Source organism: Macaca nemestrina, chromosome 19, assembly GCF_043159975.1.
Source record: "Macaca nemestrina isolate mMacNem1 chromosome 19, mMacNem.hap1, whole genome shotgun sequence".
NCBI classification, from domain to species: Eukaryota; Metazoa; Chordata; class Mammalia; order Primates; family Cercopithecidae; genus Macaca; species Macaca nemestrina.
Window position 1 is genome coordinate 22,957,112 of NC_092143.1, and position 144,179 is coordinate 23,101,290.

Genomic DNA, 144,179 nt, shown 5'->3' on the forward strand with positions numbered 1-144,179 from the left:
AGGCTTGCATGGTGAAGAGGGGCAAGTCAAAACGTGTGGCATGTTGGCCTGGATTTTGTGGCCTCTTTGTTGTAAAATGATTCTAGGGACAATCGATCAGATTTCTCTGAGTAATCATTATAGCTTACCATTTGTCACATGCAGCCACTGTTTCTCTTGACCTGAATCCCTCCTGATTCCTCCCTTCCCCAGTTCTTTTTCTGATTAAGGAATCAGAGTTGAATAATCTAAATTTAGTTTGTGTAGCTCAGAGGTGCCAATCATGGCAAATAATGAATGAAGAGATTTCCCACCCTTTTCCCTGAAGCACTGAGCTGAAACCAACAAATTCATTTTATTTAGGATCACAGGCTGCACTCAAAGTGGTGTCTGTGACAGGTGAGTGCTTTATTCACTAATGAAGTCACCAGGCCTCAGACAAACCCTCTCCCTCCTGGTTGGGGTGCTCCTTATCTCTGTTAGCCCAGACACTGTGCCTTTTTAGCCTTCTGTTTGCTAATGGAATTGGTGTGTAATTTTGTTAAAAATACGTTGTTAGAAAAAAATTCATATTATGTATGTCATATGGTTCTGCAAATTTCTTTAGCCTTTCAAGGGCTTTTCTGGTAAGCCTGTATTTAGAGTTCACAATTTCTGGGTTAAGGACTGTTTTCTACCAGTTTTGAAAAGGACCAACATAAAGCACATTTTATCTGCTTTCACTGTATAAGAACATAAAAATTTACTTATTGGAGAGCTGTTATATTCAATGTTTGTGAGAAATAAGCCATAGATTAGGAATAACAATTGTTATGGTACTCTCTGTTGGGGAAAAAGAAGGAAGTTCTGTTTTCAGTTATAACCTATGAGTTCTTCATATGTGCCACCAGGAGGTTTTATACATGAGGAATCTTGAATGAGTTTTTAAAAGTCATAAAGGCACCTGTAATCCCAGCTACTCAGGGGGGCTGAGGCAGGAGAATCACTTGAACCCAGTAGGCAGAGGTTGCAGTGAGCCGAGATCACGCCATTGCACTCCAGCCTGAGCAACAGGGTGAGACTCCCTCTCAAAAAATAATAATAATAATAATAATTAATGAAAAAATAAAAAATGGAAGTCAGTAAAAATGAAAGTACAAGATGTGAATAAAAGAAATGAAATGATGCTGATTCATTAAAATATTTAATAAAGTATGTTCTGCTAGTTCCTTAATCATTTCTGGACAGAAACAAATTTAACCTGCGCCAGCCATTGATTTTGTACTGGTGAGACTTGGCATCTTTATGCCTTGTCACTAATCATCAGCGTTTGCCTGGGAGGGACCAGAAGCCCCCTTATCTGCACCCAGCAGGAGGGGCCCAGCACCCTGGATGGAGGGGATGACTTCTCCAGGGCCTCCCAGAGGGGACAAGAAGAGCCTTCATAGCTCAGACGTCTAACACCCCTGGCCATTTTATTCTCTGGCCTTGTCTACACTTCTGGCACACAGTATTGCAATATGAGAAGCCTTTTAATTTAGTTTCTTTAGAAGAAATGGGTTCAGGCCGTGCACGGTGACTCACGCCTGTAATCCCAGCACTTTGGGAGGCCGAGGTGGGTGGATCACCTGAGGTCAGCAGTTCAAGACCAGCCTGACCAACATGGCAAAACTCTGTTACTACTAGAAATACAAAACAAACAACAACAACAACAAAAATGGGTTCAGATTGTAGGTAGAGAAGTATGTTATCCATGAAGATTACCTCTTTAAAGGGCAACTTAAGAAGACTGTAATTTTTGTTATGAGGGTAGAGAATTAGCCACACATATAAGGAAGGTGAGTTGATACCTGGATCAGGTTTTACTGTGCTTTTCTCAGGACATCCGCTTGGATATGAAGATCATGTAGGTAATATGAAAGGCTATCCATTTAATTTGACAGTTTGCATTGGCCTAATAACCATCAGGAGGACCAACTTTAATAAGAAATAAACTAATTCCATCAGTAGCACATATTTAAGCTACAGAAAACTGGGTTTCAGCTGAATCTAGACTCCATCTTCCCTGAATGTTCCATATGGCTTGCCACCTTCGCTCAAATGTGTATAAGGCCTTTGCTCGAATGTGTGTGAACTCTGACCCACCTGCTTCAAATTGCATTAGTCCCTTCCCCCACGCTACCCCATCTCTTTTACCTTGCTTCATTCTTCATTTGTCCTGAGAAGGAAAAAGAAGAGGGGAGGCCGTGGAAGGGCTCCATCATTCAAAATGTTACATATTGTGATTATTTTCTGTGTCTCCCCTAACCCCATGTAAACCCCCGTCTGCTCTATTCACTACTGTTTTCCCAATGCACATAGTAGGTGCTCAACATTTGTTCAATGAATACCGATGCCTGAGACCTTTCTGTACCAAAGGCTGGTTTCCTACTCCACAATGCATTGAACATATATGGGCAGGGTGGGCTGGCGGAGGTGTAGGAATGAAATGTGCACCTGTTCCTGTGGTCTCAGTGTGCGACCTTGGGGGCGGGGCAGGTGGTTAAACTGGGAAGGTGCGCGGATATGATACAGACAAACCTCATCATACCGTCCCTCCAAGAAATGCACTTGCCAGGCTGGCCTTCAGTTTTCCTAATGCTCTTCTGTGAGTCTCACCTGTCAAATTCTGCTACACAGAGAGGGTGCAGATAAACTGAATAATCCCTTTTTCTGTTTTGAAAATAAAGCAAAACAACTGTGCTGTGACTAGGCAGGCAAACTGGAGAACTGAGGCAAAAGCATCCTTATATCTAAATAATAGTAAAGGAAACGTCAAAAAAAGTTATTTGCTGAGTCATGGCTGAGGATCCTCAGTTGTCTAGCTTGGCAGATGCAACCAGGGCACCCGTCCAGCGCAAATACGAGTCCAGCAGGTTTTGCAGTGACCTGCGATGGTGGTGGGGAGTGGGCTTCTAGCTCAGCCGCCAGGCCCATTTTCACGCAGGGAGCAGCGCCCAGCTGGGGCGGGCTCTCCGCGAGAGGCGTGTCCCCGCCTGGCCTCGCCCCCGAGGCCCCGCCCCGGCCCGGCAGCGAATGAACGGGCGCGCCGGGAGGGCGCGAGGTCAGGGGGCCGGGGACGCGCGTGGGGAGCGCTGCCCCACTCGGCCGCTGCTGGGCGGACACCTGGGCGCTCCAACGCGGGAGGAGCCCCGACTCGGGCCGAGGCTGCCCGGGCAATGCCTTCACTCGGCGCAAACATGGCTGCGGCCCTGCGCGCCGCGGGCGTCCTGCTCCGCGATCCGCGTAAGTGGGTCTGTCGCGGCGGCCGCCAGGGCCAGGGTCCCTGAGACGGCGTGGGCAGAGCGGGCAGCTGGAGCCGGGGCCCTCGCGTCCCGGGGATTTCGGGATCGGCCGTGGGGGCACTGCGAGCAAACGGGCGAGGGGCTTCGCGGAGAAGGGAGGGGTGAGGGCAGCACTCAGGGCTCGGGGGGCCGCGGGGAGGGCGCCTGGATCCAGGAGGCGCAGGTTCAAGTCCCATCGGTCGGCTGGGTGGCTTGCAGCCGTGGCTGGAATTTCCTAGAGCCTTGGTTATTGTCACCTGTAATAACCAGACTGTTGAGAAGGTTACACCAGGGAAGGTATGTTATGGGCCTGCCGTAGAGGACAGTAAGGAAGGCATCGTCATCATCACCACCATGGACATCTGCCCTGCATTTCCTTCCCTGCTGAGGAAAGCCCATGGCCCTTGGTCCCTCTATGCCCACTTCTCCTTGGCAGCAGGACCCACCGTGGGGCAGCCTGGGCTGCTGTTTTCTAGAGATATTTGGAGAACATGTGAGACCCAGGAACAGCTTCCCATGTTTCTGATGCAAACCGTGAATAGGTTGTGACCGCAGGATGAGCTGATGGGACTGTGGGTCTCACCCACCTGGCTGGGACAGCATTTCCAACTGTGACAGCTTGAACAAGGCACCTAACTTCGCCAGAGCTTTGGTAAATGTACATTGAAATCCTAATTTTTTTAAGGCTTGCCTTGAACATGAGCACCTTGCCTGGCACACAGTAGGTACACAGGCATCTTCAAAATGTCTAGCCATTCATGTAGAAGGCTGCCACAAATAAGATGCTTATTTAATGCATCTGAACGGTGACTGGACACAGACCGGACATATTTTTCTAGGAAGTTCATCAGTCTGACACCGACTTGGAGTGGAGAGAATCCCCTCTGAACCTCCATATCTCATTAGAGGTGGCTTTGTTAGGAAAATAATAAGGACCCAGTGTACAATGAGGCTAGCTCACTAAAGGCACTGGGGGACAAAGGACATTGTTTTTAAAGAAGAGGCAGCACAGTGCCAGTCGTGGGGCCGAAAGAAGTATTGAACTAATCTTTTCTTTCATTGACCTTTCCTGTGGCAAATGAAGTCTGACAGGCCTTAGATTTGAGGTCATGGAACAATACGTGAACTTTAAATTATTTGTAGTCTAGATTAAAAGTGGAAGGATTCAGAAACTCTAGCAGAAATACTTTTGGAGTCTATTTGTGTTACAGACTTTGATTTGAAGGTGTAGTTATAATCATCATTTTGGTTGATAGGGAAAAATCAACTTCTGTGTGAGAAAACATTGAGGAGTATTTCTGAAAATGAGTTCTGAAAGTAAAAGTGGAAAAGCAAAGTTTTATACTTTATGTATCTAGCATATTACAGAATTAATAAGCTTCCTGGGGTGGGCCATATATTATCTGTCTGTCTGTTTAGCTATCTATATGAATTATTTTTTTTCTTGGTGCCTTTTTCTTTCCAAACTTTAAACGTGTTTTGTTTTGTTTTGTTTTGTTTTTTAAGAGATGGAGTGTTGCTCTGTCGCCCAGGCTGGTATACAGTGGTGCCATCATAGTTCACTGCAGCCTTGAAATCCTGGGATCAAGTGATCCTCCCGCCTCAGCCTCCCTGGTAGCTGGGATTACAGGCATGATCTGGTGTGCCTGGCCTTCCAAACTTTTTTTTTTTTTTTTGCTGAGCATATATTGTCTTATGTAATTAGAAAAAAAAATTCTAGGATAATAAAAGAGTTTTAGGGTTTACATAAAAGACATTAGAACATTTTGGCTCCATATCAGCAACTAACCAATATTTTGAAGCACCCACTGTGTTTATTGATAGTTACAATATAGAACCTTATTTCTTTTGTTAATTTTAAAAATGGTGCATATTTTATAAGTACTTTTGAAGTAATCTTCATCTCCTGTGTGATAGAAAAGGGCCATCATAGATTTCAGTACTTGTGTACCTCGCCTTTTACTCTCTTCTGCCTCACCTGCAAGGATCCAAAATGTTAATTTGGTTTTGAAGAACCAGTTGATACTTATTAACTTACGAACTTCTTAAGTCATGGGTATACTTTTGAATGATCACCTATTGGATTTGTCCAGGAATTATGAAGTTTGTTTTTTGAGAGAAGTTTTTTTTTTTTTTTTTTTGAGACCGGGTCTCACCGTTGCCTAGGCTGCTGGTCTTGAACTCCTGAGCTCAAGTGAGCCTCCTGCCTCAACCTTCCAAGTAGCTGTGACTACAGGTGTTCACCACTGCAGGAGTTATGAAGTTTTTTTGTTTTGTTTTGTTTTGTTTGTTTTCGGTTTTTTTTTTTTTTTTTTTTTGAGATGGAGTCTGGCTCTGTTGACAGGCTGGAGTACAGTGGTGTGATCTCGGCTCACTGCAGCCTCTGCCTCCCAGGTTCAAGGGATTCTCCTGCCTCAGTCTCCCAAGTAGTTGGGACTACAGGCATGTGCCACCACACCCGGCTAATTTTTTTGTATTTTTAGTAGAGATGGATTTCACTGTGTTAGCCAGGATGGTCTCAATCTCCTGACCTGTGATCTGCCCGCCTCGGCCTCCCAGAGTGCTGGGATTACAGGCGTGAGCCACCGCGCCCGGCGGAGTTTTGTTTTCTTTTGTCATCTTCTGTTTTGCTGCTTATCTCTTGGTTTGATCATTTTTATTGTTTGTAGGCTTTCTTTTTCTTTTTTTTTTTTTTAATAAAAAATAATAGAGATAGAGTCTCTTCACGTGGCCCAGGCTAGTCTCAAACTCCTGGGCCCAAGCAGTCCTCCCGCCTCAGCCTCCCAAACTGCTGGGATTACAGGTGTGAGCCCCCATGCCCGGCCTGTTTGTAGGCCTTCTAAAGGTAGACCAGTTATCCATGTAAGGAGGAGGGGCAGAATTACTTGGTCTTAGTTCATAAATGGGCAAGTCTGTACTATTGGATATTCTTCACCCCTTTGCTTAACCACATGCAGTGTAGCAAGGCATTGCTGTTGGGGCTGGACATATTTTTCCCCTCTTATCTTCACAGCAGCCCTGCAGAAGTAGCCTTATCACTATTTTGCAGATGAGAAAAGTGACACTCGCAGCATCTCAGTGAGTTGCCCAGGCCCAGCCATACAGCCTCTTGGTCCCGTGTGGGATTTCTGCTCAGATCTCTCTGGTTTCCGAACACGTACTCTCTACGCCACTCAATGCTGCCTGTGCCATCAGATTCTCTTCAACTGTGAGCTGAGTCTTTTCCAGAGTCTCAGTTGGCCCTTTGAATGTTTGCTTTAAACTCCTTTAGCCTGGACAAATGCTAATTGTTTGGTAGGAGACACTCTTCATTTCTCTAGAATCTTCAGATCATTAGGGGAGAGGAGTATTTTAGATGAGTCCTTGAAGGGTGAGTGTATTAACTCACCTGAGTGGAAAGGGTCCCTTGGTAGCAATATCATTCTCCTCTCTGAGAATCTGGTGAACCATGGAGAACATAATTTTGTAAGTAGGACATGGTAATAGTTAAGCTGCTTGAAAAGCTACTAGCTCCCAGATTTTACTAGGAAATCCTCATCTACTAGTTGGAAAATCTAATCCCTCCCCACCGCTTCCTTCTTTTTTTTTTTTTTTTGAGACGGAGTCCTGCTCTGTCGCCCAGGCTGGAGTGCAGTGGTGCGATCTCGGCTCACTGCAAGCTCTGCCTCCTGGGTTCACGCCATTCTCCTGCCTCAGCCTCTTGAGTAGCTGGGACCACAGGCACCCACCACCATGCCAAGCTAATTTTTTTTTTTTTTTTTGTATTTTTAGTAGAGACGGGGTTTCACAGTGTTAGCCAGGATGGTCTCGATCTCCTGACCTCATGATCCACCCACCTCGGCCTCCCAAAATGCTGGGATTACAGGTGTGAGCCACTGTGCCCGGCCTTTCTTTCTTTTTTTTTTTTTAACTCCTTAAATTTTTTGTAGAAACAAGGGTCTTTCTATGTTGTACAAGCTGCCCCAAAATGGCTGGGTTCAAGCGATCCTCCCACCTCAGCCTCCCAAAGTGCTGGGATTACAGGTGTGAGCCACCACACCTGGAACTCCTTCCTTTTTTTAGGTTTGAAGGAGGAAATGTCATTTTATTACAGATGGAGTGCCCCTTATCCTGAATGCTTGGGACCACAGGTGTTTTGGATTTCAGATTTTTTTAGGTTTTGGAATATACTTACCGATTGAGCAGTCCAAATCTGAAAATCTAAAATTCAAAATGCTCCAATGAGCATTTTCTTTGAGTGTCATGTCAGCGCTCAAAAAGTTTCAGGTTTTGGAGCAATTTGGATTTTGGATTTTCACATTTGGGATGCTAAACTTATACCAGCAGTCAAATTGTGGAATGCCAAGGTTTTATTCTCATATCCCATGGAATCGGATACAGTCTCACTCATATAAGGAATTAGGGACATTGCAGCATGATTAGGAACCTGGTTAAATCCCATGATGAAGTTCAGAATTAAACTTATGTAAAAAAGGAGATGTGAGTTGGTTTGAGCCTTGGAATTGAATTTCTTTTTTTTTTTTTTTTAAACACCAACTCAAACCAGATGGAATTGAACTTCTTTATGGAATCTTTGCACTTCCACTTTGAGTTAGTAAAGATTATTTAGCATAAGCTCACATAATTGGCTCTGCTGGGAATGTGCACAATCTGGATGGTTGGAAATCTAATGGCCTGGAGATATCATTCTCTTCTATTTCACAGACATGCTAGGTGATAACATCAGAGCAGGTATAGTTCCCATCCTCTAGAAACTGTCAATTGAAACTAACGCCAGCACTAATCACATGGTGGATGCTGCAGAGCGCTTCACTCCTCTGCTCTCCTCCTCACAAGAATCCCTGTAGCAAGGTGTCATTTTACAGATCGGGAAACTCAGGCTCAGGAAGACCTGGCCCCAGGTCACATTGCTAGTAAGTGGCAGAGCTGAATTCAGAGTCAGAGCTGCTTGACCCACAGCCTAAATTCCTCCTCAGGGCACCTTTGCCTGTTAGGAGGAGGAGGGCAGAAGGAGACTGATGGCAAGCTGGTTTCTAACCGACCGGTTTGAGAATGGGGAAGAGGTCATGTGCATAGCACCAGGCGCCATAGTAACCGCCCTCTCACATGGCCATCTTCAGTACATCCTCTATGGCTTCAGTTTCATTTCACTGGATGTTTAAGGACTAGTACTCTTCATATGACAGCTGAGTATGGCACACGGACTCCTCAATTCAGGTGGGTTCTTCAGGCCCACTGCCACCTCCTGTGGGGCCCTAGGACAAGGGTATACTTGAAGGCACATATATGGTATGTGGGATGTCGCAAGCTACCAAACTGGGAAATATGTTCTGTCCTCCTATGTTGACAAATAGACCTTGATCACGACCTGGAAGGGTGAGCTCTTGAACTCTGAGCTCCTGCAGAAATGCAGAGGCCTTTGGAGAGTTGCCTCTGATTCATACACTTTCCTGCTTCTCTTCCTGCCGCCAGCTCTTTCTGGCCTTGTGAGGAGTCTCGCCCACAGCCTGGATGGATTCTCTGGTCTGCATGCCTAGTTCCACTCTTGCTCCTGCAAACGGCTATCCCTTGGCCACCATTCAGGTCAAGACTTGCTACACTGATGGCACAACCTCCCTCAGGAGGATGGATCCAGAAAAGATGCCTGCACCCACCCTGGGAGTGGGTGTGGAGCTTGGGGGACAGGGAATCCTGGGGCACTGGGAGCCTGGTCTGGTACATGGGATGTGGACTCCTGGCGGGGCATGTCTCCTTGGTGGTAGAGACTGCATACCCCGCGGGGTGGGGTGCAGTGGGAGGAGGGCTAAAACAGGCCCTGGGAAACAGAGGCCCCTTGTCAAGGTTCAAGGGCAGTACTGGGTTCTCAGCACCAGTGCTTTCTGAAGAAGGCTTGGAGGCAGAAGGGAGAACTGCAGCTATGTGAAAACTGGCCCAGTTGCCACTCCTGAAATTGGTGGCTTTTCACCTTTTCTGCAGCCCCTTCTCTTTCCACAGGAGCAGCACGCTACTGTCAGTCATGTTGGTCTCGTACAGGGCTTCTTGTGAGGGATTGTATCAACATCTGCAGCTGAGGTGGGGAGAGGAGGTGTGTGTAGTTTCTAAAATGCTTCCCTGCAGGCTCTCATCGGCCATCCTAGGGGAGCGATCCTCCACCCCATCCCCTTGGACAGGCCTTAAGTGCCTTTACCTGCCTGCAGAGAAATGCTAGGAAAATCATTTCTGCCATCGCATCTCTTTAAATTTTAAATCCAGGAATTATGCTCTGAGGACTTCTTCAGAAGAAATTACTTTCCAGCTAGATTTCATGCGAGCATTTTAATTTTGTCACAGTGGCATCCAGCAGCTGGAGGGTCTGTCAGCCATGGAGGTGGAAGTCAGGTGCAGCTGCAGCAGCCGCCGCCACAGAAACAGCCCAGCATGCCCAGCATGCAAAACCTCAAGTTCAACCGCAGAAGAGGTATGAGTCTAACATCAGGTACAAATAAGGATTTCTCTTTATTGATGCAGACACCAGTAGACCCAAGCTGCCTAGGAGGAAAGGTGCTGGGAAAAGCCAGTGTGGAAGGAGCGGTGTGCTATTTTCTTGGCTTCCTTTCAACAGCTGTTAAACCACAGATTTTACACCCTCCTTCCCCACTGGATCTTTCCTCGCAACAGGGCTATTGTTAAAAGACACAGTTGAGTACAGTCTGCAAATTGTGTTAGGAATTTGGTTCTGGAATATGTCATATAACAGAAATTATATATGCTGGAAATGTATTTATGAACCTAACATAATTATGCCTATGAAATGTATGTTCTGTACAGGATAACGAATAACTGATCTACCAAGAATTTCTATAGGAAACTAGAGTATTGTTTTTCATCCCTTAACACAGTGAACATAATTATAAAGGAAGTAATATGATTTATCATCAATTAAAGAAGTGAAGTACATGTTTCATACCTCACCTCTTCTGTTGCTGGTGGCTGGCAGCAGGCATGGCATTGTTGCAAGGGTCCTCTTTAGTAACAGAAGTCACAACTGCTCCCAAGTCTTCCTCTGTACAGAGGCAACAGAAGACTCTATAAAGGGAAGTTACCGAGATGAGTACATAGAAACAGCACCCTTTAATATCAGGCAGAGCGAGATAAAGTAGCTAGGACCTATTTAACTCCATGACCTTTCTCCTAGATCACACATTGTGTGATGAAAATTATACAGGTATGAGTGTGTGTGTATAATATATATAACATATATATATTATATATATATAATTTTTTATTTTTTTGAGAGAGTCTCACTCTGTCACCTAGGCTGGAGTGCGGTGGCACAATCTTGGCTCACTGCAACCTCCACCTCCCGGGTTCAAGCAATTCTCATGTCTCAGCCTCCCAAGTAGCTGGGATTACAGGCACACACCACCATGCCTGGCTAATTTTTGTATTTTTTGTAGAGATGGGAATTCACTATGTTGGCCAGGCTGGTCTCGAACTTCTGACTTCAAGTGATCCGCCTGCCTCGGCCTTCCAAAGTGCTGGGATTATAGGCATGAGCCACCACACCCAGTCATATATATACATATATATATATATATATATTTTTTAGAGGGAGTCTTGCTCTTTCACCCAGGCTGGAGTGCAGTGTCTTGATCTTTTCTCACTGCAACCTACACCTCCCAGGTTCAAGCGATTCTCCTGCCTCAGCCTCCCAAGTAACTGGGATTACAGGTGTATGCCACCACACCCTGTTAATTTTGTATTTTTAGCAGAGATGGGGTTTTACCATGTTGGCCATGCGGCTGTCGAACTCCTAACTTCAAGTGATCCACCTGCCTTGGCCTCCCGAAGTGCTGGGATTACAGGCATGAGCCACCGTTTTTATTTTGAGAAGTGTTGCACTGTCACCCAGGCTGTACTACAGTGGTGTGATCATGGCTCACTGCATCCTTGAACTCCTGGGCTTAAGCGATCCTCCTGTCTCAGCCTCCTGAGTGGCTAGGACTACAGGTGCACACCACCACACCCAGCTAATTAAAAATTTTTTTTTCTTGTAAAGATGGGGTCTTACTTTGCTGCCTAGGTTGGTTTTGAACTCTTGGCTTCCAGCAGTTCTCCTGCTGTGGCCTTCCAAAGTGCTGGTATTACAGGCATGAGCCACGAGCCACCATGCCTGGCCAAAACCAAAATTTTCTTATTGTGTGTTTATTATTTTCTGCTGTATGATCATAAGTATGATGATTTAGTGCTGTGTAACCTGAGGTTACTTGGGGATGGGCATTGGATACCTTCTTCATCTGGCAGCCTGCCAAGAAGGACCCATTCCATTTCTCCTTACCTTTCCCAGCCCCTCTCCCCACTTAAGCCATAAGTACTGAGGGTTGGGATTTGATAGAAACTGAAGAACCGATTCAATGTGGAATCCTGGAAGAAAAATTATTTCATTTGTGTGTTATTCTAGTGGCAACTCATTAATATAAGTAGCCTTAATATTATTAAAATTAAATGAAAATCTTTAAGTTCTACTAAGTAACTTTAGATCATATTTATATAAAATACATGGGATCATTTTAGAGAATACAGATAGGGAAAAAAATACTTTAAACATTATGAAAGGTCTTACCACCCAATATTTTGTTTCTCTCTTCTTAAAAAAAAAAAATAGAGACAAGGTCTTACTGTATTTCTCAGGCTTGTCTTGAACTGCTGGGGTCAAGCAGTCCTCCTGCCTCAACCTTCCAGAGTGCTGAGATTACAGGTGTGAACGACCAGCCAGGCCAATTTTGTCTGTATGACTATTAAGATTCACTCTATGTATTTAGCAAGATGTGACCGTACTATACATCATATATTTATAATGCCCTCTTTTTATTTATCATCATATAAATATTTGTCTATATTATTTTGGTAACTGAAGAGTATTTTATTAAGTCATAAACTACCCTGTCCAACATTATGGGACGTGTAGGTGATTTATAGTTTTTTAATACTAGAAATGGTGAAGCAATGAGTGTGTTTGTGGATTATTCTGATGGCAGACATTATGAAGGCATTGTGCTGCTTAATGCTTGGGCTGGACTAGATTGCAGTACTAGCGTAGACACTACACTAGGCTGGGGTTGACAGATTCGTTCTGTAAAGGGTTAGGCAGTAAATTTTTCAGGCTTTGTAAGCCAAACTCTCTCTTTTGCTGCTATTCAACTCTGCTGTTGTAATGTGAGAGCAGCCACAGATATTACATAAACAATGAGGGGAGCTGTGTTCCAGTAAAACTTTCTTTACAAAAGCAGGCAGTAGGGGTGTATGTGTGTACACAGATTTAGTGCCTGGGCTGTAGTTCGCCAAATTCTGTTCTAGAGGCATCGTAGACCCACAGGCCAATCATGTCTTAGAGGTTCAATGAAGAGCTGGGATCTTATTACTTTTTCTTGAGGCTGACCATATAGAGTAGAATAGAATCATTGTTTATGAATTGACAAGCTTAAGTTTCTGTTACGTACATTTAATATTTCAAGGAAAAACCTTGTATTTTGAGAGTCCGGGATATAAAAATGGCAAAATGTTGAAACCTTTCCAAGTGAGACATTTTAAATATATTTTGCTGTATACACTTTTATGTGTAAACAAACGGAACATGAACGTTCAGACCTTGGTCTCAGGTGTGTTCTGTCTGGAAGGAGAGGCGATGGAGGCCCTTGACTAAAGCTTTCACTTCACATTCTAGAATAGAGGGGTGTCAGACTAGGACTCACTAATGCGCTATTCATCATGCACAACACAGTTTTGAATTAAGTGCATGTGTATTTAGGTATTTTCAAGTCGTGTGCATCTCTTTAATGTGTAAGATCAACATGGGTTTGCAAAACCGTGAGCAGGGCAGAGTAGCATCCCCTTTAAAGCCACTCTTGTTCTGAGCTCAGGTGTTATAGATGAAAAACAGCTCTAAATCCCGTTTGCACACTGATACTGTCTGTGGCTTGGGTAAATCTTTTAGCCTGAGGTTTTTTAACCAGTAATCTGTTAACTGGCAGCGATCCATGGGAAATGCACTTAATTTATTGTGAGTCACAGATTTTGAGGGCGAAAGACAGGATCCCAGGAGAAGACTGGTGGTCTAAGTAGAAAGATTAAAGGAATATCACAAAATAATGCATCTGGAATTTTCAAATATCAAGGAAAGAAAACTCAACACACCCCTGTTAATGCAGTCGTAGGACTCGAGCATGGAAGAGTTATATAACAACCACATCTTCACTGCAGTTGCTTGGTTTTTTAAAAGGGGATGAAGCCCTCTTCCTCTAAGACAGTGATTCTCAGTAGGGGGAAGGGGGCATTTTTGCCTCCTGGGACAACTTTGGCAATGTCTGGAGACATTTTTGGTTGTCACACTGGGGTGGGGTGTGTGCTGTTGTCATCTATAGGTAGAGGCCAGGTATGCTGTTAAGCCTCATTGCACAGTACAGTGATCTACAACGAAGGACTCTCCAGCCCCACACGTCAGTAGTGCTGAGGCTGAGAAACCCTGGTCGAAGACAATGATGTGAAAAGGGACCTTAGTTAATCTTTATAATGGGGTCTAAATGAGAAAATCCCTGACCTCATTGTAATGCCATATTTCTCCTTCCCCAGGAATTGATTCGTATTCTGAAAAATTAGGTTGAGAAATCAAGATTTTTACCTCATTCACTTCCAATAGGTTTGATCAAGAAAAGTTTCCACGCGTTTACATTTGACATACGCTGCTGCCTTACATTATTGCCAAATGTTGTTAATAATTGTTTAAAAATTACCCATTAAGATGTCATCATAAGCCCAGGACAATGGCTCACACCTGTAATCTCAGCACTTTGGGAGCCTGAGCCAGGAGTTGGAGACCAGTCTGGGCAACATGGCAAGACTCCGTCTCTCTAAAAAAATTTAAAAAGTAATCAGGCATGGAGGCAGGTGCCTGTGGTCCCAGCTCCTCAGAAGGCTGAAGCGGGAGGATCGCTTGAGCTCGGGAGGTCGAGGATGCAGTGAGCCTTGTTTGTGCAACTGCACCCCAGCCTGGGTGACAGAGTGAGACCCTGTCTCAAAAAAAAAAAAAAAAAAAAAGAAAGAACAAAAGGTGTCATCATAGTATCATTAGTTGTCAAGCACATAAAGAATGTTTTTCTATACAGGCTCTGTCTCAGCAGCGTCGGCTTAGTCGCTGCTGTAGTCAGACGTGGTCTGGTACAGGAGATTCAGGAAGTGGACCCCTCAGCACTCGTAATAACGGTGTTTAGATAAACTTCAGGCTGGTTATTTTTCAGCTGCTATATTGAAAGTGAATAGAGGGTACAACCATATAATGAAATATTATTTAGCAATAAAGAGGAGTGAAGTGTACTGATTCATGCTATGACATGAATAGGCAAATCTATAGACCCAGAAATGTCCTGAATAGGCAAATCTATAGACCCAGAAAGTAGATTAGTGGTTGCCAGGGGTGAGAAGGGAGGGAATGGGGAGTGGCTTTAATGGATTCAAAGATTCTTTGTGGGGTAAAGATGTCCTGGAGTTAGATAGTTGTGGTGGTTTCCTGCCCTTCCTTATGATTAGAAACCTCTGAATTGTTCAGATTATGGTGAATTTTATGGTATGTGAGTTATATCTCTATTTTTAAAAATGAAAAAAGATGAATGAATGGAAGAAATGCTCCTTGTTCTTTAGTTCCCCAGTTATTGCCATCCCATGGCTACCTGTTCATGGGGACACACAAGGTCTTCTGATGGCTCCTGCCAGCGTGCCAGAGGCACCTGGCCCTGCTCCGGCTTCGCCTTGCTCTCTGGAGGGGCTTAGGAGTGGAGAGCTCCTGGCCTGGCTCGCTTTGGGCTGTGTTGACTCCGGAGCTTGATCTGGATTTTAGGTTTACATTTTTGCCTAGTACTTTGTTTTTTTAAGTTTCCAGAAACTGCTTGACCTAAAACTTGTTATGGAGCTCTGCTTTCTTTTTGCTTCTTCCTGCTCATTCAGTGGTTGATTCTCTACCCTGGGACTAATTTGAATGTTAGCACCGGTTCTTGCAGGAATTATCTAGCAGTGAATTTCCATGCAGGATGGAGAGGAGAAGTTTATCATAACAGGAGCCACAGGTGAAGGAATAGAGGGAGGTCCTAGAGAAGGAAGCAGAGGAACAAGCAATAACTTCAGTCAGTCCTGGTACGGTGGCCCATGCCTGTAATCCCAGCACTTTGGGAGGCTGAGGCCGGTTCCTGAGGTCAGGATTTTGAGACCAGCCTGGCCAACATGGCAAAATGCCATCTCTAGTAAAAATACAAAAATTAGCCCGGGTGCCTGTAATCCCAGTTACTTAGGAGGCTGAGGCAGGAGAATTGTTTAAATCTGGGAGGCGGAGGTTGTAGTGAGCTGAGATCGTACCACTGCACTCCAGCCTGGGTGACAGAGTGAGACTCCATTTCAAAAATACAATAAAATGTAAAACATAATTTCAGTCAGTACTCATTTAATTTAATCATTGACTAAAGAGACAAGAGTAGATGCAAGAGTGGGGATGGGCTGGTATTAGACTGTGGAGGTTTAAAATTAGGGGGTAACCCTGCTTTGTATAGAGTAGAACTTACCATGTGCCTGCACGTGCTAAGTGACTGAAGCTGTTACCACTGAATTCTCAAAACAGCATTTTGAGTAGCTGGTGGGTGCTGTGTTTTCCAGATGAGGAAACCTGAAGATGGGAGAGGTCGGGTAACCTCTGTATTCGCATGGCATTCACATGTACAAATGCTTTAGCCTCAGGACAATTTTAGACTTCTACCTTGACTCCCAGTCCCTAAAGATTCAATCTCTGTTCAGGCTGAGACTTTAAAAGGGAAACATTTCCAGCTGAGTGAAGACTGATATCATGGATTAAGCCAAAAGACAAAGGTCCGCGTCTGAGCTGGGACCATGAGGAACTGGAGGCCACAGATGTCCCTGAATAGGTATCCGTGTGACGGCAGTGAAAAGAGCCGTAGTATTTACCTTTGTACGCAACAGGTTAGATAAGGGTTGCTGGCTGAACCAAGATTCCACCCTGGAAGAAAATCAGAAGTGTGACAAATCAACCATTGTATTTTATTTTATGTAGGAAGCCCAAAACTGGAATATTAATGCTAAACATGGGAGGCCCCGAAACCCTCGGAGATGTTCACGACTTCCTTCTGAGACTCTTCTTGGACCGAGACCTCATGACGCTTCCTATTCAGAAGTGAGATCCATATAAACACCTCGACTTGATTATAACCTTGGCACTGCATTGACATGCGTCTCTCAATTCTGTAGTTTCAAACCAGTAAATTGTTTTAATGCGTATCTGGTAATGGTTAAAGCAGCAGCATTGTTTTCTATTGGATATCAGAAGGATATGATACCAGAAAATTTCAGGGGGAGAGAGCAAATAAGTTAGTGAGGATTCTCCTTGAGCCCTTTGCTCCCCAGAGCCCTGGAAATTGCAGTTTACTTGACATAGCCTAAGCACCTTTAAAGATTTTTAAAAATGTATTTGTCCTTGGCACTTAACGGCTGATTAACAGTCAGGGAAGCAATGATTATTATTCATTTGTACTATAAATATGGATTGTTGCTGCCCTTCTTTTCCGTTCATCCTTCTTTCCCTTCTTCCTTCTCTCCTTTTTCTTTCAAAATAGATTTTTGTAATGAAAAATTAATACATGCATGTGATAACTACAAATAGTATAAAAGTAATTACAGTAAAAGGCAAATGTCCCTTTCCCCTTGCACCCCCAGTTACCCACCTGGAGGTCAACTCTGTTACATCCAGAAATAGTCTGTGCATATCCAAGTATAGACATACATACGCACACACACACACACCCTCCCCCACTTTGTTACACAAATGTGAAGGTACTTATGTACTATATTTGAAACTTTCCTTTTTTTTTTTAAACTTAACACTGTATCTTGTTTCATAACATTATATCGATATATAGGTCTGGCTCATTTTTTGATTACTCTTTAGAATTGCATGATATGGCTGTAACTTCATTTGTTTAATCCGTGCTTCATGTTGGACAATTAGGTTGTTTACAGTATTGCAGTGAATATAGTGAATAGTCTTGTGTATACATCTTTGCTCCTATATGCAAGTGTATCTATAAGATTAATGGACTTTATTTTTTAAATTAAGAGAAATGTATACTGCCTTTGTCTTATATCCTAGTTCTCATTAGGTGTGGGATCAAAATGTGTTACTCTAGTAGCTAGCACACATCCAGGGTTCTCCGCGTGGGTGTTGTGCGTCCTGAATCTTCAGGGTGTGCTACTGGAACAACTTGTGGAGCACAACTGGGTATTCCTCAGAGCGGGTCTAGCTTTAGCTCCATAATCTACAACAAGACAGCTGGCTATTGTCAGTGACCTCAAGCTTCTATTTTAAAGGCTTAATCTTGTTAGGCTCTCTAAAATTTTGCTTATTTTTTTTTTTTTTATTGAGTAGAAAACATTTCTCAGGTTGCTAAGGTGGAATAAAATCCACTTACCTGTGTGTTAAATGATTTAGTAAGCTGGCACCATTCATCGCCAAACGTCGAACCCCCAAGATTCAAGAGCAGTACCGCAGGATTGGAGGCGGGTCCCCCATCAAGATATGGACTTCCAAGCAGGGAGAGGGCATGGTGAAGCTGCTGGATGAATTGTCCCCCAACACAGGTATGGTGTTTCTTCATTAACATGTAACTAGATTAGTTCTTTCAAAGTAGTTATGAAATTCAAAACAGTAGTAGAAGCTAAATGCTTCATATGTACTGGCAACTCGATTTGTGGTGTTTCTATGTAATACATGGTCATTTAATTTAGGTCTCCAGGCATCCCTTGACCTTTAGCCTTTGCTATGACTTCTTACATTACAAGTGAAAAAAAACCTAAGGATTTGGGACATGAGTTTCAAAAGGAAGTTCGAGATGTTTGTTAAGTTGAAGTAGAGTATAAGGCATAAGCAACATACCATAAATAAAAGATGCATATATCATTATGCTGGAAAGAAATCTTTGAGAAATAAATTGAGTCTGCTGCTATTGCCTTTTCTTTCTGGTTGGACAGCTAATTAGAATATTTAGAGCAGTATTAGCTAGCTATCGTGGAAGCCACAAGACACTAAGCAACTTGCAGTGATGCTGTCAGCTCTCAGGATACCACCATAATAAGGTATTGAAGGTCCTCGATGGATGTGGCACCAAAAAGAGGATTGTGCACATCTGAGAACCTCTATCCAGAATAATAGTGTGCAGAGTGAACCACTAAATGCATGGATGAAGTAAAAATGCCGTATTAAACACATTGAAGACACAATTGATTGCAGGACAGCCTGCTTTTGTATAATACTAAGACACAAAAGCACTACCAGTTAATTTTAAGACACCATCTATTGTAAACTGGACTGATATGAGAAATGTTAAAACCAAAAACACGTACATCTTAGGACACATGAATTACATTCATTGCAAATATATCTTCGAGCTTTGGGATCAGGATAGGTGTGTGACACTGGGAACCCTCAAGGAGAACAGCTCCACTAGGCAGGACCAAAAGGAGCATTTCACTCTTTCCTGACATCACTGAGCAAGCGTCCACTCCAGCGGCTCTCAGAATCCACTGGTTCCCATGGCACAAAATAACAAAGGGTCCTGGCCCCTTCTCAGATCACCTCACATGGAAAATCGTTCATCTGTGCTTCTGCATATTTGGCTTGCTTCCTGCTTTCAGCTGTGGCTCAAGGGCATTTCTTATGCAGTTCCTCCGTGCATGCCGCAGTGCACCTTTAAAATGTCAGCCCTCCATTCACACCTACTTGATAGAGAACAAACTCCAGTCATTAACAGTTTATCCCGATCAAAGATTTCTTGTGGGCCTGGCGTGGTGGCTCATGCCTGTAATCCCAGCACTTTGGGAGGCCAAGGCGGGTGGATCACTTGAGCCCAGGAGTTCAAGACCAGCCTGAGCAACATGGTGAAACTCTGTCTACACACACACACACACACAACAACAAAAATAACAACAACAAATTAGTCAGGCACGCCTGGAGGCCCAGCTATTTGTGAGGCTAAGGTGGAAGGATCGCTTGAGCCAGGGAGGTTGAAGCTACAGTGAGCCACGATCACGCCATTGCACTCCAGCCTGGGCAACAGAGTAAGACCCTGTCTCAAAAAAAAAAAAAAGGTCTATTATGAACCAGATTTGCAATTGCTATGGTGTCTTCAGTGGGAAGAGGAGGCAGAAAGGTTCTCATTTTTCCTGTTTTTATGTTACTGTAGTACCCATCATTATAAAGAGCGCTAGTAAGCATGGGGGTGGGGTACACCCCAGCTGTTTGGGAGGCTGAGGCAGAAGGATTGCGTGAGCCCAGGAGTTGAAGTCCTGGTAGAGTTGTCAGACTTGAAAAAGGAATAGACAGAAGGGCATCCTTCCCGCCACCTCCTGTCTCTGTGGCGAGGCTGTTGGGGGTACCTCTCCATCTCCTTCTCATTTCTCCTCCCTTCTGATCCTTTCTTTCCTATACAGTTGTAAAGTTTACTTTTGAACTATGTCTATTCATTTATTTCTATTAAGAAAAATTCTCTTTAGGCCAGAAAATGTGATAATTGCAAACAGATAAACACGTTTCATGCTGTCATTTTTTAGGGAAGTGGTTGTTGCTTGGTAGCCAGTGTGGACATTTTGAGACTTGCGCTGGTTTCATAGAATTGACCAGTTAACTAAGACAGTGAGTTATATCAGGAAGTGGTTTCATGTAGTTGCATTGCAGAAATGTAGAAAATAGATACGGGAATAGATGAGAAGTGTAATCATGTGATGGAAAGTCTAAATCTCAAATATGCTATACAAATTGTAGTTTAACTGTTTGGCTTGTAACTGCTTTTAGTGACTCATGAAATAATTCTGTTCTTTACCGGATGCAGTGTGGCTGGAGTATAGGTTCTTTTCTCTGATGGTGCTGGCTTCCCTGCTCTGGTTCAGGTAGTTTACTTACTTCACTAAGCCTCAGCTAGAAAATGGGGTTGGTAATAGAACCCAACTCCTAGATCCTTGTGAAAATTAAATGAGATAATCCTGAAAGACATTAACATGACAAAAATTCAATATACGTGAGCTTTTTAATTCATGATTAGCACAGGGTTCAGATCTGATACAAATTAAGAAGCATTTGCTACGTATTTCAAACTTTTCTTTCAAAAAATCATGTACAAATCGGACATTTGAACTATTGTATATGCTAGATTAATGAAGTTTTGCTGTTTAAAAATCTAGTTTCTCTATCTTTTAGTAGTTCTTGCTGAAGACTGTTTACATTAGACGGCTGCTGTGAGGGTACCTAGGCTAGGCCAGTGAGTGATGTGTTTTGGGCTCACTCTGGCCAGATGTGCCCATGAGATGTGGCGCTGGTTAACATCAGAGATGCTCCTTCCCGTCCCTGTGTCCTTCCAGGGACAGCCAGCCTCTGTGTGAAACCCATCCTGGTGGACAAGGGGCCTCCGTGAACACTGTTTGTTAGTTCTTCAGGATATGCGCAGTTGGAGAGTACATTGCCGCTTTTTCTACAATATGTGTTTACAGGTTGTCTTTAGAAAGCATTTAGAAAACATTATCAGTTCTTTCTAGGGTATTTTCCTCTGTCTCACTTTAAAACGTGGCCACCTGCTGTGTCTTTATCTGCAAGGGCAGCCCCTCTACCTCTTAGTGTGCATGATTTGAGGCACTCCCAGACTCCAGGCATTTAGACTGTAATCTTCAGATACTGGACAGGTGAAAAGAAAATGTGAGAAGCTAGTTGACCTGCAGCACTGGGGATGTCATTCTGATCATTGTATTGTTTCAAAGTAGATTCGAAAACAGTTTCCACTTGCTTGCTAAACCTCAGCTCAGATCACCAAGAGTTGCTTCAAGGGTTTTGATGGTATTGTAATAGTTGGCAGTTTTTAGCACAAAGCACATAATCTTTGAACAATTAAGTCATTTGGAGTTTGCTTATGGGATCATGTCCTCTGATATATATATATATATATATATATATATTTTTTTTTTTTTTTTTTTTTTTTTTTGAGACGAAGTCTCGCTCTGCCGCCCAGGCTGGAGTGCAGTGGCCGGATCTCAGCTCACTGCAAGCTCCGCCTCCCGGGTTCACGCCATTCTCCTGCCTCAGCCTCCCGAGTAGTTGGGACTACAGGCGCCCACCACCGCGCCCGGCTAGTTTTTTGTATTTTTTAGTAGAGACGGGGTTTCACCGTGTTAGCCAGGATGGTCTCGATCTCCTGACCTCGTGATCCGCCCGTCTCGGCCTCCCAAAGTGCTGGGATTACAGGCTTGAGCCACCGCGCCCGGCCACCCTCCTCTGATATATTTTAATTGCTAGTGATCATTTTATGCAAGGCAGCATGAAATTCGTGGCCTGAAAATGGACAGAGCACTAAAAATGATTCAGTTTTACTTCCTTCCTCTCTTTTGCAGTCCCCAACCAGAGACTACTGAGTCCAACCAGTCTTTCTGTGCGCACATGTGCTTCTCTCGCCTAACGGCATTCTGCTTCTCCCTTGGGAATGTGTTCCATTGGCTCATAGTTCTCTGGGTCAAGTTAGGAGGAATGTCATCCTTGTATATATCTATGTTTAAATGAGATAAACTCCCGTCTTTTCCTTCACTTTAACCTAAATGTTTCTTGTGGCAATTTATGTCACATTCATAGTTGCAGCCCCTGCTAATGCTTTGGACAGTAACATTATCATGGTCTTATTATTACCTGACATTCATGTAGTGATTCTCACTGTCATCCCTGAGTGTAAGTTATATGTAATCCTATGAAAAGACAAGGAAACAAGACTAAGTAAGTTTAGGAAACTTGTAGTTTTATGACTTTATACATGCTTAAGCAATTATGTGGTGTGGATGTTTTTGAACCATAGGAAAGGAAGATGCGGGAAGATAAAGAAGATAGAGGAGAGTATTAGTGAAAGGACAGGGAAGGGACAGGGAAAGAACACGAGGATATGCATCAGGCATGGGCCATTTAGGTACCAAGAACGATGACTTTCAATCCCATGTGGCACCTCCAAATTAAGCACTGTTTTATATGTGTAATGAGGAGAATCATTTTAATCATTTATTATCAATGAATTTTTTTACATATCCAAGAACTCTTTCTTTTTTTATGTATAAACGAGTTGGCCTGGGGTTTCAGGGAACTGGGTAATAGGAGTCGGGTGAGGGGGCTTCTGGGAGGAGTGAGAAGCATGGGTCGGGAGACCCAGGCTCTAATTCCAGCTCGACCACCTGCAAGGTATGACTTTGGGTAGTTCAGTTAACCTTCAGAGTCTCTGTTTCCTTATCTGAAAAATCAGGTTTAAATGATTGAAAAAAATATGGCCGGGCGCGGTGGGTCACGCCTGTAATCTCAACACTTTGGGAGGCCAAGGCGGGCGGATCACAAGGTCAGGAAATCGAGACCATCCTACCTAACATGGTGAAACCCCATCTCTACTAAAAATACAAAAAAATTAGCCAGGCATGGTGGTGGGCGCCTGTAGTCCCAGCTACTCAAGAGGCTGAGGCAGGAGAATGGCGTGAACCTGGGAGGCAGAGCTTGCAGTGAGCCAAGATTGAGCCACTGCACTCCAGCTTGGGTGGCAGAGCGAGACTCCGTCTCAAAAAAAAAAAAAAAAAAAAAAAAAAAATAATGCCCAGTGTCTACCATAGTATCTGGTATGCAAGAGGAAGTTATATTTTAGAATCAGTGTTGTTTTTTCCTCCTTTCTCTTGAGACTTTCTTACGCCAGCCAAGAACAGAGAATTAGGAAAAGAAGTTTGAGTTTTAAAACCCACTGTGCAGTAAAGATGTGTGGGTGGGGTGCTGATCCCAGAAAATTGTGATTAAAAGTCCACATACCAGCTGAAGAGTGGATACGATCCAAGGAATATGCTAAACTTGCCTCCACCGTCAGTGCCATAGGAAATTACATGAACTGTTCTTTGTTCTGGGCATTGCATTATGTTCGGTGACTCTGAGGAATCTATATAAAGATTAACACTTTCTCCTTTCCACGTGTGCTTCCTAATAGCCCCTCACAAATACTATATTGGATTTCGGTACGTCCATCCTTTAACAGAAGAAGCAATTGAGGAGATGGAGAGAGATGGCCTAGAAAGGGCTATTGCTTTCACACAGTATCCACAGTACAGCTGCTCCACCACAGGTAAGGGCATCTCTCTGCCAGTAGAAAGGTAGATACGGTGCTGGCAAAAATAACCAAGGAGTGTAAGTACTACTGGAGGGAAGGATGAATCATTTGCAATTTGAATGGCAAATTCAACCTGTCTTCTTGAAACACGAGAGTTCAGGTCAGTCCATTTGAAATCTCATGGTCCATCTGTCCCTTGAATTATTGGCCACTTGGCTGGGAATTACAAATGGGGGGTGGTAGGCAGTAGCTGTAAGTGTTCAGTGCTTTAATGCCATTGCGTCATGGATCCGTAATGAACCTTAAGGCTCTTTTTAGGTTTGTGTGATAAACCTTTTTATGGCTACCCAGATTTTCTTACTGATGTAGCAAATATTGTAACTGCATTTTAAAAGCAAAGATGCCCATACAACATGGGAAATACTGGTATTTTATTGCTGCTGTTGTGCTTCAGTTATGAGTTGGTTGCTGGTAAAACTAAAGCCCAGTTTGGGGTTCCCTTTGCAAAATTTTCTGTGTTCTTGATTTTGGAAAATGTTACTGCTTCTTGTTTTCTGTATATTTAACTGGAGCTGGGGAATGATCGGTGTTTGGCAATCTCTGTATCATTCATTGTAGGCAAAGCTGCTGCTGTCACCCACAGATACATTTGTTTGCATTCCCTTGCAAGGACTGAGGTCAGCACAGTCTTAGTCCCAAATAGCTTTTGGATATTAATGTTTATAATTTCTATAACCATAAGGAGAATCAAAAGGCTATTGAAAAAAGTCAAAGCTTGTTATGTGCCTCAAATATTTGTTCAGAGAACCCATTAAAATGCCTGAGTTCTCAGATACCCTCAAGAGTTGGAATTATCATTTCTTTTCTTTCTTTTTTTTCTGAGACAGAGTCTCGCTCTGTCATTGCAACCTCCATCTCCAGGGTTCAAGCGATTCTCCTGCCTCAGTCTCCCGAGTAGCTGGGATTACAGGCATGCACCATCACACTCAGCTGATTTGTGTATTTTTGGTAGAGATGGGTTTCACCATGTTGGCCAGGCTGTTCTCAAACTCCTGGCCGCAAGTGATGCACCCGCCTCAGCCTCTAAAGCGCTGGGATTACAGGCGTGAGCCACCGCACTCGGCCTGAATTATTATTTTTCTTTTTGAAATGCACCACTACAACTTCAAAATGTCTGGTCATATGTTACTGGAGAAGGAGTCAGATTTTATGAATTTTTAAGCTCTACTTTTGCCTTGTTTTAAGAAATACACCTCAATATGTAAATGGCTGCTCTCACAATTAGATAAATTAAGAAGTTTGTTATTTACATGACAGGAGATTGACTATGATTTGTATGTCAGGGCTGGCTCTAACAAGTGACAGTGTATGCAAACCTTCAGCATGTGCTTAGTTTTCCTTGAGTGTATCTCATAGAAGGACAGGTACATCCATCTATGCAAGTTGTGGAAGGCTTAGGGAAGTACATGAATTCTTCGAGGCCACTCAGGTGCTGTTTATCTGTTGGATCTTTTAGACATGCACTATTGTGGCAGAGCCAGCGTATGTCTTCATCACAAACGAATTTCTCAGTCACATTTTTCTCCTTCTTAATGACTTCTTTGGATTGTTTGTTGAATATTTCCACACAACCTGAAAGAGCTAATGCCAGATGCTCCCTTACACGTATGTCCAGATGCCCTCTTGCACATATGAAAATGATATCCACCTGTGAAGTGTGGTCTGTAATGTGAATATGGTGGTGACAACTTTTTGATTTCTGGAGAGCTTGTTTTTGAACCTTGAATGGAGTCCATTTGAATTCTTCTGTACTCTACTCACCAAAATTGAACCTGTTTCTCGTTTTGGAAATTGAGTCTTAGTCTGAGAGTATATTTGATTTAAAATATGCTCTCTCCTAACATTTTAAATTGGAACGCTAACTAATAGTTCTTATAGTTAGAGAGCCCAGTGGGTTGGTGATGGAAAGCATAGAAATGTTTTGGGACTTGCCCTTTGTTAAGATTGAGGAAGAGGCTGTGTGTTAGACTTGGTTTCATAGGATTCGGGTGTGACCCCAATGCTAACTCCCCTAGACAGGAAAAGGTTGCATTGGGTTGACACCATCTACCTTCGTTTTGGCTTTGAATTTTCATGATTTCCATCTCTCTCTTATAGAATATAAGTTTATTAGATTACTTGTAACGATTTGGTGTCCATTTACTTTATTCTAGGGAATGAGAGCTCACAGGAACCTCAATAATTTTCTCTCCTTATCATGAGGCCATTAATAACAATAGTTATGCTGGGTGCGGTGGCTTACCCCTGTAATCCCAGCACTTTGGGAGACCCAGGCAGGCCAATTACCTGAGGTTGGGAGTTCGAGACCAGCCTGACCAACATGGAGAAACCCTGTCTCTACTAAAAATACAAAATTAGCCGGGCATGGTGGAACATACCTGTAATCCCAGCTACTCAGGAGGCTGAGGCAGGAGAGTCACTTGAATCTGAGAGGTAGAGGTTGCAGTGAGTCGAGATCGTGCCATTGCACTCCAGCCTGGGCAACAAGAGCAAAACTCCGCCTCACAAACAAACAAACAATAGTTACAAAGCTTTTATCGTAACATGGAAAATATTTATCTCTTAATATTAAGTAAAGATGCTCAAAATACTCAGCATGCAGAATTGCATATGTATTAAAAATTACAACTTTGTAAAACAAAACATCTATAAAGAAAAAAACCATATTAGAGTAAAACAATGACTGTAATTAGCATGCTGGGATAATGGTCAGTTTCTTTTTTCCTTTCTTCCCCATCCCATACGTTTCCTATAATGGGATTGATAACCTTTGTAACTGAAAAAAAAAATAACATACTTTTTTTTTTTTTTTTTTTTTTTTGTGACGGAGTTTCGCTCTTGTTGCCCAGGCTGGAGTGCAATGGCGTGATCTTGGCTCACCGCAACCTCCGCCTCCTGGGTTCAAGCGATTCTCCTACCTCAGCCTCCCGAGTAGCTGGGATTACAAGTGTACTATCAGACTTGGCTAATTTTGTATTTTTTAGTAGAGACAGGCTCTCTCCATGTTAGTCAGGCAGGTGTCAAACTCCCGACCTCAGGTGATCCACCAGCCTCGGCCTCCCAAAGTACTGGGATTACAGGCGTGAGCCACTGCGCCCGGCCAACATACTTTCAATTGTAAGACTTGGTCCCTGCAAATATGACTGCTTATATTTCATAACTCTACAGTCATCTTGTTTTTCACTAGAACTGACATCAATAATCTTTGAAAGTCCATTGAAATTGATTGCTTTTTAGTGATCTTCATTTGCAGGGTAGTTAAATCTATATGCATTTTAGAGTATTGAAATGATTGTAATTAGACTGATTCAGTATAGAAGCAGTTACCTGCTTTGAACTTATATATACTACCTTTACGAGTCTGTTTTTTATTTTCACCATAATCAAAATGCATCTACTAAGTGGCCTCTGTCTATTTCAGGCAGCAGCTTAAATGCCATTTACAGGTACTATAATCAAGTGGGACGGAAGCCCACGATGAAGTGGAGCACTATTGACAGGTGGCCCACACATCACCTCCTCATCCAGGTAAGCCAGTAATTGCCAGCTGCCTGTCACCCCAGCATCTAGTGTGTATCAGCTTCTTGTCCCTTCTGGGTTTGTGGATGTCCTTCTGAGCCTTACTGTTCCTTTGCTTAAATTGTGTGTTAGGGATTAAATAAAAGTATTATATTCTTGATTTATTATGAAAAGAGAAAATACATTTAAAGATTAAAATGATTAGAGTCTTCTTTCTTCAGATTAATGCTATTAGTCCCAAACCATAACAGAACAATATTTTGAGTTTTGTGTTTCCTATGACCCGAAGAGCATTAAAGATTGTGCATGGTGTTTCAGTTAACTCGCATTTGTAGGCTGAATGACTGACCAACGAATTAAATTTTCTATTTTCTAAATCCTTTAAAATGTCAAAAGATTTTTAAAATGTAAAAGTAATATATCTACATTTTCTGAGACATGAAAATAAATTGAATGTTCCAATAAAGTTTTACATATTAAATTTCATATTTCTTCTGTACAATTTATATATATAATATTTTTATTAACAGATGCTTGATTTTAGGAGAATAAATTAAAATTACAGTTCTAAAGTTAATAGCTTTGAACTGATGTTACTATATTCTTTTCTGCCTGTCAAAAATGAGAGGGCAATTGGTAAAATATTGCCCTAAATTAGGCAAATATAATTTTGTTCTGCTAGTAGAAGTTTCTGCTTTTGAGTTATTTTAGGTAGGGGAAATATTAAGTCATTTAGATTTTATCCATTTTATTTTTCACTCCCTGAACCTTTTCTGACTCTTGGCAAAAAACCCTACTAACAGCTTTAGAAGCCTGGTATCACTTAAATCTGTGACCACTAGATGGTGCTAGACATCATTGAAATCAGGCCAGCTCTCCCCAGAGCAGTGTTCCTTAGGCATATAAAGAGTTAACACTTGGGTTGAAATCCAATTTTAAGTAAAAAGTGAAGGAGCTTACCCTTAGGGGTGGGTGTAGTTGTGGTCTCTGTGTGCACCATTGACGGCTGTGTTGCTGGGTCCAGCCAGTACTGCCTGAAGCACCAGCAGCCTGGGTTTTGCTCTGGGAGGCCTGCGATTGGAAAGGAGGGGGGTTTCAGGTCAGCATTGACATGTGGTAGCAGGGAATGGAGGGATCTGCACAGCATCTGCCTGCCCTGATCAAGTGAGTAATTAGATTTGCATTAAAATTCAGCCCTTTGAAAAGGGGGGAAGCAGAACGCTGGAAAGGTCTCTTAACTGAGGAAGTCTCTGTTCATAAAATGAAAGGGAATTTTAGAGGCATTTATCCGCCCTCCTAGATGGTGTGATTGAAGGCTCTGAGAGGCTCGGTGCCTCTTTCATTCTGCAGAGAGGTTGCGCCTGGAAAATACCGCAGATGGGTTTTAGGTGATTTAAATAGCACTTCTCCTTACCCATGGCGCCTCAGTTTTGAAGACGGCTTAGAGGCTGTTGCAGGCCGTATGATTTGTGTTTTTACTTGCAGCTTTGCAAGCCAAGAAAAGAAAAGCACTAAGCTTTGGATATGATATGACATTTTTGGAAACCAGAAAACAAAACCCTAAACTAAAACAAAAAATATAGTTTAAAACTACAAATTCTGTTTCGAATCCACATTTCTACTTGGCATAGGTAGTGATTGCTCCAAATAGCCATTTTATTACTGTTTTCTCTAATATTGGTATTTATCTAGCTGTTGGATTAATTGGGGCAAATTTATGTTCTAGACTCCTGTATAAACCTTGCAGTGGGCCTCCTTATCTAGGCTGAGGCCCAAAAATAATCCTTTCTGAGCATCCTTAGTTTCCAAACACTGCAAAGACCAGAAAATATTGGTTTTGTTTGTATCTAATCCTATCACATTTACTGAGAATTTGCATTATAAATTCTGAAAAGGGAACTGAACTTTAGGTACCATTTTATGCCTTAGGATATTTATTTGCCAAATTTCAAGAGTTCTGGAAAGATTAATAATATCTCAATATTTATTAGGGAATAGTTTGCTTATCCCATAGTTTTCACTGACCACTGATATATCAAAATACCAACAAGTGCAGATTTACATGTTTCTGATCAATTGTCCTTTATAGTTTTTAAAAAGTTACAAAGGACAATTGGGAAATAATTTGAGATATGCAGAAAAGTTACAAGATTAAGAACAGTATAAGGAACTCTCATCTACTCTTTTACCTATGTTACTGTGTTATTAGTATTTCGAGACAGGGTTTCACTCTGTTGCCCAGGCTGGAGTTGAGTGGAAGGATCATAGCTCACTGCAGCCTTAACCTCCGGGGCTCAAGTGATCCTCCTGCCTCAGCCTCCTGAGTAGCTGACCACAGGCATGTGCCATTATGCCCTGCTAATTTTTAAAAATGTTGTGGAGATTAGGTCTTTCCATGTTGCCCAGGCTGGTCTTGAACTTCTGGGCTCCAGCAATCCTCTCGCCTTGGCTTCCTAAAGTGCTGGGATTACTGGCGTGAGCCACTGCGTCTGGCCTATTGATGTGTTATTAACATGTATCTCCTACTTGCTTTATCATTCACATGCCCTGTGTGTGTATGTATGTGTGTGTCTCTGTGTTTGTATATACATGATTTTTTTCTGACCCTTTTGAGAGTAAGTTATGCATATATCATCATCCTCTAAACCCAAACACTTAAATGTGTGTTTTCTAAAATCAGGAATATTCTCTTACATAACCACAGCACAACATTCAACTTCAGTAAATTTAACATCAATATTTAAACTTTTACTTAATCTACATTCATATTCTGATTTTGTCAGTTGACCCATTTGTGTGTTTTGTAGCATTTTTTATAAGCTAAATGACAGAATGATTAAAGTATAAGATGAAAGAAACCCCCTCAGTTCTGGTATTTCAGCACCTATCGACGTGAATCAAAGTGCCGGCTAAACGAAGGGAGCTCCCTGGTCTGGTAGACAGAGGTTTGGAGGGAGAGGCAGGAACCGTGTTCTTGCCCAAGTTCCACAGATGTGACTGAATGAGCCCCTAAGTTTACCACATCTTTCCTCACTCTGTGAATTTAATGGGTGGGTATCACCTATCATCTGTTGTTGTGAAGGTTTTTATAAAACTTAACTTGATGGGGATACGAGGCTCAGAAGAAAATGTTATAAAAATAGAACAGTATTTTCTTATTTCCCTCCTATTCCTGACTAATGTATTTAATGTGGTATGTCTGAAAGCCAAACTAAGGAGGCTTTAGAAAGACCCTGTAAGCTGTTTTCCTGCTAACAGAGCAAATGAGAAGTCTTAAAACAACTTCTCCTTCCCATCTGTGTTTCCTTTCCATCTGGAAGCGTGCCCTGTCCTTCCCGAGGGGAAGCAGATCCACAGCCCGCATTTGCAGTGAGCCATTAGCGAGCTTTAGAAGTTTCCCAGCAAATTCCCTAGGCCCCCTGAAACCGTTATGATCCATTTTGATGATAAACCAATGCTGAGAGGCTGGACTGTTTGCAATTTTTTTAAAAAGAGAGTTCTGATTTTTTGAGGGTTGCTCTGAGATTTTTGGTGTAGGCTTCATTTTAAAAATATTTTCTTTTTCCTTCCATTTCTTTCTCCCCTTCCTCTTTATCCTCCTTTCTTATTACTCCCTCAGTGCTTTGCAGATCATATTCTAAAGGAACTGGACCATTTTCCACTTGAGAAGAGAAGCGAGGTGGTCATTCTGTTTTCTGCCCACTCATTGCCGATGTCTGTAAGTACGAACATTTTCTTGGATGACCTAGTGACAGAGGATTGGGTGATTTCATTTGCTAAATGTGTGAAATGGGTCCAGCTTCCATTATGTCCTAAGCCCAGTGCAAGAATGAATTCTCAAATCTCAGACTTGGTGCTAACGTAACTAGCCTCACTTCTTAAAACCTCGTAACAATGAATCCAAATTATAATAATGTAAGTAGATCTTTTCCTCTTTTCTTTTATTTTTTGAAACAGAGTCTTGCTGTGTTGCCCAGGCTGGAGGGCAGTGGCGCAATCTCGGCTCACTGCAACCTCCGCCTCCTGGGCTCAAGCAATTATCTTGCCTCAGCCTCCCAAGTAGCTAGGATTACAGGCACCCACAACCATGCCTGGCTATTTTTTTATATTTTTAGTAGAGACTGGGTTTCACCATGTTGGCCAGGCTGGTCTCAAACTCCTGACCTTAGGTGATCCACCCACCCAGGCCTCCCAAAGTGCGGGGATTACAGGTGTGAGCCCCACCACACCTGGCTCCTCTTTTCTTTAAAACGATAACTTGAAGATATATTCATATATAAGACTTTCTAATAAGTGGGACAGTTAAGAGAAGGCTGCTTTTGCCTGCCCTGTCGGCAGAGCTCAGCTTGATGTTTCTGTGTGTTGAGTGGAAGGGTCTCCATTCAGACAAAGCGCTCTCAGTCCCATGCTTTTGGATGGACTTATTAGGGGCTGTTTGAATTCCAGGCAGCCATTGCAGTTTGCTAAGACTCAGGACCACATTTTTGCAAGTGAATATAGAGCATCAAGTTGGGGTCTGGCTGCTCCTTAGTTCATCATATTACTCTAGGCTATTCATCCAGATGCTACAATCTGTGCCATAGCTGTTATATTGTTCGAAACAAGAATGATCAAGCTAGTGTACTGTATGATATATAGAAGTGCTTGGAATAAGTAACCAGTTTCATCTGCTCAGAACTGGCATTGTATCCTAAAACCAGTGCTTTCCAAGCCAGAGAGGTGGATAATTACATCTTCATAGGTGTGATTGAGGTTTTAACAACGTCGGGAATGGAGCCAGCCTCAGTGTCTGGGCCACGCTTGTAACTGGGCCTTACCGCCCCCTGGTGGCCACTAGGGCCAAGCCCTTGCAGATCCTCTACTCATTTTCTCTGCTGTGGGTGGGCGGTAGGAGGCCCTGGAGATAAATTCCTTTCTTCTGGAAGCGGGCCTATTTTAATGGGTTTGCTTTTCCTTTTCTGGTGTCATACAGTGCTTTTCACATGTCCATCCTCCTGCCGCCTCATCCTATGTAAGGTGAGACCTCGCCTGAGATGCCAGAAGGGAAGCTCTTGAACCAGCCCAGAGCAAACACATTTGTTTGTTTGTTTGTTTGTTTGAGACGGGGTCTCGCTCTATTGCCCAGGCTGGAGTGCAGTGGTGCGATCATAGCTCACTGTAGCCTCCACCTCCTGGGTTCAAGCGATTCTCCTGCCACAGCCTCTTGAGTACCTGGGACCACAGGAACACACCACCACGGCTGGCTAAATTTTGTATTTTTAGTAGAGACAGGGTTTCACCATGTTGCCCAGGTTGGTCTCAATCTCAAGTGATCCACTTACCTTGGCCTCCCAAAGTGCTGGGATCACAAGCATGAGCCACTGTGCCCAGCTGAAACCCATTTTTGTATGTGGGGACTCCAGGTGCTGCCTTGCCTCCTCTCACCCTGGCCTCGCTTCCTTATTCTTTCACCTGGGGGCAGAGCACGCTGCCTCCAGGTTATTTTGCTGGTCGAGCCTTGTTGTGGGACCGGGAAATGCTGTGATGTCATAAGGATAAGTCAGGTATGGGGAGGACAGTTGGAGAGGTGAGAAAGAACAATGATCTAGCACACTCTTCTCTTCCGCTACGTTCACTTCTGACAACTTTTTAAACTTTTTATTTTGAAGAAATTTTTAGACTTACAGAAAACTGGTGAGGAGAGTGCAGAGTTACCCTCTACTCAGCCTCTCCCAGTGTTGACATCTTACATAGCCATTGTACAGCTACCGACACTGAGACCAGTGTTAACATCTTACACAGCCATTGTACCGCTACCGGCACTGAGACCAGTGTTAACATCTTACACAGCCATTGTACCGCTACCGGCACTGAGACCAGTGTTAACATCTTACACAGCCATTGTACCGCTACCAACACTGATACTTGGCTTCTCTTTCATCACCTTGATTTTATTTGTTTATTTATTTATTTTTGGTACAGGATCTCACTCTGTCACTCAGGCTGGAGTGCTGTGGTGCAGTCACGACTCACTACAGCCTCAACCTACCAGACTTGGGTGAGCCTCTCACCTCAGCCTCCTGAGTGGCTCGGACTACAGGTGCACACCACCACACCTGGCTAATATTAGTATTTTTTGAAGAGACAGGGTTTCGCCATGTTGCCCAGACTTGTCTCGACCTCCTGGACCCAGGTGATCCACCCACCTCAGCCTCCCGAAGCACTGAGATTGTAGGTGTGAGGCACCACGCCCCGCCACACGTTGATATTTTTGAGGAGTCATTTTTAGGATGTCAGTTGTTTTGTGGTACGTCCCTCCATCTGGGTTTGTCTGAAGTTTTCTCATGATTAGATTGCAGTTATGCATCATTGGCAAGAACCCACAGGGGTGTGGGGCCTTCCTCTGTGCATCACACCCGGGGGTCTGTGATGTCGATGTGCTTTTCTACTGGTGATGTGTGATCCCTGGTCACTTGTTTAAGGGTGTGTCTGCTGTGTTGATCCATCCTAAAATTACTGTTTTTCTCTTTGTAATTAAAAATATCATGGAGGAGATACTTTGAGACAATATAGAGATTCGGTTATTCCTTATACTTTGCCCCTAATCTTAGCATCCATGGGTAGATCATGTTTGTAGCAATTACTGCATTGCTGTCCTATTGGCAACTTTGTGTTTCCTTCATTCCTTCTACGTTTATGCCTCCCATGGCTTTTAAACAGACCAGTAGTAATAATCATAAAATAGTTTGTCAGTGTATATATGTAATTGTTTTTTTTTGAAATGGAGTCTTGCTCTATCGCCCAGGCTGGAGTGCAATGGGGCAATCTTGGCTCACTGCAACCTTTGCCTCCTGGGTTCAAGCAATTCTTCTGCCTCAGCCTCCCGAGTAGCTGGAATTACAGGTGTGTGCCACCCCACCCGGCTAATTTTTGTATTTTTAGTACAGACAGGGTTTCACCATGTTGGTCAGGCTGGTCTCGAACTCCTGACCTCAGGCAATCAGCCCGCCTCGGCCTCCCCAAGTGCTGGGATTACAGGCATGAGCGACTGTGCCCGACCTGTCAGTATACTTCATTTCACCAGTATTCTTTGAGCACCTGCTATATTCCAGTCACTGTTTCCAGCCATATCATAGGGTATGGGAATGAAGAAAACAGAAAAATCTTTGTCTGCAGAGAGTAGGGAGAAAAGGTAATAAACATAATACATACGAAAATGGTATGGTAGATTAGCATATAATAGATGTTATAGAAGAAAATAAAGCCAGGTGAGGGCTAGGGAGTCAGCACACAGTGAATGTTTAAAGCATTAAAATTTGCATTGAAAATTTTCAAAGGTGAGTACAAGGGATCGTGTATGAAACATTTGCTGTGCACAGAGTGTTTGCCTGCTGTCCATTGTTGCAGGAAGGGTGGGGAGAGAGGAAGTGGAAGGTGTGGGTCATACTCTTGGAGGTGCCCGTAACCTGCACTGATGTGCTGCTGCTTTCCTCCTCTAATTCCACCAGGGTTTACTGTAAATCCAGCCGTTCTGTACATTGTCCATGCAGCACTGTTTCAGTTCCTGTTGTGAAATCAGCTACTCCCATGACCACCACGTAGAAGTTCCCATCCTGCCCAGCTTCTCTGTGTCATCTTCGTATTTCAGATGAGGGAGAGAGAACCATCCTTCTTAGTTAGATCTTGTGAGTCTCCCATGAATAACATGGAACATAGAATTCTCCACCCTCTTAGGGACGTTAGAGATGATTGAGTGCGGTGTTTTTCTTTGGCTGATGATGAAGTGGAACTAAGGAAGTTTGGTGATTGAACTCAGACCATGTCATCATTGGTGCAGGAGACAGAAAGGGAAGACTTTGTTCCAGCGCTCACACCATGCCAGCACATAGTCAGAGGCTCTCGGGGCCTTCCCAGTGTTAATGACTGAACACCCATTGTGTCTCCACTGCAGGTGGTCAACAGAGGCGACCCATATCCTCAGGAGGTAAGCGCCACTGTCCAAAATGTCATGGAAAGGCTGGGGTACTGCAACCCCTACCGACTGGTGTGGCAATCCAAGGTAGGTGGCTTCCACACTGGCGGGCAGCCAGCTCTTTTGGTAAAATTTATTTTATGAGTTGTAAAATGGTTAGATTTGGCTCTTACACATAGACAGGCTCTTCCATAACCTGAAGGCTCACCGTGGGCAGAAAGAATCTGCAAGTGAGTAAGATAGAAGGGGAAATCAAGTGACTTGTGGAGTTCCGTTGGTTTAATATTTTACTTTTAGCTGCAATGACAGAAACTGTTATTTATTTATATTGAGGCAACTACTAGGATTCAAGTTTCCATATGAAAATATCAAAATCCATTCAAGCAGGTGTAAAGAGTGGCTCTTGCCCCCAGTGGGCAGTGCGTGTGCCCAGGGGGGCAAACGGGTACTACAGACCATCAGGAGGCATGGCCCACTTACACATTCGTCTACCTTTTGCATAGGTTGGTCCAATGCCCTGGCTGGGTCCTCAAACAGACGAATCTATCAAAGGGCTTTGTGAGAGGGGGAGGAAGAATATCCTCTTGGTTCCGATAGCATTTACCAGTGACCATATTGAAACGCTGTATGAGCTGGACATCGAGTACTCTCAAGTTTTAGCCAAGGAGGTAAATGCACCCATCTGCCTTTATCCCATCATGACTTGTTTTAAAAGGAAATTTTCTCTGCAACTAACTAATGTGTCATTCAAAATATTGTTTACTGTATTTGTTTGCATGTACGGTGTCCTCATTCTCCTGAATAATAATTCATCTGAGTAATAATCTCAACACATTGAGTAAATTCCATGCAGTAGAAGGGGAAACCTGTGCTTTCCTTAAACCAGGTGCCCCAGGGATCACTGTGGCTGACATCATTTTGTTTGAGTTACTGGGCTACTCGAAAGTAATAACAACTACACTTCTTTAAGAAAAAAGAAATGTACTTCTCACTAATTCCAAAGGAAAACATTTTATTGTTTTATAATTTCTTTTCTTTGCCTAATAGTGACCTTTACTCAGGGCTATTACATGGCTTCTTGTTGGGTGTCAAGGCATATAGGAGTCATTGTCATTTAAGAGAAGAGCGTGAAATGAACGTGGAAGCAATGTGTGGTGTGATTTCCTTGGCCTCTTTTATGCACTCACTCAATTAGCTGTTTGCTGCCGTGTTGTGATCAGTCTGATTACTGAAATAACAAATACCATCTTCGGTGTCTTGTAATATGAGATGGATGTGAATTGTCATGCAGGATGGAGAAAAACTATTGTTCATCTATGTCCTGCCTTTTGAGAGCCGGCCTAAAACCTATGTCAAATTTATAGCTTTATTTTTATGGGAAGTGTGGAAGCATTGGGACCCAAGACACCCTTTTCTCCCTTTCTGCCAGAGTTTCTGGCCCTGGTCACCCCATGTGTGATAGATGGAGGCCCAGCCTGCAGGAGACTTCACCCTCTCTGGGACTGGGCAGCAGGTGGAGGGCAGGGGGGAGAGTGGGTAGGGGCAGAACTTGAGCCAACACCCGACCCCCATGGAATTTGAATTTCCATGCTGGACATCAATCAGACGTGGGTGAAGTTAGGGAGCACCTAAGTTTCTTGTCAGTGGTTCTGACACAGGATTTGCAGGCAAGTTGTAATTGGCTAAGAAGTGGTTGCAGCATTGTCTATGGATTTTGTTGAAAGATGCCTTCCGTATTTCTCCATGAGCTGGCTAATTGTGAACTTGCTAAAACTTCAGTGAAAATAGAGTTTATACCAATATATTTGGAAAACAATTTTTTATTTTAAATTTGTTATGATTTTATACATTTGCTTAGAGATGAAATCTGGCTCTCTCAACCAGGCTGCAGTGCAGTGGCACAGTCATAGCTCCCTGCAGCCTCAAAATCCCGGGCTCAGGTGATCCTCTCCTCAGCTTCCTAAGTGGCTGGGACTACAGGTACACACGGAATTTCAGTGTGGATATATATTTTTTCTAGTTAGTGTATCGCTGACGACTCTCCCATCAACATTGTTGGAGAATGCCCTTCACCAACACTGGTTATTCTGATGTAACTGACTTTTATATGAAGTTTGAGAATATAGCCTCTTCAGTTGAGATCCATGTGTTTGCTGAATCTCAATGTTTTTCCCATGCCAGTCTCCTGATGTTAATGCTAATCTAAAAGATCAAGTAACTGAGGCCAGGTGTGGTGGTTCACACCTGTAATCTGAGCACTTTGGGAAGCTGAAGCAGGTGGATCACCTGAGGTCAGGAGTTTGAGACAAGCCTGACCAACATGGCGAAACCCTATCTGTACTAAAATACAAAACTTAGCCAAGCGTGATGGTACGTGGCTGTAATCCCAGCTACTCGGGAGGCTGAGGCAGGAAAATCACTTGAATCCGGAAGGTGGAGGTTGCAATGAGCTGAGATTGCACTACTGCACTCCAGCCTGGGCAACAGACCGAAACTCCCTCTCAATAAATAAATAAATAAATAGATAAATAAAAAATATCAAGTAACTGAAAAGCTATCAGAAGAAAAGGGAGAGAGAAGAATCCTAACTACCTGAGTAAATCATGATTAGATTGTTTTCAGTTATTAGGCAGTGGCTATTTTTGGAGCCAGGAGTAGGGATGGTACTGAAACAATCCTCCCATTGTTTTTCTTTAGATTTTTCTCCATAAGAATATATTTCAGGCCAGACTCGGTAGCTCACACATGTAATCCCAGCCCTTTGGGAGGCTGAGGCGGGTGGATCATTTGAGGTCAGGAGTTCAAGACCAGCCTGGCCAACATGGTGAAACGCTGCCTCTACCAAAAATACAAAAATTAGCCAGGCATGGTAGTGGGTGCCTGTAATCTCAGCTACTCAAGAGGCTGAGAAAGGACTCCGTTGAACCCGGGAGTCAGAGGTTGCAGTGAGCCAAGATCGCGCCACTGCACTCCAGCCTGGGTGACAGAGCAAGACTCCATCTCAAAAAATATATATATATGTGTGTGTGTGTGTGTATGTGTGTGTATATATATATGTGTGTGTGTGTATATATGTGTGTGTGTGTGTGTGTATATATATATATATATATATTTAAACCCAACTCTGAATTGGATCCAGTGTAGGTCCAATATACATTTTATAGTCAATAAGTTAATTTACTTCATTTTGGCACTTGGGATCAAAACAAGTATGAAACTATATTTAAAGCAACATTCTACTTAGAGTCTGTAAAATTATGCACTAGTAAAAGAGAATAAAAAAAGAATGGCAAACAGATTAAAATTGCTTGAGAATTTCATCAAGTGTAACCACAAAAAGGATTTGCAAACAAACCACCTGTAGGAAGGTAACGGGAAGGGGAAGGACATAAGAATTGAGGAATAATTTATGATAACAGAATCAACATACAGCCCCACCCCGTGACTGTTTTTCATTAATGAGCAGTCTGTGAACAGTTGAAGTCAGACTTTGAATTGTGTGTGTGTCTGTGTGTATTTATTTTTTTGTAGCAGTTTCTTTGAAAAAAAAAAAAAGAAAAATAAAGTATGTCTGTGTTTTTCCTCCCTTTTCTCATTTGATTCAGTGTGGAGTTGAAAACATCAGAAGAGCTGAGTCTCTTAATGGAAATCCATTGTTCTCTAAGGTATCTACAGTGTTACAACCGTTTTAGTAGAACATACCAGAGAGTAATCCTCTGAGAAACTCTTGCAGAATATTGGTTTTTCTCACATATTAGAACATTTGGAGTTCCAATTAATTACAAAAATAAAATCGAATTCCTTATCTGCTCAGTCTTTTTTCCTTCAGATAGCCCCAATTTTCTGATTTCTACCCACCTATAACTATGTCTGATTTAAAACCTGCTTTCCAGAGAAAAGGCCTAGTGGATGGGGTAAGAGGTTTTCATTTCCTGAAATCTCTGTTTTAACTTTCTCTAAGCTGAGGATTCTCAGGAAAGGAAGATGCTGTAGAATTTGGTTCAAAGGGCTCACCACTCGGATGAAAAGAAACCCCAAGCCAGAGTGCTGACCTGGGCAGCTGGAGGAGGGGGCATGGCAGACGAGCAGACCCTGTGCTTCTCATGCCTCTTTGCCTCTTGTCTGTCTTCCAGGCCCTGGCCGACTTGGTGCATTCGCACATCCAGTCAAATGAGCTGTGTTCCAAGCAGCTGACCCTGAGCTGTCCGCTCTGTGTCAATCCTGTCTGCAGGGAGACTAAATCCTTCTTCACCAGCCAGCAGCTGTGACCCCACTGGTGGACCCTGTGGCATTAGGCAAATGCCCAACCTCCAGATACCTCCGATGTGGAGAGGATGTTATTAGAGATCAAGGAAGGAAGTCATCCTTCCTTGATATATATACAGCCTTTGGGTACAAATTGTGTGATTTCTTGAGGATTGGACTGTATTGATGGATTTCTATTTTTGTATAACTATACAGTAAGCATTTGTATTTTCTCTCTCTAGGTATGTTACTAGTTTGGAATGTCCACTAGGACCTTTAATAAATGAGTTAAAAATGTATCTTATTAGACACACCTATTTTAAATAGAGATTTTGGCTTTCTTGCCCAAAAGCCTCCTGAAAGGGTACAGAGAGTCCCCTCTGTGGGCTGGCAGTGTGAATGAGATCTGTTTAGTCTTGTGCCTATAGTTGCTGTTTTTTAAATGAACATAGTTGAGTATTTGAAGTGAATTTGAAAAAGAAATGTTACTTAATCTTTCCCTAAGCCCATGGGTTACAGAGTGCTATGGAGGCAATTTGGTTACCTGCAATGGCTGCTGTTGCCAGCGAGGCTACCATTCATTGGTCATCTTGGTATTTGTGTATTAATCTCACTTTCCTCAGTGTAAAAAGGAATCAAGTACAGATTTCAGAAGTGCCCTGAGATTCCCCATACACCCAAGGCTAATAAACGTGTGCCAGTACAGTGTTCATGATACGTGCCTTGGTGGGAGTCTGTGGTGCCACAGGGAAGGGGCTCCCACTGCTTCTGGTCTCCAAGGACAGTGCTGCTGGAAAGGCTAACGATGAGCTTCACCCTGGAGCTCCTCCCGGGACCTTGCAAGCCTTTCCATCCAGCATCTTCTCTTAGTTGAATGCCTTCTTTCTATACATTTGTTTTCAGAATTATTTTATAAGGTCAACAGTACTTCACTTGAATTCTTTCTTAATTTACAATTTTTTATTATAAAAATTTATAGCCATACAATGGGACACGTGAAGAGTACAGAAAAGTAACCACTTTAATGAAATAACTATTATCATAATATCGTATTTCATGCTAGTCCTTTCCTGTAGATATTTTTCATGCCATTGTCACCTTGGATTTGTGAGTGAAAAGTGTTTCTAAAAGTATAGAAATAATATCAGATCAGAATCTGATCTATATTTGTATTTAAATGGATTAAAAGATCCCTGGTGGTTCCATGAAGAATTTGTAAAGATCACTTTCTCTTTCCTCCAAACCCTGAAACTTTGTTCTTCAAAAGAGCATTTTTTTAAAGCCAGTTTATAAACTGGAAGTATTAGGAGATTCATAAATCTTCTATATTGAGAATTGGCTGTGTTAATAAATATTACAACATCATTAAGGTTTTAACTAAGTTTGATTCATGCTGTCTGTTAAATCAAAACTGATCTAAATCAAAATTATTCAATGTGAGGAGCTTTTTTAATGCAGGAAAAGAAGCATGCCATCCACTTGAGTTAATAGTTTTCCCACATTGATGACAGCCCTCTTGAGTAGCGTCTACGTTTTTAAAATTTCAAATTGGCTTTTCTATTAGTAGACTGTGTTTCTAGAGAAAGATACAAGGCATAGGTAATTGTTTAGGATTTTCCTCTAGCCTTTTTGGGGATTAGGTTCACAGTAGACTTTGAGTGACCATCCCACCATGAGGTGAATTCTCTGGGTTAGTGGTGTGGTGCTGGAAGGAAGGTTATTTTTGGAGCCACTCTCTCTCCTTAAGGAAACTTCCCAAGGGTCTGCTTCAATTCTTCAATGAAAAAATAGACGTGAAAAAATATTTTTATGGAGATGATGCAGAAAACTCCAGTTCAGGAGCCCTTGCGAGTATATCTGAAGCAATTATTTGCTAAGGAAACCTGAATTGATAGTGCTGTGCTGTCTGAACTAATGTCTTTGATGCTGAGTTGGGACCAGACCAGCTTTTACAGCGACAGGCAAAGAGGGATTTATTGAGATCGCTGCTCATGGCATTTGTTATTGTAAGAAGTGTTGCCTTTGATTGTTACTAACCATGGATGGGTAATGGTCATACACTAGGCTAGCGTTTGGTAGGACAAAATCTTTTTAGAGCTTTGAGAATTGTCATCCTGTTGGTCAACTTTGAAATACAAATGTTTGCCCTGGTAATTAGCAGGGAACTACTGGCAGTTTCTTCAAGCTGTATATGTACAGATCTGGCTTTTAATTGATGAATCAACTTCTACAGAAACTTTTGCAAGGACAGTGTTGATAAGGCAGTTTAGCTTGCCAGGGTGATGACAACGCCCAGGTCCCTGCATGTACAGTGCTTTTCTAAAGAATATGCATTCTTGAACTACTTTTTTAAAAGTCAAAATAAATTTTTGCACTCAAAATTTGCTTCATATCAGGAGAAATGAACTCATTGTGTGTCTGTGTGGTTTTTTTGTTTGTTTGTTTGTTTTAAGATGGGAGTCTTGGTGTGTCACCCATGCTGGAGTGCAGTGGTGCAATCTCATCTCACTGCCACCTCCACCTCCTGGGTTCAAGTGATCCTCCCACCTCAGCCTCCCAAGTAGCTGGGACTATAGGAGTGCACCACCACGCCGGGCTACGTTTTTATATTGTTTGTAGAGATGGGGTTTTGCCATGTTGTCCAGGCTGGTCTTGAACTCCTGGGCTCAAGGGATTCTCCTGCCTCAGTCTCCCAAAGTGCTGGGATTACAAGGATGAGCCTCTGCACCTGGCCCTGAACTCATTATTAAAAGCCCTTTAAATGTGAGGCTGGGTGCAGTGCCTTACATGTGTAATCCTAATACTTTGGGAGGCTGAGGTTGGAGGATTGCTTGATCCCAAGAGTTCAAGACCAGACCCTGACTCTACAAAAAATAAAGTAAAAATTAACTGGGTGTAGTGGCACATGCCTGTAGTTCCAGCTACTTGGGAGGCTGAGTTGGTAGGATTGCTTGAGCCCAGCAGTTTGAGGTTGCAGTGAGGTGTGATTGCACCACTGCACTCCAGCCTGGGTGACAGAGGAAGACCCTGTCCCAAAATTAAAAAAAAAAAAAAAAAAAAGAAATACTGGAGACTGGGTCATTTATAAAGGAAAGAGGTTTAATCGACTCAGTTCGGCATGTCTGAGGAAGCCTCAGGAAATTTACAGTCATGGCAGAAGGGGAAGCAGATGTCTTACATGGCAGCAGGTGAGAGCTTAAGCAAGCGGGGAAGAGCCCCTTATAAAACTATCAGATCTTGTGAGAACTCACATGAACAGCATGGGGGGAACTGTCTCCATGTTTCCATCTCCTTCCACCAGGTCCCTCCCTCAACACGTGGGGATTATGGGGATTACAATTTGAGATGAGATTTGGGTGGGGACACAGAGCCAAACCATATCATTCCACCCTGGCCACTCCCAAATCTTATATCCTTTTTACATTTCAAAACCAATCATGCCTTCCCAAGAGTGCCCTAGAGTCTTAACTCATTCCAGCATTAACCCAAAAGTCCAAGTTCAAAGTCCCATCTGAGACAAGTCAAGTCCCTTCTGCCTGTGAGCCTGTAAAATTAAAAGTAAGTTAGTTACTTCCAAGATGCAATGGGAGTCCAGACATTGGTAAATGTTCCCATTCCCAATGGGTGAAATTGGCCAAAATACAGGGGCTACAGGCCCCATGCACTACTGCACTCCCCTGTGCAAGTCTCAAACCTGGCAGGGCACTCCTTAAATTTTTTTTTTTTTTTTTAAGATGAGTCTTGCTCTGTTGCCCAGGCTGGAGTGCAGTGTGATCTCGGGTCACTGCAAGCTCCGCCTCCCGGGTTCAAAGGATCATTCTGCCTCAGCCTCCTGAGTAGCTGGGATTACAGGTGCCCGCCACCACACCCGGCTAATTTTTGTATTTTTAGTAGAGATGGGGTTTCACCATCTTGGTCAGGTTGGTCTCTAACTCCTGACCTCGTGATCCACCCGCCTTGGCCTCCCAAAGTGTTGGGATTACAGGTGTGAGCCACCGCCCCCGGCCTACTCATTAAAGTTACAGAATAATCTTTGACTCCATGTCTCACCTCCAGCTCACGCTGATGCAAGAGGTGGGCTAATCTTTCTCATAACTTGGGTATTTAATTCAAGAAACCCTAACTTAAGGCATGTAAAAGAGATCCTTTGCTCAATCTGATGCCATTGTGTTTATCCAAAGTGTATTATCATTACCCACAAAGGGTGAGAGAGTAGGCTGCAACCATACCCCAAGTGGAGTGAGCAGCAAGACCTGCCCCTGCTCAGAGTGTAGGTGATCGAGGGCACCTGCTTTCCTAGGGGCTCTGCCGTATGAGCTCCTCTCGATGCGGCAAAGGACCACCTTGCACAACCACAGCGGGAAGGCAGAATTTAAAGCTGGCAGCTGTAAGAAAGCGAACATCTGTGTGTGCACACGGGGGCGCGTGAAGGCGCAGGTGCATCAGCCAGGAACCTCCAGTTCGCCTCGTAACCTTCTCACCTCACCTGAAATCCCTTCTGCCAGAATCCTGAAGGTGGTCCAGGAACGTGGCTCCCAGCGTTAGGTGGAAATGGGAAATTCATTGAGATGTCACAAGCTGGAATAAGAAAATTCCGAGCTCACTCAGAAATGAATGCCCTAAGTTAAGATTATTCAGCTTCTCAGTTGTTAATAGCAAAATGGAGACCTGAGCGTGGATAACTTTTGGTATCTGTGGGGAATCCTGGAACCAATCCCCACCGATATAGAAGGACAACCGTCCACAGTACTTGAACGTATTATTAACTGTATTCATTATGTATGTTAGATGCCCAGAACATATTTATCCTGCATATCTAAACGTTTGATCATTTTACAAACCTTCTATTTTTTTTTTTTGCCAATTTTATCCAGCTAGACACTTGTGCAATATGACTGTTATCTGATCTTTGCCTTAAATGTTGTGCTTCTTTTCCATATGCACATATTTTGCAAAATATAAAGTGTGTAGAGCTATATAGCACTGAGCCAAGTGGTGGGTACCTGCGGGTGCTTCAAAGAAGTAAACTGATGCTGCTAACATTTGTTGAATGGCGCGAACATGATGAGCAATAGCAGGTGGTGCCCTTCAGCCAGACCATTGCTCCATGCGTGTGATGCCTCTTGCCAAACAGTAGTTCTGGGAGGTGGTTGCCTCTAGAGAACACATTCCTAATATCCTGGGGTCCCATGAGAGAAAGAAATGCTTTTGCTTTTGATGTGGGACTCGTATTAAGCCTTTCTTCAGGAAAAAGGCAGTGAAAAATGCACCCTGTGATAATCAGTTTCTTACAACATGCTGTGATAGTACCGGCTTCATTGTTTTTAGCTGGAATCATTAGCTTCCATTTTTAGAGTAACAGCTATTGGCTAAATTAGGCTACAGTAGGCCATTAAGATGGATGTTGGAATTAAAAACATTTTTGGAAAAAAGCCTGCTTTGAGCCTTTGTTAGAAGCCCTTGGGCAGAGATCTGGGTCCTGTTTCTGATTTCTTGTGAGCCTTTACTCTGACAGTTTTGTTTCCAGAAACACACTCTTAGCCTGCTCCTGAAATGGGAACAGACAGGCCAACTTCCCCTCTCCAGTCTCCCCTGCGGGTCAAAGCTTTACTTTCCTGTCATGTTAAGAAAGAATAGATTTAACCTCGAGAATCCATGGAGTATTCTGTATTCTGTATTCTTACCTTTTCCTTATTTTAAAAAAGTGTACATATGGCATGGAATTGATTGCACAGGCACATGACATGTTGACTTGTGAACCCATTGTTAAAATTTCAAGTTAACAATCATTAAAATAATAACTTTCAAATTAAGTTATGTTAAAAACAAAGGTAACATTCAAAATTCATTGCTTTCTAATTATTTCACCCTATTTTTTGTTGTTGATTATTTAGACTTAGGAAAGTGATGGGAAAAACGTTAATAACGCAATACATAATTGTTTCTGCAACCATTACATTGTGATATTCACAAACACTTGAACACTTGAATAGTCTTCCATTATCTGAAAACTATTATTCAATTTATCCAAGTGAAGTATTGGCATACAAAGAAGTTGTTTCATATTTGCATTGCTCATTAATGTAAACAAAACGTCAATATGTGTGAACTATGCTTGTTGATCAATTGCAACCACAGGTTGGTTGCAGATACAAGAGCTTGGTAAAAATCAACAAAAGCATTCTCTGAGGATGAATTGGCTATGTGGAAGTTATAGGAAGGCGTATTGTGTATTTTATTATTATTTGTAAATTGTGTGTTCCACATCTTTTAGATAAGTAAAATTTATAGTAAACGTACTCTCACACATACATATATGCATAGATTGTTTTTCAGATTGCTGGTTAGTCACCATTTACCAGCACACTGCTGCCTAAAAGGGAACTTTTCTGGGATGATGGAAATGATATCTATGGATTGCATACTTGTATTGTTCTCCACATTCATGATATAGAGAGGGAGCTCTCTCTATAATCACTGCCTATTTGGAACAAAAGTTACTTATGCCACAGTGACTAGGGGCATAAGTCTTTTTAGTAAGATTCCATTTGTCTTCACCAAAAACCCATGGGCCTGTAGTACTAACAGAATCCATGGAAAGTGATTCCCAATCCAAGTTCCAGCCAGAGGGCTGAAAGGGACAAAATCTTTCCGATGACATAGGTCTGTCTGAAAAGTCCACTTTTTACTTGTCATCTCATCCAGCCCTGGAAACTTGTCACGGGGGAAGACCAACGCAGCAGTGGGGAAGCACCCACTTCAGGGGAGCATGAATTGCTCATTCTCAAGATTTGGCAGTGGGGAACCAAGTGGCCTCTGGGAGGGCTACACCTTACAGCGTCCATGACTACACTGGAGAGAATGAGATGGAACACTGTGTGCAGAGCCGTAGAGCTCCAGCTGGTCCCTGAAGGCAGCCCACCTTTTCACTAACACTGGTGAGACCCTCTCACCAACGTGTCCCCATCATACTCTAGAGCCTTGGGTTGCACGGTCCTGTTTTTTCCTGAAGCAAAGCAATCTTTTCCCCAAGCTACACTCCGCAGACAAGCAGCTTCTTTTATTTGTATCTTTCTCCTGTCAATTGCATGACAGAAAAGAAAAACTGTGTCAAGTAGTGAATTCTAACCCCTTCCTATGCCTCACAGCTTGATGCAAATAAAGACAGCTACTCTAAGCAGCCACTTCACCTTTTTGTGTCCCCCAAGCCTCTCCCTGGGCCTCTTCTGAACTCCTGGTTCACTCTGTTTCTGCGATGCTTTCTCCTGTTTCCAGTTGCGGTGTTATCCTTTGCTGCAATCCCGTGATCCTCAGGACCTAGGAATATCTTCCAGGTTTTATGCCCGATCCCTTCTGAATCCCCCAAAGGCCGAGTACCGAGCCGAGCCATGGTGGCATCCAGCAGCAAAGGCTAGCCTGGCTTTACCTTCCTAAGAGCCGAATGTCTCTCCAGGAGCATGATCAGACATCTCATTGCAGCTGTAAAACATGAGGTAGCATTTTGAGGTTATGTGGCTGCTTGGTTACATTCCCTTCTCAAAAAAACTTAAATGGGTTTCCCTAGACTGAGGATATGCACAGCCAAATGCTCCTGCCTGCATTAGAGCCATCTGGGCCAAATTATCTCCTGATCATGTTTCACTCCCAGCTGAGTCGTCCTCAAGTACAGCGTAGAGACTGTTCATGAAGCACCAGTGAAGGCGGCCCAACGACTGGGAAACCAGAGGACAGGGGGCAAACATGTTATCAAGGCTTTCGGCTCAGGGAAGTCTGACTTCGGGGCAAGACTGGGTTGTCTGACACAGACGTAGGTACCGCCGTGGTGAGCAGGACATTCTTCTGTCCATGCTCAGAGCTTGGCTGTCTGTTTCAACCACTGTTTGGGTCCATCAAGTTTAGAAACAAAAGAAGTGTACTAGGTGGGCTTTCTTTGACTCTGGGGGAAACACAGCAAAAGGAAACAAACTTAAGTGACCTCAAGGAGGGATGGAGAGTGGGTAGATTGGCAAGGTTTGTAAATACATAAACAGTTTTCTGAATAATATGTTATTTTAAAACAACATTCACGGCCTGCTTAGTCTGTGCAGCTGTAGTCCTGCTTAATTAAAGCAGGGGTTTGGAGGGATTGACCTTCATTTGAATGTATGAATTTTTCTTTCTGAGACTGCATCCAGTGGTGTGCTGATCAATGTTTAATCACAGGCTCTCTGGGAGAAAAGAGAACCCTGATTCATAGCATTTGCTGATTTCCATGGTGTAAATACTACCATTGCTGCTGGCTCCAGGCTACCAACATGATATTACTGATCATAGAGTTGGGAAGAGTTGTTAAAGATTGGCTTTCCTGAGCCAGCACGAGCCAGTGGCTGCACATTGCTGACTCTATTCCTTGTCAGAGATCTCACTCACTATGTACTCTGGATTGTTCCCCCACCTTGCTCCCTTCCTGTCCTGAACAGAGCGGAATCCTACAGAACCTAAGAAGTAATGGGAGCATGGGGAGTCCAAGGAGTGATAAGGCAGATTATTTTCACGGCAGTTGGAGCACTGCGACAATGGACATTGGGAGCCTGGAGTAGACACCCTGTGGACCACAGCCAAGGGCAGCCTCTCTTCAGAGAGGCCTGAATGTGCCTGCCTGTGGGTCCCAGGATGGAGTGCAGTGGTGCCATGATAATTCACTGCAGCCTCGAACTCTTGGGCTCCCCCTGCTTGTTTCCTGAGTTGCTGGAACTACAGGTCCATGCCACCACACCAGGGTAATTTTTATTTTATTTTATTTTTTATAGAGATGGGGTCTCTCTCTATTACCCAGGCTGGTCTTGAACTCCTGGCCTCAAGTGATCCTCCTGTCTCTGTCTCCCAAAGTGCTGGATTACAGGTATGAGTCACTGCACCCAGCCTTTTAATTATTTTTTGTATGTTTAAAAATCTTTAGCATTATAAGACATCCGCTCTGCCCACCCGAAAAGATGGTGTGAGAATAATCTGAAACAACGTGTAAAACCAGAGTGTAGACTAGAAAGGGCTTTGTATCTGTAATGGACTATTATTCATTAACATCTATGACTATTTGGACATGGTACCTAGGTCATAATTTTAAAATATATTTTTCTTACTAAAAGGTATTTTAAAATGTAGAAAGTAAGATACATAAAAAGGGGAAATTACCTATTATCTTATGACACTTCGATGAAACTAACCCCACATATTTTATGCATACTTTCAAATTATAAAAATACTCATGTGTTTCTTCTATACTCCGTATTGCTCACTTAACATCTCATGGATATGTCTTATTTGTCATGACATATTACTAAACAATGGTTTTGACAAATATCCTTATAGACAAAATCTTCGGGCATATCCTTGATCATATCCATAGGAAAAGTTATTGGAAGTGGGTTGTCTGAATCAAAGGATATTCTTGCAGATTTTTTTTAAAGGATGAAATGAGAGCACATATGTAATGTGTTTAGTACAGTGCAGTGCCTGAGATATGTGTGTGTGCATGAGTGTATGTATGTGTGTTAAAGGCCCAATAAATGGTGGTGATTATGAACTTGTATTAATTTGGTTAGCATACTTTTGCTGTATTGTTCTTAGTGGTGTTACAGTGTTTTTTCTGGGGGTATTATGAAGAGAGTGTGATGGCAGGAATCTAGGGGATCAGTTCTCTTGTCCTGTTTTGTTTCTGTTTTTTGAGACAGGGTCTTGCTCTGTCACTCAGGCTGGAATGCAGTGGCATAATCCTGGCTCTCTGCAGCCTTGACCTCCTGGGCTCAAGTGATCCTTCTGCCTCAGCTTCCCAAGTAGCTGGGTGTATAAGTCTGTTCTCACACTGCTATAAAGAACTACCTGAGACTGGGTAATTTATGAAGAAAAGAGGTTTAATTGACTTGCAGTTTCTGCAGGCTTAACAGGAAGCATGACTGGGAGACCTCAGAAAACTTACAGTCATGGCAGAAGGCGAAGGAGAAGCAAAGACCTTCTTCACATGGCAGCAGGAGAGAGAGAGAACAAGGGGGGAAGTGCCACATGCTTTTAAAGCATCAGATCTTGTGAGGACTCACTACCATGAGAACACCAAGGTTAAATCTGCCCCCATTAACCAATTACCTTCCACAAGGCCTCTCCTCCAATTCTACACGAGATTTGGGTAGGGACATAAATCCAAACCATAGCTGGGACTATAGGTGCACCACCATGGCCAGCTAATTCTGTGTGTGTGTGTCTGTAGAGATAGTGTCTCCCTGTGTTGCCCAGGCTGGACTCAAACTCCTGGGCTCAAGAGATCCTCCCACCTCAGCTTCCCAAAGTGCTCGGATTACAAGTGTAAGCCACCACACCCGGCCTGTCCTGCTCTTTCTGTTCCTTGTTACCATTTACTTTTGGTCACTTGCTTTGATAGGGTTATAGGAAGAATGTATTGATGGGCATAGGAAGAAGAGACAGATGACAAAGCCATTTGTTCTTACTTATCAATAACTTTGCGAAGAGTCTTGAGTGTTAAAAAAGTTGAGTTTCAGGTTGGAAGAACTTGGGGGATTATGTGTGAATTTTACTTACCCTTTGCGGGTCTACAGGTACCTCAGCATTGCCTGAGTGTGTCCTGAGTGCCCTCCTGTCCCCAAACAGCTCTCAGCAGGCTCCCAGAGGGCAGAGCCATCCATCAAAGCTGGGCAGGCCTCCAGCTCAGGTAACCACCGCACTTACACAATTGTCCCTTACGAAAAGGCAGCGGGGAATGTGTTCTTCCTGTTTCTACCCTCCTGAAGGTTTTCATGTCCATGCTAACCCACTGTGGGCCTGGGCCAAGGCCAAGTTGCCCATCAATATTTTAAAGTAGTGGTGTTATAAAATTTATGGAAGACGCACAAAGAACAATCCCCTGAAGTGACAAGCCCGCTGAGAAGGGATATTGGCTAAAAGGAGATCTCCCACTTTGAAACAGTGTGAGATGAAGTGCCCGAGCTGGTGAGGCCCTTTGTAGGCATAGGGCCTGGAGCTTGGGGGGAAAATCTGACCTGGTTTCAAATCCCACCTACAACTGTTAATTTATTTGGTTATCTATTAACAGTCTCCTGGCAGCTTACTTTTATGTTTAAAATTAAGTGCTCGATTGATTATTTTCTAGAACAGTGATGGGATGTTGTTCTATACTTAAGCCAATCCATTAGTGGGCTCTCTCATTCCTGATCTCTTTTCCTTCCTTTCTTGGTTCATTTTGTGTGTGTTTGTGTGTGTGTGTGTGTGTGTGTGTATATGTATGTCTGCGCATGCGTGTGTGAGCATGCGTGCATGTGTGTGCACCCGAAGTTTGTGGGAGTCAGAGGATGGAGGAAGAAAGAGTTTTATTCTGAAATCAGAGGAGAGTAGGGCTTTTATATTTCTTCCAAACTAGATATTCACAAGGAGTTTTCAGCATCCGAGCAGAGGTAGTTATTTCTTAGCATGCTTCATAGATGGAAGCAGTGTCTGACTCTCTTCCTTGTCAGAGGTCTAACTCACTATGGATTGGGGAATTTTATATTATGCGGATTTCATTTTATCAAAAATCTTAGCATAAGCTGCTATTTTTTGAACACCTCTACTTTCCTTTTATCTGCTGTGGAGGCATCTTCAAATATTTCCATATTTCCAGGATTTGCTTCTGAGGATTGAGACTCAATTGCTTTTTTTAAAAAATTGGGTTTATTAAATATATTGACTAGAGAGAAAAAATATGACGTATGTGAGGCAGAGCTCCTGACTCTCGTGCTTGGGGAGGTTCCTCGGTGTGCTTGGAACTTACCAGTTTCTTCAGCCTGGAGTGAAGCCAGGTGTGGCCTGAGGTGGCCTGAGCTCCCAAGCAGGTCATCTCTGGCCACCAGAACAGTGCTGTCTGGGCTCCTGAGTGAAGCATGAGCAAAGGAGGATCTGACCTCTGTTTTACCGGGAAAATGTTTGAAAACACTGGAATCAAGTGTCAAGGATGACAATTAAAACATTCATGTCCCCAGTTCACAGCCTGAGAAGTAGTCTGTGCCATTCCTTTTTAAATCTGCCGCTTAGTTAGGGCTGATGCTCATTCCAGTATACAGATGAGAAAAGTAGGTATACATGGCTAATTAGGAACAGTCAAGACTGAAGCAGATGTTCCTCCGTTCCCAGCCTGTAATAATGGCTACTTCCTTGCATGATCATGCCAGTGCAGAGTGCTGGCTTCTTACACATCATCTCTATTCATCTTTACAACAAAGCTGTGGGTAGATGTTGCTATTCACATCCTCAAACTGGGCTTCTAGGATACAATGATCCAGGGAAGAAGCATTCAGGCCATCAGTGCTGAAGTGATGAAGCATCCTCATCTCCTTTCTGCCTGCTGGAATGTTCTGTCTCAGAGCCAGCAAGTCTCGATAAGGAAGCCCAGCCACCTCTGCCTTTGTAGTCTTATAAGCCAAGGACCCATTGGGAACAAGCAGGCAGTCTGTACTATGGAACTTGCTTTACATAGAAATGTGTTTCTGAAAATGTCCATGGAAATGGAATGCATTAGTCTGTTTTCATACTGCTATAAAGAACTGCTTGAGACTGGGTAATTTATAAAGGAAAGAGGTTTAATTGACTCACAGTTCAGCATGCCTGGGGAGACCTCAGGAAACTTACAATCATGGCAGAAGGTGAAGGGGAAGCAAGGCACCTTCTTCAAAAGATGGCAGGAAGGAGAAGTGCTAAGTGAAGGGGAAAGAGCTCCTGACTCTCGTGCTTGGGCAGGTTCCTCGGTGTGCTTAGAACTTAGTTTCTGTAGCCTGGAGTGTAGCCAGGTGTTGCCTGAGGTGGCCTGATTTCCCAAGCAGGTCATCTCCAGCCATTCACGTGATAGTAAATGAGAGCTCATTCACTATCACGAGAACAGCATGGGGGAAACTGCCCCCATGATTCAATTACCTTCACCTGGTCTCTCCCTTGACACATGGGGACTGTGGGGATTATGGGGATTACAATTCGAGATGAGATTTGGGTGGGGACCAAAGCCTAACCATATCATGGAAGTTTTAAAAATCTAATTGCATTGAACATATATTTGGGAGGGTTAGGGATCTATAAGAAACCTTCACCGAAGTAAAGAATCTTCCCCCAACACACACCTGACTTCGCCAATTTATCAATCTAGATATTTGACTCAGGCTAGAATATGTCTTGGCTCAATTGCCAAATCTTACTAAGAGTAAGGAACTGAGTTCCTCTGGGCAAAAGGCCTCCTGTTCTTAGAAGCTGGGTAATGGTAAAGAGCACAGCTGGGGCTGGGGCTGACTTACCAGGGGGTCATTCAACGCCCATTGTTACCAAAGTGTGGAGATTTCAGTTCTGCAGAACCTAATGCCTTGGCCTCAGAAGCCTCAGTACCCAACGACTCTCGTGCTACATGGGCCTACAAAGCTTGAACAAGAGATATTTATTCTTTCACAATGCTGGAGCCCAGGAAGCCTATAGTCAAGGCAACAGCAGGGCCAGGAAAGAACCTTCCTTGGGTCTTCCAGCTTCTTGTGGCTTCAGGCATACTTTGGCTTGTGACTGCATGGCTCCATCTCTGCCTCCATCTTCACATGGCCTTCTCTCCTGTGTCTGTGTCTTCTCCTCTTCTGATTTTTTTATTTTTATTATTATTTTTTTTTATCATAGCTGACTGCAGCCTTGCACTCCTGGGCTCAAGCAGTCTTCCCACCTTGGCCTCCCAAGTAACTGGGATTACACGTGTGAGCCACTCTGCCCAGCTCCTCTTCTGTTTCTTGTAAGGATGCTTGTCATTTGGGTTAGTACTCACCTGGATAATCCAGATAATCTTTTCAAGATATACTTAAACTAATTGCATCTGCAAAGTTGTCTTCTCCAAAACAGGTCCCATTCAGAGGTTGTGGGGGTTAGGATGTGTTAGGATCTCTTAGGGGGGCACCATTAAACTCACTGCATGCCCCCTTCTTCCCTTCCCCTGAGACTGTTCCTGCTTAGGTTCTGTGGGCTCATCATTTTCTGCCTGTGAGGCTCCCTGCTGTGGCATACAGATGGGGTCTCAGGGCTGAGGTGGGTGCTTACAAGTACAGGCCTGGAATCAGACAAAGCCTGAGCCCAGTCACGGCTCCCATGTATCAGCTATGAGATTTTTTTTTTTTTTTTTTTTTTTGAGACGGAGTCTCGCTGTGTCACCCAGGCTGGAGTGCAGTGGCCAGATCTCAGCTCACTGCAAGCTCCGCCTCCCAGGTTCACGCCATTCTCCTGCCTCAGCCTCCCGAGTAGCTGGGACTACAGGCGCCCGCCACCTCGCCCGGCTAGTTTTTTGTATTTTTTAGTAGAGACGGGGTTTCACCGTGTTAGCCAGGATGGTCTCGATCTCCTGACCTCGTGATCCGCCCACCTCGGCCTCCCAAAGTACTGGGATTACAGGCTTGAGCCACCGCGCCCGGCCTCAGCTATGAGATTTAAGCAAGTAACTGAACCTCCCAGGACTCTAGCGCCTCATCTCTGACATGCGATAGTAACACCTACCCACAGTTTTGTTGTAGAGGTGAACCAAGATGACGGGTAAGAAGCCAGTGCCATGGCCCAGTGTGCACTGGGGTAGCCGTTAGTGTGCGCTGGCACTGGAGGAACTTGAGCTTTGGTCCTGACTATGCCTAATTAGCCCTGTGACCTCTGGTGAGTGTCCCCTAGCCCCTGTCCAGAGCACGTGTGGAATGTGTAGAGGTCGAGATTAGGCAGGATAATTTCCTTGCTTTTCCAGCCACAATAGTCTTGGGCCAGAAAGACTCTGAGACCCTGGTTAATCTTATTTTTGAGCAGCTTAAGCAGCAGTCATATATATTCCTTAGACTGGGCTTCCAAAATTGCACGGAGAATTTTGCAGAACATTTCAACATCATATTTGCGGCTTAGGAATCATTTGGAAAATGGGGCTTCGTCCACTGGGTTGCCTTTTGCCTCTCCTGAGTAGGAAACAGGTTGTGAAATCCCCGAGTTAAAGAACGGGGGTAGAGGAGGAGCTGTTTAGTTCATTCTTTTGTGTCTAAGTAAGATGCCTCGGAAACAGAGACGTCATACAGTGTTAAATCTGACAGGATAGAGGTTATCCTGGCACCTGGGCAGGGCCTGTGCAGAGTATGCCCTCAGAAAGCACCAGGACCATTCAACTTTCAGAAATGGGAGCTCAAAGAGGTGAAGTGACTTGACCAAGGTCACACAGAGTTGGTCTTCCAATTCTAAGGCCAGGATTTTTTCTTTCTAGGGTTCTTTCTAGGATTCTTATTTCATCTGAAATTGCTTTGGGGTGCCACTGTTGAGGACACATTTTTATTAGACACAGTTGTGCTACTGTTCAGATAGAGTTAAAAATATATTCATAGCTCCCAGAGACATTATAACCTGGTGCAAAGTTAAAAAGAAAGGAGGAACCTGGATGAGATAGAGCAGAGATTCTTCCAGATGCAACATCCATGATGAAGATCTAGATGCACCTACACAATTTTTCAGTTTCACTGTAGAAGACACAAAGGCCGGGCACGGTGGCTCATGCCTGTAATCCCAGCACTTTGGGAGACTGACGCAAGAGGGTCATTTCAAACCAGGAGTTCGAGACTAGCCTGGGCAACAAAGTAAGACCTTATTTCTACAAAATTTAAAAAGAACAGCTGAAAGTGGTGGCATGCACCTGTGGTCCCAGCTACTTGGGAGGCTGAGGCAGGAGGACTATGTGAGCCCAGGAGGTCAGGGCTGCAGTGAGCCGTGATTGTGCCACTACACTCCAGCCTAAGTGGCACCGTGAGATCTTGTCTAAAAAACAAACAAAAAGGCTGGGCCCAGTGACTCACGCCTGTAATCCCAGCACTTTGGGAGGCCAAGGCGGGCGGATCATGAGGTCTGGAGGTCGAGACCATCCTGGCTAACAAGGTGAAAGCCCGTCTGTACTAAAACATACAAAAAATTCGCCGGACTTGGTGGCAGGTGCCTGTAGTCCCAGCTACCCAGGAGGCTGAGGCAGGAGAATGGTGTGAACCTGGGCGGCGGAGCTTGCAGTGAGCCGAGATTGCACCACTGCACTTCCAGCCTGGGCAACAGAGCGAGACTCCGTCTCAAAAACAAACAAACAACAACAACAAACAAAAAAAAAAAAAAAGGAAAAGAAGACACATTTTAATGGTAAACTCAATCTTCATTTAAAAGGGGATCTATTTTTCACTCTCCACGGAACATTTTCTACTACAGACGTACTTGGCAGACTTCTCAAGATCTATTACCCAACGTCAGTGTGTTATCTAGACATCTAGAAACACACTTCAATATTTCTTCTTTAAAAAACCAAAACTTCAATAGTCATGAAAAACAGGAGCACCTCCTGCTCCGCTCTCTAACTATTTGAACAGTATTTCTCATCAATTCAGAAATTAGTCTGGCCTTTGCCCTAGGGACATGTGTGCCAGGTATTAAGGACCGTTGAGGGACAATCTGTGTCATAGGGAAGGTGACATCTGTTCTACAGGGTGTAGCCTTCTTTGTGGGGCCAGTCTTTTACCTATATGACAAGTCCTCATCTTCCATGTCTGGCTTTCTGCCCTATGGACTTTCTGCCTGTCTCTGAGGATGGTTCTGGTGGCCAAGGAGGAAGCTCTTGGCCTTCAGTTGCTCTCCCATGTCTGTCCATGGTAGACTTAGCACAGAGCAAACCTTTGGAATGGAAAATGCTGGATTTCCCTATGGTGCTGTGGTATTGACCAGCGTGTGTGTGAGTGTGTGTTTGTGTATAGACAGGGGGTGAGAGGAAGGGAGGAAACAAATGTATAAATCACATCTTGCAAATCCTTCCATTCTTAGCCAGCTGTAAACTCATGTCTTTGCTTTTCTCAAGCTTTGATTTATGTGTTGGGATCATGGGGTTTGTGTCCCTTCTTCTGGCTGTAAGTTTGGATTTAGCAGGGTGCTCCATAAAAATGTTATGTGATTTGCATGCTCCGGGCTGATTGAGTTGCATTCTTTATAGGATCGTTTTTTAGATGGATGGTCTCTGTGGGCCTCCATTCTTTTGTTTTCTGGGGTTCAAAGGTCACATCAAAAACCTCCCGGCCTGCTGCCTGATGTGACCTTTGAACTCTAAAGGGCACAAGATCATCAGGCCATAAAATAAGGCACAAACACTAAAGGTGTCATTCTGATTGTCCTCAAAGGACAGGAGTTTAAGGCTTGGCCACATGATTCAGGGTAGAGGAAATACTGAGGGAGCAAAATTCAGGGAGCATCAAACAACGAAATCTCAAACCATAGCCAGGAAGGATATAAAAACGCCTCTGGGGCTGGACACTGGGATAATTGCTAACAGTGTCAGCCATATGTTTCTACAGTGATTTCTGGTAAGACAGCCCCAGAAAGCTCAACCATGCAGACTGCTGGGCTATTTTTTTCATTGCATCACCACCAGTGGGTCCCTGTTACTGTACACTGCCTGCCCTGGCCCACGTAAGGCCAGCAGGAGGGCATTGGGAGGGCCTACATGCTGGCACAGCAGAGTTCACACTCACAGGAAGGACATCAGGGCAAGGCTGAAATCTGAGAGCTGCGACCTGGTGGTTTGGAAGGAAGAGCTCTATCTTTGCTGTTGGTTTTTTAAAAGGGGAAGAAGCACTGGCTTGGAATCAAACCTCCGAAGAGTATGTCATTGGGAAGGGGAAGATCTCTTTGGATAATGATAAAGGTTATCACAACAAGGTTGTGATCACAACTCCACAACAAGGAGTTGTGGCCGGCTCAAATTTCAGGGCCAGTCAAAACAAACATGCAAGGGAAATGCAGCGGAGCCCTACAGGGCCCAGCTTGGAAATTGCAGATAAATAAATCCGAACCAGATAAATTAGCCAGAATATTCTAAAACCATAAATGAACTTCTACTGATTTATGCAGAGGTTTCCAAGGTGTTTCGAAAATGCGTGTGAGGAGGATTTACACTCCCTAGTGGCATGGAAAATCTTTCACAGCAGCAGGAAGCAGCAAAGCAAGTGTAGCGGAAAGCCCACAGCTGCAAATAACCTGCCGTCCTGGAAAAAGCTCATACTCAGGATGGGGTGTGTGCGGGGGGTCATCCTTAGAGAGACAGCAGGGTTCACTCCCCATTGCACAGAGGGGGAAACCAAGCCCCAAGTCGGGATGATTCAGACACATCTGTCCCCGGATGTTATTCTCATGCCCAAACCAAGTGAAGGGAAGGGATATTTTAAAAGAAGTGGATGTGTAGAAATTTGAGCTTCCACAAAGGGCAGGAGAAAGGGACACTCCTGACCTGAAACTCAGACCTGAGGCTGTGGGTTTGAAGGCTTAGCAGTGCCAGATGGATGCTCAGGAATTGCAGGCCGAATAATTGCAGCTGAGGAATGAGGGGTCCAGATAGGGAGATAAAGAGAGGGAGAATGGGAGGGTGAAGGGATCAGCTGAGGGAAAGAAGAAGAGACTCAGAGGGAAGACAGCTCACGGGGTGGCTAGCTCCTCTAGAGCTGGGGAGGGATTTGTGATTATGGAAATAGAGGAAAGACATTTTCTTTGGAATGACTGGGTTTTATTTTATTTTACTTTTAGAGACAGGATCTAGCTCTGTTGCCCAGGCTGAAGTGCAGCAGAGCTACCATGACTCGCTACAACCTTGACCTCCTGGGCTGAAGCAATCCTCCCACCTCAGCCTCCCAAATAGGTGAGACTCCAGTTGTGCACTACCACACTCAGCTAAGTTTTGCATTTTTATTTTTTGTAGAGACAGGGTTTCACTATGTTGCCCAGGCTGGTCTCGAACTCCTGGCCTCAAGCGGTCCCCCCATCTTGATCTCCCAAAGTGCTATGATTACAGGTGTGAGCCACCACGCCCAGCCATGACTGGGTTTTATTCTTAGTCTAGGCCCTCAGTATTTAGGCTTAGCTCGTGGGAAGAGTGAGCAGTGAGGGCAGAGCTCTTCTCCATCTCCGTCTCCCTAGAGCAGCTATTTTAAAGAAGGGTTACAGTTTGACTGTGAGTGGATCTGGGTTCCAGTGTTTGAGGCACCATGTCTTTGAAAGGTGGTATCTGTGCAGGGGTGAGTCCAGGTCTCCTGTCTCCCCTAGTTACCCAATCACCCCCTTTGTCTCCTGACACCTGCTTTCTGAGCGGTTAGAGGACCTCACCTGGGTCCTTATCTATGCTTGGACTTGGGCCACCATTATTAGTTCAAGCCTCTGAGTTTCTCTGGTTTGCTTGAGTGATTAAAAAATTCACTCTGTGGGGAAAGAGGGGGACGGAGCCCGAGGCTGAGGCTGAGAACGCCTTCTGATGGGACCTGTTCTGCACACCAAGTGTGGAGGATGGCTGTCCTTCAAGCACCTACAGAGCTGGTTACCCTGGGCCATGGGCCTGTTTGAAACTCACCGTTCCTCACAAGACCAGGTTAAATACCCCGACCTTTAGGAAGTCTTCCTGGACTAGCCCAGCCCAGGGAATCTTTCCTTTCTGATCACATGGAGTGCCATTCTTCCAGTGTGTATCATGCTTGGTTTAGTAATGTTAATCAAGTAGACTGTACATGTGCATACATATTTTTATGTGTACATATCTACATCAACATCGAAAGCCCTCTCCAGCTGGACTAAAGGCTCCTCCAGGCCAGGAACCTTGTCTTTCCTCTTATTCATCTCTCTTTCTAAAAATATTTCTTGGTTAATTGATGTATTGACTTCTTGGGTGCACTGCACATGTTCTTTTGATGGACGTTCATTTTATCAGAAGTTGAGCAGGAGACCATTGATTTAACGTGCTCCCCTTGGGCCAGGCACAGTGGCTCACACTTGTAATCCTAGCACTTCGGGAAGCTGATATGGTTTGACTGTGTCCCCACCAAATCTCAGCTTGAATTGTATCTCCCAGAATTCCCACATGTTGTGGGAGGGACCTAGGGGGAGGTAATTGAATCATGGGGCTGGTCTTTCCCGTACTATTCTCATGATAGTGAATACGTCTCATGAGATCTAATGGGTTTATCAGGGGTTTTCACTTTTGCTTCCTCCTCATTTTCTCTTGCCACCACCATGTAAGAAGTGCCTTTTGCCTCCCGCCATGATTCTGAGGCCTCCCCAGCCATGTGGAACTGTAAGTCCAATTAAACCTCTTTTTCTTCCCAGTCTTGGGTATGTCTTTATCAGCAGTGCGAAAATGGAAAAATACAGAGGCTGAGGCTGGAGGATGGCTTTCAGGCCAGGAGTTTGAGACCAGCCTGGGCAACATATTGAGACCATGTCTCTAAAAAAAGATTTTTTTAAAAAGTCAGCTAGATATGGTGGCTTGAACCTGTAGTCCTAGCTACTCAGGAGGCTGAGGCAGGAGCACTGCTTAGCCCCAGGAGTTGGAGGCTGCAATGAGCTAAGGAGGTGCCACTGCACTCCAGCCTGGGTGACAGAGTGAGGCCCCCGTCTTAAAAAAGGAAAATGCTCCCTCTGGTAGGAAGTAGAATTATAGTTATCAGAGGCTGGGAAGGGTTTGTGTGTATATAGGGGAGGAGGGGATGAAGAGAGAGTGGTTAATGGGTACAAATGTGCTGTTAGATAGAAGGAATAATTTCTTTTTTTTGAGACGGAGTCTCGGAGTCTGGCTCTGTCACCCAGGCTGGAGTGCAGCGGTGCGATCTCGGCTCACTGCAAACTCCGCCTCCCAGGTTCATGCCATTCTTCTGCCTTAGCCTCCCGAGTAGCTGGGACTACAGGCACCTGCCACCACGCCCAGCTAATTTTTTGTATTTTTAGTAGAGACGGAGTTTCACTGTGTTAGCCAGGATGGTCTCGATCTCCTAACCTCATGATCCGCCCACCTCGGCCTCCCAAAGTGCTGGGATTATAGGCATGAGCCACCGCGCCAGCTAGAAGGAATAATTTCTAATGTGCAATAGCAGAGTAGGGTGACTATAATTAATAACAATGAATTGTATATTTCAAAATAGCTAAAGGAGCAGACTTGAAATGTTCCCAACACATAGAAACCATAAGTGCTCAAGGTGATGGAGAGTCTAAATATCCCGACTTGATCATTACACATTCTACACACGCAACAAAGATCATATGCACCCCGTGCACATGCACGAATGTCATGTGTCAATTTAAAGCATGCCCCCTCCCTGTTGCTGTGCTCCATGAGTCTGTGTGTGTGTGGGACATCCACACCCATCACAGCATAGTCCTGTGTCACTTCTACATAACAAGAAGGGCCAGGGCCAGAGGTGGTACTCCTGGAGGGGGGACGCAGGCCCAGAACAGTTCACTTTTGTGGGTGTGAGGAGTGAGTCAGGCTTGGGACAGGAACTCGGACACCTGGGCCCCACCCTCAGAGATTCCAATTGAAGTGGTCTGAATTGGGACTCTGGCCTCAGTATTTCTTAAAACTCCCAATGACTCCAATGTGCACCCAGGGTTGGAGATTGCAGATATATATACGGTGAAGTCAGACTGTCTCCTGGCTCCTGTGTTTACCTGCTGCTGTACCCGTCAGCACAGGTTTACTGGTCTCTGAATCACAATCCCAAATTAGTGGGAGAGGAAATCTGATTGGCTGAGCTTGGGACCACGTGTCCATCTTGATCCAATTAGCCATGCCAGGGGGATGGGCGATGAACTATACAGCTGCTCCGCCACTGAGGAACCCACCGTTACATCTGGGGTGTATTTCCCACAAATGGGAAGGTCGTGGCTGGGCAGACATCCCCAAAGGTGACTGGCACAGCTGGTGCCATATGCTATGAAACTCTTGTTTGTTTTGAAGTCTGTGAAGTCTTTAAGGGCAGACATCATTTTCTGAAACGCTATGTATTAATCACGATTTCGTTTTCTGTATTTTAGGATGCTTTGACATCTTGGGGCCCTGTGGACCCAGGAAGGGACTGCCCTTCCCAGGGTTGGCTATTTCCTACAGGCAGCAAACAACTTGCCTGCAAGATGCCTTCGATATGCAAACCAACTCATCCCAAGTCCGTTCCCCAAACTGGCTCCTTTCATCAGGCTTAGGAAACCCTAGACATCATCCTCCTGCCCAAAGTCACCCCAGGGCCAGATACCATTCAACTAGGGACCACCCTGATAGCGCAGAGCCTGCTGAAGTTATTCAGCCTATCCAATCTTAAACTTGCTCAGTGGCTTGCCCTGCCTCGCCCGTTCCTTCCCTTGAGATCCACAAATGAAGAAAAAACTTGGCCCATGCTTTTCCCTCACTCCTGCCTCCTGACCCGACCTGGTGCCTCCCTGTGTGGCTCTGAATGGTGTGACATGGTATGTCCCCTTCTCTTGGGAACCGTAAGTAACAAACGATCTTTTCAGTGGTGGTCGTCTCCTAATCTGCTGGCCTTACCATATGATATTGTTTGAATATTTGTCCCCTTCAAATCTCCTGTTGAAATGTAATCCCCAGGGTTGGAGGTGGAGCCTGGTGGAGGTGTTTGCTTATGAGGGTGGACCCTTCATGAACGGCTTAGTGCCATCCCCTTGGTGACTAGTGAGTTCTAGCTCTGAATTTATGTGAGATCTGGTTGTTTAAAACAGTGTGGTACCTCCCCACTCGCTCTCTTGCTGCTGCTCTCACCCTGTGAGATGCCTGCTCTCTCTTCACCTTCTGCCATGAGTGGAAGCTTCCTGAGGCCATCACCAGAAGCAGGCACTATGCACCATGATTCCTGTACTGTCTGCAGAACCGTGAGCCAATGAAACCTCTTTTCTTTATAATTTACCCAGCACGGGTTTTTTTTTTTTTTTTTTTATAGTAATACAAGAACAGCCTAACACATCATCCCTGAATAAGAACAACCTCTTGGGTATGTTTTTAAAAATCCCAGCATCTGGCACAGTACCTGTTACATAGAAGGCAAGTGATAAATACTTGCTGAATTAAATATATGAATAAATGGATGGATGGTTGGATGGATGGATGGATAGACAGATGGACAGATGGATGGACAGATGGGTGGGTGGATGGATGGATGGATGAGAAGGCCCTTGAGAGTTTAGAGGGGGCATGGTATGAAGTTATATGCCTGATCCAGCCCTGGGTGATGGATGCCTAGACCTGTCCGCCCATGTTTCTTCCTCTGTCTTAGGAACCACAGGCAATTACAGCGGGATAACCAAATGGAGAGGACAGGTGACTCCCTGAAAAACAGCAATCAGACCAAGACCTGCAGAAGAAAGGGTGTGGATTCAGTGTCCCAGCTCTTGAGGGCACTGTGTTTATAGGTGGAAATGATGAACGGATGTGCACTGACATTTATGTCACTGTGCTGGGACTTGCTCTCTCTTCTGCTCACAGTCTCTCTATATAGGATAAAAGATTCTGAGCACCAAAGAATTGTCCCATCTAGTCAAACTGGGGGAAACTGACAAACTCCATCTTGGTTCATTAGACCCATGGATGAATTATGGGATGTAGAGGGAAACCGTGCCTGGTGCATGCTTAATGAACCCAGGGGCTCCAGTGATGGATGGATGGATGGAAGTGAACATTCATCTACTCTCACTTGCTCCGATGATGTCATTTTTAACCAACAGTGAACTTCACCCAGAAACCAACCCGGACACAGAGCAGAGATAAGGCGGGTGAGAGTGCCTCAGGAGGAATGTTAACCAGATTCCAGAAGCCTGCCAGTCAGTCCTGCTGTGAGTTCATTTAAATGCTCAGTTTAGCTCTTGAATTAAAACAAGACAGGGCTAAAACTTTAATCAATCCGGTTCAGCTGCCACACTCAGGCACGAGCAGAGAATAAAATGAAGGTCACAGGAGAAGTCCAGGAGAGAGAATCTGACAGTCTGTGCAGATGAATGAGGTTATGGCAAATGGCCTTTGAGATGAAAGGGAGGCCCAGGCCGGCAGTTCATTTAGAATAGGAGTGGCCATCTGTCGATAGCTGGGGCCGGATTCCAGATCCTTGCTCTTCTGGAGCATGCAGGGGTGTGTTGGTGTGCATGCGTGTGTGTGTGTGTGTGTGTGTGTGTGTGTGTGTGCGCGCGCGTGCTCACCTACCAGAGTGGAGAAATAGGTAAGAAGCTGCTAAAAGGAAAAACTCCTCTTCCATGTTCACCTAGTGAGAGATTTATCTTGCTTTAGCAACTAACTTCCGTGGAGGGTTCTTTTCTTGTCTTTTCTTCTTCTTTTGTCTTGTTTTGTCTTCTTTTCTTTTCTTGTCTTTTCTCTTTTCTTTTCCCTCCCTCCCTCCCTCTGTCCTTCCCTCCCTTCCTCCCTCCCTTCTTTCCTTCTTCCTTCCTTCTTTCCTTTCTTTTCTTTTCTTTTTTTCTTTTTTTTTTTTTAGAGTCAGGATCTTACTCTGTTGCCCAGGCTGGAGTGCAGTGGTGCAGTCACGGCTCACCGCAGCTTTAACCTTCTGGACTCGAGTGATTCTCCCACCTCAGCCTCCCCAGACGTGGAGACCACAGGTATGTGCTGCCACACCTGGCTATTTTTTCTTTTTATGGTGGAGAAGGGGTCTTGCTATATTGCCCAGGCTAGTCTCATACTCCTGGCCTCAAGTGATCCTCCTGCCTCGACCTCCCAAAGTGTTGGGATTACAAGCATTAGCCACCATGCCTGGCCTTAATTCATATTTCAATGTACATGTTACTTCTTCACAGAATCAGTTGACTTCAGCCTGAATTCCTGAGCTCAAGGAAGGTGTGGGGATTTTGAAACTGGTGCACATACATGATGGTGGGCCAAGCCAGCAGTAGTGTGGCCTTAAGTAGGAGCAAGGATGCTAGAACCCTAATTATTAGGGTTCTCTTGAGGGACAGAACTAATAGGATATATGCATATATGAAAGGGAGTTTATTAAGGAGAATTGACTCACAGGATCACATGGTAAAGTCCCACGATAGACCATCTGCAAGTTGAGGAGCCAGGAAGCCAGTGATGGATCAGTCTGAGTCCCCAAACCTCAAAAGTAGGGAAGCTAATGGTGCAGCCTTCAGTCTGTGACCAAAGACCCGAGAGCCCCTGGCAAACTACTGGTGTAAGTCCAATAATCCAAAAGCTGAAGAACTTGGAGTCTGATGTCTGGGGACAAAAAGCATCCAGTACAGGAGAAACATGAAGGCTGGAAGACTCAGAAAATCTACTCTTCCATCTTCTTCTGCCTGCTTTAATCTAGCCTTGCTGGCAGCTGATTAGATGGTGTGCACTCAGACTGAGGGTGGGTCTGCCTTTCCCAGCCCACTGACTCAAATGTTAATCTCCTTTGGCAACGCCCTCACAGACATACCCAGGAACAGTAGTTTGCATCTCTCAATCCAATCAAGTTGACAATATTAACCATCACAGATGCAAAGCAGGGGGAAAAGGGACGCCAGGGTCCCAAGACCAGCTTCTCCTCTGAACTGTGCTCAGCACCCTGCAAGCAAAGGTATGGGGAAAGCCAACAGTCTGCTGTGGCTTAGAAAAGGCCCAGAGGTAGGCAGTGGAAAGTGGACATAGAGGCTAGTGGTGTGGAACCAGGAGGATGCAGTGGAGGCCTCGAGGACCATCAACCACATCCAAACACTGTCCCCCAAGGCACACTACTCTCATTGCCTTGACCCCTCAGTGCCCTCTAGGACTTAGACACCATGCTAGGAAAGGAGACAAGCCCTGTGTTAACCAAGGCTGCCTCTGTCCTGTCTGTCCAGACAGCCCATCCACCGTGCCTTGGCCTACCTGCTTTCTCTCTGACTTTCTCCCTCCCACCATCTCTTTCCCTCTCTCTCACGTGCTCCAGCCACACTGGTCTTCTTAGAAGTCTGGCAATGCCAACACACACTTCTGTCTCGGCCTTTGCACTCGCTGTTCTTGGAATGCTCTATGCCCAAATATGCTCAGGGCTCCCTTCCCACTTCAACTGCTCATATATCATGTTTTCAGAAAGGCCTTCTCTGATCACCTTATTTAAAATAATTCCACCATCCATCACTCTCTGTCCTGTTTTGTTTGTCTTCGGAGAACTTATCACCACTGACATCATATACATATATGCATACACACACACATGTATCACACACAGGTGCGCACACACACACACATATATATGTATATGTCTGTATATATATATGCATGTCTCAGAGATATTGTGGGTTTAGTTCTAGACCTCCACAATAAAGCAAATATTATGATAAAGTGAGTCACATACATTGCCCAGATCTATCAGAGGAATCACTATGGCAGCTATATAGCCTTATAAAATGTATTTCTTAAATAATACAACTTGAAGGTCAAAATTACTCCTTGATCCATAAGCCCCAGAATAGATTTTGTGTTAGTAGGCTGAAAACGACATTAATCTTCTTATATATCTCCATCAGAGCTCTTGGGTGCTTAGGTGCATGGTCAAATATTTTGAAAGGGTTTTTTTGTTTGTTTGTTTCTGAGCAGTAGGTTTCAACAGTGGAATTAAAATGTTCAGTAAACTGTGCTATAAGCAGATGTGCTATTAGCCAGGCTTTGTTGTTTCATTTCCAGAGCACAGGGAGAGTAGATTTAGCATCATTCTTAAGGGGCCTAGGATTTTCAGAACGGAAAATGAGCATTGGCTTCAACTTAAAGTCACCAGCTGCATTAGAACCTAACAAGAGAGTCAGTCTGTCCTTTGAAGCTTTGAAGCCAGGCATTGACTTATCCTCTCCAGCTATAAAAGTCTTAGATGGCATCTTCTTCCAATATAAGGGTGTTTCATCTACATTGAAAATCTGTTAGTGTGGCTGCCTTCATCAATAATCTTAGTTAGATCTTCTGGATAACTTGCCGCAGCTTCTCCATCAGCACTTGCTGCTTTACCTGAAGTGCTGATGTTTGTGGAAATGGCTCCTTTCGTTATACCTCCTGAACCAAACTTTGCTAGCTTCCAACTCCTCTTCTCTTCCTCTTCTTCCCTCCTCCTTCTTTTTCCTCTCCTCCTCCTTCTTCTTCCTCACCTCCTCCTCCTCCTCCTCCGCCTCCTTCTCCCCTCCCCTCCCCTCCCATCCTGTCCCCTCCTCTCCTCTCCTCTCCTCTCTTGTCCTCTCCTCTCCTTTCCTCTCTTGTCCTCTCCTCTCAGTGTTTATAGAATTGGAGAGATTTACGGCCTTGTTCTGGATTAGGCTTTGGCTTAAGGGAATGCTGTGGCTGGTTGGATCTTCTATCCAGACCAACTACAACTTTCTCTACATCGGTAATAAGGCTGTTTCGCTTTCTTATCATCTGTATGTTCACTGGAGTGGCACATTTAATTTCCTTCAATAACTTTTTCTTTGCATTTTCAACTTGACTAACTGGCACAAGAGGCTTAGCTTTTAGCCTGTCTTGGCTTTCAGTGTGTCTTCCTCACTGTTTAATTACAGCTTTTGATTTAAAGTGAGAGTTGTGTGACTTTTACTTTCACTTGAACACTTAGAGCCCCTTGTAGGGCTATTCATTGGCCTAATTTCAATATTTGTGTGTCTCAGGGTATAGGGAGGCCGAACAGTCAGAACACATAATATTCATCTGTTAAGTTCGCTGTCTTGTATGGGTGCGGTTAGTGGTACCCAAAAACAATGATAATAGTAACAGCAAAGATCACTGATCACAGACCACTGTAACAGATACAATAATGATGAAAAAGCTCAAAGTATTACGAAAATTACCAAAAGGTGACGCAGAATCATGAAGTGAGCATATGCTGTCGGAAAGATGGCCAGGACAGACTTGCTCCATGCATGGTTGCCGCAAACCTTCAATTTGTAAAACGCACAATGTCTGTGAGGCACGCTGTAGTGAGGCATGCCTGCATATTTGTTTATTTGTTGACATCTATTTTCCCCCATTAGAACGTTATTCCACAGAAGCAAGGACTTGGTCTTCTTCATTCACTGCTGCATCCACAGTGCTCAGGACAGCGCCTGTGCAGGAACCCCTCCTGAATGACTGGCATTTGCACACAGCCTTCTCCACTGCACCATGTGGACACAAGCAGTGTAGGGGATGCAGCGTCCATCTGCCCCTTGCTGCTCCTGTCGCACTGCCTTCAGGACCCACCATTTAAGCCTCTTCTTCCTTCTCTACCTCTCCACTGCCTCAATCCAGAGAAACTTTATCTAGCCTGGGGCAGGGCTGTCTGGCTCTGACTGATCACATATTCTCCTAAATCTATTATTTATGCCTAAACCGTATGCCCTGAGTCTTTCAGGCCTGAGGCTTCTTATGCTCAAAAGCCGGGCTTTGAAATACAGAAAGCTTCTTCCCCCCTTAAAACTATGGTCTCTGCTGTGAGTTTCCAGAAGCCTATTTTGTAACACAGAAGTGAAAGCTTGATTCCTTTTACTGTATTTTGCAATGTCATCACTTCACTAATGCAAGGCATGTGAATGTCCCTGCGGCTGCCTATACCAGAGGGCAGGCCAAGGGGTTAGTAAGTAGGGTGAGGTTCGTGGATCAAAATATTATCTGTCACATACTCTGTAGTACAGGAACTCTCACTAAGTATTGCAAGTGTAAATGACCTTGGAAGCACTTTCTAGTTGGAGCCACAGCATTGGCAAACAAAGCTAAAAATAATAAACCCAGTGTTGCTGGGGACGTGGGAAACACCATGCATTAGGGATGCTGCACTCCTTTGCTCCGATATTTCTGGAAAGCAGTCTGGTAATAGTGTATCAAGAACTATCAACATTATCCCCTGATGATGCATTGGTAATACCACTTTGGGAGATCTACTCCATAAGCATAAGCCAAAAGAAGCAAAAGAAAAACCATAATCTTGTTCAAAGATGATCATGGCATTATTTAGAAACAATGAAAATATCCCAGACAGGAAAGTGGTTAAGCACTATGATCTGTCAAGACAATGGGATAGTAGCTAAATCTTTGGGCTTAGGGTAGGATAACTACTTTAACAAATAACCACAAACCTTGGTGGCTTAGCACAATAAAGTTTATTTCTTACACACATTGCAACTCAATGTAGGTCAGTTGGGGAGACAGGTTTCCGTATGCCATCACTCAGGGACCTAGGCTTCTGTGTTTATTGGCTCCACCATTTCCTCCCTGTGTCTGATAGATCCGTGAGGGAAGAGAGTGAGAACAGAGGATTGCAAGGGAGGTTTCACGAGCCAGATTCAGAGGTCTGGAGGCAACATTACTTCTACCCACATTCTAGGAGTCAGAACGCAGTCACATGGCCACATCTAACTACAAGGGAGGCTGGGAAATGTAGTCTTGCTATAAGCCCGGGGTGAAAGGGGAATTGTCTGATGAACACATAGCAGTGATTGCCACACTGTTAACAAGTTACACATGTTGACTGTGCTGACACATGAGCACTTAAATATTAAATCATATTAAATAGACAAAGCAAAACACAGAAACACTAATTAGGACTGATTACTAATAACTATATACTTGCAATTATGTATACTGACCAACTCAGAAGTGATTTTAAAGTATTGTGGGCTTTGTAGTTGTATGTTTTGTCCTTACTGTAAAAAGAAAAATTCACAGGGCAGATAAAACTGTGGTTATGGATTCATGTGACCAGATGTGGAATTGCATTATGGTGTTTACCTTTTTGAAACATTTTCATTGAAAACATAGAAGCTTGTTTGCAGCAACATGGATGAACCCGGAGGTCATTGTGCTAAGTGAAATAAGCTAGATATGGAAGGACAAATACTGTATGATCTCACGCATATGTGGAATCTAAAAAAGTTGAACTCATTGAGGTGGAGAGTAGAACAGCAGTTGCCAGGGGGTGGGGGCTGGAGAAAACAGGGAGACGTGCTCAAAGGGTTCAATGTTAGTTATAAGATGACCAAGTGCTGAAAATCTAATGGACAGATGGTAATGGATGTATTAATTAATTTGATCGTGGTTATCATTATACAATGTCTACATATATCAAATCATCACATTGTAGACCTTGAGTATATTCAATCTCTGTTAGTTAAATATTTTAAAATAAAAAATTTAAAAACATAAATGGAGTATCAGTATGAAAAAATAAAATAAAAAGAGTTTTCTCAGTTCTATTTTTCTGATTATAAAATAAATACCTGTTATTGTAGAAAATTAGAAAAGTGTTTTTTAAAGTATATACTATTCTTCAGCTCACTGGTAAACACTGATGATACCACTTTACAGTTCTTTCTCCTAGGCATATATTTATATATTTAAGATGCTGTAGACTATTTTGCAGGCAGCATTTGTCATTTAACACTATTGCATAGGTATTTTTCCTTGTCACTAAAATTATTTTTCAATTTTAATGTCTTTACAATATTTCATTATATAGATGCACTAAAATTTAAGCCACTCTCTGGGTGAGGGACATTGTTCCCATATTTTGCTGGTATAACTCACTCTCTAAGAATTATCTTTTACAAACAGCTTAGCCCACATTTTTAATTACTTTATAGGATGAAGTCCTTAAAAAGGAATTACCAGGTCAGAAAACATGAGTGTTTTCAAGGTTCTTGATACACATTGCCCAAACTGCCTTCCGGAAAGGTCATATAATTTATATTCCTCTCTCAGTTCACTTTTATAGTATCCAGTACTATTAATATTTCTATTTTTTGCTGGTTTGATAAACAGGAAGCTATCTCTGGTGACTTTATTTTTAATTTTTTGGATTCCTTTTGTAGCTGAGTAGCTTTCTTATGTGTATTAGCCAAACATTTGTATTTTCTCTTTTGTAAATTATCTATTCATAACCTTTACCCATTTTCTATTTCTTTTTTCTTATTGATTTGTATGAATGCCTTGTATAGTAAGAATATTAACCTTTTGCCTGTCATGTATGTGGCTAATATTTTTTCAGTTTATTGTTTGCTTGTAATTTTTTGACATCTAGATGTTTACAATCTTTGTGTGATCTAATATGTTAGTCCTTTCCCTTGTGATTTCCTTCATTATTTTATACTTAGAAACTTCTTTCAATGCAAGGATTAAATAAATACTTATCTACATTTTCTTATGGTTTTCCAAGTTTTTCAGGTATTATAATTTTAATATGTCAGTTTATTTTATTTTATGATGTGAGATAAGGATTTAGATGTTTACACCACCAAGAGAGTGAATTTTTTCCAAATCACATTCAAATAATTCATTCATTTCTCACTGACTTGTAATACCTCCTTTATTAGCTATGAGGCTCTTATTAAAATGCAGATTTTAGAATCTATAAAGTGAAAAATAACAATCCATCACTGGCCACCCAGAGTTGTCATGAAAATATGCAATTTATTTTTAGATAAATCTATAAATCACATGTATAAATCTATGTGAATAGAATAAGATAAATAGGTTGGGCGTGGTGGCTCACTCCTGTAATCCTAGCATTTTGGGAGGCTGACAGGGGTGGATAGCTTGAGCTCAGAAGTTAGAGACCAGCCTGGGCAACATGGCAAAAGCCTGTCTCAACCAAAAACACAAAGAATCAGCCGGGCATGAGGGTGCACGCCTATAGTCCCAGCTACTCGGGAGGCTGAGGTTGGAAGATTGCTTGAATCTGGAAGGTGGAGGTTGCAGTGAGCCGAGATGGTGCCACTGAACTCTAGCCTGGGTGACACAGTAAGACTCCCTCTCAAAACAAAAATGAAAACAAACAAACAAAAAACCCCAAACAACAACAAAAAACAATAAATGGATGCCACTTTTGGGGGTGGGGATCAGTTTTAAAAAGCAGATGAAAAAATGACAGCAGTAGGTAAGTTCAAATTAAAAACGAGGAGGATGACCTGAATTCAGGTTTAGGTCTGTTTTCCTGGGTAGCTGACCTGACCTGAACGAAGTTCTCCCAAGAAACCTTTGGCCTGGGGACAAAGGCAGCAGTGAGTCGGGCACTGAGGCTGACATGGAGAACGTGAGTCATGGGCAGATTTGTTACTTAATTCCTAGAAAGCTCTTTCCCATGAGCCAAAACGTAGGGTTGGAAATGGGCTTGGGTTGAGAAGGTAGGGAAGGAAATGGGGAGGAGACATGGAAAAGTGGCTGCACATTTTTGTGGCATTTTCTTTCAGCATACAGACTATTAAATGACAGCCGGGCCACTTTGGGATGCTAAGTAACAGGTAGATTGCTTGAGTTCAGGAGTTCAAGACCAGTCTGGACAACATGGCGAGACTCCATCTCTACAAAAAATACAAAAAACAGCCGGTTGCGATGTTCTTCGCCTGTAGTCCCAGCTTCTTGGGAGGCTGAGGTGGGAGGATCGCTTGAGCCCAGTAGGCAGAGGTTGCAGTGAGCTGAGATTCTGCCACTGCACTCCAGGTGGGCAACAGAGTGAGACCCTGTCTGAAAAAATAAATAAAATAAATAAATAAATAAATGAATAAATAAATAAATGAAAGTGTTTTTCAAAAGTTGACATGTTCCAAATGTTTAATCAGATCTGGGCTGGTATACTCTTGTCTAACGCCATCTGAGGTTTTTCTGGAATTTTGGTCTGACTTCGGTTTGGACAGTGACTCATGAGTGGAAGATCCCTTACACTCCACTTTCCTATGGATTTGACCACACCTATAGGCTGTAAAATAAACCCCAGAGTTCCGCTGCTCACAGCCTTCCGTTTTCTTAGCTTTCCTTTTTCCATTTCAAAATAAAACTAAGTCATATTGCTTAGTATTCAAATGCTATGAGTCTAGACGGGAGATTATTAAGTGTTTTTTTTTGTTTTTTGTTTTTTTCATGGAGGACAATGGTAAAAGATCTAATATCCATGCCACATAGCCCTGGGTAATTTTTTTTTTCTGTCATCTTTAAGAATGATGCACAATGTGTGAATATGGCCCACAGTTGGGGCCTAATTATGATTCTCCAGCGAGTGCACTCCATTTTGGAGGAAGTCTTAAACGAGCACTTAAGCAGTAATGCCTCTGAGCACACCACTGTGGATCTGGAAGAGGGCTTTGATTCCTGCACCCGGAGCCACCGACGCCCACGCTGCTCCCACAAGCACTTTTATCACCAAGTTATTAGACCATTATGGTCTACGATTGTCTTTTACCGCCTTTGATTTTTTTCTGTTGTCAGACGTGAGGAAAGTGATGTGTAATACGATCCAAAATGCTCTTGTTTGTTTTAATCTGCTGTTTTAATATATTATGGCTTCCTGCCATTACCCTTCTCTAGCAGGGCCCTAGGGTCCCTTGGAGACAGTGGGAGCCTAGAATGTGCTGGGCACTTTGGGGATTTGGTACAAAGCGGTGGCATGTGTGCTCCTGCCAGGGGGGACCTCAGAGCTGGGAGTAGAGCTGGCAGCTGGGTCCAGAGGCTTTGGAGATCACTGTAAAAAAGAGTGGCCTGGGGACTGGGCAAGTGGAACTTGCTCTCCAAGAGATGTCTTCCAACTGTGAGTTCCAGCAGGTGTTTGTATGGATTTGGGGTCCAAAGCCTTCTTGGGCTTGAGGTGGGTTTAGGGCAGCTTCCCCAAACCCAGCTTGGCAATGGTGAGAAGAGATACCCGCTCCAAGAAGTGCTTCAAAATGGAGCTTCAGGGTGAGGTGTGGTCTTGGGTGATGGCATCTGTGATGATTACACACAAGTACAAAACACTCTAGTCTTGGCTCTGTCACTTAACTGAGCACATCCTTTCCCTCTCAGAGCCACTTGGTCCCCTGTGTCTGAATGAAGAGTATGAGATTAGGCCCTTCATAATCCCCAGCCTCCCATCAGCTCCCTGGCCTTCATGGTATATTAACATAGGAAGCTGTTCCTGTTTCTCTTCCATCTTATGAGAAACCATTGGCTTCTCAAGGTCAGTGGCCAGCAAGCTGGGGAAGGCCATGAACAGGGCTATCTTTGCTCTAAATAAAGTTTTAATTGACATATAATAATTATACATATTTATGGGGTACATAGTGATGATGTCATACATATAATGTACAGTGATCAGATCAGGGTGATTAGTGTATCTTTGCTTTTGCAGTGATCACCAAAATCATCCTGGAAAGACCTCTGGGATAGATGGCAGAGCTTGGTCCACTCTGCATGCCAAGCTGGCTGCTGGCAAGGAGGTTGATCATCTCTGATGGCCTTCAGCCACAGAGCAGCCACACCCTTAATAAGATATCCCTGCCTTGAAACCTTCGTTTAATCAATGAACGAATACTCAGTGAGTACTGAGTGTGTGTCAGCACACCAGCTCTTTTCCTTTTCATATCCGCCCTGTGAGACTTGCAGGAAGGGTGTTTATGTCCTCTTTACAGGTGAGGCTGCTGAGGCACAGTGTTGGGGGCCATCGCCAGAACTGAGAGTGACTATGCAGATACTGGAATCCACTTCCCTTCACCATTAGACCAGTGCTTTCCCACTCTATTGTAGATGGCACATTACAGAAAAACCCTCACTTCTCAATTCCACCAAACACTGATCATTAAGGGAGAAGACAGGAGTCATATCTCTACACATCTCATTAAAAAAGTTTCAATTTAAGAACTCTGGGCTGGGCATGGTGGTTCATGCCTGTAATCCCAGCACTTTGAGAGGCCAAGGTGGGTGAATCACTTGAGGTCAGGAGTTCGAGACCAGCCTGGCCAACATGGTGAAACCTCGTCTCTACTGAAAATACAAAAATTAGCCAGGCGTGGTGGTGAGCACCTGTAATTCCAGCTACTCAGGAGGCTGAGGCAGGAGAATTGCTTGAACCCGGAAGGTGGAGGTTGCAGTGAGTCGAGATTGTACCACTGCACTCCAGCCTGGGTGACAAAGCAAGACTCCAACTCACAAAACAAAACAAAAACCTCCGGAGAGGAAAATTAGAACATACCCATGTGTGTTTAAATTTCTGTTGTGATGGATCACTGTTCGTCAGTGTAAAACACTATGTTTGGCCACAAGTAGCAATAGAAAATAAAATTCAAAAGTCAAAACCTTGTTCATTATCTTGTGGGTAACAATGGCTTTAGGGGAGGAGGAATAGTTCCCTTAAAGGTAATTGATCCTTTAGTGCAAGATGGCAGATGAATGCAAAATTCCAGTGAAAGGACAGTAAAGATATCTATATCTAAAGATGAAAAATCCATAATGGCACTAAGAATGAAAGTGGGGACAGCATCAACAGCCCAGAGATTCTAGTTTCTGTAAGAGATGCAATTAATAAATCACAACAGAGCTGTATCTAAGAATGAACTGAGCTGCCTAGAGAAGGCTAGAGCTCCCTGTGTGGATGCTGGTGCCCTGCTGACATGGTTTGGCTCTGTGTCCCCATCCAAATCTCATCTTGAATTGTAATCCCCGTAATCCCCATGTGTCGATGAGGGGACGTGGTGGGAGGTGACTGGATCATGGGGGCAGTCTCCTACATGCTGTTCTCATGGAAGTGAGTGAGTTCTTATGAGATCTAATGTTTTTATAAGTGTTTGACAGTTCCTCCTTCACATTATGTCTCTCCTGCCGCCTTGTGAAGAAGGCGCTTGCTTCCTCTTTGCCTTCTACCAGGATTGTAAGTTTCGGGAGGCCTGCCCAGCCATGTGGAACTGTGAGTCAATTAAACCTTTTTCCTTTATAGATTACCCAGTCATGGGTATTTCTTTATAGCGGTGTGAAAACTTACTAATACACCTATAAAGCCTTTTTAAATTTGTGGCCCTGGGTTGGAGAAAAGGGTGTAAGGAGGTGCCAGGTCTCAAGAGCTGAGTTGACTGTCAGCCACCACAACCATCCCAAATCAGGTAAGAGGTGAGGTCATGTGTGGAAATGTACACCTTCTTGGAGGAAGCCCACCATGCTTCCCATATTAGTCAACTCAGTGTTTCATTCATGCAGATGAATGCGTAGTAGCCAATGTTGCCAATCCAAGGTCAACAGACAATGAAGGATACAAGTTGCACACAAGAGAAGACTAACATTAACATGAACAACAAAACCCAATGGAAAAATGTATTTCAAGAATGGAGAGAACTTTAAAAATCTTCCTAGACTCCTCAGAGAGATCCAGGATCTAGATTTGTAAAACAAGAACAGGCTACTATGATATCGAATATTCCCAACACAAAGATGATAAGTGTTTTAGATGATGGATATGCTAATTATTCTAATTTGATCACTGTATTGCAACATCACTATGTACCCCATAAATACGTACAATTATTATGTGTAAATTAAAAAATTTTTTTGGCCAGGTGCAGTGACTTATACATGTAATCCCAGCACTTTGGGAGACTGAGGCAGGAGAATCACTTGAATCCAGGAGTTTGAGACCAGCCTGGGTGAAACAGTGAGACCCTATCTCTAAAAAAAAAAAACTTAACTGGGCATGCCTGTAGTTCCAGCTACAAGGGAGGCTGAAATTGAAAGATTACTTGAGCCTAGGAGGTCAAAACTGCAGTGAGCTGTGATCATGCCACTGCACTCCAGCCTGGGTGACACAGGGAGATCCTGTCTCAAAAAAAATTTTGTTTAAGAAGAAACAAGAAGTAGAAGAAAAAAAGGAGCAGGCTACTATGAAAAATAATCTCCAGAAGACAAACAAGAGTAATTGGAAATTAAAGATAAAATTGCCAAAATTGAAAATGTAATAAAATGACTGAAGATGAATTTGCTAACATCTCTTAGAGCACAGAGCAAAATAGTGAAAATATGAAAAGTATGAGATTAAAATTAAGAGACAAAATATTATTCCAAGAGATCCAGCATTAAAGTGATGAGAGAAAGAACAGGAGGAAAGAGGAAATGAACGCATAAATTGAAGTAGTGTGAGCTTAACAGTTAAAGAAAAACAGAAGCTTACAAATTCAAAAAGTGCACTGATTTCTGAGCAGGAAAATGAAAACAGACCCATATCTCTAGGTGAAGCAATGCACCACAGAGATAGGGAGACGATTCTAGACTGGGCCTGTCCAACAGAGTAGCCAGGTGTCATGTTTGGATACTGAGTGCTTGAATGCAGCTGGTCCACATTGAGATGTGATGTGAGAGTAAAACACCCACGGATCTCAGAGCCTTAGGATGAAAAAAATAATGTGAAATATCTAAATAATAACTTTTAAAATAGTGATTACAAGTTGAAATACTATTTTGGATATACAGAAATGGGTTAAATAAAAATACACTATAAAATTAATTTCACCTATTTCTTTTTACTTTATTAATGTGACTACTAGAAAATTTTAAATTACTTATGTTGCTCACATTGTATTTCCATTATACATTGCCATTCTAGCAGCATCCAGAGAGAGAGAGAGACAGAGAGACAGGAAAAGAGAGAGAGGGATTATCCACAAAAAAAGAATGAGGGTATGATTGATTTCAGATTTCCATAAAAAAGCAGGAGGACAGAAAATTATAGTATTTATTTATTTATTAAATTTTGATTTTTTTATTGTAAAGTGATATTGTTTGGCTCTATGTCCCCACCCAAATCTCATCTGGTAGTTCCTATAATTTCCACATGTTGTGTGAGGGACCCGCTGGGTCTTTCCTGTGCTCTTCTTGTGATAATGTGTGGGTCTCACAAGATCTGATGGTTTTAAAATTGGGAGTTTCTCTGCACAAACCCTCTCTTTTCCTGCTGCCATCCAGGTAAGATGTGACTGGCTCCTTCTTGTCTTCCACCATGATTGTATGGCCTTCCCAGCCATGTGGAACCGTAAGTCCAATAAACCTCTTTCTTTGGTAAATTGCCCAGTCTCAGGTATGTCTTTATCTGCAGCATGAAAACCAGCGAATACATAGAGACCCAGGCTATGTTGCCCAGGTTGTTCTGGAACTCCTGGCCTCAAGCAATCCTCCTTCCTCAGCCTTCCAAAGCACTGGGATTACAGGCATGAGCCATAGCGCCTGGTCAAAATATTATAGTCTAAATTTATTGGAGGAAGAAAAGATCTTAAATCAAAATTTAATATTCAGCCAACCTATTAATCAAATATGAAGGTGAAATAAGCACTTTTCCAGCCATGCTGGATTCAGAGTGAATTCAGGATCTTTATCTACCAATCATCCAGAGTCTAGGAGAGAAAGCCGCAGCCATGGTCCAAGAAACAGTGCCACGCTTCTAGGTGTGAAACAGAGAGGAATCTCGGGGGACACTTCCACAACAGGTCTAGAAACATGGCTCAAATCAGAATATGAAGTCAGAAGACTCTGAATAAAACTTCTAGCATAGAATGGGGGTCAGTTAACAGGCAGGACAATGAAAAAGGTAGAAAATCCCAGCCCAGTGGGAAAGAAACAGGTGTATTTTTCCCCCCTCTGTTTAGGAAAGAAGAAGCACAATTTGAAATGCCAAGAAAAAAACCCTGAAAAACCAGAGAAGAAAGGTTTGGTTCAAATGTGAAATCAGCAAAAATGTGGCCTGGTTTTGAGCAATTGATGGAATGTAAGAAAAGAGAATCCATTTGACCTTCTCCTGGGAACATTCTTCGAGAGAGAGTCAGCTAGCAACATATGATCATATTTCCTTTTCAGTGGATCTGATTATACTCTTTCTATAGTGATCAATAATTATATAATCACATTTACATAGTTATAACTAAATGTTTGCTAGTTTCAATTTTTATAATCAAAACGGAAGGCAATTATAGACTAGAATGTGCGTCTAACGATTGACACTGTGTACGTGATGCTCAAGCTAGGGGAATTCAAGTTGTGAGCAAGAAGGGGAAGGGCAAGTGTAGGTGCAACCTTCTTCATTTGACTTTGGGATGAGACAAGAGATATTGTGTAAAGGAGATGGGACAAAAATAAAGGATTATGTATATTATTTAAAAATAAAAAGACAACTAATTGAAGAACCAAATACAATAATAAAATGAAACTGAAAATCGAGAGAGATGATTGAAAATATTGCAAGTGAACTAAATTCCTCCTCTATTAAATAGTGCAAGTGACTTGATATTATCTAATCATGGCAAGCCCAAAAACTGAAATCTATGCATATTGTTTAGAATTATGGTGGTAACTTACCAGAAGAATTAAAAAAAAAAAAGCTTAAGAGAGTTTCTTCCAAAGTATAGGACTTGCGTGGGAGACAGCAGATAGGTGTTCGCTTTTTATTTCATACCAGTGTGTACAGTTTAATTTTTTTAACCTTATATATATAATGTTATATTATTTTTGAAAATACACTTATAAAAATTGGTGTTAACAATAGGTATAAAGAAAGCTCTAATTAAGGACTTGTTTGTCTCTGCTGATGACATTTGCTAGCTTGGGTCTTTAGCTAATGACATATCTCCTTGTCTTTGTGGGTCCCTGGTCTGTGGCTGAGCTCCTGTTCTGTGCACTGACACACTCCATCATTCTAAATCAACATGTGCACTTAACAGTGCTATTTAAGCCTTAATAAATATTGTATCATCATTCATGGGGGGTGGTGTGGAGAGAGACGGCAGCTCACATACAAGAGAGGGACTTTTCTTGTCAGGGCCATTGTGTATATACATGTCAAAGAGATGGACACAGAGAGGAAGCAAATTTTCACTGAGGCTTTTGAAAATGGAATAAGGAAATTTATAGCATCCTCACTCATTTCTTCGGGGAAGGGAGGAAATTCAAGGGCTCTCTGGGCTGTCCAGGGCTCATGCTTCTGGTCCCAAGCTAATCTGCCTTAATGTGTTGGTTCGTCGGCCCTGCATATTCTCAGCAGCATGAGCACTCAGAGGCCACAGTGTCTGGGCACGTCTCCAAGCTCTCCCATGAGAAGGGGCATCCTTGCCCCTCCAACCTAACTCATCATCAGGCCTTGCCTTGGCCAGGGAATGGTGGGCCCCAGCAAAGCTAGGTATCCAAGACTCAAAACAGAGACTCAGGTCCCCACTTTCCAAGAGTCCTTGGACAATGAGCTGACTGCTGGCACTTGGCTAGTTCCGGACCTCGCTGCTCTTTGTGGGATGGTCCCTGGATCCCCTCTCCCTAGGATTGATCCTTCCCATTCTCATGTTTCCACCTGCCTCTAAACCTCATGCTCCTTCTAATTTGGGGGCCTTTTCCATAGAAACTCTTGCCCTTTCACTTAGTTCTTGCCAAGTGGTTGGAATAAGTATTTGGTTTTCCAAGGTAGCTACTATGAAAGAATCAATACACATTTGAATGCATGAATTCTAAACTGTTTGTTAAAAAATCAGTTACTGAGTTTTTATGTTCCTTACAGTCAGATCTATCGGTGTTCCAGTGTCTTCTGATCATCTATACCTTGTTGCCGATCCCAATACAAGTTAGTGCAAAAGCCTTCATATGTAGAATTTCTCATAGAAGTCTCTTGTATTTGTTAGAACTCTTTTTGATTCCAAGCCACAGAAACACAAATCAAATTAGCTTAAGCAACAAAGGGAGTTTATCGGCTCTTAGCCAAGGAAGTCAAGGTGGATATATATTCAGTCATAGCTGAATCCAGAGGCTCAAACAGGGTTTCCAGGGATCTGTCTCTCTCTCACCAACTTGGTTCTGCTTTGCTTTGTGCACTGCCCCACTTTCACGTGACTTTCCCCATGTGCGATGGAAGATGGTTTCTGGAATCACCATTTATACTTGTATAGTGTGTGATACAAAAGGAAATCTAATTATCTCTTATTTTCTTTGTATATTAAATCTTTTTTTTTTTTTGAGATGGAGTTTTGCTCTTGTTGCCTACGCTGGAGTGCAATGGCACGATCTCAGCTCACTGCAATCTCCACCTCCCAGGTTCAACTGATTCTCCTGCCTCAGCCTCCCAAGTAGTTGGGATTACACGCGTGAGCTACCATGCCCAGCTAATTTTATGTTTTTAGCAGAGATGGAGTTTCACCATGTTGGTCAGGCTGGTCTCGAACTCCTGACCTCAGGTGATCCGCCTGCCTCGGCCTCCCAAAATGCTGGAATTACAGGTGTGAGTCACCATGCCTGGCCTGTATATTAATTCTTTTCTTTTCTTTTCTTTTTTTTTTTTTGAGACAGAATCTCACTCCTGTTGCCCAGGCTGGAGTGCAGTGGCGCGATCTCAGCTCACTGCAATCTCTGCCTCTCGGGTTCAAGTGATTCTTCTGCCTCAGTCTCCCAAGTAGGTGGGATTACAAGCATGCGCCACCATGCCTGGCTAATTTTGTATTTAGTAGAGACGGGGCTTCTCCATGTTGGTCAGGCTGGTCTCGAACTCCCGACCTCAGGTGATCCGCCAGCCTCAGCCTCCCAAAGTGCTGGGATTACAGGGGTGAGCCACAGTGCCCAACCTAATTGTTATGGAAGACTAGCACCACTTCTTTGTACTAATACTCTATATGGGAAATAAGTAACGTGATAGCCTCCTTGAGCCAGGTGCCCCTCTCTGCAGGCAGGAACAATCACCGACAGTTCCAGCAGCATCACACCTCAGTATTATTTTAATTAGTTCATTTCAACTAAATTTACTTCAGAATGTATTTGTTGAATGTGTATTGTGAGCCAAGCCCTGTTCTATGCATTGAAGATACAAAGATGAATAGGCAGAACACCTCCTTTCAAGGTGTGCAAAATACAACTAAACACTTGAACAATTACAGCACAATGGGATAAATGGTATGGTAGAAATCTAAATAAAGTATGAGGAGAGCACTGGATTGGGGGGAGGAGATAAGGGATTGTTAGGGAAAAAGAGGATATCTGAGCTGCACCTTGAATGATGAATAGCTCTTGAATTTGTGCCCCCTGCTCTGTGTTCCCTTTTTTAAAAAATTTTTTTCATTTCTTGCCTTCTTTTGGGTTTATTATTAATACTACTGTTCCATTTTTTTCTCCTTATTAGTTAAAAAGTATTCCATTCTTCTTTTCTATTCATGAGAAGCTACTCTAGAAGTACAATATGTACCCTTGAGTTATCAGAGTCTAATGTTAGTTTCTGGTTTTGCCCCACTCCTGGAGAAGCTTGGTTATTTTGACTGTGTGCTGGGCATTGTGTTTGAAAGACTGTTTATAGAAATCTTTATGACCTCATATGATGTTATCTTCCCCCAGAGAGATGTTTGTTTGTTTGTTTCTGCCACAATCCTTGGGGATGCTAGTAGTTTTGGGCAGCAAACTTGATGCACACTCAAGGTTTGACACTTTCTTGGCTGAACAGATGACCACATGTGGACTGATTTACTTCCGGGTATCTAAATGCCTGCAGTGCAGTCCTTAAGCATCCTAGCCATTCTTAGGCCCCAGTCTATCTTTTGTCCCCTTAACTTTTGAGAGGCTGCCGAAAGCACAGCCCAGCATCTCACCTCTTCCGCATCAGCACAGGCTCCCAGGTGAAAGCTTCCCCAAGCGATGTTTATCTCTCCAGGTGCCTGGCCACTCCCACACTTTGGTTAGCAGTTTTTCACCATCTTATTAGGGGTTGTTGATGCTTTTAATACAATATTTCTGTATTTCACCCAGATTTCCTCATTATTTCCTGAGGAAGGATTTGTCTGAACTACCTAGTCTTCCTTTACTGATAGTGAGTGCCTCAATAGGGCAAATGGGATAGAGAAGGATATTCTCAGGCAGTGGGAAAATACAGGGAGTCGAGAAAGTGCATAGGAGTTTTTGGGGAGAAGTAAGCGGTGACACATGGCTGAAGCAAGAAGGAGAGAAGTGGGACAGGAGGCTGGGAAGCAGGAAAGATGCCAACTTACAGTGTTTACACTATTCTGTAGCCAACTGAAGAGACTTCAGGTTTTCAGAGCAAGAGAACGCCATAATCAGACCCGTGCTTTGTCATTTTAACTTTAGCTGTGGTATGGATAACGTCTTAGGGGAAGGGAGGGAAGATGAGAAAGGAACAAGACCAGCTAGAAGATGAACGTCCGAAAGTTTGATGAGGAGGGAGGGGAAATGAGGTCAGAAGGCAGTAGACAGAGTCAGGAAAAATCTTGGGGGCAGAAGCTGTGAGACTTGTTGACGTTCATAAAATTCCTTGTTGAGCTTTATATGTTGACATGCAGTCACTGTTGAGTCCCGTCACAGACATAGAGCAAGAGGATGAATTTATCAACTTACCTGTAACTAAAATGTCCTGGCATTGTGAATGGTCAGAAAATCAGTTCTCTGGAGCTCTAAGATCTGCAGAAAATCAAATAACCATAGAGGAGTGAGAAGGTAGGGGGCATACATATACTCATCCTTTGTCTCATTTTGATCTTCTCTGGCAAATGTGGAAAGTCCCCTACTGTGACAAAGCCTTTTTTTTCCAACCCCTTATGCTGAGGAAGCCTGAGCAAAGTAAGTTTAAGGTTCTGTGATGGAGCAATCATCCAGCTCATATAGGAAAAGGCAAGAATCAGTTGGAAAATTGGCTGTTGTGAACTGGGGCTTAGTCACCTTGACTCTAGAAAGAATCATCTTTACCCTACTCCCACCTTTCCTTGCTGCTTTTATTCTTCTCAAACAGAGATCTTTGGAAGCATCATTCGGCACAGGTAATTTTAGATGATAACTTCAGTGTTCTTGAGGGGCTGTCTGTACCTGATGGCAAGAGCTGCAAATAGCGTGACATCATCAGTAACCAATAATGCAGTCATTGGTGCAGTCTCTTACCAGGGAGGGAAGGCGGTCCTGGGAATTTTTCTCTTGGAATTGCCTTTTGAAAGCTTGCAGCCCACTGTGACTTGGGGCAGGCTACTTAAACTCTTTGTGAGTCACCTATGAGATGGAGGATAACAACAGTTCCTCTCTCAGAGTTTCTTGTAATAATTAAAATGAGACACGGCTGGGCACAGTGGCTCACACCTGTAATCCCAGCACTTTGGGAGGCCGAGGAGGGCAGATCACTTGAGGTCAGGAGTTCGAGACCAGCCTGGACAACATGGTGAATCTCTGTCTCTACTAAAAACACAAAAATTAGCCAGGTGTGGTGGTACATGCCTGCAATTCCAGCTACTCAGGAGGCTGAGGCAGGAGAATCGCTTGAACCTGTGGGATAGAGGTTGCAGTGAGCTGTGATCACACCATTGCACTTCAGCCTGGGTGGCAGAGCAAGACTCCATCTCAAAAAAAAAAAAAAAAAAAAAAGAGATACTACATGTAAAGTACCTGGGACAGTGCCTAGTGCATAGTGAGTTCTCTATAAGTATTAGCTATTATTTTCCTTTTGAATGTCCTCATGGCATCAAATCTTTTACTTATGCAGCAAACGCTTTTGAGTACAGCTATGTGGAACACATCATGCTAGATTCTGGGGATATGAAAAGGAGTAAAATTCAGCACTTACTTCCAAGCAACTCACAGTGCAATGAGGACGATAGCAAGTCAAGGGGTAGACCTCCAACCGGAAGGATCATGGAAGGGCATAGGAGAGACCTTCAATCCAAATATAGGCCTTGAAAGGTGACTAGGAGTTCATCAGTCAATGAAAGGTATTCCAGAAAGAAGGAAGAGGGTATATAAAGGGCTAGGGGCAAACAAGTGGTTGTGGCCTGTAGATACCAGTCAGTGGCTCTAGAGTGGGAGACTGGATGGTAATAGGTGGGGCTGATGGACAGATTTCAGATCAAGAAAAGCCATGAGAGACACACTAAGACTTTGGAATTTATCCTAAAATGTTTATTGGAGAATTATTGGAATTGTTTTAGGAAGTGACAAAATCAGATTAATGATTTAGAAAAAGTGATCTGGCTGCAATGTAGACACTGAGCTGGAGAGAAACCATCCTGTAGGCAAAAAGATCAGTCAAGACACTTTTTAAAGATCCAACATTGAAATGATGGATGAGGGTCCTTGAGCCAGGGCAGTGGCAGAGGGACAGAAAAAGAGGCAGATCTGAGAGATATTGAGCAAGTGAAATGTCGCCAACCAGGTAAAGGATGAGGGACAGAGAGAAGCCGAGGAGAACTCCCAGTTTCTGAGGACCTGGTGTAAAGCCAAGGAGGCAGAAAGTGGGATGAATCCCAGACAAGGGTGTTTCCATGTGCGTGGAATGGAAGCCCACAGAAGCAAAGGAGTTAAGAGCTTGGGCAGAGTGTCACTAGAGATTCAGTTCCATGCTCTAGACTGGATAGAAATCAAGATGGCAGGAGGCTGGTGGATTGAGAATGAAACAGGTTGAAAAATACTCCTTTGAGAATGGATATTATTTTGACTATAGTTTAAAGTCATTTCTAGTCAAAGCTTAAGAAAGTGGGTGATCAAACAGGAAGCTATAATATTAAAAGCAACCACAAAACCAAGCTCTAACATTGAAATAGACAAGCTGGTTTTCTTTTGTGATTGTTAAACAAGCACTGCAGTTAGCCCTATGAAAGATCCATTGATCGGATCTTTCATTAATTGTAATTGGATGGTTCATTAATTGTAGCCAATGTACACATTTTGAGCCATGGCAGTACTGTTGGAATGAGGGCTTTGTCCCATAAGTTGACTACTGTAGATGTGTAAGTCCTAGAGTACTTATTTCAGACACATTCACATGACTTTAGAATGTTATTTAACCATATTATGTGTGTACCTTGACTCCCAATTGGATTATGAGCTTCTGAAGGAAAGTGGATTAACTTTTTGTGTGTTTTTGGCTGTTAACACAGATGTTGGGTCCAAATGAGAGTGCTCATAATTATCTGTGAAAAGAATAAGAAGACAGAGTACTTATCTTGAGAATAAATAGACAGTAAATGCTGTGCTGTCTGGACTTTTCTCAACAGGAAAGCTTTGGAAGCGGGCATTTTTGATAGTCTCTATTGCAAATCATTGAATGCAGTCATTGAAATTCAACTGCAGTGCCAGCACATTTGAAAGAGGCCTGATAAAAATGCAAAGTCTATGCTGTCTCCAGTGACTTCAGCCAAGTAAAATAAGCCTGGAGGGGAAAATAAACCTTTTTCTAAAACTTCACACAGGGAAAAAGTTTCCTAAGTTTTTGAGAAATGACTAGTATTTCCAAAATGGATTTGGAGTGGGAATGTGAGAAGCCAAAGGTAACCACTATGAAAAATAACGGGGCAATTGGGAAGCACAGGTTACCTTAATCAGGCTTGGAGAGGATGTGATAGAAATGTAAATCTAAAGCTGCCTCTAGATCCCCTGGCTAAATAGAAACTCCTAGAGGCAGAATCAATTTTTCACTGTTCGATGATGACTGCGTTTTCTATAGATTGAAAGCACAGAGGTAGGAAAGTTTCAAAGTTCTCAAGAAATAATAGGTGAATGAATTAAAAATCATTGCTTTTGCCAACCCACCCTGCCTGGCCTCTTTCTTCCCCTGGCGAGAGTTTGGTGTCTCCATACCGCTCTGCCCGTCCTGGACACAGTTTACAATCCCAGCCACTAATTAGCTTGTTATTGTTTCCCAGTTTAGGAAGGAGGAGAGGCAAAGAGATCCAGGGCTACTGGAGAACAGGCCAGGATGGGGGCTTTCATGGGGCATCTCTAGGGAGAGCCTGAAAAGGCAAGAGAGAGGACATCAAAGATAATTCCTTCTGCTTCAGAATTTTGTGGAGGGTCTGCTCTACATCACACGTGTGTGTGTGTGTGTGTGTGTGTGTGTGTGTGTTTGTGTGTGCATGTGTGCATGCACATTAATGATCTGATGAATTTTTTTTTCTTCCTGAGCTGAGGATTGGAGCATATTTAGGGAATGCTGGACAAAACTGCTGAGATTGGAACTTCTGTAGGAACTCTGACACCATTGTCTCCATCGCAATGGGAGATATATAGAAACAGGTAGCTTTTCACAAAGGTGGGGCTGCTTCTGCTGAGTCCAAGCTTGGCAAAGCCAAAGGGAGGAAGGGAAGCAGCTTGTGGCTCTGTTCACTGCAAATGAACTCTTCGCCCCTGTCTAGGATTGAGCTGAGCTGAAGATTTTGAAAAGATGGGAAACGCAGGACAGAAGGTGGAAAAGAAGAAAGATAGCCCACTCTTTAAGTGTGGGCTGCACATAGGGACTTCCCTCCAAAGAGGACAGTAAGGAAGGGGAATGGGGAAAGAGTAACTTCACAGTGGAGGAAACTGACAAGCACTACCTCAGCCAGGTGACTAGGTCAACATCAACAATGGTAAGTCATGTCAATAGTGTATGCCGCTGATATGATGTGATAAGAACGGGATTTTACTTCTGTGGGAGCCCCCAAACCCATAGCCTTAGTCTAATCATGAGAAAAACAGCAGATAAATTCCAATAGGAGGACAGTCTATGAAATACCTGACTGGTACTCCTCAAAACTGCCCAGAGTGTCACAAATAAGGCAAGTCTGAAAAATTGTCTCAGCCTAGAGGGGCCTAAGGAGATAAGATGCCTAAATATAACATGGAATGAACAGGAAAGAACATTAAGTAAAAACAAAAGAAATCTGTCTGAAAAAAATATGGACTTGAATTAATAATCATCTGTCATTATTGGTTCATGAATTGTAACAAATGTACTGTCCTAATGTGAGATGTTAATTATAGTGGAAAATGGTTATGGTGTATGTGTGAACTCTCAGTACTATCTTTGCAATTTTTGTGTTTTTGTTTTTTGTTATTGTTGTTAAAATAAACTTTTTTGTTTTGTTATTGTTGTTTGTTTGTTTTTTGACAGAATCGCACTCTGTTGCCCAGGCTGGAGTGCAATGGCAGGATCTCGGCTCACTGCAACCTCTGCCTCGGAGGTTCAAGCAATTCTCCTGCCTCAGCCTCCTGAGTAGCTGGGATTAAAGGTGCATGCCACCATGCCCAACTACTTTTATTGTACTTTTAGTAGAAACGAGGTTTCACCATGTTGCCCAGGCTGGTCTCGAACTCCTGACCTCAAGTGATCCACCCACTTTGGCCTCCCAAAGTGATGGGATTACAGGCATGAGCCACTGTACCCGGTCAAACCTAAAACTGTTCTAAAACATAAAGTTTATTTTAAAAATCAATGTCCACATGAAAATATGCTCAACATTGTCAGCCACTAGGAAACTGCAAATGAAAATGAGAATGAGATAAGGCTTCACACCCATTTAGGATGGCTATAATCAGAGAGACAGACAATATCAAATGTTGACAAAGATGTGGAGAAATTGGAATCTTTCAGCGTTACTGGTGGGAATGTAGAATAGTGCAGCTACCAAGACAATGCATGGGGAAAGAACAGTCTTTTCAACAAACGGTGCTGGGAAAATATGCAACAGCTAGACCTCTACCTCATAACATATACAAAAACTAAAGTGGATCAAAGATGTACATGTGAGGGCTAAACCTATAAAATTCCAAAACAGGTGTAACTCTTCATGATCTTGGATTAGGGGATCTTAGATATGGCAGCAAAAGCACAAGCAATCAAAGAATGTGAACTGGGGGGAAGAAGAATGACTGGGAACTCCGCGGAAGAGCTGGAATCCACATCTGCCCCTCCCTGCCTCCTGACAGCCAACTTGCATGATGCTGGTGCTACAGAAAAAGCTGGCACCCTTCATGGAGCTGCTGTCACCAGACCAGGATTTGGAGCAGCTAAAGGAGGAGCAAGGGCAGGAGCTGCAGGGTGGACTGCTGCCCTGCACCAGCAAGGGGGTTGGGGACAGCGCGTGTAATCTGTGACAGCACCAGTCACCAGTGCCCTGCACTGTGCTTCCTAGGATTAAAAAAAAAAAAAAAAAAAAAAGCCTGCTGATTTACTTTTGATTTCCAGTTCTTGTGCAAAATGTCTCTTATGTTCATATGAACCCCCAAATAAGCAGGGAAGAAAACTCTGGGAAATCAAGATCTAAGCAGACACAGCCCAAAGCTACCACCACAGGCCATAGCATTTCCTCATTTCTTCTTCTTTTATTTATTTTTATTTTCAAGACAAGGTCTCACTCTGTCACCCAGGCTGGAGTGCAGTGGTGTGATCACAGCTCACTGAAGGCTTAACCTACTGGAATCAAGCAATCCTCCAACCTCACCCTCCCAAGTAGCTTGGACTACAGGCATGTGCCATCATGCCCAGCTAATTTTTGTATTATTTATAGAGATGGGGTCTCACTATGCTGCCTAGGCTGGTCTGGAGCTCCTGGGCTTAAGTGATCTCCTTGCCTTGGCCTCCCAAAGTGTTGAGATTACAGGTGTAAGCCACGGGACCCAGTTTTCCCCTTCCCTCCCCCTCTCCTCCCCTCCTCTCCTTTACCATTTCCTTTTCTTTACTTCTTTTCTTTTCTTTATTCTTTTTTTGCTTTGCTTACAGGATCTCACTCTGTAACCTTGAAGTCCTGGGTTCAAGCGATCCTCCTGCCTTGGCCTCCTAAAGTGCTGGGATTACAGGCATGAGCCACTGTGCCCATCAGCATTTCCTCTTTTTTGCAGCTTAATCCCATTTACAATTCCATGCAGTATCCGAATTCTCTCTTCTAGGCCTTTGTTTCTTCCACTGCACTTATAACTTTCATTTATTATTCTACATGCTTATTTTTTTAATGGTTTCTTATATGTCTCTGCACTACTTAATCTACAAACTCCCTGAAAGAAAGGACTTTGTCTTACGGACATTTGAATCCTCAGAATCTAGGATTGAATAATCATGATGACAATTATGATGATCAACAATAAGAATAGCAATCACTTGGAGAGCCCACACCGTGTGTGAGGCCCAGTTGTAGTAGTTTATATATATTACCTTTTGCCTGATTGAACATCAAGTCCAATACCTGGCAGAGAGCAGGCGTTCTGCTTTTGGTCATAAACCCCCAGGGGGTTGGAGCTCATTGGGAACCTTAGGGCTCAGCTCAGTTGCCTAATGACCCATGGGAGTGGACAAAAAGGGATTTCCTAGTGGCTACTCCTTGTTCTGAGGTGAAAAACATATTAGAGGCCGGGCGCAATGGCTCACACCTGTAATCCCAGCACTTTGGGAGGCTGAAGCAGGTGGATCACTTGAGGTCAGTAGTTTGAGACCATCCTGGCCAACATGGAGAAACCCTGTCTCTACTAAAAATACAAAAATTAGCCAGCGTCATGGTGCATGTCTATAGTCCAAGTTACTTGGAAGGCTGAGGCAGGGGAATCACTTGAATCCAGAAGGTGGAGGTTGCAGTGAGCCGAGATCGTGCCACTGCACTGCAGCCTGGGCGACAGAGTGACACTCTGTCTCAAAAAAAAAAAAAAAAAAAAATTAGAACGTAATGGGGTTTTGCAAAATCCCTTCTCTTACCTCAAGGAGCTATGTATTCTAGAGAAGATTTTGTCCTGACCCACCTCTGAGGACATTTGGCCCCAAAAGCACTGCCATTGAGAGCATAAGACCCACCCGGGGGCTCTGTGTTGTCAGTCCAACCTCTCTGACATCCCCAAATGGTCTTCCCAGCAGTCCAGGCCCATCTGTCTGACAGTTAGGCTTATTGTCCATCATTTGCTAACTCGGTAGGAATGAACTTGAGCTTCAGGACATTGGAGTTGGCCAACTTTGGAATCGAATGCTATTGAATCTTCTTTAGAAGTTGCTTTTAAACACTTTTTGCTAATATATTGCTGATAGGCCTGTGTTATTTGTGGTTCTATCGCTTTATTGATCCTTGTGTCCCACGGGTGAGCTGAATGACTGAGGAAGCAGGAGCAGTGCCATGATGAGCATGTACGCCTCTCAGAAGAGTCTGAACCCTGCGTGCTTCTATTTCTATAGGTTTTTTCACCTTGATTTAGGCTGAGACTGCTTATGGAAAAAGAAAACACCCTTCAAGTTGAAGTTATAAAAGTTAAAAAAAGTTTAATAATGGAAGACATCAAACAATCCATTAAAATGAATGGCAGCAAATTCAGGAGCGAGGAAAATTCTCCCAGAGGGCAGGAGAGGGTCTGTCTTTGGGTCCTCCCACTTTTCTTTCTACTTACATCCCCTACTTGAAGCCTTTCTAGCCTAGACACCCAGGCCACCGAAGCTACTTCCTGTGAGGAAGATGGTCTGATAGATTCATATGGAAGGTAATGGTGATTTAATATGCTAATCTTAGCATAGGTTATGTGCATTTTCAAGAAGAGTACCTTTTAAATGAGGGATCTAGGAAGCATCATGGCCTGCTGGTTTGAGTGCGGACTGGGAAAGTCTTTCTGGAAAGCTGTCTGTCAATATCTGGTCAAGTTTACAATACACCTACCTGATATCCAGCAGTTCCACTCCTGGTATTTACCCCACAGATGTTCTCACTCAGGGCCATATAGAAGCATGCACAAGGATGTTCTCTGTAGCAAAGTTTATGATGGTAGAGAGTAGGAGGCAGCCTGGGGATCCCTTGCTGGAGATGATGGTTGGGAACAATGTGGCGATGCATTCTGTGGATTTCTATGTAGAACCCAGAAGCAATGCATCACAGTGCACGTGGTAATATAAATGGACCTCAAAAACAGGGTGATGAGTAGAAACCATAAGGTAGAGTGAGATGATCTAACATAATACTAGTCACATAAATTAAAAATACATGCACCCTACAATGCAGATTCTATGTGAACACATACAAACAAAATGATAACATTGCTATGAGAGAAGGAAATGTGTATGGAGCAGAGTGTTTCATTCTTGGACTACTGACACTTGGGGTTGGAGAATCTTTGTAGTGCGTGGTCATCCTGCGCATTATAGGATGTTTAGCAGCATCCCTGGCCTCTACCCTCTAGATGCCAGCAACACTTCTTCAGCTGTGACAACAAAAATTGTCTCTGGGAGAAATCCAAATGTCCCACTGGGAGAAAATCACCCCTGGTTGAGAACTACCTATGTAAAAAACGAGGCTAAAAAGGGAAATATATATATATATATATATATATATATATATATATATTTGCATATATATATGCAAGAGATGTACTTTAAAAGAAAGATAAACAAAAGTGAATACCCAAAAAGGACAATATTTAATGCCCCCTCCCCCCAATACACTGTGATTGGTAGGGTTTTAGACACAGTATTAGAGCAGGTATCACTTTTATGTCATATTCCATAAAGGCTACTGTCCATTCTGTGTGTGTATAAGGTTTTCCACTTTGCATGCAGGAGATACAAACTCATTCTTTGTTCTTAGACTTGTGGTTTTTGAAAGCTGTCCCTGAAAGAAATGTCTGAGCATAGCTTGATCCTGAGTAGCTAGATGGCCAGATTGGGTTTGGAAGATGCAACTGCTTATCTGATGGGATAATAGTTGCCTCATTGGTACAGTGGACCATGAACGTCCTTCTTCAGCCCATCAAGGACAAGGACCTGGGGCCTCCTGTCTTCTGTCCTGCTCTTCCCTGTGGGTAGAGGAGAGACTGGGGGGCTGCTCTAACCCTGCTGAGTAGAAACATTACACGGTCCACTCTCGACTGCTGTTCCTTCTCTGCTGGATCTGCTGTAGAATGCTGAGCAAGAAGAGGCCCAGCCAGAGGGAGGCAGCTGAGGAGCAGCGGGCAGTCATTAAGCATGGGAAGGAGGATGGTTTTGGAGGCTGTCCATGGTTCTGATTTGACCTTCTCACGGCATATCTTAGAGAACGTTGATATTTTATATTGCATGTCTCTAGTTGTAGGATAGGCCAGTTCTGGGAAGAGGTGGAGTAAGGGGAGGCATGTAAATGGGTGCCTTGGGTTAGGTTCCCTGGGAAGCAGACTCTGAGAGGCCAAAATTTACATGTGGAGGTTTATTGGAAGTGCTCTTTGGAGTAACTCCTCCCCGCCTCCCCATGATGTGTGAAGAAAGAGTTGGCCTGCAGATTTTGGGGGGAAGCTCAACTTGCGGGGAATCAGCTTTACCAATAAAGCTGATTTTTAAAAAGGCTCTCATTTTTGTGTCTTATTTCTATTCGATCTAAACTCAGAAAGAGAAAGCAGGAGTGTTATTTACTGGTCTCCTAAAAATTCAGCCAGGGTGGTGAAGGTGAAGATGATGATGACAACAATGGCAATGATGATTTTTGAGACCATTTAATGCTCAAATGAGGTTACCCAAAGTGCCCCCGTTTGGAGATGTATTTGTAGCCAACAGTTTATGCCAATACCAGGCTCTTTCTATCTGGTTTCAATGTGACAGCTCTTGCAATCCTGTGAATATGCACAGCCAACAGTGATATCTTACCTGCACTTCTGTATGCTTCCGTGTGGTTTGGGACATCCCAAATCATTGGTTGTAAGCTCCATGGAGTTCCACACACATGTCCTGAATGGAGTTCTCCAACGGTGAAATAAAGACTTGGAAATGTGAGCAAGTTCTGAGCAGCCATAAACCACAGCATCACAGCTGTGAATGCATTTGTACTGGAGATGCTGGAAGGGTGTTAGCACTAGTTACCTTCACTTCTACCCACATCAGCTGCTTAGCAATCAGAATGTTGAAAGAACACATGAGTCGGAGTCCTAAGCAGTGAGTACTAGGACAAGCTCTGCCATTGGCTGAAGGAAAACTCAACACGAATAATAGCTTAGCCTTGGAGTCAGCCTGTCTAGTGTGTGACCTGAAGCAAGTTACTTTATTTCTCTAAAGAGCAGTTCCTTCATGTGTATTGTGGGGATAATTACAGTACATGCCTCACAAGATAGAACAAGATGAGATAAATCATGAAAAGTTCAGCACAATAATTAGCAATAGTAAATATCTATACATGTAAGCTGTTATTATTAGGTGAGGCAGTGGAAGATGATTTAAACTTCTAGCATTTAATTATTCAATGGGAATAATAATAATGCCTGCACTATAGGCTGCAGGAAAAATGAGATGAATAAATGCACACATAAAGTGTCATAATATTGAAATTAACATATTGTCTTCAATCTTTTCTAACACAGGGACTATGTTTTTTCTTTGTTGCAATGACTGTGACTTATTTTAATAAACTTTGGCACAGACCGCTTGGTGTTACTCATGTGTCTGTTTGTTCAAGTTGTAATCTGGGGGCAGTAAATCATCCTAACCAAGAACAGGGAGTTGGTGAACATTACCTCAGAGTGTTCTCACTGCAGGATGGTCACTAACAGTGCTTCAGCCATCCACATCTCAGTCCACTTCGACAGTCACCTATCACTGTATCATGGAAAATGTTATAAATGGATTCTGGTGACTGGAAAAATCAAAGGTATTTGAGAGAGGTGGGTTGGGGAAGCCCTAACTCTTGCATGTACAGAGTATAAGACTTCAGTGAAACCCTTAGCCTGCTTTAGGGGATACAGGAGAGGTTTGATCCCTAAAAGTTCCTGTGTTCAGTCCTCAGTCTAGAATATTACCTGTTGTCTGCTGCTGCCCAAGGACTAATGAAAGCCTGCCTCCAAAATGTTCCTAGGTCTATCTGGAATATGGTTAGGACTCCCAATAATACAGAGACCTCACACTTCACAAAACTCCCACAGTGAGTGGTATGTGTGGTTCTGTGACTGATTTGCTAAATTAAGCATGTTAAGTAAATACCTGTATGTGGCAACATTTAGTCTCAGACCCACTTTCTTTAAAATCTGGCAAGAAGTTTGTGGGGAAGTAGCTGACTCTTGCCCATCTCAAAACCTTTGGGTGGCTACCATTAGCTACCACAAGAACCTAAATGTTGTGCATAACCAAATTGGCTTAGTCGGTGCATGACAATTTTTATGAATAGTCAATTCAGGGCAAAACCAGCAAGTTTATAAATTCTTCTACTAGTTGCACTTCCATTGTCAAAGCTAATTGTTAAGAAATGGCTTAGGTCTTGTGGCATGCATCGCCACAGTGCCACGATGCAGCTTTCTCATGTCACTAGGGGAATTCATGTTTAGTTGACACTTTCAGGTGGGCTTTGAAGCTGATGATCCTGGCTCAAATCCTAGCTCCACTACTGTATTACCTAGACCAATTATCCTAACCTCTCTGAGCCTCAGATTTCTCTTTTATAAAATGTTGGTTGTCTTTAATAGCGATATATTCATATATACACACAACTTTGTGAACCAGGCAGAACAGTAGTACAGTTGATATTCTTATCCCCAATTTATAGATGGGAATTTAAATGACCTTCCCAGAGCCACATATCAGTAAGACGTAGGCCTAAGACATGACTGACTCAAACCGCTGGTTTCTCTCTCAAATCAGAGCTAGAAGTACTCCTGGAGGCATGATTCAGACACTTACATATTGATAATCTGAGAAAAATACTACCTGGGGTAGTTAGGTTAGTTACCTGGGAGCAACTACCTGGGGGCAGAAATGTAATCTACTCCTACAAACCTAGATAACTTGGTCATGCATTGAGTTATGCTCAGATTTAGTAATAAAACTGTAGTACTTGGAAATCTTAATGAAATGAGAGAGCCCTTTTTTGACTAGCCCTGTTTAGCATTATCCCCATTTCTTCTGAACTCTCAGCATTTTTTTGTTGTTTGTGTGACTTATTTGGAATATAGCTGATATGGCTCCATAGCAGGAATGGCTTGGTAATGTATGTTCTATCACTGCAACCCGAGGAAGCATGCCTTACTAACTTCCAGGTCTCCATGGTGCAGCACCGAGTGACCAGTTGCACGGGGTCAACTCTGACATCTGAGTTTGAATGCTAATTCTGCCTCTTGGTCCTGACGTTGCTGCACCCTGCCCTAGCCTATGTCCCCCGCATGATTGTTGTGCAGATCAAGGAAGGAGGATTCTGGAGGTGACAGCATAGTGGCTGCCTCTACGGTTGGCAACCACCATCATTAATTCTAGAAATAATTGTGCTCAGTGAACCATCGTGGACTGACCAATGCTTCCTCATGCTTCATGGGTCCACACGGATTTATTCCTTTTAATTTTCTTCTTGCAAATGACTTCCCCCCTCCTAGCATCACTTAAGGAGGGAAGAGTTCAGGGAGAAGAAAAAAGTGAGAGAATGGATTTGCAAGGGCAGTTACCAATAACTTAAAGCATTTTGACTAAAGGAATCTCTTTTCACTCCTACCCCAGTGAGGCTGGACCTATGGTGTCCTTCAGTCAGTAGGATGCAGCAGAAGTGATCATACCTGTTCCATGCCTTGGTCTTAAGGGGTCTTGTGTGATTCACTTGATCTCCTGGAACCCTACCCAGGCCAGCCTGCTGGATGATAAAGGACAGCAGAGCTCAGTTGATTAAACTAAGGCCATCCTAGACTGGCCAGCCCCCAGCGAACTGGGGAGCTGACTACAGATGCATGAGTGAGCCCAGCCCAATCAGAAGAACTACCCAGTTGAGACCAACCCAAATTGACAACCAACAGAATTATGAGTTATAAATACAGTTGTTTTTTAAGCCACTATGTTTTAGAGTGGTTTGTTCCCACTAACTCACTCTAGCAAAAGCTAACAGATACACCAATGTTTGAGGCCTACCCTTGTGGAATTGGATGAATTGATCTGGGATGGACCTTAGGTAGAGTATATTGTAAAAGCTCTCTGGGTGATTCTCATGTGCACCCAGGGTTGAAAACCACCAGTCTAGATGAAGACACTCAGTGCTTCACGGGCTGGGTTATAGGTGAGTTAGACCAAGGGTTAACCCAATGGGACTCCTTTGAATCTTGTGGATATCTAAATTTTTTTTCCCATAAGTTATTGGGGTACAGGTGGTATTTGGTTACATGAGTAAGTTCTTTAGTGGTGATCTGTGAGATTTTGGTGCACCCATCACCTGGGGAGTATACACTGCACCATATTCATAGTCTTTTATCCCTTGCCCCCCACCCACTCTTCCCCCCAAGTCCCCAAAGTCCATTGTATCATTCTCATGCCTTTGCATCCTCATAGCTTAGCTCCCACATCAGTGAGAACACACGATATTTGGTTTTCCATTCCTGAGGTACATCACTTAGAATAATAGTCTCCAATCTCAGATATCTAAATTTAAAATGAATAGATGGGCTGGGTGAGGTGGCTCACACCTGTAATCCCAGCACTTTCGGAGGCCGAGGTGGGCAGATCACTTGAGGTCAGGAATCCAAGACCAGCCTGGCCAACATGGTGAAACTCCGTCTGTACTAAAATACAAAACAAACAAACAAAAAAATTAAGCTGGGTGCACGCCTGTAATTCTAGTTACTTGGAGACTGAGGTGGTGGGATGATCACTTGAACCCAGGAGGTAGAGGTTGTAGTGAGCCATTGTGCCACTGCACTCTAGCCTGGGTGACACAGCGAACCTCCATCTCAGAAGATAAAATAAAATAAAAAAACAAACTCATTAACTTAGAGAATATAATAAGCCAAGATAAAATCTGTACAAATATGTTAATATTTTTAAAAATCTGGGGCAAATGCAAAATGGAAGGGGCTTTTGATAAAACCAGGTTTAACCTTGACCTTGTACAGGTGGAGAAACTGAAGCCCAGAGGGTCTAAATGACTTGCTCAAAGCCATACAACTAATTTGTGGCAGGGTTTAGATTCCGTATGAGGCCTTATTTTCCGTCTATTTTTCTTGATTCTTCCATAAGGTGACAATAACATGATCCTTCTTTTGACTCACCATATGTGACCTCATACAAAATCTGTGCAAAGATAAGTGTAGGACAGGCTATCTCTAAAGTGTTAACAGGTTAAGAAAAAAGATAGTTTTTATGGAGCATCTCTCATCTTTCGTGATTTATAACAAGGATAACAGGTTTGTTGATTATAAGATGTGTCTTGCATACTATCAGAGATAGAAATTGTAGTCTCACTAAGAACAACTTTACTTTTTTTTTAATGAAACCACAATGGGATGCAGTAGGGGGAAAAGTGCTTAATTCCTTCCATGAAAAGAGAAAGAAGGCATCTGAGCCATGGTCAATGAATTAAAGCAGTTTATTTAACATTAATTGCAGAATTTACAGCACTACCATTTAATGATAGGAATAAAAATAGAAAGAATCCAGTGTAAGCGATGTTGCAGACAAAACATTGGGGTGGGAAATGAGCAAAATTGAAAATGCAATTAACATTCGAAGAAATCTTCCAAAAGGACTGGGAGCTTATCAGGGGGTTGGCATCCCCTTGATGATGAAGTGTGATCCTCATCCCCACCAGGATTTCAGGGCAGCCACTAAACATATACCCTGTTGACCGTCCCTGGAAAGTCTTTCAGCACAGTCTGACTTAACACGTTTGAGATGGGGCAAAATCTGGATTATAATATGCTTTGGAAATATAGCTCAGGGTGAAAGATAATAGTGTGGATTTGTGTGTGGGTTTTCGTTCTCAAAACAGAAGAGAGTGCAAATTTTAGGGGTGTGTATTCCTGATTTTAAACATGAGAGGTGATGTCAAAGGGATCAACTGAAAAGAACAGTTTAAAGTTTTTCCCTACGATTTTCTTGGAGATAACACCTGTGAAAGCAAGAAAATAAAACAAGAGGTGTATATGTGACTCTCTGATCTCCTGTCCTTTTGGAATCCGGAAAGAGACCTATAAAAAGTAGTTGGGTTTCTACTAAAGGGCTGAGTTTCTAGAATAGCTACCTAGAAGGCAGGTGGCAGAGTACGGTCTTTGAGCATATGGTCAAAGGAGGCTCACACTCTATAGCCATTTTCCCATAATTTAATGGGTCCCTTTTTAAAATTTTAAAACTTTAAACAGATCTGGGACAAATTCTTCTCTCTTCACCTCCTCCTTTCTTCCTTCATTATAGTCACCTTTCAATAACATCAAGCAGTCAACAGTATAGAACAAAGGATGCAAGTCCTGCAGGCCAGCATGTGAAATTTAAAGGTATTTTTAAATAGCAAAAATAAACACACCTGAGGCCAGGACCTAAAGTGAGAAAAGAGCCAGGACTGACTTGGATTCTGAGAACAAAACTGGATGGAAGAAAAGATACTGGAATTTGTTTTCACTCACTTTGGTGGAAGGATAGATCCTCTTGTAATAATTCACTGACCAAGGAAGGATCTACAGTACCTGTGTTAATAAAGTATTATCTGGGTGGAAATATTTGAATAGAAAGAATGAAAAAAATAATGGACCAGCTCTTTCTCTCTGGTCCAGGAGAATACTTTTGAGAAATGCAAAGGAAGAAGAAGAAAACTAATTGAAATGCTGGTCAATCCTTAATTATCTTTTCCTATGAAGTTCTTTGGCATCCCAGACCTGGGAAGAAAAGACTGAACCGCTCTTGGATTGAGTGAAGGTTAGGTGATTGAAGATATGAATTAAAAGAGAAACCAACACCAAGATTTTCCTGTATCATCTCAGTCCCTGCATCTAAACTTCAGTGGTTATTTATCAAGTTATCAATGTGAAGCTTGTGGTTTTGTTTCAGAAATTTCAGTATGCCAGGTGTTTTACAACATTTCATGTTAAGAAGTTTGCTGGCACCACTTGGACTTGTGTAACACAAAATGGTAAAGAAAGGAAATAATATTCTACCTTCAAGGAAGTATCTGTTAATGGTATGATTACCTATCCAATTGCTAGATAGTCTTTGGACTCTTTTCTTCCCAGGTGGCAGGTTCCTTGTCATAATCTGAAAAAACTTTCCTAGAGATAAAGCTGACTCTTAAGCTAAAGGCCAAATTGGACCAAAGCAAAAGATATGGGGGGGAAAAACCTCAAACTCTACAACTTTTTGAATAGGACTTTCAAGCAGAGATAAAGTAGGCATTGATGGGCCGTGTTTTTGGCTGGGGCAATAGCTGTGATTCAGCCTGTCCCCTAAGACAGATCAACAGCATAGGCAATGTGCACTGCCCCTGCCCCTGAGATGGGAGCAAAGCACAGGGAGACAGTGGGGTCTCCTTTTCCCTCTTGTATTTTTCCAGATCAAAGAATTGAGAATAGCTAAAATACAACCTAGAAAACAATAGGAAACCCATTCCATACCTTTCTTTGTTTTCTAAATAATCATCTCCAAAAGGTATAGATGGGATAGCTAAACAGGATGCAGAGGATGGTGGGAAGGGGACTTCTGATGTGGAAGAGCCCCACTGGATGGAGGGGACCTGGATCCTCTGCAAACCCAGCTGGAAGAAGAAGACTTTGGTAATGTCCCAGGTAAACCACCAGATGGGCTGCAACAGCCTTGACTGGGTAGAGTGCAAGGTGGGGAAAGGTGAGTGCCTGGTGGCCCACAGAAGATACAAGGTTACTATTTTCTTTTTCTTGCCTTTCATGTATGAATTGGAGTCTGCCTTCATGCTGGCACATGCTCAAGACCAAGGGATCGCAGGGAAGTGTTGGAGTCCAGAGAGAGTGAGGTTAGAGATTTTTGGCCCAGTTCTCTTTAAAGCTGACAGATAGAGATCTCTTCCTAGGATCAAAACCTACCTTCCAGCCCATGACCTGCCTTTTCCCAGGCCAGGCCCATGTTTCCCCAAGATGGGAGGAGAGAAAATCAGGCCAAGCTGAGGTAATTTCGTAGTTCTGTGTCTCCAAGGAAAAGGACATCCATTGGCACAAAGCATTGAGTAAAAACCCTTTAATAACAAAATAACATTCACGATGTAGCTACTTCAGTTGTCTGGAAAACTCAGCTTACACTTGATTCAACATACCACTTTCCACAATGTTTTAAAAAAAAAAAGACATAAAATGGCATAACAAAATATACCTTGGGTTTCATAAGACTTCTTGGCAAAGTGTAACGAGCAGACCCATGCATTGCCTGTGATAAAAAAGGGCTGGGTATACTCGTGTCTCAAATACCCCTCTGTTTTCTTTGGATCAAAAATGGATTTGAACTTTGTAGATTCTACAATATCTGCATTAAGAGGAACAGTTTGTGGGTTTGTGAGTGTCAGGAAAACTTTGCTGAAACAAATATCAATTTTATTGTGGAAGAACATATAAAGCTTTCTGTAAGATTAAACACTATTACAATCATCAACTGTCTTAGAAAAGCCAATTTGAAAAATTCTTATATCTGTTCCCATCTTTGGCAGATAAGGGAAAAATAAAAAGACTGTATATCAAAGTTTACATTACCACAATCTACTTTATAAGACCAAATAAAAATGTGTTTCTTTGTATTATTCATGAGAGCATGTTCCCAATACACTCTCACAGATAATATGAATGCTATACTGTCAGTGATTTCCAATATTTTGCATAGCAGACTGCTGCTTTTCAACCAAGGTTTCCTAGGCTGCATGCTCCTATGCAAAATAAAGTGTGCTTGGCAGTTGATTTGGCTTTATGTCAAGCATGTTGGTTTGGGAAATACGAAACTCGAGAATGGGTCTTTGAACCCAAGTATAAGAAAGAACAAGTTTGCCCAATCCCCTGCAACTGAAAAACACTTTTGACATACAGAGACCTCAGATAATTGAAGGATTTAAAGAAGATGGTTTTTCTAAAGTGGGTTTGAAAACTTCTTATACTCCCTTTTAGAAGGTAGATGGAACATTGTCAGGCAGGTAAAAATTAAGTGAGAGTTACCTCCAAGTCTAGGGAGGGAGAGCCATGATAGCTGCACATGTGAAGTTTTGGGAAATGGCTGCGTATTTTTGCCCAAATCACTGGAACAGTTGGTGGGAATGTCCAGTAGAGTGGACGAAAGAGAATTGGGCAGAGAAGAATTAGAAATATTGATGCCATTTGAGTTTCTACTGTGAGCTGACCTGATCACAAAATACTAGAAGAAACCACACACAGTCAAAAATAGCCATTCCCAAGCAGAGATCAAAGAGGGCCACAGGTGGATGAATTTGCACCTCCATATACATGACCAGTTAGGTCTAAGTTCATGAGCATAAAGCCAAAATAACTCCTTTTGGTGGAAATTAAATATGCAAAGGTGAGTTTTTCAATATTTGCTTTCAAACCCCTCTCAGATATGGTGATATATCTGGGTTATGAGGATCCCAATTTGTGGAATGCAAATTGGCTAACTCAAAAATTTGGAATAATTTTTCTCATTATAAAGTTGGAACCCAATTCAATGTGATTCATTTTCAGATCCCAACAGATGTAAAGGGTATTTTCGAGGTGAGATATCTCCCAATAAAACCAATATTACCACCGTCTGAGGCTGAACTGTGTACATTTTCACAGTTTAATGTATACACAACTGTTCCACAACTGCTAACAAACAATAGGCGCCCATGCATAAAGTCCATTGAACCAAAGGGGGAGATCTAGTTCAAAATGAAAAATGCTGCTATTAAGACCACAATGCATCACACTGCTAAATTTTTAGCCTCATGCATAAAATTATAGCACTGATTGGCAGTTGCTAATTATAATACTACACTGTTAACACAGAACAATTAATTGTTCGGACCAAGTAGCACAAATGTAGAAAATAATTATTCTTTTCAACAGAGCAAATGAACACAGATTGTTTCTTCAGCAAAATATGAAACTGTAAACTTTGGGCTCATTCTGCAACTTTCCCCAATCCAGCATAAATAAAATCCAAAGGGGAAAAGAAAACATACATTTTCTTTTTAAGCGCACCTTTTTCGTCTATTACAAAAGCACAACCTAAAACGTATAAAGCTTTTTTTTCTTTTTTCGTTTTTTAAATCACAGTTACCAAAAGAAACAGTGAATAATTTATTACATACGCTATAATAACATTACTCTAAACACTATTGTCTATGAGGTATATCTGAGAAAATTCGGTAAGGAATTGCGCGGTCTGCATTGCCAACATGCCCGGGTTCATAGTAAAGCTTTGGAACCGTGAAGAACTAGAAAAAAGGGAAGAACAAGGGAGGCAGAGGAGGAGACATAGAGAAAGAACCTTTGGTATTAGTACAAATCTTGTTCTTTGCAGGGTTGCATTGCAAAGCACCACAGTACAATAAGCCCACCAACTGACTGTATGGAGGCCCAGTTGAAGCTGAGGTATTCACAGGAAGAATTAAAAAAAGCACAGAGAGGTCCAGACTGGCTAAATCGTTGCTTTGGTTCAAGCAAGGCACTCGTCCCGTGGTTATGTCACACTTTGCAAGTGAAGCATGAGGCTGGGGGGATTGCTGAGGAGGGGTCTGCCAAGTGGGGATGTTTTCTGTGTTCAGGCTGCCATCGCTCTTTCTAGATCATCTCTCGTATGGGTGTGGCAGTAGGAAAGTTGGGGAAGGTGATGTTCGCTTATACAGAGCTCTGCTGCTCAATGAATTAAGTCATCTTTGCTTTGTCTCCCAGGGATTCTGAGAGTTCTACTTCCAATAGGAATTTAGGAAGAAAACCAAAGCAATGTGCTCTTTGGAAGGAAGGCCTTATGGGTCTGCCTTGTGTAGGGAGAAGATGGGGCTTTGAGCTTGTTTGGACAGGAGGGAACTTTCACATAGGATGGCGCTTGAAAACTTCAGAAAGAGAGTAACAGTGTTTCCTACAGTTTGTCAATCTGTCATCTATATTCCTCTACTAGCTATGCTTTGTTGATGCATGGAACTGATGAGTTGATTGGTCTCTTCCTCTCTTTGCTTCTTTGTCTAAATGGTCTCTTTAAAAGCTCAAAGATAATTACATTATGTGAAATGCAAAATACTAGCACTCAAAAAGAGCTATATGGACTAGAGGCAGATCTTTGCATGTGTCTAAAACCCATTTGGTCAAAAGCTGAGACAGATTCATTGGCTAACACACAAATGACGCTGACAAACAGCTCTTAATAGTGATTTAACCATTTAATGGAATCTAAAAAAACTTGAAGAAGACCAATTAATTTCATGAGTAAGAAGGAAAGAGAGAAGCAACTTTAACCATTTCTTAAACTGGCATATTCCTCTGCAATTTTGGGCTCATTTTTCATTTACCACGAATAACCCTTTAGTATCAAATGATGTAAACCTTAAACTTCTCTCATAGATACAGAGTTGGCTTAGAAATGAAATGTAAACACCTACAACTAGAAAGGAAAAGGCTGAAGAACTTAAAATGTCACAAGTGCCAATGGTGGTCAAGTTCCCTTTCTTGATAAATATTGACTTTAAAGTACCCATAATAATGAAAGCCAACAAGCCAAGAATGAACTTTCTCCTCCCACTGAATTAAAAAGTTATTTATACAACGCTTTGTAATGGAGAGGTTCAAAAGTGATCACACTGTTGGGATCAACATGTTTTTCCTAGGGCAAAAACCCCTGTATGAGCCCTGGTATTTCAAGGCAGACCACCTCCACGAAGCAACTGATCATATGTGACTATGCTGAGATACTAACGGGACGCTGAAAATGCTTGTGACTAATTTTACGGCGGAAAATGTTAAGAGAGAAACCCCAGGCTCCCTGGTCATTGCTAAAGGATTGCCACGGTCCTATTTGTCAATGTGGGACCACTCTCATGCAGAGGTAGCACTGCACAATAGGTGTAGTACTGGGGCAGGAACCAGGAGGTGTGTGTGGGCTTTCACTCTGAAGAGTTATTTGATTTGGATAACTATCTCATTCCTCTGGGCCACCGGGGCTTAGGCTAAATGATTCCTAAGGTCTCTTCCAGGTCAGCTACTCAATGGTCAGAGCTTCCGTGGTTCAGTAATTGGCAATCTTTACGGTGATAGGTCCCAGCAGGGATAGAGGCCATGGCTAGGACTGAAGGCCATTTCCAACCAGTTTCCTTCCCCAGTTTGGAATCAGAATTTAAGGAATCCAATTATAGCAGCATCCGAACTCACATCCTGAACATGTGGAGCGGACAGCAAACAAATAAGATAAACACAGAAAACATCCCTTTCCAAATTAGCAGCCGCCGTCGCATAGATAATTATTTCTTTGGGGTATCTGAGCTGTGGCTGTACATACCATATGTCAGAGAAAATCGTTCAAATCATAAAAGAGCACAAGCAAAATGCAGACCGCACAGATAAAGAAATCTTTGGTATCTTTGGTGTCATCAACACGATTAAAATTACAAATGGAAAAAGTCAGTGAGGTAGCCTTCTTTGGTTCTCACTAGAAATAGAAAGTTTTTCCTTTTTTTTTTCTTTTTTCTGCTTTTTGTTTTTCTCCTTTTTTGTTTTGTTGCTTTACATACACACAGAGTTCATTCTTGGAAGCAGCTAGTGTAAGGGTTTCTCTTTTTGTTTATGATTTTTTTAAAATTTATTTTTCCAGTTTCTGTATAGAAGCCCCGAAATCCAGGCTGGTGAAGCAGGGTCTCGGCTTATGTGTTCTGAATGCACAGGTTCAGGCTGAATAGTCATTGCTTGTCCACAAAATTTGCTCTGTTGTTCTGACAGCAAACAAACTGCAGTGCTCTCTGTCGTTTTAAATAAAAAATATAAACTATACAGTGCACCTTTCACAGATGCTGAATAAGTTAAATAAATAAGTTACAATATGAAGGCTCCAAGGGCCACAATAATTAGAGGTGGAGTTCGCCTGGTACCAGGTGGGGCTACAAACTTAAGTTAAATAATTTAATAAGTGTTACTTAGACTATTTTAAAAGTTAATTTAAGAGGGAAGAATATCCCACATTCTCTTTTTGTAACCTGTATTTCTTCCCTGTCTGTAACAGAATTTCACTGCTTTATAAAGCAAACTAAACTTCAAGAGTATTCCAAGTAGAATTTTGCATCTCTGATGCACCATTGGTCTAGGTTTTGATAAATAAGTACAAAGAGTAAAATCAAACTAAGGAAGGATGATTAAATACCCAAATCTTATACATTTATGTACTAGAAACTAATTTAAATAAGTTAATTACATTAATGGTACTTAGCTTGTAGGGTCATAACCCAAAGAGACAAGATAAAAAACATTCTGTGGGGGCGGGGCAGAGGGCATCTTCATTTTTTGAATGACAACATGTGTAACTTCTTTTGATAGTCTAAATAAAAACAAAGCAGGAAATTATAACCTCTAAAACTTTCTCATGTTAAAGACCATTTAGATGTGACAAGCATGAAAAAAAATCACCACTCCCCACTAGCTAACGCAGTCTCCCCAAGACCGCAGTAGCACTGTCTCAACCCTGGAAACCAGAGCCCACTGTCTCCCCATTGGTTTGCGCTTAACTTTACTATTTTTTCTTCTTTTTCTTTGTTTTTTTCTTTTTTTCTTTTTGTCCTTTTTCAGGTCTTTGGATTTAGCTTTAGTTATGAAAGATCCAGAATAAAGCTATTCAACCGAAGTCATCAAGCATAGGTGTCATCCTAACACAGATAATTAAATAATATAGAAGGTTTCTTGAAAGTTGAGTTTATCTTGGATATGCCCAAATGAAATTAATTCCAAGTGTACAGGATGAAGATGCTGGGATACTTTTGTTTTCCCTGCATTTTGGTTTTCAATGTTACAATAAATAACAAAAACAATGTACACTGTAAAAGTACCACATACATGTTAAATGATGATTTAAAATGTATTTATTGTAACAGATTACAGTATAAAGGTATGAAGCATGTCTGTACACACTTGTATGTACACAGTCTAGACACCTATAGGTAACGTGTGTTGTTGTAAAGTCATCTATGAGAATACATGTTAAAATATGTATCTAAATTTGTATACATCCAAGCGGACAGACTGTATAAGCTTTAGGCACACTTATCTGCCAAGGTTTATGCTACCTGAAATGCCTGCTGCTAAAACTGGAGCAGAGTGGAAGACTTCTATGCGATGAACAAGCTGGTAGCAATGTGTTTTTCTCCACTAGAAAAGGTATTAGCTGGTTACTTCCAATCAACCTAACTCCAAAACTTCTAAGGAAAGCTTGGGCTCTAGCAATAACTGCTTCAGGCTGTCAGAATCATTTTGGTGTCTGAGAATAATGAGCCTCATTTAAGGTCCTGTGTGATTCACATAACAGCCCATCAGCCTCAATGGTAAGTTATGTGTCTACCTATGTGAGGTCCTATATATTTTAATAACTACTTTTGTATTTTATAAGTATTCTGAGACTTTCTAAAACAGATAAACCCTCCCCTCTGTCCCTCCCTGACCTTGGAAACAAAGAAATCATTGATAGAAAATAGGCATCGAGACATCCATATTTAAAGCCAACTTCATTATCTTATGAGACTTATACAACCAACTGGGGTGCCATTCTTCATTCAGTAAGGATTTTTGTGGCCTTATTTTAAAACTAGAATCTCCTGTTGTTTCAGGGGTGACTTAGTCTTAGCTAAAGATACAAAATTACTAATCTATCAAGTTTGGCAGACAAATATCAGAAAGTTATAGATACACCAGCTCTATTCCTTCTTCATCTAACATTTCCACTTACTCTTCCTGGTTAGGCTAAGAAGTCTGAATCACACAGCATCAACAAAAACAAAAAGTCACCTCTAACCTGTTACAAATCTAGAAGGTTATCGCCAAGGTAGTTGTGTCTGGGCCTTGTGGTCAACCTTGACCACATGTATCATCTTTTTCTCCACTTTATAATAGAGTCCATTATTCTTCAACATTGGAAACAGGCCTTTTCTTCTTAGACTTTAAAATATCCAACTATTCAAACTCCTGAAAATCCGAGTTCACTACAAAGGCATACTGTCATCACACTTTGGTAATGATAATCAAACAGACATTCCTATAATTCTACAAACATTTTCAAAAGTGGGGAAGTTTCCCTCTATACCCAGATAACAATGATTTAAAAAATCTGTTCAACTTGAATTTACTGGCACTAGTAGGTGGGTGCCCAGTATAGACAAAGAAAATAACTGATTATCCAAAAGGTATGTATTTTTGGTTTTGAAATAGGTTGTTTGACTTAGAAAAGTGTGTGTGTGTGTATCAGATTTACATTCCAAATGTTGATTTTATTTTAGCTTGAATTGAAAATTATTTTGGATTTCCTAAAGCCTACAATTGCCGAGAGCCTGCAGGGGGAAAGGGAGCTTAGAAGCTACTCTTTCTGGATTTCTCCAGAGGAACTGCCATGCTTCCTGGCTCAACTAGCCTGCACCTTTATGCATGGTGCGAGCTAAACACTTCTTTTACATTTTGGAAAAGCTTTTAAATATTGGTGTTGAGTTTTTATTGTTGTTGCTGTTTCCTTTAAAAAAAGAAATGCATTGGCTCTGTTTTGTTTTTGTATTATTTCCTGGAATTCAATCATTACATCCCTAGTACCAAAATCACATTAAAACAAAAACAATGCAAGCCTATCTGTGTAAAGGAATAAAGGAAATTGTTTTTCCACTCAATGGCTGTGAGTATTTTGGTTTCTGCTGCCTCAAGAATGTGAAATTTGGCTGAGAACTGTTCCTTCACACTGTCCCTTTTGCTGACGGCTGAGGAATGCCTGAAATTTTCCTTGGATTGAGGTAACGGATCATAAACTATAACCAAATCCAAATGGTTATTTTCTTTGAAATTATTAACTTAAATTTAAAAATCTTTGAGTAAACTCACTGGGTTAAATTGTATTACCCAATATAGAATTTTTTTTCTGTTAGATTTCTAACAAATTGAAATTCTACAGGGCTTAAAATTTTGACATGTAACTATATAGATACACATATACATGTGTGTAAATAATTTTCTAAAAGCAAGCACTTCTCTCTGGTATGACATTATCTGGTATGAGACATTTATCAAAGCTCCTTGGGGGGAAATTCTTGCCTTTCTTCTTCTTTTTTTTTTTTTTTTTGTAACAATTATGACATGTTCTTCTGATCATCAGAGGACTGGTTTGACCAATGTTGAAATGTCAGGTCACAAAGGCAGCCTCTACTGGTCTAGACATCTTCAGAGGATGCTGGAGACCCAAATGCTGAGATTACTATGTCAAAGAATCACTAACCAAATCAAGCAGGCTCCATTCCTCAATCCAGTCTGGAAAAGAGCAATCATTTCCATTGGACACATGTCACAAGGACTCATTTAGAAATAGTCTAGTTGAAATCAACCCACATGGGAACATTCCTCTGCTGAAATATGCTCTTTTCTTAGTCTTTTGACAAAGGAAACATGGAGTATGAGCAAAGGACAAAGGGACACAAGGGAAAAGCCAAGGAACAATCTCCTAGGCAAGATGAATTATAAAAATTGTGGAGGTCACATTCTCTCACAGCTCCTGCATAGGGAGACCCACACAGCGGGAATGAGGAGGTGGCACAAAGAACAACAATGGGGCTCTCCAGGGGCAGGACTCCAGGAGTCTCCCCAAAACCTGCTTTATATTTTCTCTCCAGGATTGAGACACTCTCCCCCACCCCACCCAACACCACCGCCCACCCCAGTGCCAGCTGTGGTTGCACATAGGCTCGTCAAAATACAAATTGGTAATTACCACCCTGAGGAAATCTATCAACCCATTGCAACAGGAGTTGGACTTCCCCTACGAGAAGTCCCTTTGGTGTATCTGCTCACTGAGGGGGTCTGGCACACCCAGATGGGACAGGGCAGCTCCTGGAGAACAGATTTCTGAGCTGGTCTCATATTCTTTAACTGGTGAAAATGGACCACTGAGCCTTCCCAACAGTTACAGAAGATGAGCACCCCACTGTCAGGGCCCAGTGCTGGGCCGAGCCTGTTGGATGTACTTCACTCACCACCTTAATTGAGGCTGAGGGATAGAATAGAGATGACTCCGAATACAAATAAAACTCATTTACACCATGGATCCATTTATCAACAGGTTAAGTGATAAAAAGCTTGATCTTGACTTTATACCTTTCCCAGAAACTTCCATAGAGATCTGAATAATTCAAATCATCCACAGTGGCAAATTAACTCTGGAATGGCATGAGAAATGAGAAAAATTCTGAACCGAATACTTAACAAATGAAGCACTGGACGAAAACAAGACATGAATTTGGACAGCAATAATTTTGGTTATCACCAATGTCAAGTTGATCTATATATGTATTTTATATATTATATATCTCTTTCTTTAGAAATGCAACTTTACAGCTGATTTTTAAAAAGCTAATAGAAAAGTAGAAACTGGCAATCATTTTTACATGTTTCCCCCCACCCCCAAATGAAGCCCTGTTAGGATGTAGCAATCACGTGAAAACGAGGCTGTAAATTCCTCTATAAACTCTTTGGTTCTGTGGCTCGGGAGAGGATGCATCACCAAGAACCCTATCCCTGACCCTCACTCCCTTTCCCTCCCCTGATGATGAGACTCTGAACATAGAAGGAACCAAGTCTAAGGGTTAAGCAAAGAACATTCAAGTGATAATGTTATTCCCTATTCTCTGCTGAGCAGAGAACTGTTCAATATCCCAACATCTGAAACTTGGAGTCCATGGAAACTTTTGAGAGATTCCATGTTGGGGTAAAAAACCATAAAACAAAATTAAAGGGAAACAATAAAATCAAATAAATGGCCCTTTCCTTTTGTTGCTCAGAGAAACATAATTGATTACCTTTATACAGATCAATGGCGCTATTAGTATTTTAGCCAGGCAAGAGGAGATAATGAACTGAAACAAAAGGTGTGAGAAATCCTCATCTTTGGTATTGTAGCTGTTGAGGTTTCTGTTGCTCTGTTCCGTGTTCTTTTGAAAAACTGCATAGGCACAAATTAAAGACAATCTTCAACTTTAAGATTACCGCGTGAGTTGTCAAATGAAGCAGCAGCCACTGAGGCTCTTCCTTATTTCTATCTTTGTCTCAACCCTTTCTTTAAAATCTGCTTCCAGAAAATGTCCCAAGAGGTCTGTTTGAACACAGTGTGTCTCGCTGTTTTTTTTTTTTTTTTGGTTTTCGTTTATTTTCTGGCGTGCTTCCTTCTTATCGGTGGTGATTTCCAATGATTTACAGATTTATTTATTCATTTTAATGGGACAGTTTTGTTTGTTGCAGAAGTAGGTGCAGAAAAAGTTTCTTTGGTTTCGATTAAGTAATTCATAAAAAAGTCAGTCTCAAGTGTCTGTAAAGAATCATTGCAGCGTTTGGCTTGCTTTGAACACCCCCATGTGGCCCCACCCAGGGCCATTCACTGGTAAATATGCACATTGTGACCTCCGCAATCTCTCAGAGTTCTGTGGGCGCTCTTCCACTTGCTATGGGAAGGTGACAACGGGTGTGGCAAAGCCACTCCCCTGGGTGGCTTGGCTAACGTCCCTGGCGTAGCTGGTCCATTCAGCCCGATTATGCGCCAAATGCCATTCAGAGTTGCAGAGGTTTTCTGATTTCTAAAAGTAATCACAGTATTTTTAGGCTAGAAAATGACAAGTCATAAATGTCTTTGGTTTGCAGTATTCTGCTTCTTTGGTGTGCTGTGTTTTCTCCAGATTTATTCAGCTGTTTTGCAAGGATGATTCAACAACAGAAGAGATTTAGGATTAGATGACAGTCATGAGTAACATGTATGCAGGTTTGATTGATTGATTTCTTTTTCTTGCTAGAAAACATGGAAAACATCCCTACTAAATGGGATGGATGAGGAAAAACCCCAAATCAGAAAGAGTGGGAATGGATTACGTGGTGGTCATAACGCACAGTAGGAGGGACCAGATGACTGATCAACCAAGAAAGACACATTAATGATCTTAAAAAAACCTAGATCTTTTAAAATGCTGCATTTGCTCCATGTACTGTTAACAGTTAAATTGGCCTCCTGAGTGTGCGTCTGCATTATGTACAACAGAATTTGTAGCAAACTGCAAAATGTGCTTGAAGCCATATTCTCATCAATTCCCTAATGACTTCACAATCCAGATGTGGTAAAAATGCAGATGTGGTGAACCCAGAACCTTCCTTACTTCTGTTTATCTTTGTTGTGCTTGATACTTTGAGCTCAAGTGAACTGACTGGTGTTTTGACGGATCCAAGACCACATAAGATTTCCAGGAGGTAAAGAAAAAAAAAAATTGTAAGCTGGATCAACTTAAAGCTTTCTAAATCATTTAATGAAAAGATGCCTGGGTTGGAAAAACAGGTCCTTGGATTTTTTTTTAACGTCCATATTTAAAACTTGTGCTCAGTAATTACCATTCTGATGTTTTTTTATGTTATGGCTGTGAACTTGGACATACCGTGGTATGATGAGGCTAAGCATGTGGAAAACAAATGAGGTCATTCCTGTTGCTAGATTCTTCTCTTATTGTTGTATCTTGGAAGCCTAAACTCAGAGTCCTTACATAGGCCAAATTCCTATTGTTAGTCATAGGAACTCTGCAAGAAGCTGACAGGACCTGAAGTGGGACAGATGACATTTTAAGCAATCCTGAGCCTGGCTGACACCATACTGGAATTAACTTGCTCCAGGAAGGCCCCATTTGGGTTTCTGGGGTGCTTAGCATGCTGAGAACAGTGTCTGGTTCTAAGAGATTAATTTTTCAGCTTGCACTTGGACTCCATAGCTATTAAAAACAAAAAAAGAACACCTGGCCTATGATTACAGCTAGAATAGAAGTTTCTTTGCAAGATAATTGTGCTTTCAAATCACCAGTGAAGGGCCCCAGCTAGGAATCCGGTGTCTTTTTCCTTTGTTTTCTTTTGGTATCTGTTGTCCTCATTTGGAGGTGACTTGTGCCCAAGTGAGAGTCTTTCCATCATGCTTTGGTACACGTGCTGGAGGTGGACGAGGAGCCCCCTGTGCTCAGATCATCTTGCCACTTCTCCAGGCTGCGGCGCCGGGCGTTCATGAAGAAGTTGCTGACGGTTGTGAGCTCCAGGCCCAGCTGCTGGGAAATGGTGATCTGCATCTCCTTCGACGGGCGTTTGTTCTCCTTGAAGATGGCGAAGAGTGTTCGGCGTTGGAGGTCAGTGAACACCAGGCGGGATTTCTTCTGGGAATTGTTCCTGTCTTTGTTTGGTTCTTGCTCTTTGCGTTTGCACGCTTGAAGGGAAAGAGAAGAAGGAGAGGAGTCAGTGGGCTCACCCGAGAACGTGATCCATGGAAAACATTGACAAAGTTGTACAGAGAGAGGTAAACCGTTAAACTTTATTGTGCAAATTGCCCAGCTGTCAATAACCAGCCTTTCCCGTAATCTCCGGGTGATGGAGGGCATCAGTGAGTGAGTGGGGGATGGGAGAAAGGAGAAAGCAGCAGGGCTGTTTCACAGTCTGGTTTTGAACTAACTGCAGTTGTCTTTCCCTTTTACCTCCTCTCTCCTCCAGCATACCATTTATCCAGAGATAAATGAAATTATTTATTTCCGAAATCAGGTGCCACGAAGGCAGGGAGGACTCCAGACCCCGGGGTGGGGGAAGCCTGATGAGGCAGTTCCTCTTTCATATTCACCCTCTCGAATTGTTTACAGCTGAGTTGAAATTACCTTCTGGAGTCAAAACTTAAAAGTGCGTAGTTTTTCAAAATCAAAGCTTCTACCCAGGTGACTCTAAAAATTGTTAACAGAATGAAATTAGAAGTGACAGAATGATGGTATTATCCCAACCCAAATTCCTTTCGTCCAGACTTTTGAAAAATTAGAACAAAACAAAACAGAAGACCAAGGGAGAGAAAGACTAGAAAAATTGGTTTAGCCAGTTCTCATTTGGCTAGTTTGAAATTGGAAGCCAGTACAAGAAGGCAGGGGAAGAGGGTAGGGGGAAGAAGCCCAACACTACAATAGGACTTCAGGCTTGTAGATATGTTAGTATATGTGGAGTCTCTTTGATTTAGCAGAAATGAGTATCCATGCCTGGGTTGACATATGCAGTCAAGGACATTATGTGTCACAACCTCTCCCTTAGCCTACAAGTTCCTAGAAGGCAGCAACCGGGCCTCTGTAGTATTCCTGACTGATTCTTTTTGGAGCCATGGATACAATGAATGTTTTGGAAAATGAGGACAAATGACTTCTTGACTCTTTCAGGGAATCTGTACACTTCACAGATGGGTTCGGTGGCTCAGAAAAGTGACCCATAAAGATTAAATACAGTATTATAAATCACAATGTTAAAACCTGAGAACATGGGTTACAATCACCTGAAATGGCCAGGTGTGGTGGCTCACACCTGTAATCCCAGCACTTTGGGAGGCCAAGGCAGGCAGATCATGAGGTCAGGAGTTTGCGACCAGCCTGGCCAACACAGTGAAACCCCATCTCTACTAAAGATACAAAAAAATTAGCTGGGCGTGGTGGCACACACCTGTAATCCCAGCTACTTGGGATGCTGAGGCAGGAGAATCGCTTGAACCCAGGAGGTGGAGGTTGCAGTGAGCCAAGATCACGCTATTGCATTCCAGCCTGGGTGACAGGGCGAGACTCCATCTCAAAAAAAAAAAAAAAAAAAAAAAAAAAAAATCACTTGAAATAAGTCCCAGCTCCCCTAGGGGTGTGGTGAGAATGTGGCCTCAAGAGAAAGAACTGGGGAAAGGCCAGGAAGCAGCAGAGGCCCAGATAGGGCAGTCATCCTCAGAATCCATCCCACTGGATATTCTGGCCAGAGGTTGAGAATCCCTTTGCACTGGACTGACATTCCCCCAAGCCTGGCACCCAGGGTGCTACTCAGATGCTTTCCTATGCTTCTCAAAGCCCTGGCTTGTATATTTTGTTTCCTGGCTTTTGGGCACAGCATTTCCTAATTGTGTTCTGCAGGCAGCATCTTATGTGGAGGGTCTGCTACGGTGTCTGAATGTTTATGTCCCCCCCAAAAATTCGTATGTTGCAATCCTAACATCCAAGGTCATGGTATTAAGAGGTGGGGCCTTTGGGAGGTGACTGGGCCGGAAGTTAGAGCCCTCATGAATAGGGTTAGTGCCCTTATAAAATAAGCCTGAGGGAGACCTCTTGCCCCTTCCACCATGGGAGGACACAGTGAGAAAGACTTCTCTATGAACCAGGACCCAGACTATTGCCCGACACTGAATCCGCTGGCACCTTAATCTTGGACGTCCTAGCCTCCAGAAGTGTGAGAAACAAACTTCTGTTGTTTATAAGCGGTAAGTCATGGTATTTTATTGTTGTGATTGTTACTGGAGCCTTAACAGACTAAGACAGGATTTAACCTGAGGACAAACACTTATGGGAGAGATACTTGGAAGCTGAATTTCCTTCTACCTAACTGGCCGCCCTCCCTGCTGGATACCGTGTGCTATCAAGTAATATAAAGGAGTCACTCCCGAAATAATCAAAATGCACTGATACTCTCAAAAGGCAGGAAGAGGTGAGCTCCTGAATGGTAAAGCTGCTAGGCTGTATCAGCTTGGCTAAACTCTTTCTTCCCGATTTTTCCTCCTCTAATTTCTAAAAGTATTCATATTGTCTTCAAAAATTAAACACACACAACACATCCACATAAAAACAATTTGTTTTCATCTTAAAACTCATTCTCTTGGGGCATTTTGACTTTCTCGAATGAGGAGCACTTCCCCTGCAATGGGAGCTCAGACAGGAAGGGCTAAGACTGCTCACTGCCATCCTTCTTCCAACAGCTTACTGGTAATGATTCCTTCTTTGCTCATTCCTGTGAGGACTTCGTATTTTTGTTGGATTCTGATGATTCCTGTGTGGTGGTAACAAACAAAAATAACCTTTGCAGGGGAACCTTATTTTGAGGTCTGCTCTCTGTTGCTCAATCTGAAGTCCTCTACAGCAGTGCTGCTAAACTTTAAGATGCATAGGAATCATCTGGAGCGCTCATCAAAATGCAGATTCTCATGTAGTCAGCCTGGACAGGGCCTGGGATTCTGCATTTCTCATTAGCATCCAGGTGATGCTGATGCTGCTGGTCCACATGCCTCACTTTGAGCTGCAAGGGTCTGCCTGATTTCTAGTCTCAGAGGAGCATGTTATGCAATGGAAAGCTCTGGATTCAAACCTGGGCTTCCCCACCTCTAAGACCTGGGGCCTTGCAAATTACTTAGCCTCTTGGTGCCTGTGTTCCTCATCTGAATAAGGAAATAATTGCTCAACTCTAAAGAGGCTTAAGTGAGATAACAGGTACATCTTCACTTCACACTTTCCTTCCCATTGTATTACCCCAGTAACTCTGAGCTAGGCAAATCAGGCAAAATGATTTTCATTTAAAAAGGAAATACATGGACACCTTGGAGTATAAGTGAAGGCACTGACACCACATCCCAGGTTTGCTGCAGACCTGGGGAAAGAAAGAACAAACATTTCTCTTGGAGGGAACGGCACCCATACCCGACTGCATATCAGAGGGGACCTCTTTGCAGGGCAGCCTCTGGGTCTCCATCCCCAGAAATTCTGATTTTCACCATGTGGGGCGAGGTTCTGGAATCTGTGCTTCTATAAACCTCTGCAGCCCCTTTTAAGATGTAGAAGTCACTCTGCTTGCCCCTACTGCCACTTCAGGTCCCTGGACAACCGTCCCTGACCCTACCCCGGGGACAACTGGTGCCAAGCCTTCATCTGGAGGATTCTGAATAAATAGTGAAGCATGATAATCTCCTGATAACAAAATCCAGGCAAATATCTCCTGCAAACATTGGCTGAGATCCTCTGTCAATTCACGCTCCTTTGGATTAACCACATAGCTCTCAATTTTCATACCAATATTGATTATTCTTCAGATAATGCTGTATTTGTGCTTTTAATAGGGTGATTAGACAGTGTGGGTAAAGGTTTACATTGGCTTGTCAGATTCTATTTTGTGTGAGATATATATATTTAAAATTAAATATATATGTATACACACATATTTAATGTAAGAAAAAATTTTAAAGACTTAACGTGAAGCAAACTGCACAGAGAGCGCAGATCAATACATCCTGCCTATGCCTTCCCAACAGCCTTCGGAAGCCACCAGATGCCACAGCAGCAAATGCAAAGCTATAGCTTGCAGTCTAGAAGTGTATGGCAAGTCCAAATACTCCAAATAATGAGGCAGTATGTCCATATGTTGCCCAGGGTTTTATAGCTAGCAATTGCCAGCCATTGATTTTGACAAAAGCAGTTGGTCAGGAGCTAAAGGAAAATAAGAACAGGAAGGAGAACACCTGCCTTGAAAGTCTAAGAAAAACTAGACAGATCCGATGACATCTGGGAGCTGGCGTGAGGCTTTGACCTCAGCATCCTCAGACCCGGGCTGTGGAGCCAGGTGTGCTTGCAGGCACAAGCAGAGCACAAATGACTTTGGTGCTGTTCACTTACTACACTCTATAGTTGACATGTGCCCATTTTTGAACAGCTAGGAAAGTGTCAATAGCTCCCTCCAACCCAAGGATGCAACAGAAACCCAACAAAACAGCAGGTGTTCCAGTGGCACTGATGGATTCGGTCTTGACACAGTCACAGGCTGGTCAGGGTCTCCTGGACTCCAGCTGCTGAAAGCCAGTTCTGCCATGGAAGGTGCGAGGTTAGCCCAGCCCTGTCTAGACCACTTGGATCTGTTTCTTCTCCTCTCTCTTTTAGGAGGAAAGCAGGGAGGGCATGTCAGGAGCTGATGTGCCACTGCCTGATGGGGAGGTGGGTGTAGACCCCAAAAGCCCTCAGCCATTCTTGACCTCCCTCCCTCTCACAGGGAAGCAGGTCCTATGTAGGACCACGTGGAACGCCAAGCACTCGCTTCCATTTCAAAGACGAAGAGGAGTCATTTGTTTACCTACAATAAGGCTACCTATGCAGGTTATAGTGCCTTTCCCCACTTTTTGAAATAAATAATATTGACTCAGATTGGTCATGCTGGTTTTGTCCTGTGGCCCAGGACCTCGTACTGGCAGGCATGTACACGTCTGTGTATAATCTGTGATTGACAAGGATGGCAGACAGCTACTGCCTAAAAATATAGGTTCCTTGGTAGATAAATTTTTCAAACCACTGGGTTCCCAGGGTAAGATAAGGGAAGCCCTGGCCTCGGGCACAAACCCTTTCTGAGATCTTGAGACACCAACTTGCTTTCTCCCTGGCGGCCACTGGACTTTTGTCCCTCAGGAGGTCAGAAACAGGACAAAGAAAGTGCACTTCTAACTAGCCGGGCGAGGTGGCGGGCGCCTGTAGTCCCAGCTACTCGGGAGGCTGAGGCAGGAGAATGGCGTGAACCCGGGAGGCGGAGCTTGCAGTGAGCTGAGATCCGGCCACTGCACTCCAGCCTGGGGGACAGAGCAAGACTCCGTCTCAAAAAAAAAAAAAAAAAAAAAAAAAAAAGAAAGTGCACTTCTAAGAATGTGCTGCTCCCCATAGCTGATCTTCCCCAGCTCTAACCTGGAGAGAGACAATGTCTTCACAACTGACCCTTTCTCCGTGCCTTCCCTATCCCAAACCAATCCTGCGGCCAGGTCTACTTTGCCTCCAGAGTGGCTGCTCCTGGGTGTTCTAGGAGCTCAGCTGCCCTCTGACACCCGGACTAACTGGCCCTGGCCCCGTCCATCGCCTACCCACGGGCAGCACAAAGATGTGTGGTCAGAGTAGTGCAGCAATGCTCATCAAGCCAGGGATGATTCCCCTCCAGAGAGGATGCAAAGCGAGGCAGGACAGGGTGAGGGATTGTGTGAGACCACAGAACATCACAGGGGACAGGCAAGGCCCCGTGGGGTCCTGCGCTCTCCCTTCTCTCTCAGCTTGGGGAGGGGCCTTGCCGCCAACTGCGTGGTCAGTAACCGAGTAGCTTCTCTGGCCAGAAAGGCTGCTTTTCACCCATCATGCATTTTCCTTCTAGTAACCAAGGTCTTTGGATATTTGGATGCTGAGCAATAATGGGGTGTTGGAAGCCAGGGCCTCTGTGCTCGTGGGGAGGGGAAGCAAGGAGAGAGATGAGGGAGGGCCCATTCCCGGAGACAGGGTAGAGTGACTTCGGTTGCGTGTGTGTGGTGTGGAGGGTAAGGTAAGGGGGACGGTATCTGGTTGGTTCAGGGAGGCAGATACAGGTTGGGGAATTACCCTGGAATCATATGTCACCTTGACACCTGGGTTCCACAGGTGCAGTGGTGCTAGCTCCTCAAGGCACCTGAACATCGTTTGTCTCTCTTAGCTTGGTCCTCCTCACGGAGCCATAGAACCTCAGTGTTTTGTCCAGTCCAGGGTTGTCAGTTTCACATAGTGAACTGAACGCACAGTGAGGTGAGTCCCAGCTGAAGCCAAAGTCTGGATCCCCCACTGGGAATTTCTTTCCACAACATCTTTGACAGGAAGGTGGGGCAGAGGTATGGATTCCCATTTTATTCTTGGTGAAGGAAACGGGTTTCTTTAGGGTGACCCAATTAGCACCGGATCCTGGATTTGATCTTGGAAAACCCCTTCCCAGCCTCCACAGTTTCTGGGAAGCCTGTGAAGTAAGAGCAACTCAACAATGGGTCAGAATCCTCCAGTCCTCGCTGCCCTGGAACTGAAACTCCCCACTCAACTTGGATGGGCTGTCCTGGCCCAGGCCATCCTTGACGGGCCAGCCCCAGCTGACCCAGCAGTTGAACAAAGATGCACACTTGAGTCCAGCTGAGATTAGCCAAGCACAGCCTGTATCAGCAGACACACCCAGCCAACAAACAGGCTTCTGGGCAAAAATAGATTTTTATTGTTTTATACCACCCATGTTGTGGTTCTATGTTTTGCAGCATTATTGTGGTGACAGGTAACTGATACAGAAGCCAAGAACGACCTTTGCCTTCCTGCCCAGGGGTGAGTCAAATGGACTGTAAGAAGCCCAGATGGAAGCCAAGACCCTGTTTCCTACTCCCTGTCAGCCACTTGTCAGCTGCAGGACTGTGAGCCTTAGTTTCCTGATCCTATAGAGTGGGGGTGCCCAGCACTCCAGGACATCAAGAGGTTTGCTGTAACACTTCGCACACAATAGACACTCAGGAAATGTGCACATTCTTCCTTCCTTCCTTAGAGAAAGCAGAAAGAAGGTGTGTAAGGAGAGGTTAAGAATTCATGATTCCAAGTCTTACTTAATAGTAGACAAACTGCCCAGAGGGCTAATGGCAAACAAAAGGTTAAAGATGTTTGTTTTCTTTGTGAGGCTGTCTCATAGCCAGTTCCCAGCCTCATATAAGAGGTTAGACTACGACGTGTTTTTACATATGTGTCAGAGATGCTAATAGGTTTTGGGCCACTGGAGTTTCCTCACATCACTAATTTATGTCCGAATACATTCTACATATGATGGGCATTGTTAGCCCCTCATAAATAATGCAGAAGTGCTGTATTCTCCCTGCATTCGGTAAATACTTTCCCTCAATAGTTCAATGTGATCTTGCCAGGGCAAGGGTGGGGGCAGGGAGAGAGACCATGTAGGGTGTGCATTTGTCAGCAAACACTCAGCCTCCAAGGATGCAGGTTTGAAAAGTATGCCTGCAGAAGAGGCCTTTTCACCTTTCAGCTGAAGAGCTCGCAGCTCCCCTCCTAGGAAGGCTTGTGCAAAGTGGAGAGCATGACCCTTTCCGCTAAGGAGGGCACTCTCCCGGGAGGACATAGGGGCTGCAGTTCTGTTGGAAAGATTAACTAAGGCAGTCAATTGGGGTTATGTTGGAAAAATCAATTACAAAAGTAGGTTCACATTTGTACCTCTGGGCTTGTCCCCTAAGAAACCTATAGGTGTTTGAGGTAAGAAGAATGGAAATAACCCCCCTTTACTTCCCTGCTGTGAACTGGTGACCCTTCAGTACTGATAGAATGACAAGACTATGGAGAGGTGATGGTGTCCAGGAGAGCACCCTTCCTTTGGAATGAATCTGCATGATCAAGAGCCTTTAAAATAAAAACCATAAGATTCCTTGAATTCAAACAAGGAAGAAAGAAAATAGAAGAACTGTACCCTCTGCTAATAAATATTTGATGTTCAGTAAGTCATAAATGCTGGTAAATCTCAGCAATGCATGCTTCTCAGGGTCCGCAAATAATTAGGTGCCAGCACATTGCCACAGGGACCTTGGGAGCGGGGGCCTAACACACAAAACTTGGGGCTCAGGTTCTAAGCAGCTCCACTGACCACTCAGGGCCAGCTGGTGCCAGAAGCACTGATCACCCACTTGGGAGGAGCCAGGCCTTGATGCGGGGGGAAGGGCTGTCTTAAAATCTTTATTGGATTATTTTGTGCTCCCTAAATTTTGGAAACTATACATAGTTCCCAGTTAGATACCTTGCAGGTTTCCTTGCTTCATTGTGATTTCTGATGCATCACCAAAGGTCACTTAGGTTCAGATGACCATGGAGCCAGTACCATGAACCTGCCCTCTGCCTCCAACCACCCCTAGAACTAAACTCTAACTTGGCCCTCATTTCTCCAAACGTGCCTGACCTGAGTGAGACGAGAAACCTAATGCCTTTGTTTCAAGGTTGAGAGCTGGCTTTCCTCAGAAACTTGGTCTTCATGTACCAGATGCCAATACACACAGGCAGTGGAGCCAGTGATGCCCAGACCAACATCCATTTGGGAGGCCAAGGGCAGAGACGGGGTGGATGCTGTGCAAATGGATGTGGAGCCATTCTTGGTTGTTAGGCTCCCCTCCTCCTTTCACTCCCTTCTAATTGTGGGTGTATGCACAGCCCTGGCAAGACAGACCTCTAACCCATTTGGCAAATTATCCTGCACAAGGTACTCCAGTGTGAACCGCCTATGGGCTAGTTGGAGCACTGCCGCTTGGCTTATTAGAGCAGATACTGTGGGCGGGAGAATGGCGGAGCAAGACGAAAAAGAAGAGAGGAGAGAGAAGGAACAAGAAGGCAAAAGGGGCCATGCGCGATGCACACATATACACTCCCCTCATTCTGGAGATGCTGGAGGGTGAGGGTAAAGTCCCCAAGTTCTGAGCTGCCTGGAGCCTGGGAGGCTTGGCACTGCCCTGGAATGTTGGTGTGAGCTGTGTCTTGGGCTTCACCTCTGACACAGGACAAATCTCTGACCCTGGGGGGATTTCCTGTAGTACACTCTTACACTCGTCTAGAAAATGTGGATGATAGGCCAGGCGAGGTGGCTCACGCTTGTAACCCCACCACTTTGGGAGGCTGAGGCGGGCAGATCACGAGGTCAGGAGATCGAGACCATCATGACCAACATGGTGAAACCCCATCTCTACTAAAAATCAAAAAAATTAGCCGGGTGTGGTAGCATGTGCCTGTAATCCCAGATACTCGAGAGGCCGAGGCAGGAGAATCACTTGAACCCGGGAGGCGGAGATTGCAGTGAGCCAAGATCACGCCACTCTGCATTCCCACCTGGGTGGCAGAGCAAGACTCTGTCTTTAAAAAAAAAAAAAAAAGGGCTGGGTATGGTGGCTCATGAGGCCTGTAATCCCAGCACTTTAGGAGACTGAGGTGGGTGGATCACGAGGTCAGGAGATCGAGACCATCCTGGCTAACACGGTGAAACCCCGTCTCTACTAAAAATACAAAAATTAGCTGGGCGTGGTGGCGGGCGCCTATAGTCCCAGCTACACAGGAGGCTGAGGCAGGAGAATGGCACGAACCCAGGAGACCGAGCTTGCAGTGAGCCAAGATCGCCCACTGCACTCTAGTCCGGGGCGACAGAGAGAGACTCCGTCTGGGGGAAAAAAAAAAAAAAAAAAAAAGGAAACGTGGATGATAAACGGCAAATCTCTGCTCTTTCTCCACACCGCCGCCTCTGCTTTCACTTGGGTGTTGAGCAAGCTGGTCTTGACAAGCGTTAGAGCAACTCCCCAGTGTCCACTTACTGTCGGATGGAGGCAGACTGCACAGTGACCATTCTGCGTTCCCAAACTTCAAAGACATTCTCTGAAAAAAACAAGTTTTATTTCCTGTCTCTATTTTTACTTTCTTTTTTTTTTTTTTTTTTTTTTTTTTTTTTTTTGAGACGGAGTCTCGCTCTGTCGCCCAGGCTGGAGTGCAGTGGCGCGATCTCGGCTCACTGCAAGCTCCGCCTCCCGGGTTCACGCCATTCTCCTGCCTCAGCCTCCTGAGTAGCTGGGACTACAGGCGCCCGCCACCGCGCCCGGCTAATTTTTTGTATTTTTAGTAGAGACGGGGTTTCACCGTGGTCTCGATCTCCTGACCTTGTGATCCGCCGGCCTCGGCCTCCCAAAGTGCTGGGATTACAGGCGTGAGCCACCGCGCCCGGCCTATTTTTACTTTCAATACAAAGTCACTGAAGGGGACTCAGGAAATGAGGGCTCTTGGATGTCTCACAACTTTGTTATATGGAGGTGGGGCCTGACAAAGGCCCAGAGTGCCCCCGGCGGGCAAATCTCCCAGGGGAAGGTTCAGGCCCCCGTAGCTGCCCACAGGTGCTGCCTGTAGGAAGCACACTGGAGCCTGCACACCAAGTGGAGATGAACCTCTTACCTCCCTCCAGCAGAGGCGCTAACAACCTCTTACCTTCCTCTTACCTTCCTCCAGCAGAGGCGCTAACAAACATGAGAAGCCTCAAAGAACAGGCTTCTAATAGCAGATGGTCCAGGCCAGCTGGTAAAACCACAGACTTCTAGAAAGGCAGGATTTTAAAGAGCACTTGGTCTAACTTTGTTTTTAGAAATAAGAGATCAGAACCCCAGCTAGGTCACCTATGCAGTGACACAGCCCTGAGAACCCATATTCCCTCCTGTCTAGTCCAGTGGGGTTTTTATGTCCCACCTTCCTATCAGAATAAATCATTTGGGGCACTCAGCCTTTGAAATCACAGTTCCTGGTCATCTCTTCTGCCTATGCAGAAGCCTGGCAAAGAGGGATCTTTAGCTCTGCTGCCAAGCTGCATTCTTGCAAGCCATCCAGGAAGTGGTGAATTGCTAAAAACAAATATTTAATTCCAGATATTACATCTTGCTTAAAATGGCTAGGAGAGCATGGGGCAGCTTCTTCAACTTCCTACTAAAATCGTCTCGAAGTCCTATAACGAAACATAAAACTTAGCACACCAAAATCTAGGACTGCAGTCAGTCTGTTTTGGGAGGTCTGGAGAATTTTTACCTACACACAAGGCCAATGGAAATAGGTTGAAAAGGGACATCAGGATTGAAAAAATAACACCTGTGTCCTCTAACTGTTAAGAAATTTAAATTCAGCAGCCATCCATCTACTTGGTAGGTGCTGCCTTTTGAAAGAGCCAGAGTGCTCCCCACTCCCTTCCGCCTGCCAGTTAAGAACTGCAACTCTCAGAAAACAACTAGGAAAAAAAAATTGCAGGGTAGAGGAGGGACACCAAGGCTGGTACATCACTTCCTCAGAGAAGTAGTTTCCAGAGCACTCAGTGTGAGCACAGGGACAAGAGGAACCCTCGACGTGCAGTATACTGGGGGTTGTCATGTGTATTCCATTTGATCAGCTTTTCAGTATCCCAGGATCGGATGCAGAAGATGAGTGCACATCAGTTCAGCAGGGCCACACAACAAGGAAGCTGGTTAGATGGAGGCTTGGTTAGGTGTATCAACTGGCTAAGATTTAGTATAGGGCTTAGAGAATGACTGCACTAACGTCCAGAAAGGAGGTCATGAGCAAAACATACACCCTTTCTATTGACCATGGCAAGCCAGAATGAGTCTCTTCTCATTTGAGAATGAATAAACAGGACGAAAGAGACAATTGAAAAACTAGTAGAAGACAAAAAGGGATCCTCATCCGAAAACCAGAGAAAATTTAACCGATAATATCTTCTAGAAACTTAAAGAACATTTTAGAGAATCATTTGATATAACGATATGATGCAAAAGAGGTGGCTTTTATGAAACAGAAACAGAAAATTATTAAGAAGAAAACAGACAGCCATTTGTAAGTAACCATATGTCATGAAAAAGTAGTAAGATAAAAGATGGGCTAGAGGATGTGGCTCATGCCTGTAATCCCAGCACTTTGGGAGGCCAAGGCAGGTGGATTGCTTGAGCTCAGGAATTTGTGACCAGCCTGGGCAACATGGTGAAACCCTGTATCTACAGAAAGTACAAAAATTAGCCAGGCGTGGGTAGTGTGCACCTGTGGTCCCAGCTACTCAGGAGACTGAAGCAGGGAGAAGGATTGAGCCCAGGGGGTTGAGGCTGTGGTGAGCCGCAATCAAGCCACTGCACTCCAGCCTGGGTGACAGAACGAGACCCTGTCTCAAAACAAACAAACAACCCTCTCCCCACTCCCCCCCAAAAAAAGAGGAGTAAGATTTTTAAACTTTGCAAGAAAATGAGAAATACAGTAGTGGCACTAGAGGAAATTAAGAGCAAAACTGACACTGTGGAGGTAATGCTAGAATTTTATGCAGTTCAGGTGGTCTTTCCTGTAGAAAGGCTTTCTTAGTTATTTAATGACTCAAAAATTCTAGCTATAGGCTTTCTATGAAAAGAAAACTAACTTGAAGACATACTCTAGCTTACTAAGAATTTAATCAAACTTAAAAGCTCAAGAATGTGATATTGTCTTAAAAAAGAATTGGCCAACAGCCCTATGTGGCTACAAATATCCCTGAGCTCATTCCAAACATCCTAAAATGTTTTATTACATGAATGAAGAGCACCTCTTCGTTAAGACTACACTAATGAATCTGCAGGAAGGAGAAAGGATCGGTGTCTCCATTCACAACCAAATCGCGATGTTTAAAAACAAATTGTTTCATCATTACTTTTCATCTTTATGTGAATAATACAGTTTGAACAAAAGACATTCCTTTGGAAAAGTATCTCTGTCTTGCATAGTTTACCACCAGATTCGGAAGTCCAGTCAAAGACAATTTCAGATACATCAAACATGAAAAGCAAAACAAAACAACATGCCTATTAAAAAAACCAAAACCCAAAAAATAACAACAACAAAAAAAACTAGAAAGAAATGTTTCAAAGTGTTAAAATTTCAGATGAGGTGTATAAGCACCACTATGATTCAGTGTTATATCGGAAAAGGAGCCAATACAATAAAATAAGAAAAAATAAATAAGAAGTGAAAATTTAGAAAGAAAATTTATAAAGGAATTTAGGAAACTGATGAAATGGCAAAAGCTTATATAAGTTGAGTTTTTACTATTTGACAGGCACAATTCTAAGTGTATAAACTCATTTAATTTTTACAACCACCCTATGAGGCAGCTTATAATTAATGATACCAACATACAGAGGATTAAGAAAATTACTTAAAATTACATAGTAAATAATGGGCTGGGATTCAAATTCAGGTAGTGTGACTCCATACTTCTTTTGCTTAACAGTGTCTTCAGCCAGAAACAGAATCCTCGTAATTATAAGTTAATATGAGGGCTTTTTTTTTTTTTTTTTTTTGGTTTTGTAACCTAGAAAACTCAAGATTTTGAAAGGCAAATTACTAGAACTAATAAGAAAGTTCAGTAAGGTGGCCAGTTTCAAGATGAATATAGAAAATCAATATTGATTGTGTGTACTTAAAAATCCAAGAGAATACAAGATGAACTGTTAGAATTAGTATGAGAATTTAGTAAGATTCTAAGACTCAAGTCAGTAGACAAAATTGATTGTATTTCTCTATATAGTAAGATTCTAAGACTCAAGTCAGTAGACAAAATTGATTGTATTTCTCTATAACACATCAAACAGTAAATGAAAATGATATCATTTACAATAGGATCAAAACATCAAGAATGTACATAGAATACATCTAGCAATAGGTATATAAGACTTTGACAGGGAAAACTACAAAACTTTGTTAGAGAAATTAAAGAACACCTAAGTAAATTGACTGGAAAACTCAATATTGTAAAGAGTTTTAATTCTTTCCATATTGATCTACAGGTACAATAAAATCTCTAATCAGAATCCCAGCAGATTTCTCTCCCTCTCTTCCTTCCTTCTTTCTTTCCTTTCCTCTTGAAAGGAAAGCTTGAGTTTAACAAGCTGACTCTGAAATTTAACTGGGAATGCAGAAAAATCAAAGAATAGTTAAGCTATTCTAGATGAAAAAGAACAATGTAGGACAACTTTCTGTTTCAACTACCAAGATCTTTAATGAGGCTACAATGGATGGTATAATACTGCAACAAGGACATACAATGCCAGACCAGTGGAAAAGGGCAGAAACCCAGAAACAGCTCCATACACATATGGACACTGGATTCAATGACAAGATTGGATATGCAGAACATGAGGAACATGTGTTCTCTCCTGTAACGGAGCTGGAATAACTGGATAGGCATCGTGGCACAATGTAATTCTTGATCCCTACCTCATGTCATACACAAAAAATAAGCTCTACATGGATTACAGATCTTAGTATGGATGGCAAAACAATACAGTTTTTAGAAAATAACATAGGGTAGGCCGAGTACGGTGGCTCATGCCTGTAATCCCAGTACTTCGGGAGGCTGAGGCGGGCAGATCACTTGAGGTCAGGAGTTCAAGATCAGCCTGGCCAACACAGTGAAACTCCATGTCAACTAAAAATACAAAAATTAGCCAGGTGCAGTGGCAGATGCCTGTAGTCCCAGTTACTCAGGAGGCTGAGGCAGGACAATCCCTTGAACCCAGGAGGCGGAGGTTCCAGTGAGCCAAGATTGAACCATTGCTCTCTAGCCTGGGCAACAAGAGCAAAACTCTGTCTCAAAAAAAAAAAAAAAAAAAGAAAAAGAAAATAACATAGGGTAATTCTTCATAATCACAGGAAAGGTTTCTTAGTACTCAAAAAGTACTACCCTAAAGGAAAAATATTTATATATTCATGAAAATTAAGAACTTCTCCTGGGCAACATAGTGAGACCCTGTCTCCACAAAAACTAATTTTAAGAAGTTAGCCGGCAGTGGTGGTGTATACCTATAGTAGTCCCAGCTACTTGGAAGGTTGAGGCAGGAGGACTGCTTGAGCCCAGAAGGTGAAAGCTGCAGCGAGCTATGATCATGCCACTATACTCCAGCCTAGGTGACAGAGTGAGACCCTGTCTCTTAAAAAAATTTAAGAACTTCTGTTTTTCAAAAGACACGAATGATAGTAAAAAGGAGAGCCACAGATATTTTCAACACATATGACTGCCACAGGGCCTGAATCCAGAATATATAAAATCTTCTGGAAATCAATAAGGAAATGCCAAACATTCCAATAGAAAAACAGGCCAGAGACTTGAATAGGCACTTCACAGAAGAAATCCAAATTTTCAAAAATTACATGAAAAGATGCTCAAAATTATCAGTAATCCAGGAACTGCAAATTAGACAACATTACACACCTACCAAAATGGCTTAAATGTAAAAGTCAATACCAAGAGCCAGCAAGGACACAACCCCATGGGAGTCCTCCTAGGCTGCTGGTGAGAGCGCAAAATGGGACAACAGATTGGAAGACTGTTTGGCAGTATCCACAATGGTTGAATATATATGTGCCCTATGATCCAGAAATTCTGCGCATGGAAAGACTCTTATAGCAAACTCTGTCATGTGCTGCCACACTCTCTTGGCCTTCACCACTGTGGGGCACGCCAGCCCAACTTCTAACTGCCAGTACCTTCAGCTCTTCACCTGAGGGCTTTCTCTGGCTGCCAGAGCAGGCTCACATGCAGTGCAGGCCCACATGCAGTGCATGCCCACATGCAGTGCAGGCCAGAAGGGCTGGGGAAGGGTCCAGGAGATTCCCTCAATTAGTGAATGATTGGAGCTGCCAGTTAAATACCCCAGCACCCTTGTTCTTCAGCTGGAACAACTCTAAGGCATGTTTTCTATGGAGTTTCACAGAGTTACTCAGCAGGATTAAGCTCCAGTTGCCCACTCTAGTAATGTGTTTCATGCAAGTGACTCTTACTGGGCTTCTTCCCTTCTCTGTCTTGCTTCTCCAATCTTTTACTAGTGTTTTCTGGAATCACCTTTCAAATAAACTACCCTTACTTGAATTCTTGTTTCAGGATCTGCTTCTGAAGAAACTCAAATTAAGAAAACTCCACAGAAATGTATGGTTAAGTACATTAGGATGCATGTACATGTACAAGAATGTTCAGAGCAGCTCTGTAATAAAACTGGAAACAATCCAAATGCCCATTGACAGGAGAATTAATTGTGGCATATGAGTTTAGTGGAATATTATAGAGTTATGAAAAAGAAGGAATGACCGCTACTACATGCAGCAACACATAACAGCATGAAGACAATGTTGGAAAAAAGAAATCAGATACAAAGAAATACACATATAGTGAGTCTGTTTATATGAAGTTAAAAAAAAAACAGCAATGCTAAACTATAGTGGTTAGGATACTCGAGTAGAAAGAACTATGAAACCAAAGCACAACAGAAAAAAACCTTCACAACAGTAACAAATAACTAGAAATAACTCTAACCAAAAAATAAAAAGGCCAAAACTAAAACTTACTTTTACTTGCTGAGGACATAAATAAAGATTTGGGATCCAGGTATGGTGGCTCACGCCGTAATACCAGGGAAGCTGAGGTGGGAGGATCACTTGAACTCAGGCATTTGAGACCAGACTGGGCAAGAATGTGAGACCCTGTCTCTACAAAAAATACAAAAAATTAGCCAGGTGTGGTGGGTGTGCCTGTAGTCCCAGTTATTCAGGAGGCTGAAGCAGGAGGATCACCTGAGTCAGGGACGTCAAGGCTGCAGTGAGCTGTGATGGTGCCACTGTACTCAGGCCTAAGCAACAGAGTGAGATCCCATCTCAAAAAAAAAAAAAAAAAAAAAAAAAAAAAAAAAGGATTTGAATAAATAGAACTCTGTGCCCTCTGTATAATTGAGAAGATCAAAATAATATACAAACTCAAGCTGATTCTATAATTCCTATGGAAAAGTGAAAATACAAGGAAGGCTAAGAAGATGTAGAAACAGAAGATGAGGAGAGAAAATGTATTCTATCAGAGTTCAAGATATATTATAAAGCAAAAATAATTTAAATAGTATGATGTTGACACAGAAATTAGTAGATCCATAAAACAGAATGGAGTGCAGAAACTGATAGGAGTACATTTCAAATAGGGAGAAGAGATGAATTGTTCAGAAACTGTTGGATTGGTTGGCTATCCATTTGAGATTTAAAAGAAATAGATTCCAATTTCCTATAATTTATAAAAAGTAACTTCAGACAAATTAAAGAATAAAGATTCAAATGTTTAAAAATGACCCAAGGCCAGGCATGGTGGCTCATGCCTATAATCCCAGCACACAGGCTGAGGCGGGGCGATTGCTTGAGCTCAGGAGTTTGAGACTAGCCTGGGTAACACAGCGAGACTCCATCTATATAAAAAAAAATAATAAAATTAGTTAGATGTGGTGGCAGGCACCTATAGTCCTCGCTGCTTGGGAAGCTTTCGTAGGAGGATCGCTTGAGCCCAAGAGTTTGAGGTTGCAGTGAGCTATGACTGGGCCTCTGCATCTCAGCCTAGGCAACAGAGTGAGATCCTGCCTCTAAAAAAATAAATAAATAAAATAAATAAAAATGACCCAAGAAGCTAAACACATAAAGTAAAACAACAGCAACAAAAATATTAATTTGGGCCGGGCGCGGTGGCTCACGCCTGTAATCCCAGCATTTTGGGAGGCTGACGCGGGTGGATCACCTGAGGTCAGGAGTTCGAGGCCAGCCTGGAGAAACCCCATCTCTACTAAAAATACAAAAATTAGCCAGGCATGGTGGCGAGCACCTGTAATCCCAGCTACTCAGGAGGTTGAGGCAGGAGAATTGCTTGAACCCTGGAGGCAGAGGTGGCAGTGAGTCGAGATTGTGCCGCCATTGCACTCCAGCCTGGGCAACAAGAGTGAAACTCTGTCTCATAAAAAATAAATAATAAAAAAAGATTAATTTGACACATCAAAGTTAAAAGAATCCTTATTAAGTTTCAAAATAATACCATGGAATAAAATGTTTTCAATATATTATAGTCTATCCCCTCTTTAGATCTATTAATGTTTGCTTTATATACCTGGGAGCTCTAGTGTTGGGTGCATAGATATTTATAATTGTTATATCCCCTTGCTGTATTGACCCTTTTCTCATTATATAGTGACCCTCCTTGTCTTTGTTCACAGTCTTTGATTTGTAGTCTATTTTATCTGATATAAGTATAGTTACTCCCACTCTTCTTTGGTTTCCAATTGCATGAAATATTTTTTCTACTCCTTCACTTTCAGTAGATGTGTGCCTTTATGGGTGAAGTGGGTTTCTTGAAGACAACATATAGATGGGTCTTGTTTCTTTATCCATTCAATCACTTTATGCCTTTTAACTGGAGAACTGAGACCATATTTGTAATGTGTAAAGCAAAAATTTGCATCCAGAATATATAAAAAACAATGCCCAAACAAGGATATGAACAGGACATGCTCAGAAAAGGAAATATATATGACCAGCAAGTATATGACTACTCAAGACTCACTAGAAATCATAAAAATATAACAAAATTAAGCAACCACAAAATGTTATTTTTAAATCCAGCAACTACGTGAAAAAAAGTAAACTGGCTAATATATTAACTTTTGGCAAGTGTGGGGGAAATAGGAGCTCTTTCTTCCATTGCTGATGGGGAGCCAATTTCAAAGACAGTGTGGTAGTGTCTATCAAAATTACAGTATGTGCATCTCCATGACCTCTCACTTTGCTTCTCAGTGTCCACCCTCAGAAACATTCCCATGGGCACACAGGGAGGTATGTACAAGGATGTCCACTCATCACTGCTTAGCAAATAATGCAAACAACCAAAAATGGTAAACAGCCTAATTGCCCATCAATACAGAAATGGCTAAATAAATGAAAATAGCCATGCCATGGGACACTATGCAATAAATGTGGGTTGGGAGAACCTCAATTATATGTACAAGCTAGGTAGGCATACTATCGAAGGAAAGAAGGGAGCTTTGGAATGATGCATGCAGTGTGATGCCACTTATGTGAAAACAATGCGCTAATCTATGGTATCTACCTATCTGTCTTTCTACCTACCTATTTATACAATTTATATGAGTGCATATGTAGGTAAATAAATGCACTGGATGTGCCTGGATTGGCAGACCTGCTCTTTGTAGCCAGAAGAGTGATTGCTGCTGGGAAGTAATGAAGAAGATTGGTATTAAAGGAGACGGGCAAAGAGGACTTTATTCTGATCGTTAATGTTTGGATTTTTATAAGTACAGTGTTTTAATGCATTGCTTAAATAATTAAAAATAATTTTAATAAAAGCAAAATATTAATGTTGTTCTCTTTGAGTGGCAGAACTTTTTTTTATTATTATACTTTAAGTTCTTTAAGTTCTAGGGTACATGTGCACAATGTGCAGGTTTGTTGCATAGGTATACATGTGCCATGTTGGTTTGCTGCACCCATCAACTCGTCATTTACATTGGGTATTTCTCCTAATGCTATCCCTCCCCCAGCCCCCTACCCCACAACAGGCCCCAGTGTATGATGTTCCCCACCCTGTGGCCATGTGTTCTCATTGTTCAACTCCCACCTATGAGTGAGAACATGCAGTGTTTGGTTTTCTGTCCTTGTGATAGTTTGCTGAGAATGATGGTTTTCAGCTTCCTCCATGTCACTGCAAAGGACATGAACTCATCCTTTTTTATGGCTGCATAGTATTCCATGGTGTATATGTGCCACATTTTCTTAATCCAGTCTATCATTGATGGACATTTGGGTTGGTTCCAAGTCTTTGCTATTGTGAATAGTGGAGTGGCAGAACTTTTGATAAAAAATGTTTTTAAGAAATGCAGTTTTAAGCTGCTGGAGTACAGTGGCTATTCACAGGCAGTATCCCACTACTGAGCAAACACAACTGCCCTTTGGATGCAGAGAGAAAGGGAAGCCTGCAGTGAGGACTGGTCCTCCGGAGGGGTCTAGGGAAGCAGAAGGGAGGGACGTCTTAGAGAAAAGGAAGTAGGAGCAGGGGAGGGAGTTCAGGGATTTGAACATCACTTTAACATCTTCCAGAACCTGGGGTAAGGACAGGATAGAGTAAAATCTGCCCTGATAATTTGCACATAGAGTAAGGAAGGTGGTTTCTCTTCAGTTTCAGCAGACATGTGGCCAGGCACTGAGCTGGAGTTTGGAAACCTGGTTCCCTCTCAGAGCTCTGACATCCAGTTCTTCCAATTGAAAGTTTATTTGACCTCATCCCCATTAGGATGGCTGCTGTCAAAACAAAATGAAAACAAAAAATAACAAATGTTGGTGAGGATGTGGAAAAATTGGAACCTTGTGTGTTATTGGTGGGACTGTAAGATGGTGTAGCCACTACAGAAATGGTATGGCAGTTCCTCGGAAATTTAAAGTGTGAATTACCACATGACCCAGAAATACCACTTCTGAGTATATACTCCAAAAGAAGTGAAAGCAACATGGCAGTAGTTGTTTTTTCCCTCAGCAACCTGGTGATACCCCACTCCCAGGAAGTCACCATATTGATGCTGAACTTAGTGTGGACATTGATGGGCTTGATGCACTACAGTCCAGAACTCAGGCTCAAGCAATCCTACCACCTCAGCTTCCCCAGTAGCTGGGACTGCAGGTACATGCCACTGCACCTGGCTTTTTGTTTTTCTATTTTGTTTTTATTTTTAATTTTTTTAAAAATTGAGCAAGCAATATAATATAAATAACAATCTTTCTTTGAAATTGTGGTAAAATATACATAACAAAATTTACCATTTTAACTACTTTTAAGGTTATAGCTCTATAGTGTTAAGTATATTCACATTCTTGTACAATTTCCAGAACTTTTATATCTTGCAGAACTAAAACTCTACACCCATTAAACAACTTTCCATTTCCCTCTCTCAGGCACCTGGCAAGCACCATTGTACTTTCCATTTCTGTGAGTTTGACTATTCCAGATACTTCATGTAAGTGAAATCATACAGTATTTGTCTTTTGGTGATTGGCTTATTTCACTTAGCTTAGTATCCTCAAGACTCATTCATATTGTAGTATATGTCAGATTTTCCTTCCTTTTTAAGGCTAAATAATATTCCACTGTATGAAAACTCCATATTTTGTTTATCCATTCACCTGTTATGAACTGTTGAATTGCTTCCACCACCTTTTGGCTGTTGTGAATAACACTGCAGTGAACATGGGTGTACAAATATCTCTTTGAGACCCTGCTTTCGGTTCTTTTGGAGTATATACTCAGAAGTGGTATTTCTGGGTCATGTGATAATTCACACTTTAAATTTCCGAGGAACTGCCATACTATTTCCGTAGTGGCTACACCATCTTACAGTCCTACCAACAGCACACGAGGTTCCAATTTCTCCACATCCTTGCCAACATTAGTTATTTTTTGTTTTCATTTTGTTTTACAGCAGCCATCCTAATGGGAATGAGGTCAAATAAACTTTCAATTGGAAGAACTGGATGTCAGAGCTCTGAGAGGGAACCAGGTTTCCAAACTCCAGCTCAGTGCCTGGCCACATGTCTGCTGAAACTGAAGAGAAACCACCTTCCTTACTCTTTGTGCAAATTATCAGGGCAGATTTTACTCTATCCTGTCCTTACCCCAGGTTCTAGATGATGTTAAAGTGATGTTCAAATCCCTGAACTCCCTCCCCTGCTCCTACTTCCTTTTCTCTAAGACGTCCCTCCCTTCTGCTTCCCTAGACCCCTCCGGAGGACCAGTCCTCACTGCAGGCTTCCCTTTCTCCCTGAATCCAAAGGGCTGGACGAGGGTGCAGCTATAATCAGACCCCATCAGAGCTGCCCGAGATGCTCCTGTGGATCAGAACTAATGGCATTAGGCAATCACTCAGGGAATAGAGCTGCAATTACCCTTGGATGCTTTCTCCAGGATGACCACATGCAGATCACCAAGAAGGAGAGAGTAATGAATCACCAAGTGAATTAACTGGAAGCCACTCTAATTAGTGTTATAATTTTTCATGAAAACACTAATGAATATGAAATACTGTGGCCATGAAACCACTAGGACAATTAATGCTTGAAAGTAATTTGGGGTCAGGAAGGGATACTAGAGACTGTTTAAATAAACTTGCATGCTGAGAATTCAGTGGCCCACGGCTTCAAAATATTATCAAATAAAGTTACTACTTCAGAAAAAGCAACATCTGGATGTCTATAGGTTTTCTTTCTTTTCTCTTTCCTTGTAAGGATCCTAATTTGGGAATAAAGATGATGGTATAAACCAAAACTGGAGCTCTCCGGGGAGCCAAGTCAGAACCTAAGTGAATGGATTTGGGGAACAAGATAAAAAAGCAGGGCCCAGACATATCAAAAACAGAAAAGAGGTTAAAGAGGAAGCCATTCTCCTTAGCATTTTTAATCTCATGACCACGTGGGCATCTATAAAAATAACTTTCTGATAAGACCTCTCAAACCTGTGATCATTATAGAGACAGATGATTTGAGCTTTGTTGGCTTAGTTGCCATTTTTATATGAGAACTTCCATCAAATATAGAATGTCTGCTCAATACATACCACACTTGCAAAGTGCACTGTATTCCAATCTAAGCTTGTAGGGATTCAGTCAGAATCTACTGTGTGCACAGTCAACTTCTGGGTTCTAAGCATGAGCTTAGCAAAATGCCCATAATTGTTAAGGGAGTCTTAAAAGGACACTGGGGGTGGGGAGTAAATAGTCCGGCTGCATAGTTGGCCAGTTTGCAAAGAGAATGCCCAGTGATGAGTGTAGAGTCTGGCAATCTCACTCATCCTAAATCTCACCTGAGAAAATGACAAAGAAATTATGTTGAAGTGCAGATGTGCCCATGTGTGATAGGATGTTAACTGCAGAACTGAGGAGGTAGGAGGCAATGTACCAGGTGCCATACACCCTATGGCATCTCATTTAATCTGTACACCGACTAGATAATGTCAGGACCTACCTTGTCCTCCTCCTACAGAGGAGGGAACTGAGGCTCTTCAAGAGTAGTCCCCTGCCTGACATCACAGAGCTAGTAAATGATGGCTCAGATACGAACTGGATCTGTTTGGCTCATGCTGTCATTGACAATGCCAGGCAATATTCTTAATGTATAAAAACTATGAGAACGTTGGTGACTCAGGCCAAATTTCCTGCTGATATATGGAGAAGTTACAGAAAATTAATCAATCAATAATAATGGCAGCTATTTTAGCAAGTATTTACTATTTACCAGTTGTTCTAAGCATCTATATGCATTAACTTACTTAAGGCTCACAATAGCGTTACAATGTACCTACAGTTATTTAGAGGCAAAACCATAAACAAGAAACCATAAAGACCTTGGCAGACCTTGAAGGTTATAATGAATTCAAAAATGTTCAAAGGCTAATTAACAATGCAACAAAAAGCAGTTCTTTGGAACATTTTTTTAAAAAATTAAAGCAGCGTTTATGGAATACCAATTCTTCAATTACAGCTTGAACACCATAGATTCCCTTGCCATAGAATTTAATGGAATGGCTGTCTCAAGGAGAGGCAGGTTAAAAGATGAGGAGGGCTTGTTCTTCTGTCCTCAGCAGGGTGGGTAGAGTTGAAAAATAAGGGTTCGTTCCTATGTCTTGTTTCCAAAGATGCATACAGGAATACATCTGACAATTTACCCTATTTGCTTTCAAACCCAAGTTGGAATTCTACCCCTTTGGCCATGCAAATAAGACTCTGGTATGACCCAAAGAAAGCTAGTCACTATGAGCTGGACTGTGAGTCTGTAAAATAAGAGTCCTATGACTCCAGCTAATGCATGAAAGAAGTTATGAATTTAGTTCACAATGCTCAGCATCTGAATAAATCAGTCTGCCAAACCACAGGCATAAAAACACAAGGACTTTCTGGAATTACAGGGTAAACACATTCAATAACTAGGGACAGCTTGTTATGAATTACAGGAGACTACAACTGCCTACTAAGGGTGCCAGTTCTTCACATTCAGGGGAACTGTGAGCACTGGGTATTGATTCATAGGATGCCATTTCATAAGTATGCAGAACGAATCTAGCTAAACAAAGTTATCTGCCCGATGGAACTCAAAAATATTTCTCAATTTAATTTTAAACAGACTTTGACGTGAAGGAAATTTAATTATGTGAGTAATATAGAACACAATGAAATGTCCATCAAAATTGCTTCCAAAGGCTTAAAATGTTTTCCTTTTCAGACAACATAGAGCAGCTAAGATATCTACGTGAGTACAGTGTCTTAAAAACTGGGGCTTGGAAATCAATGTGATCACCTCTCTGAATTAAGTATGCACAAATGACAGAAACTGAGATCCATATAAGTCAGCTCAAGTAGCCCTCTGTGCACCAGATCATTAGGGGCAGGCAGGGAAGAAGGAGGATGCAATAAACACATGATCTGGCGTGTACTCACTAATGGACGGCATCCCTTAACACTCACATTAAGAATCAAGACAAAACTGCCAAGTATTTTTTAACACTGCTTATGATTTTTAAAAAAGTATTCTCCAGATGTAGAACCTAAGGTTAAAAAAACTGAGACATTGTTCAAGTAATAAATGAGTGAACCTTTTGATCTTTTTGATATCACTTCCAACTTGTTTCTATATTCATTGGTAAACCCTAAGCAGTGTTCGCCTTGTTTAGATTTTCTTGACACAGAATAATTGAGATCTGAATTGGATGCCTTAACTTCTGTAGGCAACAGGCTTGGACCTTGCTCCCCTGGAATTTGGTAATTATTGTAGTAGAACAAAATTTAAAAGTTTAAACTGAAACCCTATTTTACAATACAGGTTGAGGCCAGGCATGGTGGCATACACCTGTAATCCCAGCACTTTGGGAAGCCAAAGTGAGTGGATCACATGAGGTCAGGAGTTCAAGATCAGCCTGGCCAACATGGCAAAACCCCATCTCTACTAAGAATATGAAAATTATCTGGGCATAATGGTGGGTACCTGTAATCCCAGCTACTTGGGAGGCTGAGGTAGGAGAATAGCTTGAACCCAGTAGGCGGAGGTTGCAGTGAGCCGAGATTGCACTACTGCACTCCAGCCTGGGTGACAGAGCAAGACTCTGTCTATAAAATAAAATAAAATAAAATAAAATACAGGTTGAGCTACAAGCAATCACCTGGTGGGGCTTGAGGGGATCTCCCATTGGGACACTAGAGCAGTGAGATGCTGGGGATCATTTAGCTTTGCATATTTACTAAGTGCAAACTATATGTTAGGCATTGTGGTGGGGCTAAAGGGAAGATGCAAGAGAACAAAGCTCAGGGTCCCTGCTTGCTATGATCTAGTCGAGAAGATCAAGCATGTCACAAACAGTCACAGTACAAAGAGGCATGGTTCCTGTCAAAGTGGGCATAGGTTTGTTACTTATGAATGTGAAATACCCCTACGCTTATCTTCTGTCTGTTGCCAAAATTAGCCCTATACTATTGGACATCCTTGATGTTCATGTATCACTATAGCAGGGGCATCTTCCAATAATAAATGAGCTAAAATACGTAGCATGAGGTAGAATGCAAACAAAACAAAATGAAACAAACAAACAAACAAAAAAACCCAAAAACCCCCTCCAATTCCTCATGCTTGCCTTTTCTGTGCCCATGCTTCCTGCCATGTAACTTTGTAGAGCCTTTCCACCCTGTCTCTGGACTCAGGCAGGTGACTTGCTTTCACCAATGGAACCAACTTGCTTTCACCTCTTGCTTTCCAGGGGTGGAATACTTGGATTCTTGAGTTGGTGTAGCTTATCCACTTAGAAAAGCCCACCTGTCTCTGCTGTGAATTTTCCTCCCTTTCCCCTCCAATTCATTACCTATTTACTCTGCACCCTGCTCTTTCAATGGACTTTCCAGAATCTGCCTGTGCAAACCTGAATCTAAGGCTCTGGATGGAGAACTGGTTAGGGAGGAGCAGTGCTAGCAATATGGACTCTTTCTGGTCCCAGTTGCTTCCTTTAGGAAGAGGGCAGAAAAGGAGGCTAAAGAAGGAAGTGTATAGCCTTTGGTGCCAGCCATGTCTAGGCTATGGTGCCGTAGCCAGAGAACAGGGTGGCCTCTGACTCCCACACTGGGAGTCTAAGACCCTTCAGGGAGGCCTCAGAGCTGCTTCCTGCCCAGCTCAACCCTGCCTGTCTCTGCCTTAGTGTCAAAGGAAACTTGGTTTGGTTATGCAAGGCACAAAAATGACAGTCACACAGGTCAATTGTTTACCCAGTTATCATGCAGCACAGCAATGCATTCAATTCAAGGCAACAGAAAATAAAAATCTGGAATGCTTTAACACTAAATTCTGTCCATAAATGCTTAGTCTTCATAATTGGTTACTCATGTAATATGAATGTCAAAACATAACTGTAAAAAAAGATGAAATATCACAAGGCAATATATAATTTCTGCATGAGATGTATAGCAAATAAATGATCTTAGTTTCAGTTTCTAACTAAAGTTGAGATAATAATAAACTCTGTTCTCACTCAATTCCATATGGATTTTGTAAAAGTAAGTGAGGATATATCCACTCAAATCTTAAATGTACAGTAAAATCAAAGAGGCACAAGGGCTAGTTCATATATTTTCACTCCTAACTACTTAGTTCAGTACAGTGTAGGCAGCAATGGATTCATCAAAGGAAAAGAATAAAATATAAAATAAAAATAAAAACATAAAAATATTAACCTCTGGCTTTTTCCTTCACAGGTAACTTTAAGTTATTAATAACCTAAGCACTTGGAGTATCTCAAGTAATGGTTGTTTAAATGCAAGTTTAGTTTACTGATAATTAAAATGACTTAAAATAGGAAGGTAGTCTCTCTGATTTGCTGATATGATTGCTGGCACCTGAGGTGGGTAAAATTTTGCACTTTGTATGAAGCAGAACAACCTTTGCTATTAACCAAGACATCACGAGCCCTGTATTCTCTATATTAAGCTTATGTCTCATTTCAGATTAACACAGAAATCCATTTTAAATTATGTAAGCCAACATTTCCATCAATGACCAAAACATTTACAGAAAAGAATACCCCTTTTTTAGGTTGGGCGCAGTGGCTCACGCCTGTAATCCCAACACTTTAGGAGGCCAAGGCAGGAGGATCACTTGAGGTCAGGAGTTTGAGACCAGCCTAGCCAGCATGGTGAAACCCTGTCTCTACTAAAAATACAAAAATTAGCCAGGCGTAGTGACAGGTGCCTGTAATCCCAGCTACTCAGGAGGCTGAGGCAGGATAATCAATTGAACCCTGGAGATGGACATTGCAGTGAGCCGAGATTGCGCCACTGCATTCCAGCCTGGGTGACAAAGTGAGGTTCCGGCTCAAAAAGCAAAATAAGAGAAGAATACCCCCTTTCAAGAGAAGAAGCTAGAAAAGAATGATAGATGTAAGTAAACACACCCAACCTATTCTCCCATTGAGTGACTGAAATTAGGGGCTTCCGTAAAGATAGATAGGAGGCCATCAAATGACTTACTCAAAAAAGAATGCCTGGTGTGGGTTCAACCATGGACCAGCAGCTATGGGGAACTCAAAGATATGCTATCTCCCCTCCAGAGCCATGGGGAAGAAAGGGAGACACAGAAAAGACCTAGAGAGCAGTGTAAGACCAGAGTCAACAAGGCTGTTCTGTCATTTGCAATGACTGCAAGTCGAGTTCAGAAATAAAGAGAAAGGAATGAGCCAAAGTTAGCTGGGAAGATTTCAGAGAAGGAGGATTGGAGGTGGCTAGGAATGATAAGACCTGGAGAGGGATTGATGAGATAAGGAATTCCAGGCAGAAGGAACAGAATGTGCAAAGACATGGACGGGACAGTGAGGATAATGTCTGAGCAGGAAAACGAGAACTGACTGACTGGGGAGGGTTACTTTGGGGGAACTAGAGCCAACTGGCAAAATGGGTCCCTAGTCTAGTGTCTAGTGATGATCATTTCACATATCTTGCTCCATTGGCAATAATCTGAAGATTTGGATAAGACTCAACCCTACTTTGAGATTCCCTTTAGAATTAATACATGGTTATAATATCGTAATTTGGGAGGAAAGTCACATTGATGAGAACTTGCCATTGTGAAATGCTTCTCCTAAATGATGTGCTGGGGCTGATGATTCCTTTTCAGATGCCATCTACAATAATACGGGGGAAATACAATGGGTAGAAACAGTGTCATATAAAAGAAAATTATTTATTAACTTATTAACAGATATTTATTGGCTGCCTCCTGTATGCTGTATCTAACCTCCTCTTCTGGATCTTAATCTAATGGGCAACACTGACAAGACAGCAGGCGATACCTATCTATGTTATAAATGCAAAGGGAGGGATGGTCCAAGGAGATCCCAATTTAGGAGGACAGAGAAAACTTCACAAAGGCAGGGACATCTACATACAGGAAGCATGGAGTACTGAGAAGGCACGAGAGGATTTGGTCTTCAACAGGAAGTGCACCTCTTCCTCTTCAGAAGAATGAAAGAAAGGATGAGAAGGGTTAGTCATTGAAAGTGAATACAGAATTCACTCTTGTCCCTTGAATATGAACTGAAATGAACTCTGGTATACTTAAATGAACTTAGGAGGCAATTGCATCCAAGAAGAATTTTTCCCCTACATCTTTTAGGTTTGGGGATCTATGGCACTAATTCAGAAAAGCATAAAATTATCGTACCCCACATATTTTTCAGTATTTGGAGTCAAAACAGATAATATAAAAGGTCTTGTTTATGCGGCAGTTCTGTCAAAATATCTTTTCAAAAGCATATTGAGTTCATTACAAAGGAAATGCATTCAGTACAAGTCCTTGCAGAGCGTAATGCTTCATTTTAGTAAGATGCAGTGATGCATATAAAGTGGGCCAAAAAGGCTACACTTATTGTTGCCAAATCCATGTTTTACTGGAAAAGGTTTTGACAGTGGAACCCAACAACTCCTGAGACAGGCACATCCACAGATCCAAAGATTACACAGCTGGAAGAAAACTTCTTTAGTCAAAGCTTACAAAATATATATAACACCCATTTTTATATCTGATTCAGATATGTTCCTGCTCATTTTTAGAACGAAATTTTGGGCATTTAGACACACAGAAACAATTTTTTTTCAACATCAAATTTGAATGCTCTACCAGGTTTGTTTTGTTTTGGGCTGGACTTTCCCTCCTTTTACACAAGAGCCACCTGGAACTTGAAGATAAATTGTCACAGGGGAAAAAAAATTCTCATTTATCACACCTTTGACTTTTAAATGAGACACACTTTTCTGTTCCAATGCTCCACCTCCCTGAGAACCACCTTAGCAATAAATTAGGTCTGAACTAAAGTTACTTGAAATAAGGCAAAAGTTTTACATTTTAATTAGCTTTAGGAAGTCAAGGGCCATTTTACTCAAAACCCAAAGAGATGTGAGTTATGCTCATAGACCAAAAGGACCCTCCTATCTCTTTTCTCTGGAATAAAAACAGAAATAAAGCAGAGCAACTGATTGAAAAAGGCCAGAGTCAGGGGTCAGTGCCTACTGTCAGCTCTCATCCTGGCCAGTGCCATATGACTCCACTGTGTGGCCTGGAGGAAGTCACTCAACATCTCTGGCCCTTTGGAGGGGGTCAGGGGCAGAAGCAGTGTCAAGGCTTTTCTTAAAAAGACCCTCATCACTAGGCTCTCAAGAAATCAAATCCAGTTTCTAATGCAAGGTGGTGATGCTCCACAGTTGGCTCCCCCTGTGACATTACTGCTGCTATAATGTGAGAATATTGTTAAATGTAATGAAAGTCATGCTTTCAAAAATCAAGTGCAGGCAACTGGGGAAACAAAAACATCCCTTTGTGTATACCTGGGGGGTGGGGCATGGGGGCAGGCAGACAGTAACACTCGAAGGGAAAGCCTAAATCTAAAATATCCCGTTGAGGGTGGCAATCATGCCTGCAGAAGGCAGCAACATGGAGAAAAACAGTTCAATCCCCCGCCCCCCAGCGGTGGAAATGCTCTTCCTCTTCAGAAGGAAAGAGTCGTTCAGCATCTTTTGTCTTCTCACCTAGACGCCGCCTCCTCTTCCCCTTATTATTGCTGATCTCACACAGAGAACCGAAAAGCCACAGGGCTCCAGAGGAAAATATGAGGCCCTGCACTGGGGCGCTGAGACCTACAGAGCTGGAGTTACTGGTCAAGCTCTTGCCTGGATTTAACCCCAGTAGCAGGTTCATCTCCCTTGTGTAGGCTGAGGTGGAAACTCACTCAGACAGCATTCCTCCATGGCGCTGTTCGTGGTCCTGAAGCCTGCGCCGGGGTGTGGAGGCAGCAACCCAGCCACAGGCGCTCTGCTACCAGGGGCTCCAGGCAGGGGTCTATGTGAAGCAAGTGTGGAAATAGCTGCCACCCACAGAGCTACAGCCAGCTCCACATTCTGGCTCGAAGTCTAGTTCACTGGCTCACTTCTTTGCAATTGCAAAACGGCTGGTTCACTTTTTCTCTTTCCAGGGGATTTCACAAAGCCCAACTCTAGTTTGCTGATTTGGCATATCTCTTTCTCGATGTCCTCCCTGTAGACGCTAATTCTCTCCCATTCTCTCTCCTTTGTACAATATTTTATCTTTGCAGAACACCTTACAGTTGGCACAGCCCTCACTGGCACAATCAACGGAGCCATTTTTCTTCCACACATAATCATTTGTTTTCCCTCCCATGGCTATTCTTTGCTTTCTTTGCTTCTCCTCCCCCAAGCACAGCCCAACTAAGCAGGAGACTATTACCTCAATGTGCAGGATGGGCAAATCACCTCATCTAAGACAGCAGAACTGTTGATTTCTCCTTGGCAATGAATTAGAAGAGGCAGAGGTTAGAGTTTCAAAGGACCAGGAAAAAGCCCTTTAAGCTACTTCTGGGAAGATAATGTTTGCATGGGTAGTGATCTGGAGGGTGGGGAATGGGGACAAGGATATTAGGAACAAAGTGAAGGAAGGGGATTGGACCTTGTGGAAGGTGCAGGGCTTAGTGCAGTTAGAAGACTCCCGGCAGGTGGCACTCTAGTTCACCTGCCGGCGGTGGAAGCCCTGACTGTGCTCCCCGGCTCCACTTGAAACCTTTCTTCCATCAAACAGCCCCCCAGCCATGTTTGGAGGTCTGTCTTCCCCTTGATTTAAGCACTTATCCGAACTGTATTCCTGCTAAAAGCACCGTTTGCACAATTCTGTTTACTGTAATGCACAGTAATGAAGGGAGCATAAATAGAAAATAGAGGGGCAGTGGGGGGATTTTGTGTATGTGTGTGATTGATGGTGCTGAGATCAAAACTATTTAATCATCAAAACATGATTCAGCAGTTGAGAAATGTAAACTAGTTATGCAACTGCTTGCTTTAGTCAAAACTCTGGAAAGGGCCCAGAGGGCTGGCCCAAGCCCCTGGGAGGGCAGTGCCAGCAGGATGCGCCCCCAACCTTCCTACCAGGGCAGAGCTGTTGAGCCTACAGACTGACTGGTGTGACCTTTGGCTTTTGCAGCACACAAGCAGTTGGGCCAGGGTTAATGGCACTTTGCAGGGAGCTCCAGTTGAGTAAACAAAAAATGCCTTGCCCTGTTCTAATGGAGCACATTATTCTGAGGCCTAAGCCTTCTTCCAGGCTCCTGCAGCTGCTCTGCAGGTCAGTGCTACCAATAAAGCAATTAGCCAATGAGAAAACTCTTCTTCCCCGAGGGGGACTCCAGGGTTTTGCTGCAGTTACTGTGCTTTGCTTTGGTTTTTTAAACAAGTGATCCAAGTTGATCTGAGCCTCTTACATCAGACCTTAGGATGAAGACAGTGAAATTGTGTTTGCTGAGTGTGATATTTTAAGGGACTGATCCCTTGTTCAACACAGCCTGGAGAGCTCACTGCTTCCTGTTCAATTAACCTGAACCATAGCTGAACTCTGCCCTTTGAACTCACTCAGCAGATAAATACATTAGCTCACCTACAAAATCATTAATATTTTCCAATCACATAAAACAAACATGAATGTACAAAAACAACCCAAGAGATAGTCAATTAGGAATAGCTCATGTACTGTGTTGAAAAAAATCACAAATGCATGTTATTTAGAGAGGAAAAAAAAGTCAGGGAAGAAATGAAATGGATTGTGCCGGTGGTTCTGGAGGCAAATGAGACTTTCATTTTTATATCTGCAAGCAAGAGGGATACTGAGCAATATCTGGCAATTCCTATTCCATCTACTCTGCTCTACAACAGAAGTTCTACACCCTGCTTCCCACTTTCAGCAGAACATAAAAACTCCAAATCCTCTCTTTTCAAGTGACTTCGGTGCTTATGCTCATATACAGAGTCCAAAATATTGCATTTCTGGGGACAATCCTTTTTCTGATTTGCTACAAAGGAGCCAAAATAATTGTGGCAACATCACTGCTTTTAAGTGAACCAGCTTAAATAAAGCAAACTGGTGGTTTAGTTGAAATAATTTTACAGTAGAAAATGATGTTCCTGAGACATTTTTACTCTAGTCATATAAACAGATTTCCTTTTCTCAAAAAAAAAAAAAAAAAAGATGCCAAAATGCACCTATTTTGTCTTTATCTCTGCATGTCATTTTAGAAGAATGAGGAAAACATCCCCAACTGGGTCATTACACATTTCAGTTTGATTTAATTTTACTTCCCACAATTCTGCCTCCTGACCCCCTCTCTTTCCACCCCCTTTTCATTTTTGTTTGGTTTGGAGTGTGGGCTTAATGCCCAGCTCTCCTAGATGAGAACACTTAAAGGAATATCACAAGCACGAAGGGTAAATCTAT

The 144,179-nt window shown here is 42.8% G+C and overlaps 2 protein-coding genes across 4 annotated transcripts in view; one reads left to right on the forward strand and one right to left on the reverse strand.

The window, feature by feature from the left end:
* The first annotated feature begins 3,094 nt into the window (after window positions 1–3,094).
* On the forward strand, window positions 3,095–70,190 carry LOC105477081 (ferrochelatase). 3 transcript variants are annotated; one of them, XM_071085275.1, is made up of 14 exons: window positions 3,095–3,243; window positions 9,612–9,738; window positions 16,369–16,488; window positions 17,800–17,948; window positions 23,345–23,479; window positions 26,946–27,052; window positions 30,663–30,761; window positions 34,974–35,081; window positions 35,498–35,662; window positions 38,600–38,659; window positions 39,128–48,120; window positions 57,834–62,906; window positions 63,583–63,680; window positions 67,056–70,190. In XM_071085275.1, the coding sequence occupies exons 1-11, from the start codon at window positions 3,177–3,179 to the stop codon at window positions 39,260–39,262; spliced, it is 1,272 nt and encodes a 423-aa protein (XP_070941376.1). In that variant the 5' UTR covers window positions 3,095–3,176; the 3' UTR covers window positions 39,263–48,120; window positions 57,834–62,906; window positions 63,583–63,680; window positions 67,056–70,190. The 3 variants fall into 3 exon arrangements, with proteins under 3 accessions (XP_070941376.1, XP_011731734.2, XP_011731735.2); XM_011733432.3 differs by lacking the exon at window positions 63,583–63,680; XM_011733433.3 differs by lacking the exons at window positions 38,600–38,659; window positions 57,834–62,906; window positions 63,583–63,680; window positions 67,056–70,190 and having other exon boundaries at window positions 39,128–41,645.
* A 26,571-nt stretch (window positions 70,191–96,761) lies between these two features.
* The window catches only part of LOC105477121 (one cut homeobox 2), a 56,988-nt gene continuing 9,570 nt past the window's right edge, over window positions 96,762–144,179 (reverse strand). The window contains exon 2 of the mRNA XM_071085276.1: window positions 96,762–111,601. Coding sequence (XP_070941377.1) covers window positions 111,315–111,601 — 287 coding nt within the window. The 3' untranslated portion in view covers window positions 96,762–111,314. The remainder of the gene's footprint in view (window positions 111,602–144,179) is intronic.

Excerpts from the sequence above, each read along its gene's own strand:
- LOC105477081 (XM_071085275.1), top strand. The coding sequence starts at position 3,177 with ATGCCTTCACTCGGCGCAAACATGGCTGCGGCCCTGCGCGCCGCGGGC. Across the intron at positions 17,949-23,344 it reads TGAATTGTCCCCCAACACAG|CCCCTCACAAATACTATATT; the intron begins GTATGGTGTTTC and ends GCTTCCTAATAG. Across the intron at positions 35,663-38,599 it reads CTCAAGTTTTAGCCAAGGAG|TGTGGAGTTGAAAACATCAG; the intron begins GTAAATGCACCC and ends CATTTGATTCAG.